The sequence below is a fragment of the Myotis yumanensis genome, unplaced genomic scaffold (assembly GCF_028538775.1).
Source record: "Myotis yumanensis isolate MYYU_CA2020_CCGP unplaced genomic scaffold, mMyoYum1.0.hap1 SCAF_21, whole genome shotgun sequence".
NCBI classification, from domain to species: Eukaryota; Metazoa; Chordata; class Mammalia; order Chiroptera; family Vespertilionidae; genus Myotis; species Myotis yumanensis.
Genome location: NW_027223772.1, coordinates 13,107,264 through 13,251,442, shown reverse-complemented (window position 1 = coordinate 13,251,442; position 144,179 = coordinate 13,107,264). Strand labels below are relative to the sequence as shown.

General features: G+C 43.9%; 2 protein-coding genes and 3 pseudogenes across 4 annotated transcripts; 1 reads left to right on the top strand and 4 right to left on the bottom strand.

The window, feature by feature from the left end:
* Window positions 1-10,664: 10,664 nt before the first annotated feature.
* On the bottom strand, window positions 10,665-24,976 carry LOC138998822 (peroxiredoxin-like 2C). Of its 2 annotated transcripts, XM_070400825.1 has the most exons (6): window positions 24,681-24,976; window positions 24,204-24,272; window positions 22,809-22,862; window positions 22,535-22,640; window positions 19,641-19,772; window positions 10,665-15,732 (listed from the first exon to the last, which is right to left on the bottom strand). In XM_070400825.1, exons 1-6 carry the CDS (start codon window positions 24,906-24,908, stop codon window positions 15,605-15,607), a joined length of 717 nt encoding a protein of 238 aa, XP_070256926.1. In that variant the 5' UTR covers window positions 24,909-24,976; the 3' UTR covers window positions 10,665-15,604. The 2 variants fall into 2 exon arrangements, with proteins under 2 accessions (XP_070256926.1, XP_070256927.1); XM_070400826.1 differs by lacking the exon at window positions 19,641-19,772.
* Window positions 24,977-58,095: 33,119 nt separating this feature from the next.
* LOC138998967 (nuclear receptor-binding factor 2 pseudogene) lies at window positions 58,096-58,597 on the bottom strand (annotated as a pseudogene).
* A 4,664-nt stretch (window positions 58,598-63,261) lies between these two features.
* On the top strand, window positions 63,262-64,593 carry LOC138998820 (vacuolar protein sorting-associated protein 4A pseudogene; annotated as a pseudogene).
* Window positions 64,594-69,733: 5,140 nt separating this feature from the next.
* On the bottom strand, window positions 69,734-89,464 carry ZNF510 (zinc finger protein 510). Of its 2 annotated transcripts, XM_070400939.1 has the most exons (7): window positions 89,418-89,464; window positions 86,570-86,776; window positions 86,163-86,377; window positions 85,310-85,365; window positions 74,475-74,613; window positions 74,114-74,209; window positions 69,734-71,501 (listed from the first exon to the last, which is right to left on the bottom strand). In XM_070400939.1, exons 4-7 carry the CDS (start codon window positions 85,322-85,324, stop codon window positions 69,820-69,822), a joined length of 1,932 nt encoding a protein of 643 aa, XP_070257040.1. In that variant the 5' UTR covers window positions 85,325-85,365; window positions 86,163-86,377; window positions 86,570-86,776; window positions 89,418-89,464; the 3' UTR covers window positions 69,734-69,819. The 2 variants fall into 2 exon arrangements, 1 of the variants encoding a protein (XP_070257040.1); XR_011469278.1 differs by lacking the exons at window positions 69,734-71,501; window positions 74,114-74,209; window positions 74,475-74,613 and adding an exon at window positions 81,132-81,536.
* Window positions 89,465-106,119: 16,655 nt separating this feature from the next.
* Window positions 106,120-126,891, bottom strand: LOC138998966 (zinc finger protein 782-like; annotated as a pseudogene).
* Window positions 126,892-144,179: the final 17,288 nt, after the last annotated feature.

Sequence of the window (144,179 nt, the reverse complement as noted above, 5' to 3'; positions counted from 1 at the left end):
GGGATCCTGGGCTCTTTCTGTGCAAGTGCAGTGCGGGGAGCGTTTAGGGACCTCGGGGTCTACTGAGGACATGAAGGGGCACTGTTGGAGACCGGGTGTAAGCTGACATGGTCCTTGCACCTGAAGGGGCTAGCAAGGCTGGGACCCTTACCCACACAGTTTTCCCAGACTTGTTTGGATGGCGGTTATCAGTAGAATGAGAGCAACCTTTGTAGAATGAGAACAGCCTTTCATGGCTTACCAAGAAGTCTGTAACTATTTACTGAGATATGCTGTACTGAGAACTTGTCCTTCTGCTGTGTCTCTCCCTTAGAGATTAAGAGGAACAAAGAATACATTCCTCTTGACAGACCTCCTATTCAGTGTCTTGTGCATAAAAGGCATTGTGTGGTTAATAAACTTGCTGCAGTTCCTCGATTGAGGTGTAGTCCTCCCGATCCAGCTCTCCTGTTTTTCTTTCTTTTCTCAATTCCCACCTTCCTACCTCAGCCAGGCTCAACCTGTCAGGCTGGCCCTGACAGGGGACCCGGGTGACCGCTGGGAGGGGTGCACCTGAGGCAAGGATTGGGAGCTGGAGGCGCTTGGGACCGCTCGCCAGGCCCTCAGCGCCAAGGGTCAGGCCTGACAGCCCTCGGGGCGCTGGGCCCTCAGACCCCGGGCGCGGGTGGGGCTGAGCCCAGTCCAGAGCTGAGCCCGTGGGGAGCTGGTGCTGAGTGCGGTCCGGGCGCAGGGACCGAGAGCAGCCCGTGCCGGCCCTGGGGGACGCGCGTGTACAACGTGGATGGTGAGCGGGCAGCAAGCTCGGCGGGTCGGCAGCCAGAGCCCAGCTCCCGCAGGAAAGTCCAGGAAAGTCCAGCGCTGCCCCTGTGCAGGGGGACAGAGGGACCTGCATGAGAGTCAGTTTCGCATCTGAAAATGACGATGTTAATGCCTCCTTCGTGGTTGTTTTGACACCCAGATCCAGGTCATCACTTGTGAAATACACAGCAGGTGCCAGGGAGGAAGCGCCACGTGGCGGCTGTTCTCTTAGAGGACACGCTGCTCCGTTCCCTTCTGTCCGTTTCGTTGTGTGGCCTCCTGCCTCCTCGAGGCCCCCGCAGCGGACCCCGAGCTCAGGCTGGGGGAGCGCTGGGCCCGCGCGTGCGCACCAAGGGGAGGGCTGGGGGCTGCACAGACAGGCTTTGCAGCAGCACAGCGAGGGGGCATCTCTGTGCTGGAGGAGCCTCTCGCCTTCGATGTGTAAAACACGCCCCACCGGTGAAGCGCAGTGAAGCAAGGTGTGCCTGTGCTGGAACCCCAGGCTTCGTGTAGACGTCACACCTGCCCACGCCAGCCCGCAGCCCTCACAGGCAGGCACAGCGACCTGCCCGAGGACCAGGGGCAGAAGGGAAAGCGCACAGGTGGGCTGTACCACGTGTGAAATGGACTCTGGGTTTCCAGTGTCTCTTCAGATCCCGGGGGCAGGCAGAGGTTTCTGGCCCTTCTGCTCGGTCAGGCTCTTAGGTCTGACATACAATGAATTCTAAGAGTCAGGGCTTTGCCCCTCAGATGCATCTTTCTCAGGTCTGTGTTTCAGTTCCCTGGAAACAAGAAACACCTATAGGAAGCAGGGCTCTGTGCACAGTCTGCCCTGGAAGGAGCCCCCTCTGACCACAGGCCTCTGGGCGGCTTCAGAGCAGAGGCTGAGGAGCCCAGAGGAGCAGACCCTGCATCTGCAAGGTCAGAAGCAGCTCTTGGTGCTCTGGCCAGGATGGGCCGGTCCTGGTGCTGACACCACCTCCAGAAGCCACCACTCTGTGGCCGGTGGGGGCGGGTGGAGCTAGGTGAGCTGGGTGACCCAGGGGCCAGGGGCTCAGGGAGGGCAGGTCCTTGGAGAGCTTGTGAGTGAGGCCTGGGGGGCGGGGCAACCAGGCAGGGGGGCGGGGGAAGGTCTCCACTTTCCCTAAACATCCTCCCCCCTTTACAGATGCTGTGCTGCGGGCACGCTGTCCATCACCCGGGACACGGCTGACATCCTGAGCTCACAGGACCCCAGACTGAGGACCGGAGGGTTTTCCAAAGTCATCAATTTCTGACTCTTTTGAAGATTCATCTTCAAACCTTCAGTGACTGGTCCAGGGAAACTTAGTTTGTGACTCAGGGGAAAAACATCGTTCTTCTCTCTCCTACAAGTAAGTTACCAAAAAATCCTACCAAAAGGGCTTTTTGAGACACATCAAAGCTGAAACCAGGTCCGGAAGATGGCGGCGATATAGGCAGACTTGTCCCAGGTCTTGTCCCGGAGCAAACAGAGTAAGCAGCTGAAACTAATAACACCCACCTCGAATTGGCGAATTTACTCAGCTGGTGAGACGGTTTGCAGCTGGGAAGGGCAGAGCTCCCCTGGAAAGGTTAAAAACCAGGGATCTGGGCAGGAAAGTTTGCCAGACCTGGGCCCAGAGGGTCGGAGAGAGACCACATGGCAAACAGCCGCTTCTCTTGGGACAGACACAGCCCCTGACTGGGGAAAGGAGTTCCGCGGGTTTGCGGGTGCCGGGAGATTTGAGATTTGGATTTGGCGATTGCAGAAAATTGAGACTAAAGGGGGCATCCTGAGGAACTGACCGGACCATGCAGTGCCCATAAGAGAGGAGCTTCCCAGATCATGCAGTGCTGGTAAGAGAGGAGCGTTTCCGCAGCCAGCCTGCATTTGTTTGTTTCTTTGTTTTCACTGAACCCTGCTCATAGGACAGTTCGGATACAGACACTCACCTGTGCTGAAGAGAGGGCGAAGGTGCGGACGAGTGGAATCTGGGGAGAGGCTAAGGAGAGAGGGGGAGCCGGGGGAGGTGGCAGCGAATTGAGTGCTGAGACACCCCTGGGCCCAGGACTGGGGCAGCCATTCTCTCCAGAGGGTGGAATTCCTCCCCCTAGCCCCCCAGGCAAGGAGCACAGCCACACCCAGATTCCACCCTGTATGAGATAAAGGATTAAAATAAGCTGATTATTCCCTGGGAGTTACCAGGGTCTGGCCTATAGAGGGACTTTCAGTCCCACCAACAACACAGAGCAGGGTAACGATTAAAAAAGGATAGAGAAGCTGTATAGCCTCAGAGGCCAACCCAAAAACACTGCCACCCAGAGGCTGAGCCACAAACTGACTCTTAGGTGAATACAAATTAAGGCAGACTGGATCACAAATACAGCCTGCTTTAAAATCAGGACTGTGATTTACAACATGGAGGAACAGTGAAACGCAGGGAAATTCAACACTCTCCTAAATACCTGGCAGGACTAAGGCGAACCAAGCTGAAGAGTAGAAGAACCGAAAGACCATCACTACTGCAAATTTTTTCTTTTTCTTTTTTTTTTCTTTTTTCGCCTTTTTACTAAGAAACCAATTTTTTTTTCTTTTTCTTCTTTTTCCATCACCTGATTTTACCCTTTCAATTACTACATTTTTATTTTTAACCAGTATTATTACTGCTACCATTTTACCATTTTTTAAAGTGCCATTTTATTTTCTCTTTATTTTCTTTTGGGATTAGTGTTCTCCATTCTATTTTCATCGTTCCTTTAGCATTAATTTTCCCTATCTCAATTTCACCTCTTTGCTAAAACCCTCTTCCTCACTTTTCCCCTTTTGGTGTCCTGTTTCTCTTACCCTATTCCTGCTTTAGATTTTCCCAATTCCGTCCTTTTACCCCCTGTCTAATTCCACCCTACTTATATATCCTATTTCCAATCCACTGCTCTAAATCCTTATACACCTATTCTTTACCCTTCTTCACTTTCCAAACATTTTTTTTTCTCTTATCCTTCTATTGTTTTCTTGATTGTTGAATATATTGGTTTTTTTTTTATTTGTTTGTTTGCTTTGTTTTGTGTTTTTTCTTTTTCTTTTTTAGGACTGGTTGTGAGGTTGTTTTGCTTTTTCTTTTTATTCTTTTTTTTGCTGGTTTTTCACTTCCCTCCCCTCACCACTGCCCCCCCACCCCCGGTTATTTTTGTGCTTCTCTTTTCCCTTGCCCCTCTTGATATTATTGGTAGTTTGTAGTTTGCATTCATCTCCAGGGATCTGTTGCTGGAATTTGTTGAGATTAGTGGCAGTTCTATTGGAGTTTGCTCCTCATACAAATAGTCTCTTCCCCGCTTCTACTTCATTCTCTCTTTTCACTCTTCTTTTTTTTCTTTTTTTCCCCCCTCTTTTTTCCCAATTCTATTTTTGCACTCCTTTTTTGTTTGTTTTTTTCTTATTTTTCTTTTCTTTTCTCTATTTTGTCTTCTTCTCTTCTTTCTTCCTTGTCCCCTAATTCTCTTAATTCGGGTGGTCACCTTTATTTGGGGTTATCAATATCGTGAATACACTTGTGTTCAGTGCCTGGTACGTTGTGCCTTGTTGTGTTGAATTTTGTGCCTTTAAATCAACGCAGCAGATCCAAGCAACAGCAGCCCCCTGATCACTGCAGCCTCCTGATCACCACACCCTCTGTCTGAGGAACAGCACCTGTACATGAAACCTCCCCCCACCAGCCAGAAGAGCCACCACAGCTGTGAACAGCACCCACCAGAGGAGCTGCTGCCAACTGAGGAGCAGCTGCTACCGCAACCACCCAAGGAGCAACCACAGCTCAAGGAGCCACTGCCACCCAGGGAGCAGCCACTGAACGACTCAACATCTAGATATGTCAGTGAAATCAAACATGGGCAGGCAAAGAAACCCCCAAAGGAAAGAAAAGGAGAACTCGCCAGAAAAGCAGCTAAGTGAGACAGAGGCATGCAACATGACAGAAAAAGAATTCAGAATAAGGGTCCTAGCATGCATAAACCGGATGGAGGAAAAAATCAACAACATATGCAAGAAGCAAGATGAAACAGATGAAAAAATCAACTACTTATGCAAGAAGCAAGAAGAAACAGATGAAAAAATCAATAACATATGCAAGACTCAAGAAGAAATGAAGAGCAATATAGCTGCAATAAAAAACACCATTGAAAGCATCAACAGTAGACTAGGAGAAGCGGAGGACCGAATTAGTGAATTAGAAGACAAGGAAGCAAAAGACACCCAAACTGTACTGCAATTGGAGAAAAAAATTAAAAGACAGGAGGAGAGCCTAAGGGAGCTCTGGGACAATATGAAACAAAACAGCATATGAATAATAGGGCTGCCAAAACAACAGAAAGAGGAACAAGGGTTAGAAAACCTATTCGAAAAAATAATATCAGAAAACTTCCCTGAGGTGGGGAAGAAAAAAGTCACACAAGCACAGAGAGTCCCAAACAAGATGAACCCGAAAAGACCCACACCAAGACTCATCATAATTACCATGGCAAATGTTTAGGACAAAGAGAGAATCTTACAGGCTGCAAGAGAGAGACGGAAAGTTACATAAAAGTGATCTCCCATTAGACTATCAAATGATTTCTCAACAGAAACACATCAGGCCAGAAAAGAATGGACAGAAATTTACAAAGTGATGCAAACCAAAGGACTGAATCCAAGAATACTCTATCCAGCAAGGCTATCATTCAAATTTGAAGGGGAAATAAGAAGCTTCACAGACAAAAAAAAAGTCTAAGGGAGTTTATCACCACCAAGCCAGCAATGCAAGAAATGCTAAAGGGACTGGTGTAAAAAGAAGAAATAAAAAGCTCAGAAAGAAAACAGCCACACACAAAAAAAGAAATGGGTACAAACAAGTACCTTTCAATAATAACTTTAAACGTAAATGGACTAAATGCTCCAACTAAAAGACATCGAGTGGCTGAATGGATAAAAAAAAAAAGACCCATACATTTGCTGTCTACAAGAGACCCACCTCATTAGAAGGGACTCACACAGACTGAAAGTGAAGGGATGGAAAAATATCTTCCAGGCAAATGGAAAGGAAAAGAAAGCTGGGGTAGCAATACTTATATTGGACAAAATAGACCTCAAAGTGAAGGCCATAACCAGAGATAAGGAAGGCCACTTCATAATACTAAAGGGATCAATACAACAAGAAGATATAACCCTGGTAAACATTTATGCACCCAATGCAGGAGCATCCAAATACATAAAAAAACTCCTGGAAGATATCAAAGGAGAGATCGACAACAATACAATCATACTATGGGACTTTAATACACCACTGACATCTCTGGATAAATCCTCTAGACAAACAATCAGAAAAGAAACAGCAACCCTAAATGACTCACTTGATCAGATGGACTTAATTGACATCTTCAGAACACTTCACCCCAAAGCCACGGAATATACATTCTACTCAAGGGCTCATAAGACATATTCAAAAATAGACCACATATTGGGTCACAAACAAAGTCTCCCCAAATTCAAGAAGATTGAAATCATACCAAGCATCTTCTCAGATCACGATGGCATAATATTAGAAATGAACTACAAAAAAAAAAACAACCCAAAATACTCAAACACTTGGAAGCTGAATAGCATGTTATTAAATATTGATTGGGTTACCAATGAGATCAAAGAAGAAATTAAAAGCATCCTGGAAACTAATGACAATGAAAACACAACAATCCAAAACCTATGGGACACAATGAAAGCAGTCCAGAGGGGGAAGTTTATAGCTCTACAGGCCTATCTCAAAAAGCAGGAAAAAATGGTAGTCAATCATCTAAATCTACAACTCAAAGAATTAGAAAGAGAACAACAAGAAAACCCCAGAGTGAGCAGAAGGAAGGAGATAATAAAGATTAGAGCAGAAATAAATGACATAGAGACCAAAAAGATAATACAGAAAATCAATGAAACCAAGAGCTGGTTCTTTGAAAGGATAAACAAGATTGACAAACCTCTAGCCAGGCTCACCAAGAAGCAAAGAGAGAGGACCCAAATAAACCAAATCAGAAATGATAGAGGCGAAAGAACAACAGACCCCACAGAAATACAAATGATTGTTAAAAAATACTATGGACAGCTCTACTCCAACAAACTAGACAACCTGGAGGAAATGGACAAATTCCTAGAAAAATACAACATTCCAAAACTCAATCAGGAAGAATCTAAAAATCTCAATAGGCCAAGAACTATGGAAGAAATTGAAGCAGTCATCAAAAAGCTTCCAGCAAACAAAAGCCCAGGACCAGATGGCTTCACAGGGGAGTTTTACCAAACATTCAAGGAAGAACTAAAACCTAACCTCCTCAGACTACTACAAAAAATTCAAGAGGAAGGAACACTTCCAAGCTCATTCTATGAAGTCAGCATCACCCTAATACCAAAACCAGGTAAAGACAACACAATTAAAGAGAATTACAGGCCAATATCCCTCATGAACATAGATGCCAAAATCCTCAACAAAATCTTAGCAAATCGGATCCAGCAGTACATCAGAAAGATCATACCATGACCAAGTAGGATTTATCCCAGGGATGCAAGGATGGTCCAATATGAGCAAATCAATAAACGTGATACATCACATAAACAAATTGAAAGAAAAAAACCACATGGTCATATCAATTGATGCAGAAAAAGCATTTGACAAAATCCAACACCCATTTTTGATAAAAACTCTCAGCATGGTGGGAATAGAAGGATCATACCTTAACATAATAAAAGCCATATATGACAAACCCACAGCCAACATCATACTCAATGGACAAAAACTAACACCATTTCCCCTAAGAAGAGGAACAAGACAAGGATGCCCACTCTCACCACTCCTGTTCAACATAGTCCTGGAAGTATTAGCCATTGCAATTAGACAAGAAGAAGAAATAAAAGGCATCCAAATTGGAAAAGAGGAAGTAAAACTGTCCTTATTTGCAGATGACATGATATTATACATACGAAACCCTAGAGACTCCGTCAAAAAACTACTAGACTTAATACATGAATTTGGCAAAGTAGCAGGATACAAAATTAATGCCAAGAAATCTGAGGCATTTCTATACCCCGATAGTGAACTTTCAGAAAGAGAGATTATAAAAACCATCCCATTTACCATTGCACCAAAAAAATTAAGCTACCTAGTAATAAGCTTACTTAAAGAGGTAAAAGACCTCTACTCAGAATACTACAGGACGTTGAAAAAAGAGATAGAGGAAGACATAAACAGATGGAAGAACATACCGTGTTCGTGGATTGGTAGAATCAACATCATTATAATGTCCATACTACCCAAAGCAATCTATAAATTCAACGCACTTCCCATTATAATACCAACGGCATACTTCACATATCTAGAACGAACTCTCCAAAAATTCATCTGGCATAAAAAAAGACCCCGAATAGTAGCAGCAATCCTGAGAAAGAACAAAGTAGATGGGATCTCAATACCAGATATCAAACTGTATTTACAAAGCCACTGTTCTCAAAACTGCCTGGTACTGGCACAAGAACAGACATATAGATCAATGGAATAGAATAGAGAGCCCAGAAATCAGCCCGAACCAATATGCTCAATTAATATTTGACAAAGGCAAGAACATACAATGGAGTGAAGATAGTCTCTTCAATAAATGGTGTTGGGAAAATTGGACAGATACATGCAAAAAAATGAAACTAGACCACCAACTTACACCATACACAAAAATAAACTCAAAATGGATAAAGGACTTAAATGTACAACAGGAAACCATAAAAATTCTAGAAGAATACAAAGGCAACAAAATCTCAGACATATGCCGAAGCAATTTCTTCACTGGTACAGCTCCTAGGGCAGTTGAAACTAAAGAGAAAATGAACAAATGGGACTACATCAAAATAAAAAGCTTCTGCACAGCCAAAGAAACCATCAACAAAACAACAAGAAAACCCACTGTGTGGGAAAACATATTTGCCAACGTCATATCTGATAAGGGCCTTATCTCCAAAATTTATAGGGAACTCATACAACTTAACAAAAAGAAGATAAACAATCCAATAAAAAAATGGGCAAAGGATCTAAATAGACACCTTTCAAAGGAGCACATTCAGAAAGCCAAGAGACATATGAAAAGATGCTCAAAGTCACTAATCATCCTAGAGATGCAAATCAAACAACAATGAGGTACCATTTCACACCTGTCAGACTGGCTATCATCAACAAATCAACAAACGACAAGTGCTGGAGAGGATGTGGAGAAAAAGGAACATTTGTGCACTGCTGGTGGGAATGCAGACTGGGGCAGCCACTATTGGAAGACAGTATGGAGTTTCCTCAAAAAACTGGAAATGGAACTCCCATTTGACCCTGTGATCCCACTTCTAGGAATATATCCCAAGAAACCAGAAACACCAATCAGAAAGGATATATGCACCTATATGTTCATAGCAGCACAATTCACCATAGCTAAGATCTGGAAACAGCCTAAGTGCTCATCAGTAGATGAATGGATTAGAAAACTGTGGTACATCTACACGATGGAATACTATGCTGCTGTAAAAAAGAAGGAACTCTTACAATTTGCAACGGCATGGATGGAGCTGGAGAGTATTATGCTAAGTGAAATAAGCCAGTCAATGAAGGAAAAATACCACATGATCTCACTCATTCATGGATAATAGAGACCATTATAAACTTTTGAACAATAATAGATACAGAGGCAGAGCTGCCTCACACAGATTGTCAAACTGCAGCGGGAAGGCCGGGGAGGGGGGGGGGGTGGGGGGCTGGAGGGATGGGGGTAAGAGATCAACTGAAGGACTTGTATGCATGCATATGAGCATAACCAATGGACATAAGACACTGGTGGGTAGGGGAAGCCGGGGTATTGTCAAGGGCGGGGAAAAAAAAGGACACATATGTAATACCCTTTGTAATGCTTTAAGCAATAAAAAATAAATAAATAAATAAATAAATAAATAAATAAATAAAAAGCTGAAACCAACAAATAAAAAAGCTTGCCTCACAGCACCCATCTTTTTAACTCGGTGTAAATGATATTACTGCAAAAAGTAAATGCACACTGAGTGTTTTTCTGATAAAGTAATCAGAATGAAAACACTGTGGCCTTCCTTTGGTGCAATTTCATTCAATGAATCCTCAGTTTTTATTTCTTTGTTCGTCAGAAGGACACGTGCGTTGTTGACAATGAGTGGAGGAAAGTGTGTGTTCATGAGGCTGCCTCCTGTAAGGCACCGGCCGGGGGTAACCTGGGAGTGCATCTAGGAGCTGGGAGGCAGGCCAGGTCAGTGACCCCCCCCTTCTTTCTGTCCCCTCAGCTGAACCTCAGTTCTCCACACTCTCCCAAGAGCCGCAGAGAAGGAACGTACCTCAGGTGAGCTCCAATCCATTCCCCACTGTCTCTTGTAATGGGTTTATGAGGCTTAGAGGGCTCAGCGTTACATGGAAAAAGAAATAGAAATAGATCCAGTCAATCTTGAGGGAAAATAGTTTTATATTTTACTGTGAGCTGTGATGTTTGCTGTCAGCTCTTGGCAGGTGACCGTTGTCAGGGTAACCAGGTCCCCTTCAGGGGCTAGTTTGCCGAGATTGCTTGTTAGTCATGAATGTGCATGGAACTATATTGAATACCACCTGTGTACCTATTGACCTAAAGCTAGACTTATTTCCTTTAATGTGTTCATATTTTAAACAATATAGTGGGTTTTCTAATATTAACTTGAATTCCAAATAGACCCTAGTTCAGCTGTGGGCAAACTATGGCCCGTTTGAAATGAATAAAAAAAAAAAAAAAAAAAAGACCGTACCCTTTTATGTAATGATGTTTACTTTGAATTTATATTAGTTCACACAAACACTCCATCCATGCTTTTGTTCCGGCCCTCCGGTCCAGTTTAAGAACCCATTGTGGCCCTCAAGTCAAAAAGTTTGCCCACCCCTGCCCTAGTTGCTAATAGGGTAGTAAGTTGCTTTTTGCAAATTTTCCTAAAGCTTTTTGCTGATACTGTATTTAGGATGTTCTCTTTTTGTATCCAAATCGGATTGGATTATATTTTCTTCTTTTACTTGGGAAATAATTGACATGAAGTTGAAGGTGCACAACCTGTTGGCGTGATAGATTTCCATATTGTGTATGATTACTACAGTAGCACCAGCTAACACCTTTATTGGGTCACATTATTTCTAATTTTGTGTGTGTTGAGAACAGTTAAGAATTAGTTTCTTCCCAACTTCAAGTTTATAATACAGTGTTGACTAGAATCACTGTGTTGAGCCTAGGTCTCCAGAACTTGCTTATCCACTAGTTGCAAGTTTTAGACGATACTTGTTGCTTCCCTTCCCAATTGGGTAGCACGTTCGTAGCCTCATAAAAGGAAACGGGCGCTTTCCTGCTCCTTTTCTTTTCTAATCACGCAGGTGAGAAGGTCGTGTTAGGGGCAGATTTTGTGAAACTCACCTATAAATTTGGGCCTTGAGAGGACTTTTTGCATGAACATTTGGATTAGTACTAACTTTCTGTTAATCTTCACATGAGGATATTTTTCCCACTGCTTTTCAGGGAGAGTTGGGGAAGGTTGGGAGGAAGAGAAAAACATCCATGCGAAAGAGACACACCCACTGCTTGCCTCCCGCATGCACCCCTGCTGGGCGAGTGGGGAGAGAAACAGCAACAGAGATATGTGTCCTGACCAGGAGTCAAACCCAGGACCCTTCAATGCATGGGCCAGCACTCTAACCACTGAGCGGCACCAGCCAGGGCTTGATTATTAAATTAGTTTGTTAGTGGTAAGTCTATACTGAATTTGTATGTTCTCTTAATATAATGTTTCTCATTGCATTTTTACAGAAAGTTTTCATTTTTAAATGTATTTTCATGAAGCTTATGACAGTATTCTCTTAGGAACCCCAGGTCTTTAACTGTGTGTCAAGAGTTTCCTCCTTTGATCAGGTTTGAATTATATTTAGTGCAAGGACTGCTAATAGTAAAGGACAAAATCTGTCCCATCTGAAACCTCCAAGTCCGGGTTTGAGAGTCTTCCCCTGATGTGCTGGCCGTAGACTCTCAGTATTGGGAGTAGAGGAACATACACTTGCCGTGTCTATCCCCTCCACCTTGCATACCCGCCTGTCAGCCCATTTGTTGACAAGGATATACTTTCCACATGGCATCGCCTTGGCACCTCTGAGGGACACCAACTAGTAAGCTCTGTGTGGCTCTGTTTCTGGCCTCTGTTCACTTCCACTGATCTCTACTAATCCTTTTGTAATACCGTGTTGTCTTGATGTGTGTCTCTTTACAGTCAGTCTTGAAAACAGGTATGTAAGTCTTGCAACTTTGACTTTTTAAAAGGTGTTTTGGATGTTCAAAGTCCTTTGTTTGTAGAAAGTGTTTTCTGTCAAAAGGCTTGCCGAGCCCTTCCTTTTGATTGCACTGAGTCTGTAGCTTCTATAGTTTACATCAGTGTAGGGAGGACTCCGATTGGTCATGTTGAGTGTTCCAGTTCATGAGCACAGTATCTGTCTTCATTTAGGAAGGTGGGTTGGAGGGTTTTGAGGGTTTTGGTTTTTCTCCATTTGGGTTGAAGCGTAGTGTTGACGTACAGTTTAAAAGAATAACCCTGTCTGTCATTGTAGACCGACGCTAACGGGGCAGGGCTGGAGCTGGGGCACACAGGAGTCTGTTTCACTCATCCCAGCGGAAATGACGGGCACAGGGTGTTAACGTTACTTTGAAACGCCTAGATTCTGCCTTTAAATAAGGGAGAGCCAACCATCTGAGAGTGCCAGTTTCTTTCCCACAACCTCGCAAATAAGAGCCATCTGTCAAGTGTTTAGAATTCTTACCAATGTAAATTTAAAACTTGTACCATATTTTTAAATATATATTTTTTCTCAGATAAGGCAGTGCTTAGAGGAAAATTTTCAATTTCACATATTTATCTTAAAAAGCAACAAAGGGATCTGGGTTAACATCAACCTTTCCTTACTATAAAACATAGCACAAAATTGCTTAGTTTTTAATTTTATGAGCAATTTTTTAAATTAAGAACATGATTGTGCATGTATATGTACATGAAAATACATTCAAATATTTGGATACTTTAAATATATATTTTTGTGTGACTTCATATGCTCTATATTTAAAAATTGTAAATTCTAGGCAGTATTATACTTGCTAATAATTACCAATACAGGGTGGGGCAAAGTAGGTTTACAGTTGTGAGTATACAAAACAGAGTTTATTATTTGCTAATTATTGTATTTTTTTTCCTAATGAGCAACTGTAAACCCCTACTTTTGCTCCACCCTGTATTTTGACTTTGAGATAATTTTTATCAGAATTTCTGGGACACTTCATATTAAGGTTCTAGAAAAAATAAAAGATGACAATCCACTAAATAAAAGCAATTTGGGGGTAAGAAATGGAAGCTGTCTAGAAAGTAAACAAAGCACAGTATATGTTTAAATTATAAAGTATTTTTAGTTTAAACAGTTTTCCTGTTTTTTTTCAATGTTGTTAATCCTTACCTGAGGATCTTTTTTCCATTGCTTTTTGGAAAGAGAGAGGAAGGGAGGGAGAGGGAGAGAGAGACATCGATGTGAGAGAGACACATTGATTGGTTGCCTCCCTCATGCACTCTGACTGGGGCCAAGGATTGAACCTGCATCCCAGGCATGTGCCCTTGACCAGGAATCAAACTCGCCACCCTCGGTGCTCTAACCACTTAGCAAAGCAGCCAGGGATAAGCAATTCTTAAAATTCCTTAAAAAAAAGTATGTCCAACATATTTTAAATATGTATCTCAAATACCTAAAATATATTTTTCTCCACCCTCTGCCCTCACCCCCCCAAATTCCTGATGGATGAATTTCTGAGGTGTCCATTCATATACAGGAACTTGAATTTAATGGCAAGACACTATGAATAATAGGGAACAATGAACTATTCAGTAAGTATTCTGGACCAATGCTCACTATAGAGAAAATAAAATTAAATCCCTATCTCATAGCACACACAAAGTAAATCTCATATGCATTAAAGATCAAATGTGGAAGAAAAGTGTAAAATTTTAAAAAGAACACAGAAGAATATTTGTTCATAGAGAGTTCTCACATAAAACAAAAATACCCATAAATCATAAAGGAAAATTTCATGATATTAAAATTAAACCTGGCAAATACTAAAACACATTATAACCAAGTGAGAAGACAAGCTGTAGACCGAGTTGAGATATCTGCAGTGCATGTAACTGACACAGTTAGGGTCCAGGATGTGCACAGGTTTACAGACCAGTAAGGAAAAATCAAACAACCCAGTAGAAAATTGGCAATGGATGTGAATGGGTGATTCACAGTGAAATGACCTGGATATGCAAAAGGTTATGGACAGACACTCAACTCCACTGATAATCAGAAAATTGCCCCCCACCCCCCAAAAAGTCCTAGTGAAATGGATAGTGGGTGTGGGTGACAAGGTGCTTTGAACAGAGTATAGGAAGGTGTGGTTTGCCTCATTTCCTCCGAGTAGAACAATTGCGATAGAAATATAAGGCCGTGCAGCCTCTATAATGGCACCGTTGAGGGCCTGGAGCTTGTTGCACAGGAATCTATTCTTCATGTAATTTTTAAAGACCTTTTCCTGGCCAAAAAATGAATAATGCTCACTATGTAATAGTTGGGAAATATAGAACAGCATGAAAAAGAAAATAAATGCTGCCATACAGAGATACCTACAAGCAAGATACTGGTGTGTTGCCCTGGCTGGCATAGCTCAGTGGTTAGATCGCCATCCCAGGCACCAGAGGGTCTTGGGGTTGATTCCCAAGCAAGGACACATCCTGTGTTGTAGATTTGTTCCCCAGGCCAGTTTGGGCACATGCGGGAGGCAACCAATCGATGTGTCTATCTCACATTGATCTCTCTCCCCCTCCTCCCTTTCTTCCACTCTAGCTAAAAAAGCAATGGAAAAATATCCTTGGGTCAGGTTTAAAACAAATAATAAATTTTAAAAAGATTCTGTTTCTTTTTTTCTAAACATACAAAAATATAAACAAATACATACAAAAATGTGATTATATAATAATAGATAAGAATTTAATATCTTTTTTTTTTTTTTTTTTTACTTTTTTCCCACTGGATAAAATTATGTCGAGTTGCTTAACTTTCCCCTTATATGTTCTTCATAAGGATTTATGCTTTTTATGGCCCCCCAAAACTTTACATTGAATGGATATACCATAATATAAGAATAGTATTTACAATTTTATGCCTTTTAAAGTTTTATTTTGGCCCTAGCCAGTTTGGCTCTGTGGATAGAGAACTGGCCCATAGACTGAAGGGCTGCAGGTTCAATTCCACTCAAGGGCCATACTGCAGCTGAAGGCTTGTTCCCCGCCCTGGGTCAGGGTACATGCGGAAGAAACCAATCGATGTGTCTCTCTCAATTGATGTTTCTCTTTCTGTGTCTCTCCTCCTCCATTCCACTCTCTGTGGAAATGAATGGAGAAAATATTCTCGAGTGAGGAGTAACAAAGAAAAAACACACAAAAGTTTTATTTTGTATAAATAAAATTCTGTTTAAAACTTTAAAAGCCATAAAATTATAAATATACATCACATTTTTGACAATCAATGCCTCTCAGCATGTGGTTCAATGGGTACATGTCTATGTTTTCAGAACTCCTCAAGGGCTGACAGAGTAGACACTGCACAAGGATACACTCTGACATTTCGCGCCATGTCTCAGGGTCCATCTGAAAGTGACAGTCTGTCTGTCACACATGGATGACTGAAGGTCTGCCTGTGAAGTCCACCTGCTGGACTCCTACAAGCTGTAAAACAGAGTTGATGGGTTTGTGATCCAGTCTATTCCTGTCATGGTGTATAAAATGGATGTAGTTACCTAGAAGACAATAAGAATAAAAGGCAGAGGTTGGTATCTATTATTCCCTATTGGATTTATTGCTTCCTAGAATCAAGGACGCTTGTCAACTTTTAATTAGTCCACAGGAAACAATTACTCACCCAGAGTACATTATATTCTGTGTGTAGCGCCATATTAATTTTAAATTAAGGTAATAAAGCATGACAAGGACATGGTTAAATAAGAGTGATGCTTAATGTTTATGAGGTCCAAGGGGCACGATTCTTAAATGACGACCTTCTATTGGGTTATAATTAAATAAAATATCCTGTCAAACAGGCAGAAAATGGAACTAACATAGATAGCAAGCTGGAAAATCACATCTGTTTCTTAAATGTAATAATGGAATAAATCACTCACTTAAAAAAATTCACTCCCAGATACTAATTTAATAGGCTATCTGCCTGTTGGCTGGTGTAGCTCAGTTGGTTGGGCGTTGTCCTGTGCACTGAAAGATTGCCCGTACTATTCCTGGTCAGGGCACATGCCAGGGTCTCAAGCTCGGTAGTGGGTGTGCAGGAGGTAGCCACTGATGTTTCACTCTCACATGGATGTTTTGCTCTCACATTTCTCTCTCTCTCTCTCTCTTTCTCTCTCTCTCTCTCTCCCTCCCTCTCCCTTCCTCTCTCTCTAAAAATAAAAAAAAAGATTTTTTTCTTTTCACTTTGCAAGCATTTTTTATTTTTTTGTTATTTTTATTTATTAAAAATTTTTAATGTTGGCATTATTGTAGGTGTTCCCCTCCTTTGTACATCTTCACCCACCCCCCAATTAAAAAATCTTAAAAAAAAGGCTATCTGCATTACTAGTATAACTGTAGACCAAAAGAAGCTGAAAATAAGGACATTAAGACAATCACTTAGGATACACTTAGATGTCCACAATTCTTTTACTGCTCAAATATACAGAAGTCATAATTTATAGTCCAGCTCTGTTTACTCATATTCTTGGGCTCAAGATGAGAATTTTAACTTAAAACAGTAGATTAAGGAAACATTATTCGAGGCACGTTTTCTGCATTGTACTTATCTGCTGTCTCTAGTCATCACTATAGATTTAATATCATAAACTGGCTTATCCTAGCTAATCATAGACAAACATGGTAATTAACCGTACCTCCGACACGCTTCCCATTGGCTGATCAAGGTGATATGCAAATTAACTGCTAACTGAGATAGCGGGCGGCAGCCAGGCAGCTGAAGCGAAAAGGAGGCTTGCTTGCTCCAGGGATGGAGGAAGCCAAGGTTCCCCGCCTGCCGCTGCCCAGCTCTGAGCTGCAGTCTAAGCAACTATGTTGCAATTATAGAAGCTAAACAATCCCCAGAAACCTGCTTTCAGCCAGCTGGACCTCAGAGCTGGAGTTGCATCAATGTTTCAATTATAGAAGCTAAACAAAGCCCAGATACCTGCTTTCAGCAGCCGAGATCTCAGAGCTGGAGCCGAGCTCCAAAGCTAAAGCCGGCTCTCAGCTCCAGTGACAGCCATAGAAGGTAAATAAATAAGTGAATAAAAAAAGAAAAAAGAAAAAAAGGAGAGGTTGGGAGCTTCAGTCACCCTCCAGCCTTAAAACGGCCCTCAGCCCCTCACCCAGACTGGCCAGGCACCCCAGTGGGGACCCCCACCCTGAAGGGGGTGTTACCAGCTGCAAACAGCCATCATCCCCTCATCCAGGCTGGCCAGGCACCCAAGCGGGACCCCCACCCTGATCCGGGACACCCTTCAGGGCAAACCAGCCGGCCCCCAACCGTGCCCCAGGCCTCTATCCTATATAGTAACAGGGTAATATGCAAACTGACCCTAACAGCAGAAGGACTGGGAATGATTGATCACTATGACACACACTGACTACCAGGGGGCAGACGCTCAATGCAGGAGCTGCCCTCTGGTGGTCAGGGCGCTCTCACATGGGAGGAGCTCTGCTCAGCCACAAGCCAGGCTGATGGCTGCCAGTACAGCGGTGGAGGTGGGATCCTCTCCTGCCTCCTCAGCAGTGCTAAGGATGTCCGACTGCAGTTTAGGCCTTCTCCCCGCTGGCAAGTGGACATCCCCCGAGGGCTGCCGGGCTGCCAGAGGGAGTGGGCCTAAGCCAGCAGGTGGTCATCCCCTGAGGGGTCCCAGACTGCGAGAGGGCACAGGCCGGGCTGAGGGACCCCCCTCCCCCTCGAGTGCACAAATTTTTGTGCACCGGGCCTCTAGTTATCAAATAATACAAATAAGGCAAATGAAACACTGGCTTAGCCATGAGATAGATTGGTGTAAATGGTACACCTCACGTTCTCCTTAGAGGAGCTCTATTTCTCCCAGGAGGTAGTATCAAAATCTCCTACTAAGCATGTTCCCAACTTGGACACAAATGACACTCTCCCTCTGCTCTTCATCCTCATACAACTGCACGTGAGGCCCAGTGACACCGAGACGTGGAGCTGAGGGGCTCAGAAAACACCGTCCCCTCTGAGGATGGGAACGAGTCCATGGGAAATGTGGCTAATGTGGTTCTGGGCGAATCACAGGACTCAGTCATAAAACACGGCTCCTTCTCAGCGGGTCTAACTGGTGTGAACACATGAGAGGGAAAGGGAGCTTAAGTAACAGTTTAGCTTGTTGTAGTGTTCCACACGCAAAAAGCCCCACCGTCATAATGCTTGGTCAAAGTCCTCGCTCTAAATGCCTTCTGGCTATCTGGGATTTATTAAAGTAAATGTGAATGTTAGAACCCTTAGAAGCTACACTCACTCACGTGGTCAATTTTAAAAGGAAGAAGAACCAAGAAAGACAGTTTACAGCTGCTTTTTGGCACTGCCAGGTATGAGTGCTTGTCCCTGACTGCAGTACTTGAACGTGGTAGAGATTCAACACTCAACCACTTAGCAGAGTGGGGCCAAGGAATTCCAGGTGTTCTAAACTGACCAACAAAGCCTTTGCAAGCCTGTGGCTTTAGGAACTGTTACTGGATGAGCGGTCTCTGGGGCTGCCTTGCCTTCTGAACTGAGCACATCTCCTAGTTTTGTAGATAGAACTACTTAGATTGACTCATCTATTGACCCAAAAACAGTGCTTGATAACTTTCTCTGATTTGGAATGTTCACCTCCATTGAACTTCCTTTTTTTTTTTTCTCAATCCTCATTCAAGGACATGTTTTTAAAATGTTTTTATTGATTTTTCAGAGAGAGGAAGGGAGAGGGAAAGAGATAGGAACAGCAATGATGAGAGAGAATTATCAATCGGCTGCCTCCTGCACACCCTCCACTGCAGATAGAGCCCAAAACCCGGGCATGTGCCCTGACCTGGAATTGAACCACGACCTCCTGCTTCATGGGTCTACGCTCAACCACTGAGCCACATTGGTGAGACCAAGGATATTTTTTTATTGGTTTGAGAGAGAGGGAGGGAGGGAGAGAGAGAGAGAGAGAGAGAGAGAGAAATATCAATGTGAGAGGGAAACATCCATCAGTTGCCTCCCATACACTCACCGACCAGGGATTGAACCCGTAACTAGGTATGTGCCCTGCCCAGATATCTAACCCGTAGCCCTTTGGTTGGTGTACAGGATGACGCTCCAACCAACTGAGCCACCTAGCCAGGGCTTCCATTGTATTTTTCCAAGTGTTACAGCCACATACAGTTCACCAAACCACCACTGACCTTTCCAGTCCCAAATACCTGAAAACCCTCGGGCATGGAATGATGGGCACATTACATCCAATAGACAGACATCAAAACACACACACGCCTTTGAAAACACAAGGTTCCCTGAGAAAGCACAGATCCTGACTGCCGCAATGCCCAGCTGCCCACTGTCACGTGGCCGCTATTTTATGAAGAAGCCGGTAGCCCCTGGACTTCGGAAGCGCACCAAGTGTCCTTTGGGTCTGGGATGGATGCTTACCTGGACCTACAATGAGGGTCCCACCTTGCTGACCTGGGTCTCCTTGGAAATCAAAAGGAGGGCCGGTCACCGCCCGCCACAGGCTCCACATGCTTCCCAAGAGTATGTTTGACTTTACATGGGGGCTCGGTCCTGCAATATTAGAAAGTGTCTTTAGATGCTATCATTGTATATTCCAATGAGTAGATATTAAAAAGATAATGTTACGCCTTCTCTTTCTTGTGTGTCATCTGAACTTTCGACTTGTCTATTTTTCCTTCGAGGAACAGTTTCTCAGCCTCCACTGCTGATGCTTTAGACGAGGTCATTCTTTGTCCTGTGCAATGTAGGTGCTTAGCAGCACCCTTGCCCTCTATACCCACTAGATGACACGGCACCCACTACCCACCAAGATGTGAGGACTAAGCATTCTCCAGACAATGTCAAATGTCCCCTGGGGGCAAAATTGTCCCAGGTTGAGGATATCTTTTTAAAATTTTTTTATTTATTGATTTTGGAGAGGAAGGGAGGGAGGAAGAGGAAGAAGGATGGGAGAGCGAGAGAGCAAGAGAGATTGTTCCACTTATTTATGCATTCCTTGGTTGATTCTTGTATGTGCCTTGAATGGAGATCAAACCTGCAACTTTGGCATATGGGGACGATGCTCTCACCAGATGAGCTACCCAGCCAGGGCGACCTGCCTGATTTCTTAATATTCCCAGAAACCTGTTATTTTCCTCCATCTCTTGAACTCCTCTATTTCTTTCATGTTTACATGAGAATGGACAGTCATCTTACCAAGAAACAAACACAGGCTCATTAGCTTGGAGACATGGGGAAAAGACTAGATTTTACTGTTTTATTGGATTCTATATCTCACTTCCTCTCTCTTCCTCTCTATCTCTAAAAGAAAAAAAAAATCAATAAAAACGTATTTAAAAAGTGAGCTTAGAGTGCCACCTCCTCTGAGAAGCCTTCACAGACTCACTCTCCTCACTTTTCTGGCACGGTATTCCCAGCACATGCTTTCCTCTCTTACAAACCCTTAACCTGGATCGTAATGAGCTGTTTGCTTCTGGCTCTCAGAGTTGATGATGTGTCTGTCTTCTATCACCACCTCCTGGAGCGCCTAACATAGTGGTTGTCACTTACGAGAGCTCAGTAATGTTTGTTGAGATGAATGATCTGAGTTTTCTTACTTGGCATTTCAGAAGCCAAGTTCTTCCTACCTAAAACACATCTTAACAGTTCACCTGAAGCTTAGTAAGTTCTATTAATTATAAAGAATTGTGCTAAGGGCCAGGAATGTGGACCACATAATGGTGAATAAAACATCAAACTCTTCAACCAACTACACTCCCAGCCACTTCACACGCAGTAACTAAGTTTATAAGGAATTACAAGGTGCTGTTAAAATACAGTGAGGGAAGCAGTTGCTTGAAGAACTATTAAGAGCCCCTTTGTGTTGGGCTTCAAATGAAACCAAGATTTCATCAATGAAAGGACATTAAGTATTTAAAGTCATGAAGATGAGGAATCTATCTTACCTAATAATAGACGAACATGTAAATTGACTATCCCTCCGCTACACTCACCAGCCAATCAGGAGAGTATGCAAATTAACCCAAGAAAGATGGCAGTTATTTTGCATACATAGGCATGAAGCGGCGGAGCAAAGACTGAAGGCTCCAGCTGGAGCAGCGAAGGCCTGGGTCCTGGGTGCCGGAGGAAAACCGGTGCCGGCAGCCAGGGGAAGGGAAGGCCTATTGCACGAATCTCTTCGTGCAACGGGCCTCTAGTATAGTATATAAAGTCCTAATATGCAAATAGACTGGATGGCAGAACAATTGAACAACCAAACAACCAGTAGCTATGACGTGCTCTGACCACCAGGGGGTGCGCGCGGAACATGGCGGGCATAGGCAGCAGGCAGCAGAGCGCAGAACATGGCAGGCATCGGCTGCAGCGGGATGGTGGAGTAGGGTGAGCGGGTCACCAGACCAAGATAGGGCGCTGGTAGCTATCATTGGGGTGAGCCTCTGGTGGTTACTGAAAATTCTTTGCTTCCACGCGCCGTGGTCCCACTGGGTGCTTGTACCTGCTGTCAGCGCCAGCCCCACTCACACCCACTGCTGGCATCAGAGCCACTGTTCGCATCCGCAGCTGGCGCCCAGCGCCGGCCCCAATCACTCAGCATCGTCAGCAGGTGCGTGTGGTGGCTGCTGACCCCGATTGCCCCTAAGGGCTTCTCCACCTCCCCCTGGACCTGAGGGGCGATTGGGGCAGCAGCCTCCGCTCGCACCCACTGCTGGCACCAGCCTCAATGGCTCCGCACAGTCAGCGGGTGCGAAGGGAGCCAGTGCTGTCAGCATGTGGGAGCGTGGTGGTGGGAGCAGGGCTGCTGGCAGACAGGGAATGGGGCCGCGGCAGGAGGGGCCGGGCGGGGGTGCATAGGATGGGCCGAGACCCGCCCCTGTGCCCACCGCAGCCTCGCGGCCCACAGTTCCTTTCAGGGTGCATGAATTCGTGTATTGGGCTTCTAGTAAAAGTACTAGTATATTAGCTTAAGCAATTATTTTCTTTTAATCATAAAGGTAAAATGTACCCATTTTAAAAACACATAGAAGCCATTTTTCTCACTTCCATTCGTTGGGGTTAGCACTGCAATATCTTTTAAAATCTTTTCCATTACACACACACACACACACACGAAGTATGTTTAGTACTTTGCAGCTTTCCATGTCATTACACCCCCAGAAAGGAATCTTTTAGGGTCTGGTGGATCTGGACCGCTTTCAGGAATCATAAGAAACAGTCTGAGTTTAACTTACCATTTGTTCCCCTAAGCATGTAGATTCAAATGTAAAAATACATCATCAGTGTTTTCTATTTGAGATATGTCATGTGTAAGTTACCTGAGGAGGTAACTTCTTCACCTCTTTTCATTCCTAATCTTTTATAAATTTCTCTCTCAGGATCAACGTAGATTTCATGACAATACCCAGTCAGTTTGCAGAAAGGCTGCAAAAAGAGAATATGTAAGATCTTTACAAGAAAAAAAATGAGAGAAAAGTAATTATAATCTAACTTAATTTCAGTAAATATAACCTACACTTATTGGTTCAAATCATACACTTGCAATGTCTGTTAGTTTTAATATGTTAATTTTTCAATTTGTTATACATTTACCTCAATATGATGGTAGGATGACTGTCCAATCACTATAAGGGTGACATTTGCCTCCTGTAGGAGAAAAAACACATATGCACATACTATTAGAAATTATGTTTCCTACAACTTCCCCAACTCTTTTGTTCCATTCCAAAGCCATCTATAGGCTTCTAGAAGAATGGAATAAATGGGAAGTGTGAGTCATAGCAAAGAAATGTATGGTAAAAGGTTTCAGTCTGGTGATCTTTTGCTAAGAACTTTTATATCCATACTAAAAAAAGGGTAATATGCTAATTAGACCAGATATCTTCCAGACATCCTTCCAGATGTCCTTCCGAACAAAGCCACGGTGGCGGGGGGCCAAGGCAGAGGTGGTTAGGGGTGATTAGGCTGGCAGGTGAGAGCAGTTAGGGGGATCAGGTCGGCAGGGGAGAGCAGTAAGGGGGATCAGGCTGGCAGGCAGAGATGGTTAGGGGCAGTCAGGCAGGCAGGGGTCCTGGATTGGAGAGGGTGCAGGCCGGGCTGAGGGACTCCCCCCCAAAGCCGTGCATGAATTTCGTGCACCAGGTCTCTAGTAGTAATTCTCTACACTCCCCCCGAAAGTGTACTTTAAAGAAGAGTAGCCCTGGCTGGTGCGGCCCAGTTGCTGGGTGGTGTCCTGTGCACCAGAAGGCTGTGGGTTCAGTCCCCGCGAGGGGGCGTGCAGGAGGCAGCCTATCCATGTTTCACTCTCACACTGATGTTTCTCTCTCTCCCTCTCCCTTGTCCTCTCTCTAAAAACAAATCAATAAAAATACTTCAGCAAAGAATAAAAATGATTAAAGTAGTATAATTTAATCAATTTTACTTTTTCACATCCCAATGGTAAGGTCTGGGGAAAACAGACCTGTTTCACAAAGGCTGCCCAATGCCTTCACTCGAAAGCTCACCTGGGGACAAATCTCTATGCATGTGCCTGACAAAAAACATAAAACACATGTGTTTGGTTGTCACAGGGAGGTGGAATGTGCACCCCATTATACATACAATTTTTCACCTTTAAGATATATTAGTGTTTCCCTGTAATGAGCAACTATCTGGAGTGTTTTTATTATAAAATTAAGGAAAGAAATATCAGTAATTGCCAGCATTTGTGTTTTTGGTCTTCGTCATCCAACATTTGTGAGTAGGCAGGTTACTGGGTAGCGTCAAAAGCATTACTGTGGTTGGCATGTCCATAAGCCGCAGCACCAGCTCATGGAGCCGGGATGGGTCCCTAACGCGCCCCCTTAGGAGGAGCTGGAGAGGCGGGGAGGTGAGAGCCGGGTAAGGAGCTCCCCACCCCCCCCCACCCCCACCCCACTGCCCCCTGATAAATGTGGGGGACGTGCCCCAGCCCCGGAGCAGGGCGCGCTGCTGTTCTTGGAAACTTACCTGTAAGAAACTGCTGGGGATTTTGGCCAGATCTTCCACGTACTCCTGGCAGGTGTAACACAGGAAATGCTGCAGCCCCACCAGCAAAGAGAACAAGTCAGAGCCCACACCCTCCGGGGCAGCGGGACCCAGCGCGTCGGGCGTCGGTCCGCAGGACGCTAAGCAGCACCCAGGTTGGGTAGCAAAGGGTATCGCGGCGCCCAATGCGCTTGAAAACCGGGCGCCCCGTCCCCGCGAGGCCTCCTCGCTGGCGGAGGAAGGGCCTGGGCCTGGCGGCTCCTGGTCCTTCCCGTCTGGGAAGCCAGCGGCCCTCCGCGCTCCCGACGCCCCAGTGGGCGGCCCTGGGAAGGGCGGGCGGATGCCGCCTCCGACCCGACCCTCGGGCCCGAAGGGTCTCCCGGCCGCGGCTGGGGAAGCCACCTCCACCCCGGCTGCTGGCGACGTCCCTGCTCCGGTCGCCCCGCCGCCCGCGCTCACCCGCACGAAGACCACGATGGCTCGGCGCTCCCGGAACAGCGCGCCGAACGGCACCCGCCTTCCATTCGCGTCCAGCACGGGGAGCTCGGCCACGGAGGCGGCCAGTGGCTGCCCGCGCTCGGGGCCGCTCGGGACCGGGGCGGCAGCGGTGGGGCCGCTCGGAACCGGGACTGCGGCGGTGCGGCCGCTGACCTGCCGCGTGATCGGGGCCAGGGCCGGGGCGGCCATCGCGTCCTGAGTCTGAGGGCCCGCGTTCTTGCCCCGAGTGGGTGGGACACATAGGCCCGAGGTGGGCGCCAGGGTCACGGAGGCGGGGCGCAGCGGGGGGCGGGGCGCGGGGCGGGGCGCAGCGGGGGGCGGGGCGGGGGAGGCGGGGCGCAGCGGGGGGGCGGGGCGGGGCTTACCGGGAGGCGGTGCTCAGCGGGAGGCGGTGCTCAGCGGGAGGCGGTGCGCTGGAGGCGGGGCTTACAGGGGGCGGGGCGGGGGGAGGCGGGGCGCAGCGAGAGGTGCGGGGTACGGGGAGGCGGGGCTCAGCGGGGGGAGGGGGCGCGGGGCGCGGGGGGGGGGGGGAGAGGCGGGGGCGCGGGGCTGTGTGGAGTCCGGCTCACTGGGTTGAGCTGCTCACGTCCAGCGGCTCCGCGGTGAGGATCTGCGGGTCTCGGTTTCTACTCGGCTCCGCAGGTCTGGATGCCTGTGCGTTGCTGACAGAAAGTCCTGGTAGGAAGTGAGATGGGTCCGATTGAGAAAAGTGTTATTTAGGAAGAAAGCAGTCTCTTGGGCTGACGGACCTGAGTTCTTACTCAGGAGAACCAGTTGCCCAAGATTTTCTTACCCAGGACAACATATCTGGGATCCAATAGCATTGCTATTGTGTTAGCTTATACCCCGTTTCTAACCCAGCCCCTGCCACTCTGCCACTTTCTTTTCCGAGTAATCATTAACGGGGTAACATACAGTTAAGTGTAGAGTTATCAATAATAAAAAAAGAACAAAATACCCCAGTAGTGGTATTTATTGAAAAGCCTGTGTATAAGTGGGCCCATGCAGTTCAAACCCGTGTTGTTTGAGGGTCGACTGCAATATGTATTTCCGATTCCTCATTGTCTTTCATGATTTCTTTCTGGTGCCAAATGGCATTCCATTGTCTGGATGCTCCACATTATTTACCCATCAACTACCTCAGGGCATCTTGGTTGCTTCCAAGTTTTGACAGCTGTGACTAAAGCTGATGTAAACACTCGTATACAGTATTTTTTTTCATTAAATTTATTGAGGTGACATTGGTCAACATGAACATATAGGTTTCAAAGTGTGCGTTTCTATGTTAGACATATGTTTTCAACTCCTGTGTGTATGATTGCTGGATCATATAGCAAGAATATATTTAGTTTTGTAAGACACTGCTAAATTTTCTTCCAAAGTGGCTGTGCTGTTTGCATTCCCACAAGCAATGAATGGGAGTTCCTACTGCCACACATCCTTGCCAGCATCTGGTGTTGGCAGTGTTTTGGATTTTGACCATTCTAATAGGTGCGTAGTGGTATCTTATTGTTGTTTTAATTTGCATTTTCCTAATGACAGATGATGTGGAGCATCTTTTCATCTGATTATTTGCCATCTGATATCTTCTTTGTGAGGTATCTGTTCAGGTCTTTTGTCTCCCCCCACCCCCCTTTTTAAAGGCTGCCAGCTTTTTTTTTCCTTTAGATTTTTAGCTGATTTTTAGAGACAGAGGAAGGGAGAGAGAGAGAGGAAGGAACAGGGAAAGAGAGAGATATCAATGTGACATCAATTGGCTGCCTCCTGCACACCTCCTACTGGGGATTGAGCCTGCAACCCAGGCATGTGCCCTGACCAGGAATTGGACCCATAACCTTTTGGTGCACAGGACGATGCCCAACCAATTGAGCCACACCAGACAGGGCTCTTTTGTCTATTAAAAAATATATATACATATATTTTATTGATTTTTTAAAAAATATATTTTATTGATTTTTTACAGAGAGGAAGGGAGAGGGATAGAGAGTTAGAAACATCGATGAGAGAGAAACATCAATCAGCTGCCTCCTGCACGCCCCCTACTGGGGATGTGCCTGCAACCAGGGTATATGCCCTTGACCGGAATCAAACCTGGGACCCTTCAGTCCACAGGCCGACGCTCTATCCACTGAGCCAAACCGGTTAGGGCTCTTTTGTCCGTTTTTAAGTTGAGATGTTTTCTTATTGTTGAGGACTAAGAGTTCATTGTATAATTTGAGTAACAGTCATTTATCAGATATGCTTTTTTTTTTTTGCAAATATTTTCTCCCACACTGGCTTGTCTTTTTATTCCCTTAACATTGTCTTTCACAGAGCAGAAGTTTTAAATTTTAATGAAATCCAGCTTATCAGTTTATTAAGCTTATTTTTACTTCCTGGATTAGAAGCAAGATAACCCAGTAGCAACGAATAGCCCTAAACCCTATAGTAGTTTCTAAATACCATTCCCCACAAATGGAAACTGGGGCTCTTTTTAGAAATGGCTGGTCCCAGGTGTGATCAGGAGATGTACAAAATGAGCCCAGAACACCATGTTTTACCAGAAGGCAAGGGAGCTAGCAAAGACAAAGGGAATGTCAGAAGAACAGGAGCCAATGTGCAGGAACTCACAATGGCAAAATTTGGGACAATTTGAGAATCAAAATTAAATAACAACTGCAATGAGTTAAAACACATCAAATAGTAAAAAATACACGAATATTATAATTATACTAAAAAACAAAGGCTCAAATAAACAGAACTTCCTTGGTCACATTTGCGGGTTGCTACATCATCAACTCATTATTCTGAATGCTGGTAAATGGAGAAAAGAAACCAAACACTTATCTTGACTTCCTATATTTCAGATATCAACAAATAAAATTGTGGAAATTTTTTAAGATCCAGATTTGAACAAATAAACTGTAAAAACACACCAAATAGTCAAAATAATAATGAGAAAGAAGAACAAAAGTGAGACATCACACTTCCTGATTGGAAATTATACTACAAAGTTATAATAATTAAAACAGTGTAGTATTGTCATGAAAAGAGACACATAGACCAATGGAACAAAATAGAGAGCCCAGAATTAAACCTCCTCGTAGACAGTCAACTAATATTTGACAAAGACCCAAGAATCTCAATACCTTCTTTGAAGATGGTTTTGAGGAAACTGGATGGACACACGCAGAAAGATAAAATTGGATCCCTATCTTGCACCACTCACAACATTAGAGTCAAAATGGATCAAAGACTTAAATGTAAGACCTGATACCATAAAACTCCTAGAAGAAAATGTAGAGAAGCTCCTCGGCATTGGTTTTTAATGTTTTTTTTTGGTCTTAAAACCAAAAGTGCGTGCGTGCGTGCGCACACACACACACACAGAGCAAAAATCAACAAGTGGGACTACATCAAACTAAAAAGCTTCCGCACAGCAAAAGCAACAATCAACAAAATGAAAAGACAACCTACAGAATGAGAGAAAATATTTGCAAACCATATATCAGATAATGGAATATTCAAAATATATAAAGAACTCATATGACTCAATAACAAAAACCAAACAAGCTGATTTAAAAATGGACAGAGGAACTAAATAAAGTTTTCTAAAGAACAAATGTAGCTCAGCCAGAGTGGCTCAGTGTTTGAGTGTTGATCTAAAACCAGGAGGTCACAGTTCAATTCCAGGTCAGGGTATATGCCAGGGTTGCAGGCTCAGTCCAAGTAGGGGGCATGCAGGGGGCAGCTCATCAAAAAAATCTAAGAAACCCACAAACCTGAACTTGTCAAAACAGAGAGTAAAGTGGTGCTTACCAGGGGCTAGGGGCGGGCGGGGGGTGGGGGGGGGGTGGGGGGGATTGTCCTTTCCCCTTTCCCTCCCCCCTCCTTTCCTGCATTCTCTCCTATGGAGGATTTTAACCATTTGTTCTCAAGTGTCCTCCTTATGGGGTAGGGCCACAACATTAGTAGAGTGGGGCCTTGACTTACGAGTGTCCCGACTAACGAGTTTTTTGAGATATCAGCTGTCTCTCGGCCGATTTTTTGCATTGAGTTGATAGAGTAATTTGAGTTAACGAGCTCCTTAATGAGCTCTTTAACGAGCTTGGTCTCCGAACGAATTAAATTTATAAGTCAAAGCCCCACTGAAACAAAGAAACAGAATTTCCAGAGGATGAGGCCCAGAAATCAGGATTTTAAAAAGATTCCCAGGTTATTCTAATGTGCAGCCAAGGTTGAGAACCACTGCCCTAAACAGAGAGGCCAGCTGTCTCTGGGCTTGGCAAGATGAAATTGCCAGGTGCATCTCACAAATTTTGGAAAAGCCAGAACAAAGTAAAAGGGGGACCTTGAAAATTAATCTGTAACAAGATATCTGACAGAGGAATTTACAAATCTATAGACAGAAAGGTATATAAGGCAGAAACTCCACCCCGCCCCACCCCATTTGTTCTTCAGATTAGCTGAGAGCCCATCGGCACTTCATAAGCCAGATGATAGATGTGCTTGCCTTGCTCCTTTAATAAGTTCGCATGTTTTACTTTCTGAATAAATTCACCTTAACACAATGCAATGACCTGGAGTCCCTCATTAGAATTCATTCTTAGGAGCTTGACAAGAGTCGAGGTGGGAACAGCCCTCTCCCTCTGACTCATGGGGCTGTCGGATAACACCTCTCTGGTGTCCAGGAGCGGTGCCTGTAACACACTAGTCTATCTAATCTAATAAAAGAGAAACATGCAAATTGACTGCACCTCCACTATGCCCCAAGCCATGCCCACCAGCCAATCAGAGTGACTATATGCAAATTAACCCAACCAAGATGGCGGCCAGCAGCCACAGAGCTGAAGCAAGCAGGAGGCTTGGTTGCCCCGGTGATGGAGGAAGCCAAGCTTCCTGCCGGCCCTGGCCGGCTGTGGCCTCCCCTCAAGTCAACAAAGTTTCAATTATAGAAGATAAATAAATCCCAGATACCTGCTTCTAGCCAGCCTCCACTGGGAGCTTGGGTGGCTGGGTGCTGTGGCCAGCCTGCAAACAGCCATCAGCCACTCACCCAGGCTGGCCAGGCACCCCAGCAGGACCCTCCTCCCTGAAGGGGGCATGGCCAGCCTGAAAACGGCCCTCAGCACCTCACCCAGGCTGGCCAGGCACCCAAGCGGGACCCCCACCCTGATCCGGGACATCCTTCAGGGCAAACCAGCCAGCCCCCATCCATGCACCAGGCCTCTATCCTATATAATAAAAGGGTAACATGCAAATTGACCCTAACAGCAGAATGACTGGGAATGACTGGTCACTATGACACACACTGACCACCAGGGGCAGACGCTCAATGCAGGAGCTGCCCCCTGGTGGTCAGTGCGCTCCCACAGGGGGAGCTCTGCTCAGCCACAAGCCAGACTAATGGCTGCCAGCACAGCAGTGATGGCGGGATCCTCTCCCGCCTCCTCAGCAGCGCTAAGGATGTCCGACTGCAGCTTAGGCCTGGTCCCCGCTGGCAAGTGGACATCCCCTGAGGGCTCCTGGGCTACCAGAGGGATGTCTGACTGCCAGCTTAGGCCCAATCCCACAGGGAGTGGGCCTAAGCCAGCAGGTGGTCATCCCCTGAGAGGTCCCAGACTGCGAGAGGGCACAGGCCGGGCTGAGGGACCCCCCGAGTGCACAAATTTTTGTGCACCGGGCCTCTAGTAATAATATAAGTGTAATATGCTAATTAGACCAGACGTCCTTCCAGACGACCTTCCGGACAAAAGCTGGGGCTGCGAGGGAAGCCTGGGTCCTGGGTGCTGGTGTCCAGAGGGAAGCCTGGGTCCTGGGTGCCAGAGGGAAGCCGGTGCCAGCACCTGGGGGAAGGAAGGCTTACTCTTGCACAAATTTCATGCATTGGGCCTCTAGCAGGTAAATAAGCTCTGGAGATCTAATACACAGTATAGGGAATATAGATAACAGAATTGTATTATAATCATCAAACTTGCTAAGATACTACATTTTGTTATTCTCACCACACCAAAAATGATAATTATGTGAAGTGATAGAAGTGTTAGCTAGTCATACAAAGCAATCCTACCACAATATAAATGTATCAAATCAACATATTGTCACCTTAAACTTATCCAATATTGTTGAATATATTTTTTAAAAGCCACACTTTTAAACAACTGGGAAACACAAACTGAGTTTAAATGATATTAAGGAATTATTGCAATTTTGTTAGGTGTGATAATGTCAATGTGATTGTGTTTTTAAAAGTCCCTTCTGTTAGGGATATATACTGAAATGTTTATTAAAAAAATAAGATAATGGTGACATTTATTTGCTTCAAATTATTCCAGCTCTATACCACCAAAAAAGAAAAAAGAAAGTGTGAGAGAAGAATAGATGGGACAAGACTAGTAAAGTGATGATAAAATTGTTTTTCAGGTTGATAATTAATATTTTTTAAAATTTTATTGAATTTATTGGGGTGGCATTGGTTAATAAAATCATATAGGTTTCAAGTATGCAATTCTATAAAACATCATCTGTATATTGTATTGTGTGTTCACCACCCAAAGTCAGATCTCCTGTCACCATTTATCCCCCCTTTACCCTCTCCTACCTGCCCCACCCCCTTTCCCTCTGCTGTCTGTTGATGATAATTTTTGAAGGTCCATAATGGATAAATGTGGGTTCATAATACTATTCTTTTTTCTATTTTGTATATTTGGGATTTTCCATATTAAAAGTTTAAAATATTCCTGCATAATTTGTTCTTGAGTTTATAAAAATATAATTAACTGGTTTCCTGATGATGTACCATAATTCTAGTTTTAGTTTGCATTTTTCTGATGATTAGTGACATTGAGCATCTTTTCATATGTCTATTGGCCATTTGTATGTCCTCACAGAGAATTATCGTCTTTTTTTAAAATACCCAAGGATATGTTTTTATTGATTTTTAATATATACTTTTTATTGTTGATAGTATTATAGCTATCTCCCATTTCCCCTCTCCCCTCCCTGCCTTTATACCCCTCCTCTGAGATCTTAACCCCTCCCCCAGATCTTCCATACCCTATTGAAAGTGTCCATGGGCTATGCATATCTACACTAATAAAAGAGAAACATGGTAATTAGCGTACGACTGCTACCCTTTTCATTGGCTAATCAGTGAGTATATGCAAATTAACTGTCAGCCAAGATGGTGGCCGGCAGCCAGGCAGCTGGAAGTGAACATGAGGCTTGCTTGCTGCAGTGAAGGGGAACTCCAACGTTCCCCGCCTGCGCTGCCAGCCTCTGAGCTGCAACTCTAAGAAACTTTGTAACAAATATAGAATTTAAACAAAACCCCGGGATCTCAGAGCTGGAGTTATACATTGTTTCGATTATAGAACGCAAACAAACCAGCGGAAGCCTCAGAGCTAGAGCCAGAGCTAAAGCTGGCCCAGAATAAAATTAAAAAAAGAGAAAAAAAAGGAGAGGTTGGGAGCTTCAGTCAACAACCACCAGCCTGAAAGCAGCCCTCAGCCCCTCACCCAGACTGGCCAGGCACCCCAGTGGGGACCCCCACCCTGATCCAGGACACCCTTCAGGGCAAACCAGCCGGCCCCCAGGCCTCTATACGATATAGTAAAAGGGTAATATGCCTCCCAGCACCGGGATCAGCAGAGCCTCGAGGCCTCCTGGCACCGGATCAGCGTGACAGGGGGCAGCGCACAAACCTCCTGATCGCCCTGTGACTCTGTGTGTGACAGGGTGCGGCGTCCCAACCCCCTGATCGGCCCTGCTCTGTGACAGGGTGCAGTGCCCCAACCCCCCCCCCTAACCCCCCACAGGCCCTGCTCTGTGTGTGACAGGGTAGAGCCATAACCTCCCCATCGGCCCTGCCCTGAGTGTGACAGTGGCGGCGCCCCAACCCCCTGATCGGCCCTGCTCTGTGGGTGATAGAGGGCAGTGCCCCAACCCCCCCCCCCCCCCCCCACGGGCCCTGCTCTGTGTGTGATGGGGTAGAGCCATAACCTCCCCATTGGCCCTGCCCTGAGTGTGACAGTGGTGGCGCCCCAATCCCCTGATCGGCCCTGCTCTGCGGGTGATAGAGGGCAGCGCCTGAACCCCCTGATCCGCCCTGCTCTGTGTGTGACAGGGGGCGGTGCCCTAACTCCCCTATTGGCCCTACTCTGTGCGTGACAGGGGGGAGCTCCCCAACCCCCTGATGGGCCCTGCTCTGTGCATGACAGGGGGGAGCTCCCCAACCCCCTGATGGGCCCTGCTTTGTGCATGACAGGGGGCAGCGCCCAACCCCCCTGATAGGCCCTGCTCTGTGAGTGACAGGGGGTGGCGCCGCAACCTCCCCATCAACCCTGCCTTGAGTGTGACAGGGGGCGGTGCTCCAACCCCCCAATTGGCCCTACCCTGAGCGTGACTGAGGGTGGCATCACAACCTCCCAATCCACCCTGCTCTGTGCATGACAGGGGGCGGCGCCCCAACTCCCCAATCAGCCCTGCTCTGAGCCCTACCAGGGGCTGCACCTAGGGATTGGGCCTGCCCTCTGCCACCCAGGAGCAGGCCTAAGCCAGCAAGTCGTTATCTCCCGAGGGGTCCCAGACTGCGAGAGGGCACAGGCCGGGCTGAGGGACCCCCCCTTCCCCTCCCCGAGTGCACAAATTTTTGTGCACCGGGCCTCTAGTCCTATCTAATAAAAAACAAAAAGGGTAATTGACCATACCTTCGCTATGCTTCCCATTGGCTAATCAGCGCCATATGCAAATTAGCCACCATATAAGATGGCGGCTAATTTGCATGCTATAGACAGGGCTGGCCAGCGCCAGACGTCATCCGGGGCCCGTGTGCGGCCCTGGGTGGCCGGGCTTAGGTGGCGCGATTGTGTCACCTAAGCCCCGCCCCAGCTGGGACCCCCGTGTGCCGCCTAAGCCCCACTGCCAGCTGGGACCCCATGGCGATCCCAGAGCAGGCAAGTGCGGAGGGCTGGGGCCCCCAGGTGGGCCTGCTGCTGGGATTGCCAAGGCGATCCCAGAGCAGGAAATTTCCCCACAGGCAGCACCCAGCAGGGCCTGCCCCCGGTCTCTGCAGTGATCCAGTGATCCATGAGCAGGAAAGCGCAGCCTGCAGGCAGCACCCCACCTTGGCCACAGCTCAAGGGAGAGAAAAACACGCAGTGGAGGCCAGGAGCCTGAGAGATCAACACAGAGGGGCGCCTGCTCCAAGCATCCACTGTGTGGCTGGGGGCAGGCTCCCAGCAGACACACACACTCACACACACACACACACACACACACACACACAGTACCTGCTCTGAGCCTCCAATGCGACTGGGGGCAGGCCCCCAGCGGACACACACACACACACACACACACACACACACACACACACACATACACACACACAGGATGCTTGCTCAGAGCCTCTGCTGCCAGACGGTGGCCGTCAGTAGGACATCCACTGAGGGCTCCCAGACTGTGAGAGGGCAGTCTGGGCTGAGGGACGCCCCCTCCCTCCCGAATGCAAAAATTTTCGTGCACCAGGCCTCTAGTCTATATATATAAAAGCCCAGGGACCATTATGGTGGAACGACCAGAACAACCAGAATGACTGGTCACTATGACACACACCGACCACCAGGGGGCAGATGCTCAACACAGGTGCTGGGCTCATGGCTGGCGAGCATAGCAGCAGTAGTGGAAGCCTCCCCTGCCTCTGCGACAGCACCTAGGAGCGGCAAGGCAAGTGGTAAGGAGCGAGAAGGTGGGTGGTTAGGAGGGAGTAGGTGGGCGGTTAGGAACAAGGGGTCCTGGATTGTGAGAGGAATGTCCAATTGCTGGTTTAGGCCCGACCGGCAGTCAGACAGACTAGACCTAACCTGCAGTCGGACATCCCCCAAGAGGTCCCAGATTGCGAGAGGGTACAGGCCGGGCCGAGGGACCTCCCCACTTTGTGTATGAATTTTGTTGCATCGAGCCTCTAGTAAGTATTTTAGTTTATCTCTTCTCATCCCCCCATCCCCACATTGAGGTATGTCAGTCTTTTCCATGTCTCCATGCTTTGGGTCTTTTTTGTTGGTCAATTCATTTTGTTCATTAGATTCCACAAATACGTGAGATCATGTGATATTTGACTTCCTGGATTGGTTTATTTCAAATAGCATAATATTCTCCAGGTCCATCCATGCTGTTCCAAAGGGTAAAAAAATCCCTCTTTTTTACAGCTGCATAGTATTCCATTGTGTAAATGTCCCACAGTTTTTTATCCACTCACCTACTGACGGGCACGTGGGCTGTTTCCAAATCTTAGCTATTGTAAATAACACTGCTATGAACATAGTGGTGCATATATTCTTTCTGATTGGCATTTTGGGGTTTTTAGGATATATTCCCAGAAGTGGGATGGCTGAGTCAAATGGAAGTTCCATTTTAATTTTTTTGAGGAAACTCCAAAATGTTTTCAACAAAGGCCGCACCAGTTTGCATTCTCATCAGCAGCCCATGAGGGTTCCTTTTTCTCCACATTCTCGCCAACGCTTGTCAGTTGTTGATTTGTTGATGATAGTCATTCTGACAGGTAAAAGGTGATACCTCATTGTCATTTTGAATTGCATCTCTCGGATAATTAGTGACTTTGAGCATGTTTTCATATCTCTCTTGGCCTTTTGTATGTGCACTTTGGAGAAGTGTCTATTTAGGTCCTTTGCCCATTTTTTTTTTAAAGTTTGTTTTATTGCTTAAAGTATTACAAAGAGTATTACATATGTCTCCCCCCCCCCCCCCCCGACATTCCCCCGGCTTCCCCTACCCCCCAGTGTCTTATGTCCATTGGTTATGCTTATATGCATGCATACAAGTCCTTCGGTTGATCTCTTACCCACCCCCGCAAACCTCCCCAGCCTTCCCGGTGTAGTTTGACAGTCTGTTCGATGCTGCTCAGCCTCTGTATCTATTTTTGTTCATCAGTTTATAATGGTCTTAATTATCCATACATGAGTGAGATCATGTGGTATTTTTCTTTCATTGACTGGCTTATTTCACTTAGCATAATACTCTCCAGTTCCATCCATGCTGTTGCAAATGGTAAGAATTCCTTCTTTTTTACCGCAGCGTAGTATTCCATCGTGTAGATGTACCACAGTTTTCTAATCCATTCATCTACTGATGGGCATTTAGGCTGTTTCCAGATCTTAGCTATGGTGAATTGTGCTGCTATGAACATATGGGTGCATATATCCTTTCTGATTGGTGTTTCTGGTTTCTTGGGATATATTCCTAGAAGTGGGATCACAGGGTCAAATGGGAGTTCCATTTCCAGTTTTTTGAGGAAACTCCATACTGTCTTCCAGAGTGGCTGCACCAGTCTGCATTCCCACCAGCAGTGCACAAGTGTTCCCTTTTCTCCGCATCCTCTCCAGCACTTGTCATTTGTTGATTTGTTGATGATAGCCATTCTGACAGGTGTGAGATGATAACTCATTGTTGTTTTGATTTGCATCTCTCGGATGATTAGTGACTTTGAGCATGTTTTCATATGTCTCTTGGCTTTCTGAATGTTTTCTTTTGAAAAGTGTCTATTTAGGTCCTTTGCCCATTTTTTTGATTGGATTGTTTATCTTCCTTTTGTTAAGTTCCCTATAAATGTTGGAGATTAAACCCTTATCGGTGATAACATTGGCAAATATGTTCTCCCATGCAGTGGGCTTTCTTGTTGTTTTGTTGATGGTTTCTTTTGCTGTGCAGAAGCTTTTTATTTTGATGTAGTCCCATTTGTTTGTTTTCTCTTTAGTTTCCAATGTCCTAGGATCTGTATCAGTGAAGAAATTGCTTCTGCATATGTCTGAGATTTTGTTGCCTTTGGATTCCTCTAGTATTTTTGTGGTTTCCCATCTTACATTTAAGTCTTTTATCCATTTTGAGTTTATTTTTGTGTATGGTGTAAGTTGGTATTCTAGTTTCATTTTTTTGCATGTATCTGTCCAATTTTCCCAACACCATTTATTGAAGAGACTGTCTTGACTCCATTGTATGTTCTTGCCTTCTTTGTCAAATATTAATTGAGCATAATGACTTGGGTCGAATTCTGGGCTCTCTATTCTGTTCCATTGATCTATATGTCTGTTCTTGTGCCAGTACCAGGCAGTTTTGAGAACAGTGGCTTTGTAATACAGCTTGATATCAGGTATTGAGACCCCACCTATTTTGTTCTTCTTTCTCAGGATCACTGCAGCTATTTGAGGTCTTTTTTATTCCAGATGAATTTTTGGAGAGTTTGTTCTAGGTCTGTGAAATATGCTGTTGGTATTTTAATGGGAAGTGCATTGAATTTATAGATTGCTTTGGGTAGGGTGGGCATTTTAATAATGTTAATTCTACCAATCCATGAACATTGTATGTTCTTCCATCTGTTTATGTCTTCCTCTATCTCTTTTTTCATTGTCCTGTAGTTTTCTGAGTAGAGGTCTTTTACCTCTTTAGTTAGGTTTATTCCTAGGTATATTAATTTTTTTGGTGCAATGGTAAATGGGATTTTTTTTAGTCTCTCTTTCTGTAAGTTCACTATCGGTGTATAGAAATGCCATAGATTTCTTGGCATTAATTTTGTATCCTGCGACATTGCCGAATTCATTTATTAAGTCTAATAGCTTTATGATGGAGTTTTTAGGGTTTTTTATGCACAATATTATGTCATCTGCGAATAAGGACAGTTTTACTTCTTTTCCAATTTGGATGCCTTTTATTTCTTCTTCTTGTCTAATTGCAATGGCTAATACTTCCAGTACTATGTCGAACAGGAGTGGTGAGAGTGGGCATCCCTGTCTTGTTCCTGTTCTTAGGGGAAATGGTGTTAGTTTTTGTCCATTGAGTATGATGTTGGCTGTGGGTTTGTCATATATGGCTTTTATTATGTTGAGGTATGATCCTTCTATTCCCACCTTGCTGAGAGTTTTCTCTCTCTTTTTTTTTTTTAATCAAAAATGGGTGTTGGATTTTGTCAAATGCTTTTTCTGCATCAATTGATATGACTATGTGGTTTTTTTCTCTCAATTTGTTTATGTGATGTATCACATTTATTGATTTGTGGATATTGTACCATCCTTGCATCCCTGGTATAAATCCTACTTGGTCATGGTGTATGATCTTTCTGATGTACTGTTGGATCCGATTTGCTAAGATTTTGTCATCTATGTTCATGAGGGATATTGGCCTGTAATTCTCTTTCATTGTGTTGTCTTTATCTGGTTTTGGTATGAGGGTGATGCTGGCTTCATAGAATGAGCTTAGAAGTATTCCTTCCTCTTGAATTTTTTGGAATAGTCTGAGGAGGATAGGTTTTAGTTCTTCCTTGAATGTTTGGTATAACTCCCCTGTGAAGCCATCTGGCTATGGGTTTTTGTTTGCTGGAATCTTTTTGATGACTGCTTCAATTTCTTCCATAGTTATTGGCCTATTGAGATTTGTAGATTCTTCCTGATTGAGTTTTGGAAGGTTGTATTTTTCTAGGAATATGTCCATTTCCTCCAGGTTGTCTAGTTTGTTGGAGTAGAGTTGTTCATCGTATTTTTTAGCAATCATTTGTATTTCTGAGGGGTCTGTTGTTATTTCACCTCTATCATTTCTGATTTTGTTTATTTGGGTCCTCTCTCTTTGCTTCTTGGTGAGCCTGGTTAGAGGTTCATCAATCTTGTTTATCCTTTCAAAGAACTAGCTCTTGGTTTTGTTGATCTTTTGTATTGTTTTTTTGGCCTCTATGTCATTTATTTCTGCTCTGATCTTTATTATCTCCTTCCTTCTGCTCACTCTGGGCTTTTCTTGTTCTCTTTCTAATTCTTTGAGGTGTAGAGTTAGATGATTTACTACCATTTTTTCTTGTTTTTTGAGGTAGGCCTGTAGAGCTATAAACTTCCCTCTCAGGACTGCTTTCATTGTGTCCCATAGGTTTTGGGTTGTTGTGTTTTCATTGTCATTAGTTTCCAGGATGTTTTTAATTTCTTTTTTGATCTCATTGGTAACCCAATCAATATTTAATAACATGCTCTTCAGCTTCCAAGTGTTTGAGTGTTTTGAATTTTTTTAATTAAATCTTTATTGCTCAGATTATTACATTTGTTCCTCTTTTTCCCCCCCATAACTCCCCTCCTCTCAGTTCCCACCCCACCCTCCGCCCTCACTCCCCACCCACTGTCCTCATCCATAGGTGCACGATTTTTGTCCAGTCTCTTTCCGCATCTCCCACACCCATTTCCCCCCCCAAGAATAGTCAGTCCATTCCCTTTCTATGTCCCCGATTCTATTATAATCACCAGTTCATTCTGTACATCATATTATTTATTCACTTGATTCTTAGATTCACTTGTTGATAGATCCATGTTTGTTGTTCATAATTTGTATCTTTACTTTTTTCTTCTTCTTCCTCTTCTTAAAGGATACCTTTCAGCATTTCGTATAATACTGGTTTGGTGGTGATGAACTCCTTTAGCTTTTCCTTATCTGTGAAGCTCTTTATCTGACCTTCAATTCTGAACGATAGCTTTGCTGGATAAAGTAATCTTGGTTGTAGGTTCTTGGTATTCATCACTTGGAATATTTCTTGCCATTCCCTTCTGGCCTGCAAAGTTTCTGTTGAGAAATCAGCTGACAGTCGTATGGGTATTCCCTTGTAGGTAATTGACTTTCTTTCTCTTGCTGCTTTTAAGATTCTCTCTTTGTCTTTTGCTCTTGGCATTTTAATGATGATGTGTCTTGGTGTGGTCCTCTTTGGATTCCTTTTGTTTGGGGTTCTCTGCGCTTCTTGGACCTGTAAGTCCATTTCTTTCACCAGGTGGGGGAAGTTTTCTGTCATTATTTCTTCAAATAGGTTTTCAATATCTTGCTGTCTCTCATCTTCTGTCACCTCTATAATTCTGATGTTTGTACACTTGAAGCTGTCCCAGAGGCTCCTTACACTATCTTCATATTTTCGGATTCTTTTTTCATTTTGCTTTTCCGGTTGGGTGTTTTTTGCTTCTTCGCATTTCAAATCTTTGACTTGATTCTTGCGCTCCTCTGGTCTGCTGTTGGGTGTCTGTATAATATTCTTTATTTCAGTCAGTGTATACTTAATTTCTAGTTGGTTCTTGATCACAACATCGAGGGTCTCATTAGATTTCTTGACGCTCTCATCAAGTTTATCGGCAGTTTCTAGAAAATTATTGAAATACCTTAAAAGTGCGTTTTAGCTCTATATCCTCCATTTCTGTCATGTTTCTTTGTCTCGCACTTTTTATGCTTTCTTGGTGCACCCCCTTGTGGTCTTTGTGCACAATCTTGTTGTAGTTAAGCCTTGATTGTTGTCAGCAATACTGGGGGTGAATTGACCTCCAGGCTAACTGGCTATGAGAGTCAGCTGTGTCTGCAGTGGGAGAGCTTCTGTGCTGGATCTATAGGGCGGTGCTAATCTAGCCTTTGCCTGAGGCAATCCGGCAAATGCCTCTGTGCAGGGCTTGGGCCGGGCAGGTCCCAGGGGATCTACAGGGTGGGTGGAGCGAGCAGTTATGGCTGCTCTCAGTTCCGTCCCCAGCGACTCTGCAACCGCTGCAAACCTCGGAGAGAAAGCTGCCTTCCCCCTTCTCCCGTTTGAGTCTGGGTCTCTAGAGACTCGCCAGGATCTGGAGCTCAGAGTCTGAAACTCCCTCCCGATTGAAAACAACAACCGCACCCTCCACCGCCGGCCCGCTCCACATGCACTCCGCACCTTAGTATTTCACTTCAGCACTGCGCCTCCTCTGAGTATGGTTTCCTCTTTCCTCCTAGTTGTAGAACTTCCACTCAGCCAGCCTTCCTGTGGTTGTGGATGATGTCCGTTCCATCTTTTAGTTGTATTTTTGAAGTGGTTTTTCGAGGCAGCAAACTCTGGCCTTAACCTATGTCGCCATCTTGGTTCTCCTCTGAATTGTTTTTATTGTAGTTTATTTCTAATATTATGCCCTTGTGGTCTGAGAAGATTCTTGGTATGATTTCAATCTTCTTGAAATTTGGGAGACTTTGCTTGTGACCCAATATATGGTCTATTTTTGAAAATGTCCCATGGGCACTTGAGAAGAATGTATATTCTGCGGCTTTGGGGTGAAATGTTCTGAAGATGTCAATTAAGTCCATCTGATCCACTGAGTCATTTATGATTGCTGTTTCTTTGCTGAATTTTTGTCTAGAGGATTTATCCAGTGATGTAAGTGGTGTATTAAAGTCCCCTACTATGATTGTATTGTTGTTGATCTCTCCCTTGATATCTTTCAGGAGTTTTTTTTTTTTTGTATTTGGGTGCTCCTGCATTGGGTGCATGTATGTTTATCAGGGTTATATCCTCTTGCTGTATCGATCCCTTTAGTATTATGAAGTGGCCTTCCTTATCTCTTGTTATGGCCTTCACTTTGAGGTCTATTTTGTTTGATATAAGTATTGCTACCCCAGCCTTTTTTTTTCATTTCCATTTGCCTGAAAGATATTTTTCCATCCCTTTACTTTCAGGCTGTGTGAGTCTCTTCTTCTGAGGTGGGTCTCTTGTAGACAGCAAATGTATGGGTCATGTTTTTTACCCATTCAGCCACTCAATGTCTTTTTTTAGAGCATTTAGTCCCTTTACTTTTAAAGTTATTATTGAAAAGTACTTGTTTGTAGCGATTTTTAATTTTTTCTGCCTGTTTTATTTCTTACCTTTTCATTTCTTCTTTTTACACCAGTCCCTTTAGCATTTCTTGCATTGCTGGTTTGGTAGTGACAAACTCCCTTAGCCTTTTTTTTTTGTCTGTGAAGCTTCTTATTTCCCCTTCAAGTTTGAATGATAGCCTTGCTGGATAGAGTATTCTTGGATTCAGTGCCTTGCTTTGCATCACTTTGTAAATTTCCTTCCATTCTTTTCTGGCCTGATGTGTTTCTGTTGAGAAATCATTTGATAATCTAATGGGAGATCCCTTGTACATAACTTTCTGTCTCTCTCTTGCAGCCTTTATGATTCTCTCTTTGTCCTGAACATTTGCCATGGTAATTATGATGTGTCTTGGTGTGGTTCTTTTCGGGTTCATCTTCTTTGGGACTCTCTGTCTCATGTGACTTTTTTCTTCCCCACATCAGGGAAGTTTTCGGACAATATTTCTTTGAATAGGTTTTCTAAGCCTTGTTTCTCTTCCTGTTGTTCTGGCACCCCTGTTACTCGTATGTGGCTTCATTTCATGTTGTACCATAGCTCCCTTAGACTATCCTCCTGTCTTTTAATTTTTTTCTCCAATTGCAGGTCAGTTTGTGTGTGTTTAGCTTCCCTGTCTTCTAATTCCCTAATTCGGTCCTCCACTTCTCCTAGTCTACTTTTGAAACTTTCCATGGTGTTTTTTATTGCAGCTATATCACTCTTCATTTCTTCTTGATTCTTACATAAGTTGTTGATTTTTTCATCCATTTCTTCTTGATTCTTGCATACGTTGTTGATTTTTTCCTCCATCCGGATTATGCACTCTAGGACCCTTAGTCTGAATTCTTTTTCTGACATATTGCATGCCTCTGTTTCACTTAGCCGCTCTTCTGGCGAGTCCTCCTTTTATTTTGTTTTTTTTGTTTGTTTGTTTGTTTACCCACTTTTGGTCTCACCAACTGATCTAGATGTCTAGTCGTGGAGGGGCTGCTCCTTGGGTGGCAGTGGTTCTTTGGGCTGCAGTTGCCCCTCAAGTGGTCGCAGTACTGGCTGCTCCTCAGTTGGCAGCGGCTCCACTCTTCGCAGCAGTGGTGTCTCCTCTGGCTGCCAGATGAGGCTGCTCGCCCAGCTGCTGTTCCTTGGACAGGAGTGGGCTGATCACGAGGCTGCTGCTCTTCAGGTGGGGGCAGACTGAGCGCGGCTGCTGGTCCTTTGACAGGAGAGGGCTGTTCATGTGGCTTCTGCTCCTTGGATTAGGGCTGGCTGCACGCTGCTGCTGTTCCTCAGATGGGGCGGGCTGCTCCTCAGGCTACCGCTCTTTGGACAGGGACAGGTTGCTTACAGGGCTACTGCTCCTCGTATGGGTTCAGGCTGCTCGCGCAGCTGCTGCTTCTCAGATGGGAGATGGGCTGCTTGTGTGGCTGCTGCTCCTTGGGCAGGAGTGAGCTGCACGTGTGGCTGCTGCTCCTCAGATGGGGGTGGGATGCTTACCCAGCTGCTGCTCGTACAGGTGCAGACTTCATGTGGCTGCTGCTCCTTGGACCAGTGTGGGCAGCGCAGGGCTGCTGCTCCTCAGATGTGGTTGGTCTATCTGTTAGTGTGGCTGCTACTCCTTGGACAGGGGCGAGCTGCACGTGCGGCTGCTGCTCCTCGCACAGGGGCTGTCTGCTCGCGTGGCTGCTGCTCCTTGGATGAGGGATGGGCTGCTTGCATGGCTGCTGCTCGTTGGCCAGGTGCAGGCTGCGTGTGTCTGCTGCTCCTCGGACCAATGTGGACTGCACAGGGCTGCCTCTCCTCAGACGTGGGTGGTCTGCTCGTGTGGCTGCTGCTCCTCGGACTGGGGAAGGCTGCTCGGACGGTTACTGCTCCTTGAATGGGAGTGGGCTGCTTGCAGTGATGCTGTTCCTCGTATGGGCATGGGCTGCTCACACCGCTGCTTTTGCCCATTTTTAAATTGGATTGTTTGTCTTCCTTTTGTTGAGTTTTATGAGTTCCCTATAAATTTTGGAGGTTCATCCCTTATTGGATGTATCATTGGCAAATATGTTCTCCCATGCAGTGAGCTCTCTTGTTATTTCGTTGATGGTTGCTTTTGCTGTGCAGAAGCTTTTTATTTTGATGTCGTTCCATTTGTTCATTTTCTACTTAGTTTCCTTTGCCCTAGGAGATGTAGCTGTAAACATATTGCTATGAGAGATGTCTGAGATTTTACTGCCTATGATTTCTTCTAGGATTTTTATGGTTAAACATCTTACATTTAAGTCCTTTATCCATTTTGAGTTTATTTTGTGTATGGTGTAAGTTGGTGTTCTAATTTCATTTTTTTTGCATGTATCTGTCCAATTTTCCCAACACCATTTATTGAAGAGACTGTCTTGACTCCATCGTATGCTCTTGCTTTCTTTGTCAAATATTAGTTGAGCATAATGACTTGGGTCAATTTCTGGATTCTCTGTTCTGTTTCATTGATCTATATGTCTGTTCTTGAGCCAGTACCAGGCTGTTTTGAGTACAGTGGATTTGTAGTATAACTGATGCCTGGTATTGTGATCCCTCTAACTTTGTTTTTCTTTCTCAAGATTGCTGCAATTATTTGGGGTCTTTTTTAATGTAAATATTCCATGTACATTTCTGGAATATTTGTTCTACATTTGTGAAATAAGTATTTGGTATTTTGATAGGGAATACATTGAATCTATAGATTGCTTTGGGTTGTATGGCCATTTTAATTATGTTGATTCTACCAAACCATGAACACCATATATTTTTACATTTGCATATATCTTCCTCTATCTCTTTTTCAATGTCCTGTAGTTTTCCAAGTACAGTCTTTTGCCTCCTTGATTAAGTTTATTCCTAAGTATCTTAATTTTTGTGTTGCCATGGTAAATGGGGTTGTTTGTTTAGTTTCTCTTTCAGAGAGTTCATTATTGGTATATAAAAATGCCATAGATTTCTAGGTATTAATTTTATATCTTGCTACATTGCCTAATTCATTTATTAAATCTAGTAGTTTTTTGATGGAATCTTTAGGGTTTTCTATGTACAGTATTGTGTTGTCTGCAAATAGTGACAGTTTTATTTCCTCCTTTCCAATTTGGATGCCTTTTATTTCTTCTTCTTGCCTGATTGCTACGGCTAACACTTCTAGTACCATGTTGAACTAGAGTTGTGAAGGTGGACACCCCTGTCTTGCTCCTGTTCTTATGGAAAATGGTTTTAGTTTTAGCCCATTGAGTATGATGTTGGGTGTAGGTTTGTCATATAAGGCTTTTATTATGTTGAAATATGATCCCTCCATTCCCACTTTGTTGAGAGTTTTTATCAACAATGGGTGTTAGATTTTCTTGAGTGCTTTTTCTGTATCTATTGATATGCTCATGTGGTTTTTACCTTTCAGTTTGCTTATATGATGTATCACATTTATTGATTTGCAGATATTGTACCAGCCTTGCATTCCTGGAATAAATCCTACTTGGTCATGGTGCCTGATCTTTCTAATGCAGTGGTTCTCCACCTTGGCTGCACTTTAGAATCACCTGGGAATCTTTTTAAAATCCTCATTCCCAGGTGATTCTAATGTGCAGCCAAGGTTGAGAACCACTGTTCTAATGTATTGCTGGATCTGACATGCTAGAATTTTGTTGAGGATTTTAGCGTCTGTGTTCATCAGGGATATTGGCCTGTAATTCTCTTTTTTTCTAGTGTCTTTATCTGGAATTGGGTTTAGGGTAATATTGGCCTCATAGAAAGAGCTTGGAAGTGTTCATTCTTTTTGAATTTTTTGAATAGTAGGAGGGGAAAAAAGGGGGAGAAAATGGGAGACATCTGTAATACTGTCAACAAGAAAATAAAATTTAAAAAAAGAAAACAGCTGCTTGTATTTTGACAGCTCTAATTAATTGTTAATATCAATGAATGAACTTTTCTTTGATATTACTGCTCTCAGAGCTATATTTCATGTGAAATACAAATTACAGATGAGACTATTTCATTTTCAAATATAAAGAGCCATATAACTTATTCATTGCAATTTTAGCAGAGCAATAAACTCAGACATCATGAGACAGCAATTTTATGGGAGGGATGGAAGCCACTACACGCAGGAATTAGAGGGATTGTGTAGGGAGCCTCAGCAGGCGACGGAGCCAGGGAGGGGATCTGAGAGGTAAATGCCTGCGACAGTTATCAGTTTATTGCCTCTCAGCTCAAATTAACCTTCAGCATGTACTCTGTGCTACTAAACAGATTTCCTTTAAGCGACTCTCCTTTCCAGTAAGCATGATGCTCAAGCATTTTCAGGGGTGGGCAACTGGGGGGCCTGCAGGAGGAAGGGGACGCCCCTGTTCCCAGCTGCAGCCTGTTGGTTCCTTGGGTGGAGCTCTGCCCCAGCCATGTGCTCAGGACACACATTTCCTCAGCAACCTTGCAGCCAAGACCTGATCTAGCAATAACCTTCTTGTGTCCTGAAGTCCTCCTGCTTCCACCATGGCACCTGCACCACAGGGGCTCCCATGCAGCCAGCACTCTCTCTGCAGGCCTGCGTGGCACTCTGCGCAGCTCCCCAGCACCCTGGCTGCTCCTGCACACTCAGGCCTCTGGTGGCAGACCCCCTGTGCCTCACCTGCACTCTGGAGGGCTGCTTCCTGCTTGCATGCTGATGGCATGCCTTTGACATTGACCATCTTGGGAGAGCCAGCAAACTTCTCTGCTATCCAGTAGGTCTAACTGCGTCTTCTCCAATGAGGTCTGCACCCCAGACCTTTTGGGGAAGAGGCCCATTTAAGGTTGCCTTCCTTGAGTACACTCCCTCAGTCTTAGTTTCCTTATTTTTTCTAGTCATACTTTAGTCCAAGTTTAATAAATCTTTATATTAAACTTCCCCCACTTAATCTGAATTATACTTTCAATATCCATATTGGGCCCAGACTAATACAATGCCTTAGAGACTCTGCTAAAGGGAGTGTCCATGTGAACTATTGTTTCCATTCTGCTATTAATTAACAACTAGTGGCCCGGTGCACGAAATTTGTGCACATTAAAAGGGAATTAATTACAGGAAATATTTTAATATTGCTATGTGCCCTTTCTCTATAATAGAAGTGTCCAGCCGGCTCCACCCCCATTGGGCGACACCAAGACCTGGCCGGCTCCACCCCTGTCAAGCCCCTCCAGGTGGGGCATGCAGCTTCACATCCAGGTGCTGGGGAGGGGGTGCAGCCTCAGGTCCCCAGGCCCCGGCACCAGAGTGGGAGGCATGGCCTCAGGTCCCCCGGCCAACACTGGGAGGGGGGTGCAGACTCAGGTCCCCTGGCCAACACCAGGGCAGGGGGTGCAGCCTCAGGTCATCTGCCCCAGCCTGGCACCATGCAGCCTCAGGTCCCTGCTATGATGGCATGATGGAGTGACAACCATTTGCATATTAGCCTTTTATTATGATGATGACATGCTACTATTTGGTGGTTTATCTAGGGAAAATGCTCCTCCTATGTCCATGATTTTAAATAGAAACAAAGGATAGGCTTTGAAAGCCATGTGCACACAGAGACAGCTCTACCTGGAGTGCAGTTGCCTATAGGAACCATCTTGTTGCCCAAGAAAAGCCTCCGGCCCTGAAATATCTTCTGACAAGTTCAACAGTAGATTCAACTGCCAAGAATAAAGCCCTGAGTGGATGAGACAGAGGATGTGTAAGTTATTTCTTAGTTCCTGAATTTTTAAAAATCTCTCTTTTCCATTTAAAAAATTATGGTAAAATATACTTAATATAAAATTTACCATTTTAACTATTCTAAGTGTATGGTTCAATGGCATTAAGTATACTTGCATTGCTGTGCAACCATAACCAGCATCCATGTCCAGATTTCTTTTCATATTTCCAAACCAAAGTTCTATACTCATGCACCAATAATCCCCCCTGCTCCCCCCACCTCCAGCCCCCTGACCACTCTGCTTTCTGTCTCTATGAATTTGACTACTCTAGGTTTTTCATGTGAGTGGAATCACACAGTATTTATCCTTTTGTGACTGGCTTGTTTTCCTTAGCATAATGTCCTCCAGGTTCATCCCTCTTCTAGCGTATAACTGATTTCCTGCCTCTTTAAGGCTGAGTGATATTTGCCCATTCCTCTGTGATGGACATTTGGGTTGTTCCCACTTTTTGGTTATCACAAATAATGCAGCTATGAACATAGGTGTATAGTCCATTATTTTTTTTTAATGTTGTATTAGTCTCAACATGTTATAAATTGGGAGAGAGTGAGAGGAGAGAGAGAGGAGAAAATCAATTGTAAGGAATTCACTCATATGATTGTGAGGCTGACAAGTCTGAAATCTGTAGGTCAGGCCAGCAGGTAAGATTTGAACTAGGATTTCGCAGGACGGGAGGCTGGAAGCACAGGCAGAGTGTCAATACTGCAGTCTTGAGGGGAAGTGCTTCATCTTCAGAAAGCCAATCTTGGCTCTTAAGACCTTCAACTGACTGGATGAGGCCATCTACCTTATGGAGGGTGTCTGCTTTCCTCGAAGTCTACTGATTTCAATGTGAATCATGTCTAAAAAATACCTTTAAAACAACATCGAGACTGGTGTGTGACTCAATTGTTGGGCACCATAGCCTCCCCAAATTGAGAGTTTAGCTCTTGTCAGCTTGGCACCTATACATAACCCCCGAAACTGAAAAAGTAACAACACCCACAACCTTGTCCCAGAAATTATGCAAAGTCCTTGAGTGATGTTCATGCTTCTTGATATCCTGTGGCTGGAATACGATGATCTAAGGTTAATGCAGGCCATGCCCTATGACAAGGTGATAAAGAGAAAACAAAGATAATACAGAAACTCATGTGCATACATAAATACACAGTCATAATAAAATAAAGAAGACACATTCATGACAATTTCAGTCCTCATTTCTGCAGCTTGTTACGTGTCTCTAGCTGGTATTTATGACTACCTCTTTCCACCACGTATTTCATATTCCTTTTATGCTCAGCAAGCACCTCAGCTCCTTGTGGCTCATCGGGGGATGAACCAAACCTTCATTCTGAATAGTTTGGGCCATTAGTAGTCGTATTTGAATTGGATTGTTAGAGTTTTCCATTAACTTTAATCACAAGGCATGGTAGTACTTAGAGACACTGTGATAAAAAAAAAGAATATATATTTGGTCTTCATCCCTGGTTCCTGTCACAGAATGCTAAAACCCTCGTAATTCCAAGTGATGGAAGTGAGAAGAGCATCTTTTTTGTTCATAGTAAGCCCCTTGCAAACATACTGAGTTTATGCTAATGAGGCATAACTGAGTTTATGCTAATGAAGTGACTCTTGGAGGATGGGGGCTGGTTACCAGAGGAACCAACCATGTGCTTAGAAGGTTGGAACTTTTGGTCCCACCCCTGACCTCTGGGGAAGGGATAGGAATTGGAGACAGATAATCACCAATGGCCAATGGTTTAAACAATCATGTCTATGTAATGGAACCTCCCCAAACCCCTAACTGACTGGGTTTGGAGAGCTTTGAGGTGCTGGGAGAGTGATGTGCCAGGAGAGGGAATGGGAGGGGTGTGCACTGCACCACCCTTCATTTGCTGTAAAGCAAGTTCCGTGATCAGAAGCAGTACTGTGTGGAATACTGCGATGGTAGGTAAGGTGTTCTGTAAGGCCATAGTGTTACAGAGTAGAAAAAATTTTTAGGCCAGCTTAATTACCTAGCCACCTCAGCAGCTTGACAGCCTGTGCAAAGTTTCTAGGAACTGAGCTCACACACCTGAGCAACAGCCTACAAAGAACAAACAGATCAAAATTAAGAATAGTCCTGACCTTTAAGTTACCCAGAAATGAATAACAGGGGGATGATGAATAGCTTGGCTAAAACTACGCAATTAGCTTTTGTAACTTGGCTTTGCTTGCTATGGGAACCTGAACACGATGTAGTTGTCCCCTTTAAATATTGGACTCTGCAGATGGTCGTGGCCGCTTCTCTCTTGGGCTTCCCGAGTGGAGGAGCGGACACTGGCCAGTCAATAAAGGCTCTCTAAATTTTAATCAGTCTGGAGTTCTGGTTATTCTGTCGCTCGCACGCCACAACAATAGGTGGGGGATTGGCAGAAGCATTGCATGCAGGGCAGGCAAATCTGTATCCAGAGTGTCTACTTCAGGAAGGACAAAATGCTGCTGTTTCCATGAGGGAGTGGTGCAAACGTAATCAACCTGCCCAGGCAGCAGGCTGATTACCCTGGAAATGGTGCTATCTGGGGGCTCAGTGCTGGGCTCTGTTGCTGGCACCTTGAGCACTCAGTGTGGCTGGAGCCCGGTCAGCCTTGGTGTTACTGAGTCCATGCACAACCTCCATCTCTGCCACCGTAGCCATTCTTTTCATGAGCCCATTGAGTGATGACAGTGGTGGCAGGAGAGAGGCTGACTAGTATGCACAGGACTGGTCATCGCATCCACTTGGTTAATTAAAATCCTCCTCGGCTGAGGCCATCCTTTGGTGAGCATTCACATGGGACACAATAACTTTCTTTTCACTCATTTAGAGAGCTGGGTACACTTACTCTTCCTTAGACCTTTAGACACCAATTTTCTAATCATATTCCTTCCATGTTTCTGACCATCCAGCCAAACCATTGACCATGACTCATGAATCTCTATCCAATCGTTCATCTGGTCACTTCTTCTTCCAAGCAAAGTGAAAAACCGGGTGCACTTGAAGTTCTGCCCACTGGAGGATTTCCCTTCATCACTCTCCTCCAGGGGCACCCCAGAAAGGTGCTGAGGTGCTGCAGCTGTCCACTTTTTGGTGGTGCCTGCATATTGTGCAGTCTCTATCTCAGCCACCTTATTGTAGGGAATTTCCCATGAGGCCATATGTGCAGGCTGGGAGGCAGAGATAGTGTAGAAGGAATGGGGACTAGGGGCATTTGGGCGACCTCCTCATGCAAGCCCAATCTCATATGAGCTGCTTCCATTTGATGATGGAGTGCCCAACTTTATCTGCTGGGTAAAGACAACACCCATTCATGATGGGCAGCTCAGGTGCATGACAACTTGATGGCCCATAATTAAGTGTTTGGCCTCTATAAAGGCCCAGTAGCAGGCCAAAGGCTGTTTCTCAAAATGAGAATGTTATCCATAGTAGGAATAGGAAGCCATAGGAAGGTATGGCCTTGCTGCAAAATCTTAAGGTTCTGCCAAAGGCTCCAAACAGCACCTCTCTCTGCCACTGCCACTTCAAGCATCAATGGATCTCCTGGACCATTTGCCCAACTGGCAGAGCAGCTTGCACAAGAGCCTGGACATGTTGCAAAGCCTTCTCTTGTCCAGGCCCTCTTCACAACAGTAGCTTTCGGGTTACTTGGTAAATGGGCCAGAATGAGGAATATGTTGTGTCTGAAATCCATTGAGTCCCACAGGCATTGTGCCTCTTTTGTGGTTATGGGATGGGCCAGATGCAGCAACTTATCCTTCACCTTAGAAGAGATATTATGACATGCCCCCATCACTGTGCCCCTAGGACTTTCATGGAGGTAGAAGGCCCCTAAATATTTATTGGATTTATTTCCCACTCCCCGACATGCGAATGTCTTCCCAGTAACTCTAGAAGTAGTTGCTACTCCATACTCACTAGGTCCAAGCAACATAACGTCAGTGTAATGGACCACTGTGATGTCTTGTGGAAGGGAAAGGCAATCGTGGTTTTTGTGACCTAAATCATGATATAGAGCTGAAGAGTTATCATACCCCTGAGGTAAGAGAGTGAAGTTGTGTTGTTGGCTCTGGCAGCTGAAAGCAAACTACTTCTGGTGTTTTTTTCTCATAAGTACTGAGAAGAAAGCATTTGCCAGATCAGTAGCAGCTACTAAGTAACAGGGATGTATTCATTTGCTCCAGCAATGAAACCACATCTGCAATTAGAGTCACCCTTTTATTAAGTTTACGATAGTCCATTGTCATTCTCCAAGACCCACATGTTTTCTGCCAGGCCAAATAGGTAAGATGAACAATGATGTAGTAGGATTCGCCACCCCCGCATCGTTCATGTCCTCGATGGGGGCTCTAATCTCTGCAATCCCTCCAGGGATGCAGCTTTGCTTTTGGTTCACTGTTTTCCTTGGTAGAGACAAGTTCTAGTAGCTTCTGCTCGCCTTCCTACCACAATGGCCCCATTCCACAGGCTTGGGAGCCAATGTGGGAATTCTGCCACCTGCTGAGTGTGCCTGTTCCAATTAGGAATTTTAGAAATGGGGAAGTCACTACAAGATGGGTTTGGCGACCCACTAGATCAGTGGTTCTCAACCTTGGCTGCACATTAGAATCAATTTGGGAATCTTTTTAAAATCCTGATTTCTGTGCCCCATCCTCCAGAAATTCTGTTTTGTTTTTGTTTTTGTTTTTGTTATAGGGTGGGGCCACAACTTTAGTAACAAAGAAACAGAATTTCTGGAGGATGAGGCCCAGAAACCAGGATTTAAAAAGATTCCCAGGTGATTCTAATGTGCAGCCAAGGTTGGGAACCACTGCTCTAGATCCACTGTTAGATGGAATTGAGCTAAAACTCCACTTTCACCTGACCTCCATTAGCCCCTACTAATGGTAGACCGCTGTGACATTTTGGGTCCCTTGGAATAATTTAAGTTCAGAGCCAGTGTCTGTAATCCACAAAAAGTCTATTATTTTCTGTTTCCTAGTGCACAGTCACCCTGGTAATAGGCTGCAGCTTCTTAGGGGACGCTGGGAGAAAGATAAAGAGTACACACTGTTGACAGTGTAGCAGGGTCCTTCCTCAAAGGGATCTGGCCCCTTCATTCAGTGGACTGGGTCGGAAACTGGCTCACATCTCAGAATTGTTTGAGGGGCCATTTAAAAAAATTCATTAAACCTTTGTTCACTGACCTAGAACCCTTCCGCTTATACAGATCAAGTAAACATTTAGTAGATTGCCCATCCGTTTCACGTCTAAAGGGATCATGACCAAGTAGCTAAGGTCATGGTCTCTGTGAGTCAGCCTGTTCTAATTGCTGCTTCGATTCTGCTGTCCATTACGGTGACTGTGCCCACCTGGCCGCCCGTGATTAAGGGCCAGCACTTGACCCCTGCACCCAGTAGGATCCAATATCCCCAAACATTTAGTTTGCCCCATTTGGTGGCAGCAGTTCCACTGTAATTTCTAACAGAGAGGAGAACGCTGGAGCTCCCTCTCAGAGATTTATTTCTCACAGTCACGGTGGGAGCCGTGTCCTCTGGGAGCTCCCAGGTGGGTGAACCGTGTCCTCTGGGTGCTCCCAGGTGGCTGAGCCATGTCCTCTGGGTGCTCCCAGGTGGGTGAGCCGTGTCCTCTGGGAGCTCCCAGGTGGGTGAGCCCATTTCCTCTGGGAGCTCCCAGGTGGGTGAGCCGTGTCCTCTGGGAGCTCCCAGGTGGGTGAGCCGTGTCCTCTGGGAGCTCCCAGGTGGGTGAGCCCATTTCCTCTGGGAGCTCCCAGGTGGGTGAGCCGTGTCCTCTGGGAGCTCCCAGGTGGGTGAGCCAGTGTCCTCTGGGAGCTCCCAGGTGGGTGAGCCGTGTCCTCTGGGAGCTCCCAGGTGGGTGAGCCCATTTCCTCTGGGTGCTCCCAGGTGGGTGAGCCGTGTCCTCTGGGAGCTCCCAGGTGGGTGAGCCCATTTCCTCTGGGAGCTCCCAGGTGGGTGAGCCGTGTCCTCTGGGAGCTCCCAGGTGGATGAGCCAGTGTCCTCTGGGTGCTCCCAGGTGGATGAGCCAGTGTCCTCTGGGTGCTCCCAGGTGGGTGAGCCCATTTCCTCTGGGTGCTCCCAGGTGGGTGAGCCATGTCCTCTGGGTGCTCCCAGGTGGGTGAGCCTGTGTCCTCTGGGTGCTCTCAGGTGGGTGAGCCATGTCCTCTAGGTGCTCCCAGGTGGATGAGCCTGTGTCCTCTGGGTGCTCCCAAGTGGGTGAGCCCGTGTCCTCTGGGTGCTCCCAGGTGGGTGAGCCCGTGTCCTCTGGGTGCTCCCAGGTGGGTGAGCAGGTCTGAAGGGACAAATCCACTCCAACCCTCCCATCTCCTCAGGCCTGGATCCCTTCCTCCACATCTACCAAGGCAACCCTGCATTTCAACCTCCCTTTTGGTCCAAACAACAGACCATGTCATTAGAGGCATTTCTCAGTCCTTGAACTGCAACATTAAATCCAGAATCTTCGCTTACTGGGTCCACATCAATAAATTCAGCCTGATCCAACCTTGTGTTCCTTCCCCCGTTATCCCTCCCTCTGAGTATCTCCCCACACGTATTCTTGAATTCCTGTCTGTGTAGATTAGAACAATCAGGTACTCCTTTTGGAGTGTGGTGCACGCCCTCATGCGTCAGACCTCTTACTTCAACTTTAAGGCCTGCTGGGACTTGAGTCCAATCATAAGTCTAGAAGCAGAGACAAGTGGTGGGTGGGTTTGAGGAGAATCAGCATTGCCTTTCAAGGCAGCTACCCCCAGGGAGGCAAAGCAGGGTTCATCTCCAGGGTGTGTATGTTGGCAAGGGGGTGAGGGGGTGGGGAGGGGGGCGTGCTGGCTGCTTCTACTGGCAAAACAGACTCAGCAGAATTTAGGGGTCAGTGTTCCATGTCCTCAGGACCTTCCCATGTACCCCCATGTCAATTTTCAGGATCATCTTTCTTTCCAATCAGTGTTTCCCTTTAATGGCAGTGATTGGGGCCTCCACTTGTGTGTAATTCTCCTATCTCAGGACAAAACTCTAGGCTTGTTTTTCAGCAATTTCAGCTCTGCAGCTTCAGGACACAAGGATTTTTCGGGGCAGACATAGAAAACTTCAAGTTGTTTATTCAGCTGGGGTTTCACATCTCTGTTCTTCCTTTTCTTTCCCCATTTTGTCCAGTGCAATTAGGAGCGAGCAGCCAATCTCATTATACTGATTGGTTCTACAGACTGTTCTAAGGTACCAAATACAAGGTCTCACCGGACCTTGACTCTTAGTTTTTGATTAGGAATAGTCGATGGTAATGTGTTGTTTATTTCTATTACTCCATCATGCTGTGGACTATCGGCTCTCCCGCTCTCCCTCAGCCTGGCTGGTCCCCTAAACAGGGCTCATGTGAATGCACCTTTGAGAAGACGCTTCTGCTCTGTCCCCGGGCAGCACGGAGGTGCAGCCTGCTAGGGGAGACAGCGGAGTACACCTGCAGAGCGTGAGGGAGAACGGCTTCCGAGGGCAATGGAGGCTTTGGTTCCGGTTCATTCCTGAGCTTGGGCGGTGTCTCTGCCCCTAGATTCTGTGAGTTGCCTTTAAATGCTGATAACAAATTTCCATTTATGTTGTTTTCCTACATGCCATCAAAAGTGCTGTAAGAAATGTAGAAATCATACTGATTCTACGGATGATGGTGACTTTGGTCGCCTAGAGCTAATTCTCACGGAGATTCAGTGCTTATGGCGTTCTCTGTAACGCCTGCGCCTGGAGCAGAGACACCTGACATATGTTCGGATGAAGTGAAGTTACCACTCACTGTCTCTTTTGCTTGTTTTTTTGTTATTGTTTCTGATCCTCACCTGAGGATATTTTTTTGCATTGGTTTTCAGAGAGTGAAAAGGATGGGGAAGGAGGGAAATAGACGGAGGGGGAGAGAGAAACATTGATGTGAGAGAGACACATCAATTGGTTGCCTCTCGCACATGCCCTAGTGGGGCCAAGGACCGAACCTGCAACCCAGATACATACCCTTGACCAGGAACCGAACCCAAGACCCTTCGGTGCACAAGCTGACACTCTAACCACTGAGCATGCTGGCCAGGGCAACTTTTGCTTGTTGTTGAAAGCAGAATGGAAACAGCTCAAAAGTAAAATCAAACCTAAGTTTTGATGAACTTTTCTGAAGTTGAATTTATCTGAATTGAAAAAATGAATAAGAATTCTTATCCTGTGTTATATGTCAGATTGGTTAATTAGACAAGAAGGTAAAAAGCAAAAGTGGTAAAGAATCAACCTTTATCTAGAAGAGGGGTGAGGAACGTCTGGCCCATGGGCCATGTAATGCCCGCGAAATCATTTGGCCTGGCCCTGCTGAGACGCTAGGGGTGAGTTAATGAAATGTTTGACCAAATATAGCAGGCTAATTTTTAAGTTGATAATTTTGTATGGCCCATGAGTGAATACAAATATCCAAATGGCTCTGGGCAGAAAAAAGGTTTCCCACCCCTGATCTAGAAGAGCAGGCAAATAAATATTTGGCAAGTAATAATCTTGTTAGATGAAGTCACCAGAGGAGTAACTGGATGGTGCCGTTTGCTTATATACACTATAAACAGTACATTTCTTTGCATTTCATTTTCAGCAGAAGGAAATCTACGAGTGGACTAGAGTGGACCTTGGAGGAGACCTACTTCTTAGTTCTGTTCATTATTCCCATTTTGGAAAACATGGACCGTCTAAACCTTCACTCAGGCCTGTAAGAGTTTCCCCATAACTGAGAGCGCCCGCGGTCAGCCATCACTCCCAGGCATCCTGCCTCTGACACATGCGCGTGCACCTCAGTCACCCCAGGCCCGATTGTCCTTAGAAACCCCCGATAGACGTGCATTCCTCTTGGAAACCACATTTGCCAGAACAGTGTGGCTCACCACATCTGAACACCATGGGCCCTTCCCCGCGGGAGATGCTGTCGGGGAGCGTGCTCAGGCTGCCGCTGAACGGTCTGCCCCTCGGACAGGTGACCTCCTGAGCGGGGTGGGGAGAAGAGGGGAGCAGAGTGGCCTCCAGGAAGCCTCTGCTGGTGGGGTAACAGCACCCCCGTCTCAGGGCCGCCCCAGAACAGGCCCAGAGGCGTCCCTGTTTGCGGTAGTGTTCGCTGAAGATGAGGAGATTGACATGGGAATCATGGGTTGTGACACCAGCCATTTATTCCCCTTCCCTTCTCTCTGCCTGTAGTAAATCCCTCTTAGAAGGTTCCCCTGTTTCAACGTCACGGTCAGTGGGGAAGCAGAGGCCTTCCTGTGCGCGAGCGGGGAACGCCGCCCTCTTGTGGTGAGCACGGGGGTAACAGCATTTTCGCGGATGAAGGCATCGTCGCCCTGTCAGCTGCGCGGGGACAGAAGGCTGGGGGTGGGTCCTGGCCGGCTGGACTGCCAGGTGTCGGCCGCCAGGAAAGCAGGGCACCTGCGTCTTCCGGATCTGCTGTCTTTTGTCGGAGCCCCTTCTGCTCGCCCCTCGGCGCTGCCATCCCTGCCGGGGAGTCTCCTGGCTCCAGGCCAAGCCCCACGCAGCCCTCGGCTCCCTTCCTGTCGTGGCGGAGTTTAGGTCAGTTCTGTCCTTTCCCGAAGACGGTGTATTCGTGGCCTATTGCTGCGGTGACCACGTACTGCACACTCAGTGGCTTAACACAACACACATTTATTCCTTTAGTTCTGCAGGTCAAAAGTTCACAGTCCGTGTCCCTGGACCGAAGCCCAGGTGCCAGCGGCTGCTGCCTCCGCGGGCTCTGCCCCCACCTCCCCGCGGGCTCGGCCCCCCTCACCCCGCGGGCTCTGCGCCCCCTCCCTCACCCCGCGGGCTCTGCGCCCCCTCCCTCACCCCGCGGGCTCTGCCTCTCGTGGGCTCTGTGGGGGAATCCACTCCGTGCCTTTTCAGCTCCTCGTGGCCGCCTGCACCCCGGCTCTTGACCCCTTCCACGCAGCACTGCACCTCTCTGTCCATCCTCAAATTTCCACTCACTCTGATCTCCTGCCTTCCCTGGTAAGGACCTCTGTGGCTACATTGGGGTCACCCGGACAACCCAGTTGAGTCTCCGCATCTCACAATCTAATCACAGTGACCACATACGGTAATATCAACAGGCAGCATAACATGCACCCTAATTGTGTAACCTGTGTGTGTGTGTGTGTGTGTGTGTGTGTGTCTTTTTTTTTTTTTTTTTACAAAAGCATAACTAATACCTTGGTTCTTCATAAAATGGAAACTTAAGTATTTCCCCCGATAGTCTTGTGGTTATTGCTACGTTGTGAGCAGTGCGAAGTGTGGCCCACAGAGTTCCATCCACAAAGGTGGAGCCTACACACCTGATCAAGTGAAATGTGCAGAACAAGGTGCAGCAGTCAGTGCACGGCGGGAAGCGGCCCTCTGGCCGCCGTATTGTGTAGGGTTAGCATTACAGGTTCATGACACATACACACCGGCACACGTTTTAACCCCGAAGATAAAAAAAGAAGTTGTTGCTTGAAAACATGACTCCAGGTAGCCATTTGGTTTGTATCAGGAGAAAGGGAACCTCCGAGAGTTTAGTGTCTGCCGAGTCGGGATCACCAGCTCGGTCAGTGAGCAGACACGCAAGTCCTCCCTGTGGCCGCTTCCGGAGTCCCCCGACCCCCCTCTCCACAGGGCGCTGGAGCGGCTCTGGGATGGCCCTGGCAGGTGCCTTCCCCTTTTGCGTTTCCTCTGGATTCGCTGTGTCATTTCCTCTTCTCGCCTCTCCTATGGCCTTCCATTTTCATTAGTCATGCTCCTTTCAGAACATCCTCAGGGCGCTCCACAGGGGAGATCTGGAGAAGGGAGACCCAAGGGAGGAAGACTGGGTGCTGGACGCTCCCTGGCTGTCCCAGCGCCTCTGCAGACTCCTGCCAGGCGAAGAGGCCGGGCAGTTCCGACTGTGGCGGCTCCATGATGCTGACTTTTCCACAAAACCAGCACCTACCGCTCTCGCCTTTCCTCTGGGCCTTTTGGAGGCCGGCCTGTTCGGCCTGCGCTGTGTCTTTTCTCTCCTTAACCTTTCATCTCACCACCAGGACTGCCACACGCCTCTTCCCACCTGAGTTCTGAAGGCCTGCCCCCGAGAATTGTCCTATCGTCCTCTGGCTTTGCTTCAGCGCACGGTTCTGTGGGCTCACGCTTTAGCTGAAGGGAAAGTCGTAGAATGTTGGGGTCCCTGGCAAAGACTCCCTGAGTTCCCGGCAGGTGTTTCTCAGAAGGGCTGTGCTTCTGAGGGAGAGAAGACCGCCTTCTGCACCCTCAGCAGAGGCCTGGGAGAAGCTGGGCGGCCGCATCCCTGTCTGTGTTCTGCTGGGCTTTCCCCTTCCTCCCGCTGTGCCCTCTGTCACCTCTCCTGAATGAGGAGGGCCTGTTTCATGGCAGCTCCAGTGGTGAATGAGCTGCTCAGACTGTGTCAGCTCCCAGGCTTCATGGAGATGTGCAGTGGCCTTTTTTGACAAGAAATAGCCTCCTTGTATTTCCCTGCGGCTAATAAATGATCTCATCTGCTCTGGTGATGAGCAGGTTAGGGGTTGTTCCCGTCCTTCCTCAGACCCAGAGTAAGAGGCGGCCCGAGGAGGGGAGCAAGGGTGCAAAGCAAACAGAGAACAGCAGGGCAGCGCAAAGCAGCCAGGGACTGCGGCCCTGTGTGCCCTGGGAGCCAGCCCGGGGAGGGGAGGGAGTAACAACGGCACCAATTCCTCCTCTGGCGCACTGTGGGACCCTTTTCCTCTTCTTCTTAAAGGAGACCCTTTAGCCCAGCTGCTTTGTTCCATTGGTTGAGCGTCGTCCCATGCACCATGAGGTTGCCAGTTGATTCCAGTTTGGACACATGCCAGGGTTGTGGGTTCTATCTCCAGTAGGGGGCATGCAGAAGGCAGCTGATTGATGTTTCTATCACTCTTCATTTTTTCTCTCTGAAATCAATAAAAGCATATTTTAAAAAAGAAAGAAAGACCCTTTAGCATTTCATGCAATACTAGTTTGGTGGTAATTAACTCTTTAGCTTTTTCTTGTCTGGGAAGCTCTTTATCTGCCCTTTTGTTCTGGATAGCTTTGCTGGGTAGAGGAATCTTGGTTGTAGGCCCTTGCTTTTCATCACTTTGAATATTTCTTGCCAATCGCTTCTGGCCTGCAAAGTTTCTGTTGAGAAATCAGCTGACAGTCATATGGGCCCTCCCTTGTAGGTAACTAACCGCTTTCTCTTGCTGCTTTTAAGATTCTCTCTTTGTCTTGAACCCTTGGCATTTTAGTTATGATGTTTCTTGGTGAGGGCTTCTTTGGGTTCTTGCTCTCTCCCTCTTCTCCTTCCGGCCCCCCACCATTTGAATGTTGGTACACTTGAAGTTGTCCCAGAGACTCCTTACACTATCCCCATTTTTTAAAATTCTTTTTTCTTTTTGCTATTCTGATTTGGTGTTTTTCACTTCCTTATATTCCAAATCACTGATTTGATTCTCAGCTTCATCTCCTCTATTATTATTCCCTGTAAATTACTCATCATGTCAGTTAGTGTATCCTTCATTTCTGACTGATCCTTTTATATGCTATTGAGATTCTCACTAAGTTCATTGAGCATCCTTATAACCAGTGTTTTGAACTCTGCACCTAGTAGATTGCTTGTCTCCATTTTGTTTAGTTCTGTTTCAGGAGTTTTGTTCTATTCTTTCATTTGGGACATGTTTCTTTGTCTCCTCATTTGGGCAGCCTCCTTGTGTTTGTTTCTATGTATTAGGCAGAGCTCTTATGTCTCTCGGGCTTGGTAGAGTGGCCTGTAGTAGGTGATCTGTAGGGTCCAGTGGCAGAATCTCTTGCTCACCCAAGCTGAGCACTTAAGGTGCACCCCTCTTCCCCGCCTCCCCCTGTGGACTGTGTACACCATCCTGTTGTAGTTGAGCCTTGATTGCTATTGGGACATCCCCAGGAAGGATTTACCCCCAGGCTGATCAGCTGCAAGGGCTGACTGCAACCACTGACCACCAACCTCTGACCATGGTGAAGGATCAGCTGTGCAGGGGACCACCGCACAGAGCAGGACTTACTTCAGTGAGGCTCTGGAGTCTGCTGAGTCCACCCCTTGAGTGTGTCCCTTGTGGAGGTGGTTGGGTGGTGATGCTTCAGTGTGCTCTGAAGCTGTCCACAGGGTGTGCTGGCTCCAGGGCCTCCCAGGAGGTGCAGGCCAAGGTCAGCTTGCGTTCTGCCCAGGGCCACCCTGCATGAGTGACAGAGAGATCTTCAGATGCTGCTACTTGTGCTGGGCTTGCAGGTGCCAGGAGAGGCCAAGCTGCAAACTAAGGCCAGCTGCTGCTAGTGTCAGGCCTGGGGCCGTTTAAGCGAGAGGTATTCATTTTTCTTTGAATGTTTGGTAGAATTTACTAGTGAAGCTGTCTGGTTCTGGACTTTGTTGCTGATTTAATTTCCTTACTAGTAATTGTTTTCAGGTTTTCTATTTTATCATAATTCAGTCATAGTAAGTTGTATGTCTCTAGGAATTCAGACATTTCTTCTAGGTTATCCAACATATTGGAATATAATGTTTCATAGTGTCTCTCATGAGCTTTTGTATTTCTGTGGTATCAATTGTAACATTTTTATATGAACATTTTTATTCCTGGATTTGGTAACTTGTATCTTCTTCTTTTGTTGTCATAGTAGAGTTTTATCAGTTTTATTTTCAAATGATCAACTTTAGGTTTAATGGGTTTTCTCTTTTTTTTATAAATATATTTCTTTATTGATTTCAGAGAGGAAGGGAGAGGGAGAGAGAGATAGAAACATCAATGATGAGAGAGAACCATTGCTTGGCTGCCTCTTGCATGCCCCCTACTGGGGATCAAGCCCGCAACCCGAGCATGTGCCCTTGGCCGGAATTGAACCTGGGACCCTTCAGTCCATAGGCTGACACTCTATCCACTGAGCCAAACCGGCTAGGGCAGGTTTTCTCTTTTTATGTTTTCAGCATCATTGAATCTTGCTCTTATGTTATTCTTTGCTTCTGCTTGCTTTGTTTATTTTACTCTTTTTGTTTGTTTCCTGAGATGAGCTCTTAGACTTACTGACCTTTCTTCTTTTCTGATGTAAGCATTTGGTGGTATAAATTTCCCATCAGCACTGCTTTAACTCCAAGGCACAAATCTGCACAAGCTCCCTCACCACACACATTCAATTCAAATTACTTTTTCATTCCCCTTTTTAACTTTCTTTTTGTCCCGTGTAATATTGACAAGTGTGTTGATTCGTTTCCAAATTTATATTGTCTGTTATCTTTTTGTTATTCATTTCTAGTTTAATTTCATTATAGTCATAGGACATACTCTGTATATTTTTAAAAATTTACAATTTGTTTTATATTGTAATATATGGCCTATCTTAGTGAATGTTTCATTTGTTCTTGAAATGTGTATTCTGCTATTGCTGGGTGTTCTATAATGGAAATTATATTCATTCGGTTTAGGTACTGTTCAATTCCTTTATATCCTTGCTGATTTCCTCTTTAGTGGTATTGCCAATTGCTGAAAGAAGGATGTTGAATTTGACAACCATAATGGATTTGGCGATTTCTCCTTTTAGTTCTGTTTGGTTTCACATGTGGTGATATCTTGTTTTATACACAGAGGATTGTTGTGTTTTTGGTGGATAGAACTTTTTATCATGTAATGTCACTTTCTAACTTAGAAATTTCCTTTGCTGTGAAGTCTGCCTTTAGCGTTTGGCTTCTTTCACTTTTGCATGTTTTGAGGTTTGTCTGTTTTGTAGTACGTACAGTACTTCTTTTCTTTTTATAACTGAATAATATTTTATTTTACAAATATGCCACATTTTATTTATCCATTAATCTGTTGATGGACAATTTGGATTGTTTATATCTTTTGGATATTGTGAACAGTGCTGCTGTGACATTCATGTACAAGTTTTTTACTTCTTTTTCAAATCTTTTGGGTATATGTATAGCAGAATTGCCACGACGTCAGGCCACATAGTTTATTTTATTAATTATGTATCAAGAGTCAGTCAGCGGATAGTTAAGCTAATTACATTTTCTGTCAGTTGTGCAGTCTGATCCACAGAACACCAGAAGATCACTCACACAGCCACGTGGCCAGGCAGTCTGACGGTGTTTGGAAACGGTCCAGTCTCCAACAAGAAAACAAATGTGTTTCTCCCTCGTTACAGTGTGGAGCTTCCCTAGTAGGACAGACTATATGATTTCTGCTGGGCTTCCAGGGAGACCTATGAGAGAGAAGATATTATGAACCTGGCAAGGAAAGACAAACAAGGCGGCAGGTCAGAGCAGGTGTTATGCCCCTCCTTTGGGGGTCAGAAATCTCTCCCAGGAGATAGATTCTTGAACCTGAAAAAATAAAAAACTTCTTGGAGTTGCCAGCATGAAGATTTGGAAGTAAAAATGAATGTAACTAGGTACAGTGGGTTAAATGGATGGTCCTGAAATCCAATTCTTTTGTCTTCCATTTGGTTGATATTGAAAATCTGATTTACCATCACTGTTGGTTTACAATATTGCTTGACTTGGTGCTTACAAAGAAAGCCTGAACTCTTAAAATGCTAATAAAAAATGGATAGATATGCAGATAAAATTTTGAATTGGGTATACCAGTTTATTGAAAATAATTGTCTGACAAAGATCTGAAAGACAGTAGTGTACACATCTGAATATTAAAAGCAAGTTAGGTATCTTTTAGTAATTTTAGAAAATTGTCCAAAACAAAAGTCTTTGAGTGGGAGCTACAGCAATAATTTTCTTTAACTACAATAAATGATGAATTATCTCAAGAGAGAATTTGCAGCATCAAAAGGAAAATAAGAGTTCAGATATCACTTTGATAATCCTATCTTTAAGAAATATTTCTGAGTGCCCAGCATATACAGGGACCGTTTCATACACTTGGGATACATTATGAACAAAACAGATAAAAATCCCTGCCCTCATGGAGATTTTTCATTATTAGCTTGAAGTCCCTTCGCAGGCGGGCAGAGTCTCTAGATGAGGCATCCACCTGTTGGAATAAAAGTCCATGCCTTGGGGCTGCCAGCGGCCACCCTTCTCTGTGCCCAGCCCGGACCCATGGGGCTCCCTGCGCCGGACCTAGCACCTCGGCTCTCCGAGGCCAGACCGAGGCCGCAAGCAGCGCTGCGGGGTGTGAGGAGTGCCCAGGAGATGAAATGTCAACGTCAACCCTCCAGAAAGCCATTGATCCTGGTGACAAAAGCCACAGAAGAGGATAAAGCCAAGAATTACGAGGAGGCGCTCCGGCTCCACCAGCGCGCGTTGGAGTGTTTCCTACACGCTATCAAATATGAGGCACACAGCGACGAGGCCAAGGAGAGCATTCGTGCCAAGTGCATGCAATACCTCGACCGGGCCGAGAAGCTGAAGGGTTACCTACGGAACAAAGAGAAGCACGGCAAGAAGCCAGTCACAGAGAACCAGAGTGAGAGCAAGGGCAGTGATAGTGACAGTGCAGGGGGTAATCCAGAGAAAAAGAAATTGCAAGAACAACTGACGGGAGCCGTCCTGATGGAGAAGCCCAACATTCGGTGGAGTGACGTGGCCGGGCTGGAGTTGGCCAAGGAGGCCCTCAAATAAGCTGTCATTTTGCCAATTAAATTCCCACACTTGTTCACAGGCAAGCGTACCCTTGGCGAGGGACACTGCTCTTTGGACCCCCCGGCACCAGGAAATCCGACCTGGCCAAAGCGGTGGCAACAGAGGCCAACAACTCCCCCTTCTTCTCTGTATCCTCCTCAGACTTGATGTCTCAGTGGTTGGGGGAGAGTGAGAAGCTAGTCAAGAACCCGTGTGAGCTGGCCAGGCAGCACAAGCCTTCCATAATCTTCATCGACGAGGTGGATTCCCTCTTTGGATCCCGCAATGAAAATGAGAGCTAGGCTGCCCGAAGGATCAAAACAGAGTTCTTGGTCCAGATGCAAGGAGTGGGGAATAACAATGATGGGACTCTGGTTGTTGGTGCCACAAACATCCCCTGGGTGTCGGATTCGGCCATTAGAAGGAGGTTTGAAAAGCGGATTCACATCACATTGCCGGAGGAGGCTGCCCGTTCCCAGATGTCCCGGTTGCATCTGGGCAGCACGCCACACAGCCTCACAGATGCCAATATCCAGGAGCTGGCCCGGAAGACAGAGGGCTACTGAGGTGCAGAAATCAGCATCATTGTGCGGGACTGCCTCACGCAGCCCGTGAGGAAAGTACAGTCAGCAACACACTTCAGAAAGGTCTGTGGCCCTTCCCGCACCAACCCTAACATTATGACCGGTGACCTCCTGACCCCATGCTCTCCAGGGGACCCAGGGGCCATGGAGATGACTTGGATGGATGTCCCTAGTGACAAACCCTTAGAGCCTGTGGTTTGCATGTCAGACATGCTCCAGTCTTTGGCCACCACCCAGCCCACAGTGAATGCAGATGACCTCCTGAAAGTGAAGAAATTCTCAGAGGACTTTGGACAGGAGAGTTAAAAGCTTTTCACTCTGGTGGCGGTGATGCAGGAGGTTGATGGCGGTAAATTCATGCAGTCCTCATGTCGGTGGCCAGACAGGGCTGCCGGGCTCATCCTAAAATCACTCAGTGTCCCCTGGGCTGTCTGGCCGCCAGCCAAGGAGCAGGAAGGAAGGGGCTCCCGGCCGCAGAGATGCAGAAGCACATCTGGCAGCGGGTGGAATACTGGCTCTTCCTACTTCCTCCTCCTCTTCTGGATGCTCACCAACTCCTTGTCCTGCCATTCCATGTTTGTTTTTAAAGCCTTTTTGTTCCTCTAAATCAGCGGTTCTCAACCTGTGGGTCGCAACCCCTTTGGGGGTCGAACGACCCTTTCACAGGGATCTCTTAAAACCATCGGAAAACACATATATAATTACATATTGTTTTTGTGATTAATCACTATGCTTTAATTATGTTCAATTTGTAACAATGAAAATACATCCTGCATATCAGATATTTACATTACGATTCATAACAGTAGCAAAATTACAGTTATGAAGTAGCAACGAAAATAATTTTATGGTTGGGGGTCACCACAACATGAGGAACTGTATTAAAGGGACGCGGCATTAGGAAGGTTGAGAACCACTGCTCTAAATTAATGCTGCTTGGATTTTCATCTTGTTTATAAATAAAGTCAAAATCACCTGGAAGCATCACGGAGTGGGAGCAGCCGAGCAGTGGGGTTGGTGCAGCTGACCTGCGAGCCCCCATGGCCCGTTCCTTTTAGACCCAAGTGTCGCTCCTTGTGAACTGAATGGCTGATGCCCTGGATCCCCAGCCCAAGCTCTGACTGTAAAGGCCAAGAGTAAAGCCAAGCCGCCCGCACCCTCCCAAGTCGGCATCCCGAGTCCTGTTCCTCCCGCAGGAGGAGAGGGGTCTGTGAACACCAAGCTGTGCACGTCAGAAGGAGTGAAGGCAGTCAGGCGGGTCTCACTGCTGCCTCTTCCCTCTGAATGTGAGAACATGAACCCAGCCACCACCCGGGTCCCTGTCCTGGAAGTGGGCTAATAAATCCTTTTCCCTTCTTGGGAAAAAAAAAGTCTGTGGCCTGGGAAGGAGATCACCCAGGCAGGGAGGAGAGAGCAGTCACGACTACAGCGTAGCCCAGGGCCTCCAGCTGAGACGTTGCCACCTGGCCTCCGCTGAATGACTCAGGCCACTGGGGTGAATTGGTTTCATCCTGGTGGGTGGATGATCCTGTACACCATAGCAAGTCCAGTCATAACCCTCAATGATTCTATAGAAAAGGGGGAGTTAGGGAGATGATTTTAAGTATCTTAAGAATCCAAGAAAATATTTTAAGAAAGAATGAGGCTTTCTATATATTACCAACTATCATAAAAACAGAGTAAACAATAATCTCTTGATTTTCTGGGAATATAGCACTAACTGGACATAATCTTCTCTTATTGAAGACGCATCTTCTTGGCAAGGCTGCTGGTAGCTCTAGAGCAGTGGTGGGCAAACTCATTAGTCAACAGAGCCAAATATCAACAGTACAACGATTGAAATTTCTTTTGAGAGCCAAACATTTAAACTTAAACTATATAGGTAGGTACATTGTTATTCACTTAATTAGGGTACTCCTAAACTGGCCTTTGCTAAAAACGTCCTCAATCTGATTGAGGTACGTTCGCTGAGGTCGACCCCTTCCAACTCTCCCATCCACACTCGTCTTGTATACTTGTTTTGTCTATCTCCTTTCTGAAAACCGACTTCTGCACATGGGCCACGAAGTTTCAATAGCACTGTACATGCGCGCCCGCACGTGGTATTTTGTGGAAGAGCCACACTCAAGGGGCCAAAGAGCCGCATGTGGCTCGCGAGCCGCAGTTTGCCAACCACTGCTCTAGAGTAACATGTAATGGGTCTGTGATGTTCCATTTCCAACCTCCTGGGAGGTATTCTCCTTCTGTAAACTTGATTCAAGCATCTTTCAGTGAAACCTTCAGTATCCGGCCAGAAAGATGGAGTACTTGGGCTCACAAAAGGTAGCCCTGTTCACAAAAGGAGGATCTGTTACTAATCATTTTCTATATATATGAAAGGCTAAGTGTTCAACCATCCGACCAGTAGCTATGATGCACACTGACCACCAGGGGGCAGATGCTCAATGCAGGAGCTGCCATGACACGCACTGGCCATTTAAAAATAAATGGCACCACAGACCTGGCGCCAACAAACCAACACTTGGCTTCCCCCAAGTGGGACACAGGCCCCGCCACCACCCTGAAGCGACACCCCACCAAATTGCAGCCAATGCTGCCAAGACCCCCTGGCGCAAAATGCGGCCCACAGCCCAGCCCAGCCTGTAAAGGGTCTGTGGGCTCCAGGTAATGAGGTCATGGAGCAACGCCCAGCTTCCTCTCCCTAGCGACTAGCCTCCTTGGAGTTTCTTCAGCCCAGGAACCCAACTTGGTTTATAGCCAGGTGCAAACATTTTATAGTTTAACCAAATGTTTGTGAAGCATTTTCCCATGCCTCATCTCATTTGATCCTCACAGAAGTCCTGGAGTAGGTAGATAGGGGACTCGGTAGAATCCTATTTTCTTTTCATTTGCAAGATGTGAATAGCAATATTAAAATATTTCTTCTAATTAATTTCCTTTCAATGTGCACAAATCCGTACACCGAGACACTAGTGTAACAGAATGTAGGAAATGGGCCATGAGCAGCCCCACAGGCAATATCTTTACAAATGACAAGTTAGCATATGAAGACATTTAAAATCAGTAGGAAAGGGGTGAATTAATAAAATGGTATATTGAACATTGCCTATTAATCCAGAAGAAAATAAAGTATAGATTCTAATATCAAATTACATCAAGTGAGGCACTTGATAAACAGAGACCTTTACTTTGTATCCAGTGCATGATGGTGGATGTTTTGCTGTCAGTAGGACAGTTGATCCAGGTAGCAATGCTGGCTATCAGCGTAGTGAAGTCTTCATCAGCAACTTGATTCCAGTCAGTTTTGTCAGAGAATAGTCTCTTACCACGGCATCTAGTTAAACAACCCAGCTATGATGCTCAGCAGCTGTGCCGTTCCCCACAGTTCACAGAACCAGGGGCTGCTTTTGTCATTCTGTGGCGTGCGTTACATCTGACATGTCAGGTAGGCACAGTAAGAGCCCATGAGTAAATAAAAACACACCGAGTTTGATCAAAGGGAATGCTGGCTAGAGTTCAGAACACATCAAGTTTTGGGTCTGCATAGTGACAGGTTGAATGTCACAGGCTCTGAGTGATTTCAACTGGTCAAACCATCAGGGAAACAAGGGCTGCTCAGAGTAACCTCTGTGGATGTAGGGCCCTGCTGAGCCAGCAGCTTTGCTCCAGGCAGCAGCGTGGGGATAAACGTCTTCTCTAAGGGATAGCTACTATTTCATGTACGGCTGATGCTGCTGGGACTAGGAGAGCTGTATTCTTGAACATACCATGAAGTCCTTTCCATCTTGTTAGTCGGTCTGATGATACCCTCCACAATCAAGTTAGAGGTCTGAGAGGCAGACGTTCAGTGTAAGAGAGCTAAAGACTAAGTTAATAGGTACCTAAAAAGGGGGTATGCTTGGTAGCTTTGCTAGGGCATCAAGTCAAACCACCCGGTCCCCTCACTCCCAAGGGGCCTCCTTTTGCTGGAAGTTTGAGTCAACAAAATCAGACAGAGAGTTGAAGCCCACTAAGGGCTGTGGGACCTCAAAGGTATCTCACTTCCTGACTGGGAGAATTCTCTCTGTACCTTATGGGAAGGGGGAGTATAACATATGACATTAATTTCTTGTAAAAAAATTATTGTTGATTTCAGAGAAAGGGGAAGAGAGAGGGAAACATCGATGTGAGAGGGTAACATTGATCAGCTGCCTCCTGAATGCTCCCTACTGGGGATCGAGCCCACAATCCAGGCATGTGCCCCAAAGGGGAACCGAACAGGCAACCTCTCAGTGGATGGGACGATGCTCAACAAACTGAGCCACACTGGCCAGGGATACATTAATTTCGACTATAGTTCCAGATACAGAAGTAACCACAGTACATTGCACTGGTGCAAATGGCCCATTTACTGAGAAGGTTACATTCATTTTCCTTCCCTACTGTGAACCCTGCCCTGAGGACAATAACTAAATCTAGGTACCCCCAACTCCATGGGAACTGGTAAGATATTGACTTGGGTACCTGTATCCTATAGGACCATAAACACTTTCCTTCCCCTCCCTCGAAGTTCCCCAGAATAACTGGATGTATGCCAAAGGCCTTGAGTCCCTGCTGGAGACAGGAAAACCTCTTCCCATAAAGCACCTGAGGTTTGGGTAGAGCAAAGTGCCAGGTGTGGAGGGAGAGTGGCTTCATGCCGTTAAACAAGCCAGGTTTACTTTAGCTACATGATAGCTGCTCAGCATTCATTTAATTTTTAAGATCTTCCAACTTTTTTGATTCATCCAAAGCCCAGTATCAGGTGGTATGATCTTACCTCATGATACTGAAAGGATATCTTTTGTATGAATTCTCTGATGATCTTTGAAGGATCCCTTCACATATCAACTCTCTAATAAGGTCTGTACCCACTGGCTGATGTAAGCTTGTCTTACGCAGTAGTATTCTGCTCTCCAGCATTGGGATGGTTAAGTTATGTGCAGAAACAGACCTGCACAAATAAGTGCTCAACAGAATACAAGCCCAAGTCTTGCTCACAAAATCTTCAAAAGGAAAGATGTGGAAGAAAATTTGGTTCCACATATTTCAGGCACCCTGGCTTTCATCTTGTTCCATGCCATGTTAATCCTCAGCATACCAGGCTGGCCTGGAAGTCATCTCCATGTTACCCTTACAGCAGCCTGGTCACTTGTTGGGGAAGTATTTTGTCAGAACTGGATGTGGCATACAACATGAGCATCCACATTCCACTAGCCAGTCACAATGTCCCACTTAGATGAAGGGGAGACTGGGAAATTTAGATTAGCTATGTGACTAGAGGAAAAAATGAAATTCTTACTAGTGAACAGATTACCAGCCTGTGTTATTGTGAGAGTTCTAATAGGGCATGACTGCATTCAAAAGGGCTTTCTCCATAGTAGCTTGTGTGAATTCTCTGATATACTCTCAGGGTTACCTGTTGGACAAAATTCTTCCTACATTCATATTTATATGGTTTTCATTCTATGTGAATTTTCTAATGTCAAATGGGTTGGTCTTTAGCCAGAAGGATTTTCCTTAGTTGCTATATCAATAGGGTTTTCTCCCTCCCTGAATTCTGTGGCCTACATTTAGGGTTGACTTCTTATACAATTTTTCATATTCATTACATTTATAAGACTTCTCCCCGCTATGAGTTCTCTGATGTATTCTGAGGTTTGATTTCTGGCCAAAAGTTTTCCCACATTTATTACATTGAAAGGGTTTCTCCCCTGTGTGAATTCTATGATGATCACTAAGGATTGCCTTCCGGACAAATTTTTTCCCACATTCATTACATTTAAATGGTTTCTCCCCAGTGTGAATTCTCTGATGAACACGGAGGGTTGATGTCCGGGCAAAAGTTTTCCCACATTCATTACAATTAAATGGTTTCTCTCCTGTGTGTGTTTTCTGATGTTGAATGAGATGGTCTTTTCGCCAGAAAGATTTTTCACATTCATTACATTGATAAGTTTTCTCACCACCATGAATTCTCTGATGTATCCTGAGGTTTGATTTCTGGCCAAAAGTTTTACCACATTCATTACATCGAAATGATTTCTCCCCTGTGTGAATTCTATGATGGTCTCTGAGGGTTGACTTTTGAACAAAAGTTTTCCCACACTCACTACATTCATAGGGCTTCTCTCCTGTATGAATTCTCTGATGTCCTCTGAGGGTTGATTTCTGGACAAATGTTTTCCCACATTCATTACACTTATAGGGTTTCTCTGCTGTGTGAATTCCCTGATGTGTACTGAGATGAGACTTCTGGGAGAAAGTTTTTCCACACTCATTACATTCAAATGGTTTCTCTCCTGTGTGGGTTCTCTGGTGTTGAATGAGATGTCCTTTTTGACAGAAGGATTTCCCACATTCATTACATTTATAGGATTTTATGTTAGAGTGAGTTCCTTGGCGTACTTTGTGGGCTGACATCAGGTAGGATTTTCTATTTTCATGATATTGAAAGAATTTATGCCCAGTTTGTGTTCTGTCATTATATACCAATGCATTCTCTTCTGTGGCAATTCTCTGAGACTGAGTGAGATGTGACTTCCTGTTGAAATTATTCTCACTGGCATTATATACATAGTGTTTCACAGCCATGTTAACTTTACGGTGTTCCATGACAGCTGACTTCTCACAGAAGGATTTCCCACACTGCTTAAGATTAGAGTATTTCTCTCCTGTTCCAGTGCTTTTTTGATCAAAGAGTTTTATCTTATCACAATTTTTGCTACATCCATCATCTTTACAGGACTTTTCTCCCATGTATGTAACAAAGGCAGCCTCATCATGGAATGTTTCAGAATTATATTCAGAACCTTGCTCCAAAATTTGACACTTTGGATGCTCAAGAAAATTTTCTTTATAAATGAGGGCTTTCCCATTTTTATTACATTCAATAAATTTATCTCCAGTATGAGTTCTCTCAAAGTTAATTTTGAAAGGCACATTTTCACAGACACTACAGCAACTTGTTTTTGTTGTTGAATAGGTTCTATTAATGACATATTGAGAAATATTTTGCAAATTCACTCCCCATGAGACATATTTACAGGACATTCTTGTTGAAAAAACAGGAGCTATGTGTAGATTAAGTGGTTTCCCCCAAATTTCCTCTTCTTTTCTAGTCAAAGGCTTATTATTGATCAGTGTTATTTGCTGCAAGTGTTTGTCTTTTATTTTCTTGTTCCTCTTGATTAAGTCATCATCTCTGTAATGTTCTAATACTGGGAAAAAATGGAAAATATCTTATGAATCTTACATTTTTTTGTGAGTGGGGCTTACAGACATATACCTTATGTTGCATTTCAGTTTTTGGTTTCTCAAGATTAAATAATTTTCATGCATACACGTATGTATGTAGATATATGTATATTCACTCTCTTTTAAAAAATATTGATATAGTGAAAATGAGAGAGGAAACTGGCAATAAATACATATTTATATTTGAATTTTAGATAGATTGGATTTTGCTACCTGGATGGAAAACGAAAAGATAATAGAAATTGGACTTTTATTGGAGTGGTTATTTTAGACAGCAGGAAAACCAGATTATGGGATGGATACAACAAGGACTATAAACTTACGTAATAAGAAAAATAAGAACTTAATGAGCACTAATGGGCTAGGCCCCAAAGGGGAAGGATTTAGTTCACCTTATAGCTGTGAGTCTATATAGTAATACAAATAAGAGTAAAACTGATGAAAGGAAAATCCATTCTTGCAACCAAATTAGATTCTCCTTTGATTTATTCTATCTATCAAAATTGAACAATACGTGACCATGATCACTACCTCACCCTAAATTCCACATGTTAATTTTATATGAGTGGTGCGGTTTTAAATGGGGTATTATGGAAAATCTTACTGCAAAGACGGCACTTAAGAAAGGTCTAAATTCTTTATGTATTCTGGATGCCCATCATTCACGGGTTATATGACTTGCAAATATCATCTACTTTTGACTCATCTCTTAACACTCCATTAAGCATGAAACATAATTTATATCTGCATCTAACTTATATGTACAATATAACAGTATACAGTGAACACTCATGGAATTAGAAATCATGTCAAAAAAACAGAACACAAATTGCTCTGCAAAAACCCCTATTTGACCTCCCTGGTTACACTTTCTTCATGCTTATGTCTCCTAATGTTTATGTAATAATTTCCTGTATTTTCTTCGTAGTTTTAGACCAATATATGACTTCTTAAAAATGTAACTGAGTTTTCCCTTTTTATAACATATAATCATATAGACATATTTATATTTTGTGTTTCTTTTACTTAATCTATAATAATAAAAGCATAATATGCCAATTAGACCACATGTCCTTCCAGATGAAGCTGGGGCTGCAAGGGAAGCTGGTAGAGCAGCTGGGGGGAGGAGGGCCTACTCTTGCAGGAATTTCGTGCATCAGGCCTCTAGTATATTTATAATCAGTGTATAAGATTTTATGTAGCTTTATAATTCTCCCTTAGGAATACAATTATTTCCTTATTTTGCTGAGCCTAATTTTTGGCAAAAGTAAGCAAAATTTCCATAAATATTCTTTTATTCATTTCAGAGTAGCGGTAGCCAATCGGTGGTCTGCGGATACTGGTGGTCAGTGAGGTCTGAAAGGTTGGCGACCTCTGTTCTAGAGAATACAATCATGCCTTTCTGTAGGTGATACAGTTAGGAATGGGACTGCTTGGTGACAAGGTATGTAAAACTTCAACTTGATTTGATAACATCCTCCTAATTCCACAGTGGTTTTACCAGTTCACATTTTCACTCAGTGTGTGAAGATCTTTGATATTTCACATTCTCATCAGGACCTGGCATTACCAAATTTGTTGATCTCAATCCATATCATGCATCTCTCTTATCTCACCTCATATATTTTTTGCACTCTGTGAGAACTAATAAGGTTAATCATTTTCAAAGATTTAATTGGCCATTTCAAAGTTCCTATTCAACGCCTCTAGCCTATTTTTCAACTGGATTGCTACCTTTTCCTATATTGACCTGCAAAAGTTCTTACATTTTCAGATGTGTATCCTTCTTAGGTTACTTGTGCTGCATGACTATTCTGCTACTCTGTGGCTTGTCTTTTCATCCTTTTATTGGTCCTTTATGAACAAAGTTCTCAATTTTAATTTAGTAAAGTTTTTTAATCATTTCCTTCTATTGGGGCTTTTTGTGCCTTTTAAAAGTCTTGAAATACATAGGTGTTCATTGCTAAGCTGACCTTCTAGAGCAGGGGTGGGCAACCTTTTTGTGAGTGCGTGCCAAAACCAGCAAAATCTCTGACTCAAAATTCTTCTGCGTGCCAACCCTCATTTTTTGAGAACATGTTACGCCTACTTGATATCTCTTAAGGTGTACGTATGTGAAGAACCTTGAAGAAATAATAAAATTCATTCGAGCAACAAAAACACAGTATATGATGACGAAAAATACATTTATTTTTTAATGTATAGATGTACACTGATAGTCCGACAGAAAACTTTATGACTTCGTTTGATATTATCAGTGGGACTTTTGCTGCTGCATCACTGATGACAGAGATTTTACATCAGGTTTATATTTTGTGACCTTCAGAGATATGCATGAGCTACTACTTTCATCCGTCAGGCTACTCCTATTACGAGATGAGACTTAACAAAATTCATCACTGAGAACAAAGATTCACAATTGTAAATGGAAGATTATAAGAGAGGGTTTGGCGTGCCAGCAAAAGTTACTGGCGTGCCATGTTTGGCATGTGTGCCAGGAGTTGCCCACCCCTGTTCTAGAGTCTAACTAGTGCCACCGAATTCTATCTGCTGGTGCTCAGTAACTCACCTTGGTGGCCTTGGTTTGAGAATTCTTCCTCTAAGAACCAAGGCTCTTCTCCTTGCTCCAACTTGAAGATGACCTCTGGTTTGAAAAGGCAGTTCCCTACAAGTAGGAACAATGGAGTATTTAGGGCAGAGGATAAGCTTTTTGGTTTCCAAAAGTGGAAAAAGATCCAGCTTCAGGAAGAGCAGCCTGAAGATCCTCATTGAATTTATCACTGGGAGTTGAGAGCACATTCCTCAACAGGGCTTAGTTACTTTATACTCCTGAATGAAAACCCTAAGTAAAGTATCCATGTGTAGTACTGCTTAAAAAAAGAAATGCCTTCTAGACAGAGTTACAAAAGTAAGTTGTGCGCTATGCTCACCCACTGCGACGAGGTTGTTGTAGTTCTCCAGCGTCACATCTCTGTAAAGCGTCCTTTGAATAGGACCCATGTGCTGCCACTCCTCCTGGGTGAACTCCACAGTCACGTCCCTGAATGACACTGATGCCTGCATACGCTTCTGTTCAATTTGAAGGGTTCAGAATTAGGTGACATAGAAAAATACATATGAAAACAATTCTTATGCTTACTGTGAAGAGCTTAAAACACAAATGAAAATAAAAATGCCTATTTGGGGTCTAATTTATACTTTGGAGTTAATTAGTAAAAGTATTTATAACTTATTGTATATATTTTTGAGTTATATACATGTACAATCAATAAGCACATTAGTAAAGATGTTGTTGCTTGAATTTTAGCAAAAAAAATATAAAGTTCCTACAATTTTTATCCCACACCCTCAATATACAACCCCAGGTATACATACTTAGGCGAGGGTCAGCAAACATGACCTTGGCCAATTTCAGTTTGCCACTTTTTCAATTTAGCTTTATAGGGACATAGTCACACACACCCAGTTATTTAGTTGCTCTTGTGCTGAGCTAGCACTGCCTAGTAGTTCAGTAAGAGACCTTGTAACTACTAAAGGAAGATATGTACTCTCTGGTCCATTATAGAACAAATTTGTCAACTTCTGGATTAACCAATCCAATTAAAGGAAAGATTGACAGTATAAGAACAACAAATCAAACAGAATTTATAGAGCCCAGCTGGTGTGGGTCAGTGGCTGAGTGTCAACCCATGCACCAGGAGGTTACCAGTTTGATTCCCAGTGAGGGCACATGCCAGGGTTGCGGGCTTGATCCCCACCCAGCAGGGAGCATGCAGGAGGCAGCCCATCAATGTTGTTTCTCTGTTTCTCTCATTGTTTCTCTCTCTCTTTCTCTCTCTCTCTCTCTCTCTCTCTCTCTCTCTCTCTCTCTCTCCTTTCCTTTCCTTTCTCTCTAAAAAAAAAAAAAAATCAATAAAAACGTATTTAAGCCCTAGCCCAGGGGTGGGCAAACTTTTTGACTCGAGGGCCACAATGGGTTCTTAAACTGGACCGGAGGGCCGGAACAAAAGCATGGATGGAGTGTTTGTGTGAACTAATATAAATTCAAAGTAAACATCATTACATAAAAGGGTACCGTCTTTTTTTTTTTTTAGTTTTATTCAGGATCCGGCCCGCGGGCTGTAGTTTGCCCACGGCTGCCCTAGCCAGTTTGGCTAAGTGGATAGAGCGTTGGCCTGCAGACTGAAGAGCCCCGGGTTCGATTTTGGCCAAGGGCACATGCCTGGGTTGTGGGCTCGATCCCCAGTAGGGGGTGTGCAGGAGGCAGCCAATCAATGATTCTCTCTCATCATTGATGTTTCTCTCTCGCTCTCCCTCTTCCTTCCTCTATGAAATCAATTAAAAAAAAAGTATTTAAAAAAACAACACAATTTGTAGAGAGTGATATATTTAGGTTGAAAGTAAGAGGATGGAAAAAAGATACACAAGTAATCACCAACATAAAGAAAATTGATTTGGTTATATTAACATAAATAGCAGATTTGAAGGTAAGAACGAATAATAAAAACATAATGAATAACAACATAAAGATAAAATGGTCCTTTTAACAGAAAATATAACAAATTGGTGTGCACTTGAAAATATAGCTTCCAAATATAGTCTATCCCTATTATTCAGAGATTCTGTATTTGCAAATTCACCTACTCACTAAAATTTACTTGTAACCTCAAAATCAATACTCATGAATTTGTGGTCATTTATGGACATTGACGAAATGGTGAAAAATTTGAGTGCCCAATACAAGTTTTCCCAGCTGAGGTTGAACAGGATAATGCTTTGCCTTCATGTTTCAGCTGTCACAGAGTAAACACGTGTCTTTTTTGCAGTCTATTTAGCATTTTTTTCCTGCTTTTTCTTGTGATTTCACTTTGTAAAACAGCCCCCCTGTGAAATGCTGCCTAATATTCCTGAGTGTAAGAAGATTGTGCTCTGCCTTATGGAGAAAACAGGGGTGTTAGATAAGCTTTGTTCAAGCATTAATTATGGTGCTGTTGGCTGTTAGATCATGAATCAACAATAATATCAAATAAGGTGTTTTCAAACAAAAGCACATATAAAAAGATTATGTACTGATTGATTGTCCCAAATGTTGTGACCAGAGGCTCAAAGGAACCTGACCCTGTATTTCCCCTCGGAGTAAAAATTCAGTATTTGCTTATTCAGTGTTCGTGGTAACTTAGAACATAACTACTGAGAATAATTAGAATTAACTGTATATAAATAAAAGTTAACAGAAATTAGATAGACAGACCCACAGTTATCATTAGTGATTTTAACACAACTCAGTAACTGACAGGACAAGCAGTCTGAAAAACAAACAAAAGGTAATTGGAAGAGGGGTCAGCAGACTATAGCCCAGAAGCCAAATCTGACCACTACTGGTTCTTTTCTAAGTAAAATTTTATTGGGACACAGTCACATTCCTCTGTTTATGTAGTATTTATAGTTGCTATAGCACTAAAACTGTAGAGTTTGGTAGTTCCAACAAAGCCTACTATCTGACATTTACATAAAGTTTGCTGACCACTGTTACAGAAAATTTAAATGATTGACCAACTTGACTAATGAAATATATAGGATAACCTGATCATAACATAAATTATTCTTATGCACTTTGCACACTAAAATGCAAAAACAGTAAGTCTCACAAAATCAGAAAAAAAACTGCATCCAGAGTGGCTTTGAATTTTTGCTCAGAGATGTAGAGCTGAAAGGAGCAGTGCAGTCATGCACCACTTAACAATGGGGACATGTTCTAAAACATGCTTTCTTAGGCAATTTCATCGCTGTGTGAACATCATGTAGTTTACTTACACAAGCCTGATGGTATAGCCGAAAGCACACCTAAGCTACATGATATGCCAGCATTATATATGCACATCATTATGTGGCGCATGACTGTAGTAACATCATTACAACAAGAAAAAAGCTGGGCAAATTGAAAATTAATGTCTACAAATATTAAAGAATCTACAAAAATCTATTAGAGCTAAAAAATGAATTCCGCAACTTTTAGGATTCAAAATGAACACACTAAAACCATTTATTGTTCATTGTTAGTGTATTCCTATATACTAACAATGAACTACAAAAAGTTTAATAAAAACAATTGCATTTACAATGTCAAATACTTAGGCATTCAACACTAGAAGACATTGCTAAGAGGAATTAAAGAAGACCTAAATAAATGGAAAGTCATTCTATGTTCATGGATTGGAAGATTTAATACTGTTACAATGGTAATACTCACAAAAGTGATCTACAGATTCAGTGAAATCTGTATCAAAACCCCAATGGCTTATTTTGTAGAAATGTCAATCCTAAAACTCATTGAAATCACAAGGGACCCTTGAGTAGCCAAAACAATCTTAAAAGAATAACAAAGTTTGAGGACTTGAATTTCCTGGTTTCAAAACTTAACTATAAAGCAACAGTAATTAAGACAGTGTGGTATTGGTGAAGATATATGGATCCATGGAATAGAACTAATAGTCTAGAAATAAACTCATTCATGCAATCATTTCATAGGAAAATAATAATCTTTTCAACAAATGATGCTGGGAAAACTGGATAGCTACATGCAAAAGAATGAAGTTGAAATCCTACTCATACCATATTTAAAAATTTATCTCAAAATGAATCAAAGACCTAAATATAAGTTTAAGATATGAAACTCTTGGAAGAAATGGGAGATGAACCTTCATGACCTTGGATTTGACAATGCTTTCCCAGATGCTACACCAAAAACAGAAGAAACCAAAGGAAAAAAAATCTGGATTTAATAAAAGTTAAAAACTGCATCAAAGGACACATTCAAGATAGTGAAAAGACAACCCACAGAATGAGAAGAAATATTCATGAATTATATACAGAACCCTTGACTTACAATGGTTTGACTTACAATTTTTTTTACTTATTAGTAGTGTGGAAGTGATACATAATAAATTACATGAGCTACTCAAGATTTTATTATAAGATAGGCTTTGGGTAATATGATTTTGCCTAACTGAAGGCTAAAGTAAGTGTTCTGAGCATGCTAAAAATAGGAGAAGCTTCACTATGACATTCGTTAGGTTAGGTATGTTAAATGCATTTTTTTTACATATATTTTCAACTTAATGGATTTATCAGGACATAATCATCCAGGAGTATCTAGTAGCCAGAATATATAAATAACTTACAACTGAACAACAAAACAAAACCTAATTTTAAAAACGGGCAAAGAATCTGAATATACTTTTCTCTAAAGAAGATACACAAATGCCCTAGCTGGTTTGGCTCAGTGGATAGAGTGTCAGCCTGCAAACTGAAGGGTCCCAGGTTTAATACCAGTCAAGGGCACATACCTGGGTTGTGGGCTCAATCCCCAGTGGGAGTTGTGTAGGAGGCAGCCAATCAGTGATTCTCTCTCATCATTGATGTTTCTATCTCTCTCTTCCTCTCTGAAATTAATAAAAAAATAAATATATATTTTTAAAAGATACACAAATGGCCAGTAAGCACATGAAAAGATGCTCAATATTATTGTCAGGGAAATACAAACCAAAACCTAAAACTCCAATGAGCTACAATTTCACACTCTAAGATGGTCATAATTAAAAATAACAACAACAACAACAAAAAGTTAGCCCTGGCCAGATGGCTCAGTTAGTTGGAGCATCATCCTGTCCATCAAAATGTTGAAGGTTCAATTCCCAGTCAGGGCACATACCTTGGTTGTAGTTTTGATCCCAATGGGGCACATATGGGAGGCAACCAATCAATGTTTCTCTCTCTTTCTCTAAAAATCAATAAACATATCCTTGGGTGAGGATAACAAAAAAGTTAAACAAATGGTGGTGACAATGTGGAGAATTTGGAAACCTAATACACTGCCAATGGGAATGTAAAATGGTATAGTTGTTGAGGTAAATAGTTTGGCAATAAGATAAATGTAGTGTTATCATATAACTCAGTGATTCCACGCCTAGATTTATTCCCCAAAGAAATGAAAAACAGGTGTTCATACAAACACGTGTGTATATCCACATATCTATGTAGCTACCTACCTATGTATTTGATGTTAATAGCAATACTATTCATAACAGCCAAGGTAAAAACACCCTAAGCCCAGCAGTTGATGAGGGGATAAAAAAATGTGGCATATCCGTATAAAAAAAATTGAAAACATTATACTAAGTGAAAGAAACAGTCACAAAGACCACAGATTAAACAATTTGATTTATTTGAAATGTCCAGTGTAAGCCAATCTATAGAGACAAAATGTAGATTAGTGGTTGCTTAGGGCAGGGCTGGGGTATGTTGGGAGAGGGGTGTGTGATAGTTAATGATATGGAGTTTTTTTAAGTGATAAAGATGTTCTAAAATTGACTGTGGTGATGATTGCACAATCGTGAATATACTAGAAACCACTGGCTACTTTAAATGTGTGACTTGTAAGGTATGTGATTTTTATTTCCATAAAGTTGTTTTTAAAAAGGACACCAGAAAAATGGGCATTTTTTCAGATCTTTTATGTCTATTTACAGAAATTGAATTCATAACTAAAAACCAGCCACAAAGAAACCCATAGGCAAACTTGCTTTAACTATATATTTTCCAAACACTTAAAGAGGAAATAACAGCTATCTTAAACTCTTCCATATAACAGAAAATGGAGAACCATTTTATGAGTATAATATTGATGCTAAGACATTACATGAAAAGAAAAGTTCAGGCCAATTACCTCTCCATTAATGTATACTGAGAAATACGAAATGAAATACTAACAAATTGAATCCAAGACATATTAAAGGGATAGTACTTCATGACCAGGGGGGAATTATCTCAAGAATGCAATGAGTCAATATAATTCATCCCTTTAACACAATAAAGGAATAAAATTTTATTATCTCACTAGATGCCAAAAAACACTCGACAGAATTTAATACCTATATGTGATAAAAACTTTAAGAAAACTAAAAACAGAAAAAGAATTTCCTTATTCTTTTTTTTTAAAAAATCCTCACTGGAGGATATTTTTTTCCCATTGATTTTTAGAGAGAGTGGAAGGGAGAGGGAGAAACAGAGAGAAAGACCAATGTGAGAGAGGCACATTGATTGGTTGCCTCCTTTATGCCCCGACCAGGGCCAGATTGAACCTGGGACCCTTCAGTCCGCAGGCCAACACTGTATCCACTGAGCCAAACCAGCTAGGGCAGAATCTCTTCATTCTAACAAAGGACATATCCAAAAGAAACTGTAAATATTGAGTACTTCCCCCCTCAGGTGAGGTATAAGAAAAGGATTTCTGATATTATCACTTGTATTCAACGTTGTTCTGAAAGTACAAGAATAAAGCTTAAAAAGAAATGAAAGACATAAAGATTGGGAAAGAAGTAAAACTTTTTATTTTTAAAAGACCTAATTGTGCATATTTAAAATAAAAAAGAATCTACAAACAAGCTATTAAAATAAATGATTCAATATGAAATTAATGAATACATTTTATTACACTTTATAGATATTGTATTTATTTCCAAAATTGAAGTTAAGACCTCCACCAAAAACATTATGACTCACTGAAGGCTCAAATACTGGTTAGCATTTTTTAGCAATAAACTATTTTTCAATTAAGATATGTAAATTTTTTTGACAATGCTATTGCACACTTTATAGACTATAGTTTAGTGTAAACAACTTTTATATGTACTGGGAAACCAAAAAAATCAGGTGACTCGCTTTACTGTGATATTTTCTTTATTTGGGTCTAGAATCAAACCCACAATATTTCTGAGGTATGCCTGTATTTAAAAATACATTGTATTTTAATAAACCAACAATAAACAATTAGAAAATAAAAAATAGTATTATTTACAACATCAAAATAGACCAAATACATAGAAATAAATCTAATGAAACATGTGAAAGACTTCACCTCTAATCTGAAAAACTACCCAGCAGGATTTTCTGTGGAAACTGACAATACTTCTTCTTCTTCTTTTTTTTAATTTCTAGAGGAAGGGAAAGGGAGAGAGAGAAACATCAATGATGAGAGAGAGTCATTGATTGGCTGCCTCCTGCACATCCACTACTGGGGATCAAGCCCGCAACCAGGGCATGTGCCCTGACTGGAAATCAAACTGTGACCTACTGGTTCATAGGTCGATGCTCTGAGCTGCCGCTGCCCAGCAAAGATTGTTTTTTTTGTTTTTTTGTTAATCCCCACCCAAGGATACTTTCTCCATTGATTTTTAGAGAGTGGAAGGGAGGGGGAGAGACAGAGAGAAACATCAATGTGAGATAGACACATCTATTGGTTGCCTCCCTCATGTGCCCCAACTGGAGTCAGGGATCAAGCCTGCAACCAAGGTATGTGCCCTTGACCGGAACTGAACCTGGAACCCTTCAGTCCATGGGCTAACGTTCTGTCCACTGAGCCAAACCAGCTAGGGTAAAACTGACAATCTATAATAATAAAAGCGTAATATGCTAATTAGACCGGACGTCCTTCTGGACAAAGTCGTGGTGGCGGGGGCCAAGCCCCTTGTACGAATTTCGTGCATCAGGCCTAGTATTTCTATGAAAATGCAAAGGACCAAAATTAGCCAATAAATTTTTTATTAACTTTAAGGCCTTACACTACCATATTTCATGATTTAGTACAATGCAATAGTAATTATGAAAGTGAAGTACTAGCAAAGGGATAAATAATTGGATCAAAGGAATAGAATACAGAGTAGATATAGACACACACACACACACACACACACAGTCACTTGATTGACAACAGAGGCCCTGTTGCAATTCAGTGGACAGAGGATGGTCTTTTAAAGAAACGTTATGAGAGTAACTTGATATCCATATGGAAATATGAGCCTTGACATGATATCACACACTAAAGCAATTCCAGGTGGCCAAGCTTAAGTCATCAAGCATCTGCTAAAGCATAAAATATCTTCATCATCTTGGGGTAGGGAAACACCTTTCAACCATGACACACAGAGGACTACCATTAAAGAAGACACTGACACTGACCTTTGAGGACTTCCTGATTTCACAACTTAACTATAAAGCAACAGAATCAAGACAATCTACTTCTGGGTATATATCCACAAGAATTAAAGGCCAGGTCTCGAAGAGATATTGGTATATCTTTATCCATAGCAGTATTAGTCACAATAGTCAAAAGGTGGAAGAGCTTGGCCAGTGTTGCTCAGTCAGAGCATGGCCCAAGCACCAAAGGATTGTGGGTTGATTCCTGGTCAAGGGCACTTAGCTGGTTGTAGGTTTGTTCCCCGGTCCTGGTTGGGGTGCATGTGGGAGGCAACCAATGTGTCTCTCACATTGATGTTTTTCTCTCTCTCTCTCTCTCTCTTTCTCTCTCTTCCTTCCTGAGGTGATTCAGGAGGGACATTACCTCAGGAGCAGTTAGGTGAACAACCCGTGTGAAATGTGCTTGAGGAGGTGACGAAAGAAGTGGGCAGAGTAGTAGAGAAGCTATTCCAACAGTTCAGTGGAGAGACCATAAGATAGGGGAATAAAGTAGAGAAATGCATTTAAAGACATTAGGTGGAACCATATAAAATTGCTATTATTTTTGACAGACTCAAATAGAAAAAGTAGCAAAACATGATTACCGACCATCATCGACAGGAGTTGAGAAAGAAAGAGTGAGAGCGAGAGCAAGGAGACCCACGGATGGATGTACCCACTTTTGTGGTTTGGGTGTCTGGCAAAATAGGGTTTACCAGGGAATAGGGAAAGATGAGGAAAAGTAGTTTGGGAAGGACTGTCAATGTTGGCTTTTACTTTGAATCAGTTGAGCTGCAGACACCTACAGAGAGATGCTGAGTCAGTTATGTCCAATGTGGTAGCCACCAGCCACATGTGGCCGTTTAAAACTTAAAAATTCAGTTCCTAGCCCTGGCCAGTTTGGCTCGGTGGATAGAGCGTCGGCCTGCGGACTCAAGGGTCCCAGGTTCAATTCCGGTCAAGGGCATGTACCTTGGTTGCGGGCACATCCCCAGTGGGGGGGTGTGCAGGAGGCAGCTGATCGATGTTGCTCTCTCATAGATGTTTCTAGCTCTCTATCCCTCTCCCTTCCTCTCTGTAAAAAATTAATAAAATATATTTTAAAAAATTCAGTTCCTCAGTCAAAGAAGCCACATCTCAAGTGTTCAACAGGCGCAGGTGGCTCGTGCCACCACTCTGGACAGGGCAGGTATCGCCCCTTCCCATCCTCACCAAAAGTGCCATGGTCAGAGGGGGCCGCAGGGCCACCTTTGGGAGAACGAGCCGGGGGGGGGGGGGGGGGGGATGAGTCAAGGCCAGTTGGAAGGGTAGTGAGAAAGGATGGAAACGTGGATGACACACGTGCCAGGCGAGAGAAGGACGATGGCTCCGTGAGATGAGTGAGAGGCAGGACAGCCGCAGAGGAGGGGGCAGACGCTAACCTGAGACGAGTTCCTCCAGAGGGCGGAGTGCGGGCAGTCAGGCGCTGCACACGGGTCTAGTGAGGTGAGGACAAGGCGGGACCCACGCGATTTGACGGTGATTAGGTCACTGGTGGGTGCAGGGCATGGGTGTGGGAGGAGAGACATCAAGGCCTCATGCAAAGGTGTGAATGGAAAGTGTGGCAACATCTGCCGGAGAATAGAACGTTAGGCTATCTGCTGAACAACTCGTTTATGGCAGGTACTTGGGAGAAATATTTATGGGGAAATATTTTAAGGATGTGGGTGTTTAGATCATTCATGCTGACCTGCAGCTAGTCTAAGAATGATTTCTGAATTCTACAGGATGGTCAGGAAAATATCTAACTTCTGTTTTAGTTACCCGGACAACTGGAAGCCCTGCATTGGCAACGTGTCCTCTGCTTCCACTGAGGAGGGAGTGGAGACAACCTCCTGCATTCATTGCAGGGGCGTTATTAGAAAGGTGGGTGCTATCACCATGTGCTGGGGCCCAGGGGTTCCCAAAGGTGTGGACGGAGTCAGCAGTGTTCAGGTGCTCATCATAGCCAGGTTCCTTTTTTTATTGCCATCTAACATCTGTATTTATACTATTTGGTCCCAATCCTATCCATTCTATACAAAAGGCCAGGGGCTTCCCATCTCCATTCAAAGGTTACTCTATTGTTCCACTAAGCTACAAGGAAGTAACTGAAGGAGGTCACTCCAAGCAAAGATCAAAGCGACCAACCACCCCTCTGACACTCAGTTAAAGGGTTTACTGATAAAAATCCTCACCTGGGGAAACAACCTTTCTTCTCCTAGCCAGGTTCCTTCCCCTATTGTCCTCTTACATCTGCATTTATCCTATTTGATCTTAATCTCATCCATTCCATTCCAAAGGCTAGGGCGTTTCTCATCTCCATTTCAAGGTCCCTTGAAACATCCCTGCAGAGAAGCAGCCAGGGTGGATGGCTTCCAGCAACTATGGAGACCAACAGACATTTCTTCCTGACTTGGAGGATTTTAGGTCCCACGAGGAATGTTGGGCTTACGCTTGTTATCGACACACATCTTTAAGCTAATAGTGTGTGCCCGACCCTGACATGCCTATCGGAAAAGTCAGGAAGAAACTTGCAGCTGCACTTGGGAAAATCTGCGACATGAGGACGTGCATCTACCCACACGACAACTCTGCTGTGCTATTCATCGGCTTTTCTCTATCTTCCTTGAATGATGCCGGCACATTTTCTAGTTCTATTTGTCCATATCAATACATGGTCCTTTAAGCACTGATAAAACCCACTGTAAAAGGGTGTTAATAAATAACTCACCTGAGGCTTGTTCATTCTCTGCTGCTCTCTGGAGAGTGTGGAGACTGAAGGATAAGCTGGGGGCAAGGAAAGAGGAGTGGAGCCGTGAGAGGGCTGGCGCATGTCTGTGTCACTTGCCTAAAAGTCCCACCACTCCCGCCGGGCGAGGCCTGCCTGTGGGGATGTCTCACTGGCCCTTGAGAAGGGCAGGAGGCAGCACGCAGAGCCCGTGCTCCCGGAAATGCACGTCTCTGATATGAGCGCATGGATGTCACCTTGCTGTTTTTTATTGGGTGATTGTAAATTATGTTACTATTGATTTTAGAAAAGTACATTCCCTCTGACTAATGTAATTAATGATATTATTAAATATAATGGTAATATTAATCCTGTCTTGATTTTTTGTTATTTGTTAATATTGTCATTTACACCTTGAGTTAGAAAATCAACAGAAAATGGAAAAGAGTGGTAAGATACATACTGATTAAAAAATGTAAAATCTTTTTGTTCTAATTTGTTGAAATTTCTCAAAAAGCCTTTTTTTTTCTCAGCTAAGTTTCCCTTTCTATTCTCCTCCCGATGCCTAAATTCTTGAGTCAAATTTACTTATTTCTCTTGAATCTGCTTTGTTTTTGAATTTTTAAAAAATGTATTGAATTTATTGGGGTGACATTAGTTAATAAAATTATATAGGTTTTAAGTATAGAATTCTATAATAGATCATTTGTATACTGTATTGAAAGTTCACTACTCAAAGTCAAGTCTCCTCTCATCACTCTTTATCCCTCCTCTCCCCTCTTCTACCTTGCCCTAGCTCCCAAAAGTCTTATTAAAAATAAAAAAGACTTTCGATAAGACACTTCTAGTGACTTACCTGTGACAGAATGAATAGTGCTTTGCTCCTAGTTCTGTCCTGGGTGACCAGGGGACATACATCCCAGGTTTGACACTTTTAAGGTTTCAAGAGTTGGAAACAGAAATCCCTTCCTATACTATCATTTTGTGATTGTATCTGTTCAGGATAAAGGAAGCTTCAGCATATCTCTGGGTGCCACATGTGACGGACATGATATGAGAATGGCTCAGGATCTGGGAAGAAGGAAGAAGGAAGAAGGAAGAGAATGGAGGGCTATTTCAGAAGAAGACCAATTTCCTTGGCCATGGCTGTGGCTTTTCCTGTGCAGCCTGACAGTCACCCATCACTCTCAACCCCAGCTTCCCACCTTCTGCAGGCTGGTCCAGTTTCCGCTGTCACCTGGGCTTCTGGATGTGGGGACTCACCAAGTCTGGCTGCCTCTGGACAAGGTGACTAAGGACTGCTGCTGGTGGAGCAAATCCGGACCCGCTCCGTTCCGAGTTCTCCAGCAGCTGTTCTGAAGCTCTGGTGAGTCCCAACCGGGGTTCTTCCAGGTGGGACGCTTGTCCCTATGGCTCCCTCCTTCTTGCCACGCAACAGCCACTTTGTTCCAGCGATGTGGAGACCTAGGCCTAGGAAGCAAATCCATTTCAGTGTTTCTCCACTTCAACACTGCTGACCCGTGGGGCTGGCTAAGTCTTTATCGTGGGGGCGCAGTGGGGGCTGTCTAGCAGCAATGCCGGCCCCTACTCACCAGGTGCTGGTGGCACCCTCCTCCCAGCCGTGACACCAAACACATCTCTAGACATTTCAAAAGTCCTCTGAGGAGCAAATCACCCTAGTGACATGATCTCGTTACACCAGATTCTCTTGGAATTCACTAGAGCTGTTCTATCCATTACTGTAGCCACTGGCCACATCCTACTACTAAGCACCTGAAATGTGGCTAGCGCCGCAAGGTGAATTGAAGACATTCTGCACGTTAAGATAAAGGCAATAGAATCCTCACTTAACACCCTCGACAGGTTCTTGGAAGTGGCAGCTTTAAGTGAAATGGTGTGTCACAATCCATTTGAACACGGGCTAATTGAGATATTAAGTTCCTATGGCATATTTCTGGTCACAAAAACCCCAAATGCCTCCAACACTGAACATTGATATAAACGTGAGCTACATAAGTTTTTAAGACAGATTAATGAAAACAAGTAAGATGATTGTTCTAGCCTGCTTATTCAGGTCCAGCAGCAGTTAATGGGCACTAATGAGCGCTAATTCATAAGCCGCCGTTGGCAGCGTCCCAGCAGCTCCGTGCAAGGCGGGATCCCCGCCCCCGACAGGACACCCTTCCATCGCAGGGCAGCTCACACCACACGCCCTCACTCAGGCTGGGACAGTGCAGACATGTCAGCTAACCTAACCTCACACGCCCTCACTCAGGCCGGGACAGTGCAGACATGTCAGCTAACCTCACACGCCCTCACTCAGGCCGGGACAGTGCAGACATGTCAGCTAACCTCACACGCCCTCACTCAGGCCAGGACAGTGCAGACGTGTCAGCTAACCTCACCTCACACGCCCTCACTCAGGCTGGGACAGTGCAGACATGTCAGCTAACCTCACACGCCCTCACTCAGGCTGGGACAGTGCAGACATGTCAGCTAACCTCACCTCACACGCCCTCACTCAGGCCGGGACAGTGCAGACGTGTCAGCTAACCTCACACGCCCTCACTCAGGCCGGGACAGTGCAGACGTGTCAGCTAACCTAACCTGCACATCTTTGGGGCGTGGAAGGAAATGGAAGTCCCTGGCGAAAACCCACGCACACGGGGCAGAACGTGCAAACTCCTCCACACAGTGGCGCAGCTGGAATTGATTCATTCTCCTCCTTCACCAACGTTATTACAAAGCGCTGTTGAGTTAAATGCCATTATTCAAGGGCCTGCTGTAGGTTCTTAAAATTATCTTCACATGTTTCTTTTTAGTTTTAATATGGCTACTAGAGCCTTTGCCATTATATCTGAGGCGCACCTTATCTTTCTATTGGGCGCGAGCACTGCCCTGGGCTATCAGATTGTGCCTCTGAAGGCAGACACAGCCTCGGGGGGGCGGGGGGGGGGGGGGGCAGGAGCCCCCAGAGGCTGTGGAGACATGCAGAAACCCCAGAATACATACATTTGTCGCAGAGGGAGGTTGGCTGGCACTGACTTTACAATCCCGGTGCTGGGGGTCGGGCACAGACGCGCTGCCAGTGCTGTGCAGGCTGCAGCCGTCTCAGGCGGGCCGGGCAGGGGCGGGTGCCCGTGGGGTGACGCAGCCCTGCACCTGCCTCCTGGCCCCTCGCCTTGGTGACGGGGGTCTGTACACTGTACTCCTCCGAGCCCACGCTCTTACTCTTTGATGACGTGGTAATAACTACAGAGAGGGTGGCTGTGAGAATTAAATGAAATACTAAACGTAAAGAACAACACTGTCTTCCAAACGGGATGGGAGCCAACATGCAACGGTGGCTTATGAATTAGCGCTCATTAGTGCTCATTAACTAGCACGTGGTTAAACAAATACTTTCCAAGGTACGACCTCTCTCTCTGAACAACGTCACAACGCAGTTTTTACTAAATTTTTCCCCCCAAATGACAAACCTCACCCACGCCCAAGTGTCCGCACTGACCAGCTTCTCGGGCTCCTGCCTCGGCCTCTCTGCAGACCCGCGGCCAGCGAGCTGGGCCTGAGGTTCACGGTCAGCGCTACACGCGCCCCCTCCCTCCAGGTTCAGGTCAGCGCTACACGCGCCCCCTCCCTCCAGGTTCAGGTCAGCGCTACACGCGCCCCCTCCCTCCAGGTTCAGGTCAGCGCTACACGCGCCCCCCTCCCTCCAGGTTCAGGTCAGCGCTACACGCGCCCCCTCCCTCCAGGTTCAGGTCAGCGCTACACGCGCCCCCTCCCTCCAGGTTCAGGTCAGCGCTACACGCGCCCCCCTCCCTCCAGGTTCAGGTCAGCGCTACACGCGCCCCCTCCCTCCAGGTTCAGGTCAGCGCTACACGCGCCCCCTCCCTCCAGGTTCACGGCCAGCACCTACCTCCCTCCCTCCGCCCCGGCCGATTTCCCAGGCCTGCGCGGCGGCTCCCGCACTCCGCCCGCATCCAGCATCTTCTGACCGGACTGAGCCCCACCTGCGCCCTGGAGACCGCGGGGCTGGCCCGCCCCACCCTCTTCCGGGGTGTACGTCCCGGCCTGGCCCCTGGAGAGGCGGTGGCAGCCCCAAAGCTCTCACCTGCCTGCAAACCCTCGGCGCCAGCGAGCGGGACAGGACGGTGGCGGGTGGTCGCACATGCGCAGAGGAGAGCACAGGCCGTAGGTTCCCACAATGCTGCGCGAGGGTGTGTGTGTGTGTGTGTGTGTGTGTGTGTGTGTGTGATAACAAGGTGCTATTAACAGCCTACTGATAACTGGAGAGCAGATTCTACCACAGCCCAGAGGTTATGGGCTAAACTTTCACTTACCTGCGAACACAGTGTGTGGTCCTCAATTGGGTCCTGACTGGAGAAAACAGAACATTTGGGAACAATGTGGAAATTGGTATAGGACTGGTATTAAGGGAAGTAATCGTTACTTTTGTTCATTCTTATAACAACATTGGGATTATCTAGGCAAGTTTACTTTCTTCGAGATGCATATTAAAGTACTTAGCGTTGTTTTATTTATTTGTAATTAACTAGAAAGGCAAATATAGGAAAATGTTATGTTCTACCTCTAGAATACTGGTATTCTCATTTTACTGTTTTCTACTTTTCTATGTGTTTGGAAACTAATATAAAGTTTATGAAGGGAAATTTTTGAGCTGTTCAAAGTGTACCTTTTAAGGTAAAGACATATGAGCCAAATGCCAAAGCTAAAACAATCCAGCATGAGTTTCATGTGCTTTATTCAAGGGAGAAGAAACCACAGAATGGGGAAGTACATGCCTAGCAAGCAATGGATCACTCTTCTGATGGATTTTGGACAAGAGCAAGTGTTACAGAGCCCTTGAAGGGGCAACAGGAAACGGCATGATTGCTAGATCAGAGATTTCCTCACATGGAAGGTCCTAGCTTCTAGGGTGGAGTAAGCTAACAAACGCTGAGTTGGAGGGTTGTGATTAATGTGGTAGGTTCCTTAACAGATGTTCCGAATAAGTTCAGTCTGACTTAGTGTAGATTTATAACATAAGCCCCCTTTCTTATGTTACACATACATCTGGGGTCATAATGATTTATCAAGGTCAGCTCATTGAGTAGCAAATGTACCGCTCTGCGGCAGAACGTTCATAGTAGGGAGGGCTATAGGGATTGGGGCCCAGAAAACAGGCCAGAACGCTCTGCACTCTCTGCTCAATTCTGCTCTGAACGTAAAACTGCCCTGGAAGCCTCTTCCTACGGGGAGAAAAGGACACAGAGCCATCCTGAAAGAGCTCCCAACGACCAAAGCTGGGACATATTTAGCAAAATGATAAATACAGGAATGGATTAGAGCCCAAGGGATGAAATAATCTCCAGGTGCCCATATAAATAAAACGAAGGAATGAGTAAACTGAAGGGGAGAAGGGACAGAGCCTCGTAGCAGAGCTCCAATTAATAACTGTGGACGATGTCAATGCTGCAGCCAATCCCATCAGCAACACACTTGCAATTGAGCAACTTGGATTTCAATAGGGTTGCAATGAGGTCGTTGCATGAACTGTTTTAGTAAGAGGGTGCTAGGAAAGAATTATAGGGTTTGAGCTTTGGTTAGTTCATTTTGCAGAGGTTCCAAGGCAGCGGAATTTGGTCGGGATTGGATGCTGCAACACATAAATCAATAATAAAAGCCGCAGTCACTCATAGCAGCGGAGGGGTGTCTGGTATTGTGAGAGGGCACAGCAGGCTTGTTTTTGTCTGTCTCTCGGCATCATGGTCACAGAATGGCCTGGTCTGCTAGCGTTCTGCGGGATGACTTGCGTTCAACAGGAAAACACAGCTGTTGAGCTTTGAGCACCAGGACAGCTCCCAGCAGCAGCAGCCAGGCTCTAAGTGGCAGGCAGTTCCAGATGCCAGAGGTTGCTGTATACCCCTTGCTCGGTTTCATTGATCTGCTGGTCTATTCTTTCGCCAATATCACATTGTCTTATTACTGCAGCTTTATGGTAAGTCTTGAAGTTAGGTAAAGTCAATCTTCAGACTTTGTTTTATCTTTCAATGTTGTATTGGCTCGTGTGGATCTTTTGCTCCTCTATCTAAACTTTGGAATCAGTTTGTTTATATCCACAAAATAACTTGGGATTTTGAATTTATTAACTTGGGAATCACATTGAATTTATGGATCAAATTTGGAAAAATTGATATTGTGGCAATATTGAGTCTTCCTATCTGTGAGGATGGAATATCTCTTCATTTGTTTATTCTTTCATTTCTTTCATCAGAGTTTTGTAGTTTTCCTCATATAGATTTTGTATATATTTTATTAGATTTACATTTAAGTATTTCATTTTTGTGGGGTGTTAATATAAATGATATTATGTCCTTAATTTCAAATTTCACTTATCCATTGCCAGAAATTAGGAAAACAATTGGCATTTGTATATTAACCTTATATCCTGCAACATTGCTATAATTGCTTATTAGCTCCAGGGATATTTTTTTGTAGATTTTTTCAAACGTTTTACATAGAGAGTCATGTCATTTGTAAACAAAATTGGTTTGATTTCTTTCTTTTCATTATGTATACATTTTATTTCCTTTATTTGACTTATTATATTACTAGGACTTCCAGTACAATGTTGAAAAGGAATGGTGAGACGGGACATCTTTGCTTGTTCCTGATCTTAATGGGAAAGCTTCTAGTTTCTTGCCATTAGTTGTAAGATTTTTGTGGATGATCTTTATCAAGTTGAGGAAGTTCCCCTCTATTCCTGGTTTGCTGAGAATTTTTATTGTTAATAAGTTTGGATTTTGTTAAATCATTTTTCTAGATCTATTAATATGATCATATGAATTTTCTTCTTTAATCTATTGTATTGATGTGATAGGTAATATCACATTACTTGATTTTTAAATCTGGAACTAGTCTTGCATAAGTAGGATAAACCCCACTTGGTTGTGGTATATAATCCTCTTTATACATTGATTCAATTTGCTAATATTTTGTTGAGACTTTTTGCATCTATGTTAATGTTAGATATTCGTCTGCAGTTTTCTTTTCTTGTGATGTCTTTGTTTGGCTTGGTATTAGGGCAATGCTGTCCTTGGAGAACAGATCACCAAGTATTTCTTTTGCTTCTGTCTTCCAGAAGGGACTGTAGAGAATTGGTATAATCTCTTCTTTAAATGTTTGGTGGGATTCACAAGTGCACTCATCTGGGCCTGGTACATGTGTTGGAAGGTTAGAAAGTATTGATTTAATTTCTCTAATAAATATAGGCCTATTCAGATTGTCTATTTCTTTTTATGTGAGTTTTATGTATTTCAAGGAATTGAACCATTTCATCTGGGTTTTCACATTTGTGGGCACAGAGTTATTCATAGCCTTCCTTTGTTATCCTTCTAATGTCCGTGGCATCTGTAGTGATATCCCAACTTTCCTTTTTGATATTAGTAACTTGTGTCACCTCTCTTTTTTATTAGATTGGTTAGAGGTTAATCAATTTTATTTATCTTTTTCAAGAATTAGCTTCTGGTTTCATTGTTTTTCTCAATTTTACTGATTTCTGCACTAATTATTTCCTTTCTTCTGCTTACTTTGGATTTAATTTGTTCTTTTTCTAGTTTCCTAAGATGGAATAATAGATGATTGATTTTAGACCTTTCTCTTTTCTAACATAGGCATACAAAGCTATAAATGTTTCTCTAGGCACTGTTTTCTCTGCATGCCACAAATTTTGATGTTGTATTTTCATTTACTTCAAAATATTTTAAAATTTCTCTTGAGAGGTCTTTTTTGACTCGGGTGTTGTTTAGAAGTGTATTGCTTAAACTCCAACTATTTTGGAATTGTCCAGGTTTGTTTCTGTATTGATTACTAGTTTAATTACATTGTGGGCTTAGGGCATTTCTATCCTTTTTAATTGGTTAAGGTGAGTTTTATGATGTAGAGTGTGGTCTACCTTGTTTAATTTTTATGTGAGCTTGAGAACAATGTGTATTCTTCTGTTGTTAGGTGAGTCTATAAATGTCAATTGATCAATGGTGCTGTTAGGTCCAGGTATGTATTTACTGATGTTGTGCCTGCTGGAAATGTGTATTTCTATTAGAGGGCTAGCGAAGTCTCCAATGATAATAGTGTATATATTGCTCTTAGCAGTTCTACCAGGTTTTGCTTCATGTATTTTAATACTGATTCTTAAGGCACATACATATTAAGGATTGTTATGACTTCTTGGAGAATTGAACCCTTTATCAATATGTAAAGCCCCTTTTATCCCTGATAATTTTCCTTGCTCTGAAGTCTGCTCTGTCTGACTTAATATAGCTCCTATAATGTTATCTTGATTAGTGTTAGCATGTTATGTTCTTCTCTATTCCTTTATTTTTAATCTATATGTATCTTTTTATTAAAATAGACATATCATTGGGTCTTATTTTTTGGTGCACTCTGACAATCTTTATCTTTTAATTGGTATATTTAGACATTGACACTTAAAGTTATTATTGATAAGTTGGATGAATATCTACCATATTTGTTACTGTTTTCTATTTGTTGGCCTGTTCTTTGTTCCTATTTTTGTTTTCCATTCCTTTTCTGCCTTCTGTGGGTTTAATTGAGCATCTTATATTATTCTATTTTCTCACACTTTTAGCATATCAATTATACTTCCTTTTGTACTTTTTTTTCATGATTGCCCTAGAGATTTGCAATATACATTTATAACTAACCTAAGGCCACTTAAAAATAATGCGATATCACTGCATGGGGAGTTTGAGTACCTATAATAAACAAAAATTTCTAGTTCATTTTTCCTGGCTTTTGTGACATTACTGTCATTCATTTCACTCACATGTAAGCTGTGGTTACTGAATACATTGTTGTTCCCATTATTTTGAACAAGCTGTTGTGTTAAATCACTTCAAAATAAGAAAAATTGAATTTTATTTTACTATCATTCTTTTCTAATGCTCTCGCCTTATGTACGTAGATACAAGTTTCTGACATATCCACATTTCCTTTTCTCTGGAGAACTATAGCATTTCCTGCCAGGCAGGTTCCTGGCAGCACATTTCCTTAATTTTTAAGAATATATTTTTTAAAATGATTTTAGAAAGAGAGAGGGAGAGAAAGAGAACATCAGTATCAGAGAGAAACATCAATAGGTTGCCTCCTGGACGCACTCTGACAGGTGACCAATCTGCAACCCGGACATATGCGCTTGACCACAAATTGAACTGGCAACCTTTTGGTGCACAGAATGATGTTCAACCTACTGAGCCACACACACCAGGCCTTTTCCATTTTTGTTAGTTTGAAAAATTATTTATTTCTCATTCACCTTCAAAGGATAATTTCCAGGAGCAAAATTCTAGGTTTGTGAGTTTTTTCTCTCTCAACACTTTAAGTATTTCATTTCATTGTTTTCTTACTTGCATGGTTTCTGAGAAGTCAGATATCATTCTTACCTTTACTCTGAGTTATTGGTAGATGGTTACGTGTCCCCTCCCCCTGCTTGGAAGTGCCCACATGAGGTCAAGTTGTGCAGCAAGGCAGGCTGGTGCTAGTACCATGTCTTGGGCCTCTTATTGATAGGTTTAGGGCATGCTGATGCCAGCTGCTGCTTGTTTGAGAGATTTTAGCAAAGTCTGAAGCCTGAGCTAGGACAGGCCATCCATATGGAAAAGCCACTGCAAACAGCTTGGGTGGAGCTGCAAATTGGATGGGGTGGCATTTCAGAGAATCACCAGGGATGAGTGAACAATGTAAGCCAGACTGATGGAAACTCAGATATGGTTGCCAGTCAGCTCTGTGATGGGGGAGGTCTCAGCATAAGAACAATGACTGCTGTGAGCACCTCTGTCTGGGAGGAAGCTGCCCCTGAGTTCTTGCTCTGATGCCAGACAATATGGTTTCTCCCCATATGTCCCTGGATTCCCCTGAAACCACTGCCTCAGTGCTAAAGCTCAGCAGTAGAAAGTCCATGTAGGTTTGTGTGCAGCCCTTTATGAGGAACTTCCTCGGTCTCCAGCAGCCTCTGTACCACTCAGCTACAATTCCTACTAGTTTTTATAGCCTGAAACTATGGGGACTTCTCCCAGCTTTGGAACCCTGGGCTGGGAGTCTGATGTGGGGCTGGAACCCCTTGCTCCTCATGAGAGGTCTACTGATTAAAAAACACCACATGTGAGTGTCGGACTGGCCCATTCCATGCCTCTGCCCCTCCTGCCAGTCTCAATGTGTTTTCTTCTTTCCTTACATTCAGCCAGATTTCAGGCAGTTCTAAATGATGGTTGTTCTATATTTCAGTTGTAATTTTGATGTGGTTGTGGGAGGTGGAGAGTACCAGTATTTACCTATACCACCATCTTGGTTCTTCTCTCATTTATTCTTGATGAGTCTGGTTAAATATTTATCAATTTTGTTTATCTTTTCAAAGATTCAGCTTTTGTTTTAATTGATCTTTTGTACTTTAAAAAAATATTTTATTTCATTTATTTTACTCTAATCTTTATTATTTCCTACTCACTTTGGACTTTGTTGTTGTTTTTCTAGTCCTTTAGATGTAAGGTTAGATTGTTTATTTGAGATTTTGCTTGTCAGTAAAGTTTCTGACATTGATCTTAGTAATGTTTTTTTCTGATACATCTTTTTGGTCAAGGGAAACAAAAGAAAAAAATAAACAAATGAGACCACATCAAACTAAATGTTTTTGAACAGTAAAGGAAACCATCAACAAAACACAAAGAAATCCTACCAATATGGACTTCTCCAATATTCACCAATGACACATCCAATGAGTTAATATCCAAAATGTATAAAGAACTCACACAATTTAACATTAAAAATTAGAGGACCTGCATAGAGACTTCTCCAAAGAAGATATACAGAAGGCCAATAGGCCTATGAAAAGATATTCAGCATCACTAATCATTAGATAAATTTAAATTAAAACTATAATGACATATTATCTCACACCTGTAGAAATGGCTATCATCAATAAATCAACAAACAACATGTGTTGGCAAGGATGTGGAGACAAGAGAACCCTTGTACACTGTTGATAGGATTGCAACCACTATGGAAAATAGTATGGAGGTTTGTCACAAAATTAAAAATAGCATTCCACTACTGGGTAGTAAGCCATCATGAACTGTTATTTACACTAACATTCTGTGGATAAATATTTTTGCAATTTCTAAAAATATGCTTTTTCATAGATAATTCTCAGTGTTGCACAAAATGTGTTTATTAATAGACTCAAATATCTTTAGTTCCTCTGTAAAAGGAAGCCAAAGGTGGATAAGCCTATGTTCAGTAATTAATGTTTCTGTTCTTTCTTTCTTCCTTTTTTTTTTTTTTTTGTTAAACCTCACCTAGGATATTTTTCCATTGATCTTTTAGAGAGAGTGGAAGAAAGAGGGAAAGACAAAGAGAAACATCGCTGTGAGATAAACGCATTGATTGGTTGCCTCCTGCACATGTCCCAGCCAGGGCCCAGGCCAAGGAGGAGCCTGCAACCAAGTACGTGCCTTTGATCAGAATCGAACCTAGGACCCTTTGGTCCACAGGCTGATGCTCTATGCATTGAGCCAACCCGGCTAGGGCAATGTTTCTGTATTTTATAAATGAACTAGATATTGAATAAATTTCTAGTATTTAGTTTAATCTTAAAAAGCTTTATTTAGGGTTTTAGATTACTAATAATATTTAAGGAAACTAAAAACTTTCTCTCCTGCTTACATATATTTAATTTACTTGTTATTAACAATTATGTTTAGATTACTTACAAAAATTTTATTTCAAGTTCTTTCTTACTGACAAATTTTGTAACAGAGATAACATGAACTTACTTGACTTCTAGTAATTCTAGGTAGAATAAAAGTGAGACAGGTTAGTAAGCCAGGACAAGTAGAATAGGGAAACTGAAACAGATAAATGGCCAACCAGTTCACAGCCATCTAGTAAATGGAAAAAAATTATCTTTCCTAACCAAGGACACAAGAGTAAATGGTTTATTTCTCAACCAGAAGGTAAATAGTTTAAATCAACCCACTCAAGGAGGTAGATAACAAAAATCTAATTAGTGTCATTTGGGCCAACCACACCCAAGGATGGATGAAATTCGGGGAATAAATCTCATTTGGGTATATCAGCATAAACTTGATGAATAGTCTATTGAGATTTCCCCCTAAGCCCTCCCCTAAAATCCCCACCTTTATTAAATAGATAAGAACCCTCAAGACAAAGACCCAGCTCTGGCTCTCTCTGGAGCACTTCCACACCCTTCTTTCTTCTCAGGTTTGCATCTTTGCTTTTCTCTCCTGAACTCTAAGGGTCCCCTCAAGACTTGCAACTAGGAGAGCAATGGTCAGTGGCAGCTCGTCCCAGGCTTACCCCCTGAATCCCTGTCCCAGTTCCCCTTTTCTCTGACTTTTCAGTGAACAAACAGCAGCCTCACTGTGACTCACTTCTTTCCTATAATATTTCTAGAGAGCCGAAGCAGAGCACTGCCGAGGCTGTCTCCTGTGGCTTCTTCTAGCCTAGGCTTTTCAGTGAGCTAACAGCAGCCCCACCTTGGCCCACTTCTTTCCTATAATGTTTCTAGAGCCACAGCTGAGCACTAGCTAAGCTCTCTCCTGTTGCCTCTTCTCCCCTATGCCCTTTCTTTGTTCCACTGACCTCAGCTTTAATAAACATACTCTCAAAATCACTTTAAGGAAAGTTTTTAGTTTCCTTAAAAATCATGCTGCAAAATCTTTCCTACACAAAGGCAAAAACCCATACACTACCAGCCAGCCCGAGGCAGACCTACTCAGGGCCCAGTCCCTTTCCAGTGACAAAAGTATTATATTTAATTCTTATAACTCTAAAGACATATCAGTTTTAATTAAACCATCAAACTTAACCTAGCTTCAATACTGACTATTTTCTCAGGTCACATAAACCTGAAATTCATTTGGGTTATTCCATTTCTGATAATTTAATTTATACAAGTGCTTGATTTTCTTTAAACCAATTAAATAGAGCTCTTTTACAAATTAAATTTGGAATACCATCTTGAGGTAGAAATATTGCATATCTACAACACACACACACAGGAAAATAGAGACTTCATAGCTACCATTCTAAAAAAAATTAACCATGAGCCCTGACCGGTTTGGCTCAATGGATAGAGCATCAGCCTGCGGACTCAAGGGTCCTGGGTTCAATTCCGGTCAAGGGCATGTACCTTGGTTGCAGGCACATACCCAGTGGGGAGTGTGCAGGAGGCAGCTGATCGATGTTTCTCACTCATCGATGTTTCTAACTCTCGATCCCTCTCCCTTCCTCTCTGTAAAAAATCAATAAAATATATTTTAAAAAAATTAACCATGAGACAGGTATGATAACATAAAACTCACTAGCTTATTAAAGTAGGATCTGTTCAAATGACCTTTCACTCTTTTGTTGTTCTTCTAAGAATTACCTGCCTGAATTTTCTATTTGAAAGAGTTCACCTTGATAAATTAACATTTGCATCTCGAAGTCATAAGAAAAGATTGTAAGTTCCTTCAAGGATTTTGGTTTTCTAAGGCTAATATTAATAAACCTTTTGAGATGAATAGGGGAGGTTTGATAGAAAGAATTGGCAGATTTTGAATTGTTTCTGGAGCCACAAGTCTAGTTCCATAAAGACTAATTTGTAAAACAAAAATAGCTGTTTTTAACTCCTCAAAAAATTGGGTTTTTGCCTAAATAATATCAAAGGATTAACACACTCATCCACCTATGTTGGAATGTATTTGTTTCCCTCTGCATACCTTTAATTTAGGGGAAGGCCTAAAAAAAAAAAAATCCTATGAAGCTTTGAATATCAGCTTGCAAATTGGCCAAGTTTCTGATCATAGAATTATTAAATCTTTTGAAATAACCAATCGAGTTCCATTCAGGACTAACAGCAAATATTTCTGGAAGTATTAAATAATCCCATGGATTTAAAAGGCATCTTCAAAGAGCATGCAAAAGATATTATTTTCACAAGATCTAAAGTCACTTTCAAGGATAGTAAAAAGAAATGACCAATAACCTGCATGCTTTAAGCAGGCAGAAAGCCCAGCAAAATTTTTAAGAAGTAATCTACACTAATAAAAGATAAACATGCAAATTGACCGTACCTTTGCTACACCTTAAGCCACACCCACCAGCCAATCAGAGCGACTATATGCAAATTAACCCAACCAAGATGGCGGCTGGCAGCCACGGAGCTGGAGAAAGCAGGAGGCTTGGTTGCCTCAATGATGGAGGAAGCCAAGCTTCCCACCTGCCACGGCCAGCTCTGAGCTCCACTCAAAGCAACAAAGTTTCAATTATAAAAGGTAAATAAACCCCAGATACCTGCTTTCAGCCGGCCGTGGCCACGGAGCTGGAGCGAGCAGGAGGCTTGGTTGCCCCTGGCGATAGAGGAAGCCAAGCTTCCCTCCTGCCCCCCCTGGCTGGCTCTGAGCTCCTCTCAAGGCTACAAAGTTTCAATTATAGAAGGTAAATAAATCCCAGAATTAAAAAAAAAGAAAAAAAGGAGAGGCTGGGAGCTTCTGTTGCCGGGGCGGGGGGGGGGGGGGGCCTTGGCCAGCCTGAAAACGGCCCTCAGCCCCTCACCCAGACTGGCCAGGCACCCCAGTGGGGACCACCCACCCTAAAGAGGGTGTGGCCAGCCTGCAAACAGCCATCAGCCCCTCACCCAGGCTGGCCAAACTTCCATGGGGTGAGGGTCCCCACTGCGGGGGGCTTGACCAGCCTGCAAACAGCCATCAGTCCCTCACCCAGGCTGGCCAGGCACCCCAGTGGGGACCCCCACCCTGAAGGGGGTGTGACCAGCCTGCAAACACCCACCATCCCCTCACCCAGGCTGGCCAGGCACCCCAGTGGGACCCCCACCCTGATCCGGGACACCCTTCAGGGCAAACCAGCCAGCCCCACCCATGCACCAGACCTCTATCCTATATAATAAAAGGGTAATATGCAAATTGACCCTAACAGCAGAACGACTGGGAATGACTGGTCACTATGACACACACTGACCACCAGGGGTCAGATGCTCAATGCAGGAGCTGCCCCCTGGTGGTCAGTGCACTCCCACAGGGGGAGCTCTGCTCAGTCACAAGCCAGGCTGACGGCTTCCAGTACAGTGGTGGTGGTGGGAGCCTCTCCTGCCTCCTCAGCAGCGCTAAGGATGTCTGACTGCAGCTTAGGCCTGCTCCCCACTGGCAAGTGGAAATCCCCCAAGGGCTCCCGGGCTGCCAGAGGGATGTCTGACTGCCAGCTTAAGCCAATCCCCTGGGGAGCGTGCCTAAGCTAGCAGGTGGTCATCCCCTGAGGGGTCCCAGACTGCGAGAGGGCACAGGCTGGGCTTAGGGACCCCCCCGAGTGCACAAATTTTTGTGCGCTGGGCCTCTAGTCCTATATAATAAGAGAGAAACATGCAAATTAACTATCCACCAGCCATGCCCACCAGCCAATCCGAGTGACTATGCAAATTATCCGACAAAGATGGTGGTTAATTTGCATACGCAGGTGTCAAGTGCCCCAGGAGGCAATGATGGCCACAGCAGCCGTGGGCTCCTGGAACTTTTGCCGGTCAGGGAGGCACAGCCGCCGGCGCCTAGCCATGCCGGTGGACTCCCAGGACTTTGCCCGCAGAGAGCGGGAAGTTTGAAGGACTTGGCAGAGCAGGAGACCTCTGGACATAGAGCAGAGCGAGAGAGAGGGTGGTTTGGAGGGCACAGATCCCTCTGTCACCCCAGCCTCCTCATCACAGCTGTGGAAACTGACAGCAGGGAGGAGGAAGTCCCACCCCCACAGAATCAGCCAGAATCAGCCATTGGTCAGACAGCTCTCAGTGGCCTGATAGATTGGACTCTCATTCACCTGCATCTCAGACCATGACAGTAGAGAGGTGGGACTATGTCTAAAGAACAACTGTTGATACAACATAGCTCTGCAGCCGAAAGATGCTGGTGTTATTGACAGAAAGTGTCTGCAGTGCAGCGTGCATCTGATCTTGAAAGAATGCGGTGGCGACAACAGAATATGTTGAGAGAACAGTCATCAACAAGTACTACCAATACCGGTAGGAACTGCCTTCTCAGCGAAAATGGAGTACATGAGGATGCAATCCTTGAACATAGTTGTGGTGGAATGACTGTTCGATGTGAATTTTGCCTATCACTAGATTTCTCTGATGAATAAACATCCGATGGGAAATTAACTCGATGTTGTAGCAAAGGGAAAGTCTGTCCAGATGATATACATTTTCCTGATTACCCGGCATATTTAAAAAGATTAATGACAAACAAAGATTCTGACAGTAAAAATTTCATGGAAAATATTCATTCCATAAATAGTTGGTTTGCTTTTGCTTCCATGGGTGCAAATATTGCATCGCCATCAGGATATGGGCCATACTGTTTTAGAATACATGGACAAGTTTATCACCACACTGGAACTTTACATCCTTCAGATGGTGTTTCTCAGAAGTTTGCTCAACTCTATATTTTGGATACAGCCGAAGCTACAAGTAAAAGATTAGCAATGCCAGGAAACCAGGGCTGCTCAGAAAGACTCATGATCAACATCAACAACATCATGCATGAAATAAATGAATTAACAAAATCGTACAAGATGCTACATGCAGTAGAAAAAGAAGCCCAATCTGAAGCAGCAGCAAAAGGTATTGCTCCCACAAGGTAACAATGGTGATTAAATATGGTCATAACAGTGACCCAGGTAGATATAATTCTCCCCGTGTAACCGAGGTTGCTGTCATATTCAGAAATGAAGATGGAGAACCTCCTTTTGAAAGGGACTTGCTCATTCATTGTAAACCAGATCCCAATAATCCAAGTGCCACTAAAATGAAACAAATCAATATCCTGTTTCCTACATTAGATGTGATGACATATCCTATTCTTTTTCCACATGGTGAACAAGGCTGGGGAACAGATATTGCATTAAGACTCAGAGATGACAGTGTAGTCGACAATAATACTAGACAAAATGTAAGGACACAAGTCACAAATGCAGTATTATGGATTTCATCTCTCTGTGTGGGACACATTCAATCCTATTTTAAATGCAGGAAAATTAACTCAACAGTTTATTGTGGATTCATATTAAAAAATGGAGGCCAATCGGATAAATTTCATCAAAGCAAACCAATCTAAGTTGAGAGTTGAAAAATATAGTGGTTTGATGGATTATCTCAAATCTAGATCTGAAAAGGACAATGTGCCAATTGGTAAGATGATAATACTTCCATCATCTTCTGAGGGTAGTCCCAGAAATATGCAGCAGTGGTATCATGATGCTCTGGCAATTGTAACGAGGTATGGCAAGCCCTATTTACTCATAACCATGACATGCAACCCCAAATGGGCAGATATTGCAAACAATTTACAACGCTGGCAAAAAGTTGAAAGCAGACCTGACTTGGTAGCCAGAGTTTTGAATATTAAGCTGAATGCTCTTTTAAATGATATCTGTAAATTCCATTTATTTGGCAAAGTAATAGCTGAAATTCATGTCATTGAATTTCAGAAATGCGGACTGCCTCATGCTCACATATTATTGATATTAGATAGTGAGTCCAAATTACATTCTTCTAATTAATTTCCTTTCAATGTGCACAAATTTCGTGCACCGGGCTACTAGTATGATATAAACAAGAAAGCAGTAGCTATCTCTAGAAGAGAAAGTGTCAATAACCAATTGGTCTGAATTTGGAAATTGACAATGTGAAATTTTATTTTCCTCTGTCTGCTATGCTCATGAGGTAATCCATTTATAAAAATGTTTGAGGATTTTCCCCTGGGTTTAATACATTCTTCAACAATGTGTGGCAGGATAGTAAGAAGCCAGAAAAATTCCTGGGCAAGTGAAATGGGGAAATTGAGACAAAAAAATTAAACAAGGCCAAACAGTTTGGGCATCTTGCAGCCAGCTTGTGAATCGCAAGACCTTATCTTCCCCATCCAAGAACACCAAGAGCAAATAGTTTATACCTCTTCTCCCTAAGCAGAGAAGACATAGCTTAAATCACCCTAGCCTGGGAAAATGGAGAACAAAGACCAACTTAATGCCACTGTGCCAGCTAAACCCAAGGATAGATAAAGTCTGTTGTTATTTGGGGGAAATAACAACAACCCCAAAAGCATTTGAATGGTATCACTTAAAGAGGGAATTTAGGCAGTTCAGATAGCTGTTAGGGCAGGAGGAGGGGAAGTGGGGGAAGCTGAGGGGGAAGGAGAATTTATCTCACCCACCAAAGAAGTGAACAGTCTTGGGACTTACTAAGATAAAATTGCCAGATGTTCTCATAAATTCTTGGAAAACCTGCAATAATGTGAATAAGGGTCTTGAGATCTGGTCTATCCAGCAGGGGAACCTTGAAACCTATAGGGGGAAAAGGTATAAAACTCCTGAACTCCCACCAGGTGGGGCGCTCAGAATAGTTATGTTGCCCACTTGTGCTTCCTGCCAACTATATTCTTAATAATTCACTTGCTTTGCTTCCTTAATAAATTTGCTTGCTTTGCCTATCAGTGCTTTCTGCCATTTATGAGTTCTTTCTCATGAGCATGACAAGAGCTGAGGAAGGGAGAGCCCCATCTGATTTGGGTGGCTCTTTGACTATGGGGTAATGGTTTTTTTCCCTGCAACCTCAGGTGATCTTGTTTTAAAAGGAAACTGATCAATAGTCTCTTCAGAGTAGAAAGACAAATCAGACAGAAGAGTACTAAAATTAGTACAGTTGTGAGTTGCAAACATTTCAGTCAATGACTAATTGCATATATGACGGTGGTATACCATATAGCTTAGGTGTGTTGTAGGCTAGACCATCTAGTTTTGTGTAAGTTCCCTCTATGATGTTTGCACATGGACAAATCACCTAACAATGCATTGCTCAGACATATCCCTGTTGTTAAACAGCAAATGACTGTATAAACATTTACACATTAGTAACAGACCACCCAAATATAGGAAGCAAAAACGGATAGAACTGAGGGAGAAACAAACATTTCTACAGTAATAGGGAGACTTCAATACTTCACTTTCAATGATGGATAGAACAACCAGACAGAAGATAAGTAAGGAAATAGAGAACTTGAAAAACACAATAAGTCAACTAGATCTAACAGACATTTATAGAACACTGTACTGAATAACAACAGGGTACACCTTTGTCTTAAATGTACCTAGGACATTCTCCAGGAGAGAACATATGTTAACATTAAGGGCACAGATTAAGTCTTAATAGATGAAAAAGAAAGGTACATATTATATCAAGTCTCTTCTATGACCACAACAGGATGAAGTTAGAAATCAGTAACAGAAGGAAAACATGGAAATTCACAAATTTTTGGAAATTAAACAACATACTCTTAAACAAACAATAGGTCAAAGAAATTACAAGGGGAATTAGAAAATAAAGATGAATATAAAGGAAACCACAAAAAACCCAATCATAGGATGCAGTGAGAACAGTGTGAAGGATGGAATTTATAGCTAAATAATATGAAAAGATCAGGAAAATATGCCAAAGAGTTAGGCTAAGTCAGACTTAGTTTGAAAAAGTTGTATTCACTTTTTCCACATACACACACAAAAAACCTATGAAAAATTGCGATGTTTGATTGTTAGAAACAAGTTATCATACTCTTTTTCAGGGAAACCTCCATGAAGCAGGTGTGATGTGCTCAAGCTTACACAAGTACACAGCTTGATGTGGCCCAGAGCTAAAGTTATATTATGTGTCTGCACCTGCCTTGCCCTTCTGCAGGTGCAGAGGCCCCTCTTCCTCCCCAGGACCACACGGGAACGTGGGCAGTGGGAAGTGTTGCTCAGCAGCCTCGGCGCTGCACCAAGCTGACCATGATGCTCAGGACCCTGACACCAGAGCAGTCAGCAAGACCACCTGCTGGCATCACAGTTTTACCTGCTCTGGACGGTCACTCTCCACAAGTCAAGCAGCACCAGAAATCACAGGGCCTCTGACCCTCCACAGCCCTTCACAGGTACTAGCATGGGAATGGCTCGAAATGGCTCGAAGCTTGTAGCATGACCCGTGCTTCCAGGGCGGGCCTTTTGGGGCTTTACAGGAGGCCCCTGAGACCTACCTGGTTGGCTTCCTTGAAGACACCAACTGCTGTGCAATTCATGCTGAGAGGGTCACCTTCCTTCCCGGACCCGTAACTGCTCTGGTGCTTCTGTGGGACAAGCCCTGGGCCTATGGGCCCGGGGTAAGCTGTTGTTTATCTAACTCTTATGGGGGTACAGGCTTTGCATATTGTTTTCTAAGGATAAGTTACCAAGACATTTGATACAAATAGAAAATTATGGACTGAAATCCTCACCTCCATTTAAAAAATAGTAGGTTGTTATAATGCATGAATGCAGGGAATAAGGGCTAGCAGTTAAATCCGATGGCAACTTAATGGTTTCTGTTGCACACTTAGGTACAGAACACTCCATCTTTTCACTATAATCTTCTATACTTGTTTTCCTTTATCTTGATGGGTAAAATGATGTAACTTGACTATTTCATCATTCTATTTTATTTCATCTCACTCACTGCTGAAACATTTACATGTATAGTCATGCCCAAACCACTACTGATGATAAGTTTCCCTTATGAATATGGAAGGGCCTCTAAGAATTGAGGTCAATCTCTATTCAAGGCCCATGTCAAAATTCTCCACTGACCCGAAGATGAATTCTCAAACACTGGCCCAAATCATGCCCCCTCCCCCCATGGACTCTATACACTGGCAGAGGACGATCCACTACTTGGAATTTATTTTTTCCAGGTTCCGATGCACCTGTGGGGAAGAATGTGAAAACTCATGCCATTTGCCCGTGAGTAGGGCTAAGTCAGCCTCTAATTTCTGAGTCCTCTTTTCTCTGAAAGTTTCCATGTGATTATGTTACTCAGGAGAACACAAGATATAGTTCCTGTGTTACAATTCATGAGTGACACCTGAAATCACCTCCAGGATAACAGGAACAGAACTTAAGGTAGCAGCAAAACGGCGTGTGTATGTGTGTTGTTAGGCTAAAATATTTATACATCTGGTGTGTAACTTCTACCTGAACCGTAATAGAGAACCCGAGGAATAATACCCTGGCTTAGTTCTGGCTTCTATAAGCTTTCATTAGAAAGAAGCTCAGGAGCAGAGGGGAAAGGTAAAGTGATGGAAAGGGGGGCTTTTTCTGTTTTCATGGAAAAGCAATTTTCTGGTAACTAGACACTTAGAAAATGTTTGGGGCTAAGTCACATGAGCCAGTTAACAGGGCCTCAGGCTTGAAAATTTTCAAAAATGGTGTCACAGAGAGAGAGAGAAAAATTGATGCCATAATAGGGTGAGGAACTCCAACCTGCCCACCACATCAAGGCTGAATCTCCTTTGGGCCTAATTTATCTCTTTAAAAAAATAGGAACTATACTCTTGCTTCAACCCTTTTAAAGAAATGCAGATCTTTACTTTGATTTTTAATAATACTCAGTGCCAGGTTCTATTTGCTTGTGATGTACATAGATTAACCCATAAAATGCCTTCAAAAAGGGCTGTAATAATTATCATCATTACCCGCCTTTCACCCATGAGACAACTGTGGGACATAAGAATCAACTTGCCCAAGATCACATAGCTACACAGAAGGGGAAGGGAATAAATACCCAAGTAGTTATGTCAATAAACCACCTTGAGAGTTTTCCCACATTCTTCACATTTATGTTTAATTTCCTGTGTGAGTTCTGATGTTCTCTAAGGCTTGATTTCTGGCTGAGAGTTTTCCCACATTTATAGGGCTTCTCCCCTGTGTGAGTTCTGATGTTCTCTGAGGTTTGATTTTTGGCTGAAAGCTTCTCCACAGTGGTTACAATTGTAGGGTTTCTCTCCTGTGTGAGTTCTCGGATGTTTTCTTAGGACAGACTTCTCGCTGAAAGCTTTTCCACATTCATTAAATTCGTATGGTTTCTCTCCTGTGTGAGCTCTCTGATGCCCTCTGAGATTTGCTTTCTGCCTGAAAGTTTTCCCACGCCCATCACATGTATAGGGCTTCTCCCTGTGTGAGTTCTGTGATGTTTTCTTAGACCTGACTTTGGTTTGAAAGCCTTCCCACATTCATCACATTTATATGGTCTCTCTCCTGTGTGAGTTCTCCGATGAGTCCTTAGGCCTGGCATATGGCTGAAAGATTTCCCACATTCATTACATTCAAAGGGTTTTTCCCCCGTGCGAGTTCTCTCATGTACTATAAGAATTGACTTATAGTTGAAAGATTTCCCACATTCATTACATTCCAAGGGTTTCTCCCCTGTGTGGGTTCTCTGATGTTTTCTTACTGAAAACAGAAATCCTGCGTGATTTCTCACTGAAAGCTTTCCCACATTCATGACATTTACAGTGTTTCTCCCCTATGTGGCTTTTCTGTGGCAGAGTCACGCATAAATCCATACAGCAGGATTTCTCACATTCATTACACTCAGAGTGTCACTGTTATGTGAGTTCTCTGATGTATGTCGAAAGTTGACTTGAAACCCAATGTGTCTGTCGATGTGTCATAATCAGAGGATGGGTCTGTTGTGTGGGTTCTTTGATGCACCAAGAGGGCTGAATTATGGTTGAAATTCTTTCCATATTCAAAGGGTTTTGCCCGTATATGAATTTCCTGGTGTTCTCTAATGTGTGATTTTTGGCCTAAAGATTTCCCTTCTGTGTCACTTCTTTAAGTGACTCTACTGAAATTATTCCTGTTTTCAGTACATTCATATCCATTAAACCAGTGGTTCTCAACTTTCCTAATGCTGCGACCCTTTAATACAGTTCCTCATGTTGTGGTGACCCTCAATTTCATTGTTACAAATTGAACATAATTAAAGCATAGTGATTAATCACAAAAACAATATGTAATTATATATGTGTTTTCCGATGGTCTTAGGTGACCCCTGTGAAAGGGTCATTCGATCCCCAAAGGGGTTGCGACCCACAGGTTGAGAACCGCTGCATTAAACTCATAGTAACTCTTCTCTCCTGGATGATTGCTCTAAGAGACTCTAAGAGTTGATAAATCACATTGATTTTCCCCAAATTTATTAAGTTGACCAAAATTCACTTTTGGGTCGGTGTTGTTAGATGAAATAAGGACAGTCTTTCCAAGGAAAGCTTTTCCACATTCATTATATTCACAAGCTTGCCACAAAGCCTGAACTGTCTTATGCTGAATAACTTCCTCTTTATGACCAAAGGCTTTTACGTTTTTACTGTAAACAAAAGATTTCTCTCCAGTATTAGCTCTGCCATCCATAATAACAAGGAGCCATTTCTCACACACATTCATCTCATGAGCCTTCTTCCTTGAATACTGACAATGTGGGGCCAATGAGCTGAAATGCAAATAAGCAGGCCCTGTAGTGTCAAATTTACAGGGTGACATTCTTGCAGGAAAATGTTTATATCCAGATTACATGGTTTTCCTGAAATAACTTCCTTATTTTAACAAGGGATACATGGAGAGCACCCATATCTGTGAGTCATGATTTTTAAAATAATTACCATCACTAAAATCAGGAAGTATCTTAAAAATGGATGGCAACTCCAGAGTTAAATGGGTAGCACTTTGTCTGTCTTGATTGTACCTAAAATAATGGTTCACCTTTTAACCCACAGCACCTTATGTGACACAAGATATATTTATGCAGCTTTGCACAGCTCTCCAAAATAAAGTTCTCCTTGTAATATTCCTTGTAGAGGTCTGTAAGTGGTCCATAAAAAGCAGTGCCTCCAAATTACCTAGAGAGCTTTTTCACTGAGCTGACCTACACCTGATGATTCCAAAGTCCCAGAGGCCTGACTTGGGCATTTGCATTTATGGGAAGTGTTTCCTGAGTGAATCAACATGAAACACCATTCTCCACTTGGCTTTGGAATCAATCTGCAATGTTATTAAATAACTGGAGGCCTGGTGCACGAAATTCATGCACGGGTAGGGTCCCTAGGCCTGGCCAGTGATCAGGGCTGATCTGTGAGGTGACTGGTGAGGTGATTGGGGATCCTGCTCGCACCTGCCTTGGCTGGCCTGGTGCTGCCCACTCACTGGTCCCAACCCCCACCGCGGCCAGTCGGGGCCTGTGGGCTGGGGGCAGCTCCTGCATTGAGCATCTGTCCCCTGGTGGTCAGGGTGCATCATAGTGACTGGGCATTCTGCTGGTCATTCTGCCGTTCGGTTGATTTGCATATTAGGGTTTTATATAAATAGATATTTACTATATGATACGTGCCAGAGTAAGGAAGAGTAAAACAGAGAGGACCTTTTTTGGGAGGTTATAATGCAGTTGAGGAAAGGAGTTCATTCAATGACTGTATGTTCTCTGGCAGAGTCTCATTTTCTTTTGACACCCATGTGGGTTAAGAGTTTACAAAAGAAAGAGATAAAGAATAGGCTAACGTATTCCAAGGGTATATGAAAGAAGCAGGAATCTCAGCCCAAACTTAACGTGAGAATAGTGCTTTCTTTTTTCTACTTGAGCTTAGCTATTTACTTAACTATTTTATTCCGAGAACCACCTCGTGGCTTTATAGTTTTTTCCATTATAGTTATAGTTTTATCTTTATTACCTCTTTTGCTTTGCTTAGTTTTCTTTTAAAACTTTCTTGCTTTTTAAAATAAGTATATGAAACTGAAAATTTTCCTCTACGAACTGCCTTATATGATAGCCCAAAGGTTCTAATAAATATGTTTTTCATTTAAAACAATTTCTGGATATTTTAAAATATTTATTTACTCATTGATAAAATAGGTTTGAAAAAAAGAAATACATGCATTATTGATTTAAGATAGAGGGGTTTTAATTTTTCTCATATTGTTTGCAATTTAGTGTTATTGAAAAATAATATTTCTGCTTTGCGGAATTTATTGACATTTGCCTAAAATACTTTTATATTTTGTTAATGCTCCAAAGTCCTTTAAAATAAGGTTTATTCTTTGTTTTCCAAATAGAGTTTTGAAAGACACATAACAGATTAATTTTATAAAATATGCCATGTATAATTTCTAGACCAGAGGTCAGTAAACTTTTTCTGTAAAAGGCCAGAGAGTAAATCTTTTGGGCCTGCTGGTCATGCTGAAGAGTCAGCTAGAGTCCAATGGCTGTGGAACAAAATCAGAGAGGAATATTAAGGTCTATAACTGAATGTGTTCCTACTTTTCTTCACAACTCTTGAAGTTTTTTGTTTTATGTTTTAGCAATTGTACTTTTTGACCTGAATTGAACCTTATGTATTAGTTACATAAATAAATACTGAGTTGTTTTTATGTTTATGGACTTAACAGTTCATGACTTGTTTCAAACATTCTACAGTAAATTTTAGGTGTATCGCTTTAGTAATCTGATAGCACTGCTCTGAACAGGTGAATGTAATCCCCTTGCATCAGTCATATGGCATACGTTTGTTTTACTCTATGTTACATAGTGAGTTTGCATGTAGAAAAGAGTGAACACAGCTGGCCTGAGTGCTCCCCTTAGCTAGGCCTGCCTGGAAGATTCACCATTGGCTGGCATCTGAGAACTTAGATTTGGAGATGGTTCCCAAGGACCTTGTCCTAATGAATTTTCCAGGTGGACAACATTTCACATGTGTTGTCACAATTCATGGCTGCGGATCTTGGAAGCTTGCACCCGTTTCCTCTAGCCTTTGTCCCATGCACCCTTCTCTTCGCTGATTTTGCCTTGTATCATTTCACTGCAGAAATCTTAGCTATGACATGACTACAATATATGCTGTGACCTCGACTCAAAGAACCTCATGGAGGTCCAGGAACCCCTGATACAGCTTCATAGGAAACTTTTCTAGTAACAGGTCTGCTTTCTTTGCTCTGTCAAATGTATGTAGCTCCCAACAATAAGGAAGATTGCAGTTTGCTCCAATAGTTGTCTTTTGAATTTCATTATGTAATTGCTTAATCATCTATTTATTGAGATGGTATCGAGCAATTATTATATTATGATAAAATCAATGGTTCCTTTTTCTCTTCTGATCTGCTTACTCCCAATTTTAGTTGCTTTTTAGTTTTTGTTTTTCTTCTGTTAATATATATTCATTACTTATTTTCCAGCATCAAATGGTATACTTAGGTTAAAAAATTTAGAACCAAAACAAGAAAATACAAATGAAGTATGGATTTCATTTAATAATAATTATCAATATTACATTAGTCATAATGACAAATCTGCTAGTAATATGAGATGTTAACAGTAAGGGATTGGGTGCAAGGTATACAGGAATTCTTTCTATCCCTGCAACTTTTCTGTGAATTTAAAGCTACTCTAAATTAAAATATTTATTTTTAAAAACTCAGTTCATGATCATAGCAGGAGAATGGAGAGAACAGAGGGAAAAAACCATTGAACTTTAAGACAGCACAACAGAAGTGGCTTAATCATTACAGAGCAGAAAATATATTGAATCAAAATGAACACAGCCCTGGGACAAAATCTCTTACACTTGTGTCTTTAGAGTCCCATCAGTAGATGAGTGGGTAAAAAGCTGTGGTACATCTACACAATGGAATACTACTCAACTGTAAAAAAGAAGGAAATTTTACCCTTTGTGACAGCATGGATGGACCTGGAGAGCATTATGCTAAGTGAAACAAGCCAGTCAGAGAAAGACAAATACCATATGATCTCACTCATATGTGGAATCTAATGATCAAGCAAAATAGTGATAGACTCACAGATAAAGAACAGGCTAACAGCTGTGTGGGAGGGGCAGGGTGAGGGGGTGGAGAGAGTGGTGGGATTGAGCAAAAACTCATGGACACAGACAACAGTGCGATGACTGCCCAGGGGAGAGGCGGAGTGGAGAGAGGTGGAGGAGGGTCTGGGGGCATAAATGGTGATGGACAGACTTGACTTGGGATGGTAAACACACAATACAGTGTGCAGATGATGTGTTGTACAATTGTGCTACCTGAAACATGTATAATTTTGTTAGCCAGTGTCACCCCAATAAATTCGATCAAAGTGCCTATGATGCATTCCCTTTTTTGGTTGCCCACTTCCACATTAGAACTATTAATTCTAACATTCAAAGGTAAAGGCCTCTGAAAGGAGGTGCTGGGAAACATTTCAAACTGCTCACTTTAGCTGATTGCTCGGATCTAGTTTTCTTGGATGCCATCTGCCAGTATTCAATAACTTACTGGGGGAGCTTCTGCTTATAAATTCTTTCTCTAATAACCACGGATCCTCTCCTCATTCCAGCGTGAAGATCAGTTCTGGTTTGGTAAAGCAGTGCCCTGTAAATGGGGAATAAGTCAGCACTTGAGTTAGCTGCATAGGTTTCGCTGTTTCTGAATATCAAGGAAGATACAGCTTCAGAAGTGGCACATTGAGGATGTTCACTAAAAAAATTTGGGGGGGCCCTAACTGGTTTGGCTCAGTGGATAGAGCATCAGCCTGCGAACTAAAGGGTCCCAGGTTCGATTCCAGTCAAGGACATGTACCTTGGTTGCGGGTACATCCCCAGTGGGGGGTGTGCAGGAGGCAGCTGATTGATGTTTCTCTTTCATCGATGTTTCTAACTCTCTATCACTCTCCCTTCCTCTCTGTAAAAAAATAAATAAAAATATATTTAAAAAAATTTTTTTTGGACAGCTAATTCAAAAATACAACTAAAAAACAAAATGGACATCATCCAGAACCACAGGAAGGTTGGCTGAGTGGAAATTCTACAACTAGAAGGAAAGAGAAAAGCACACTGAGACTCAGAGGAGGTGCGGATGTAAAGTGCAGAGGTATGGAGGCGCACGTGAAAAGGGCTGGCAACTGAGGACATGGTTGTCTTTTTCATTCAGGAGGGAGTCTCAAGCTCCCAATGGCTCTGAACTCCAGTTCCGGGCGAGACTCTGGGGACCCAGACTGATACGGGGAGAAACCGGACTGTCTGGTATCGGGCAGAGCTTGAGGGCGGCTTTCTCTCAGAGGTGCTCCCAGTGATTACCGGGACACTGAGACACAGGGCCTCTTAGGGTAGGACTGAGGATCAGCCATAGCTGTTTGCTCCACCCTGTTGATTACCTGAGACCCTGCCCCACCCAAGCTGTGTGCAGAGGCTTTTGCATATGAAAGGCCTGGCCCTTTGCAATCTGAAAATTATCTAACAAACTGCAGCTGGGTCAGAGAGACCCAGAACATCCAAAAGAAGGCCCAAGGCCCCATAGCTGCTTGCATTACCTCACAGCTGGGCCTCATCTAGGCACCTCCAAACCCCAAACAAAGAAGAGGAATCTGCAGATCTCTCTGTAGCTCCTGCTGGGTAGCCTCAGGCAGAGGCTAAATTAGCACCTCCTTAGAGATCCAAGAGCCAGTGTACCCAGTGGTCAGAGTGGGACCATCCAGATTACAATGCCTCAGATCCATAAGGGACACACTCAGGGGGCAGACTCAGTGAGCACCAAAGCCCCACTGAAGCAAGTCTTGCCCCAGAAGGTTCTCTCCAGCACAGAAGTTCTCCCACTGTAGATACAGCTGATTCTCACAGCCAATTGGCCTGGAGGTCAATTCCTCCCAGTGATACCTACAACAATCAAGGCTTAACTACAACAAGACTGTGCACAAAGCCCACAAAGGGGTGCACCAAGAGTGTCCACCTCAGGTAATTGGGGAGGCTGAGCCACTGGGCCCTATAGGACACCTAGCACAGAAAGCCACTCTATCAACACAGGGAAGCATAAAAAATGCAGAGACAAAGAAACAGGTCACAAATGACAGAAATGGAGGAAAGCAAATGATTGGATATAGAGTTCAAAACCACACTTACAACGTTTTTCAAGAATTTTCTAGAAACCATCGATAAGACCCTCAATAAATCTAGTGAGACCCTCGAGGATATGAAAAAGGACCAACTAGAAATTAAGCATACACTGACTGAAATAAAGAATATTATACAGACTTCCAACAGCAGACTAGAGGATTGCAAGAATCAAGTCAAAGATTTGAAATATGAAGAAGCAAAAAACACCCAACTGGAAAAACAAAAAGAAAAAAGAATCCAAAAATATGAAGATAGTGTAAGGAGCCTCTGGGACAACTTCAAGCGTACCAACATCCGAATTATGGGGGTGCCAGAAGAAGAGAGACAGCAAGATATTGAAAACCTATTTGAAGAAATAATGACAGAAAACTTCCCCTACCCGGTGAAAGAAATAGACTTACAAGTCCAGGAAGTGCAGAGAACCCCAAACAAAAGGAATCCAAAGGGGACCACACCAAGACACATCATAATTAAAATGCCAAGAGCAAAAGACAAAGAGAGAATCTTAAAAGCAGCAAGAGAAAGAAAGTCAGTTACCTACAAGGGAGTACCCATACGACTGTCAGCTGATTTCTCAACAGAAACTATGCAGGCCAGAAGGGAGTGGCAAGAAATATTCAAAGTGATGAATAGCAAGAGCCTACAACCTAGATTACTTTACCCAGCAAAGCTATCATTCAGAATTGAAGGTCAGATAAAGAGCTTCACAGATAAGAAAAAGCTAAAGGAGTTCATCACCACCAAACCAGTATTATATGAAATGTTGAAAGGTATCTTTTAAGAAGAGGAAAAGAAGAAAAAGGTAAAGATACAAATTATGAACAACAAATACATATCTATCAACAAGTGAATCTAAAAATCAAGTGAATAAATAATCTGATGAACAGAATAAACTGGTGAATATAATAGAATCAGGGGCATAGAAAAGGAATGGACTGACTATTCTCGGGGCGGAGGGGGAAGAGGTGTGGGGGGTGTGGGATGAGACTAGACAAAAATCATATACCTATGGATGAGGACAGTGCGGGGGGCGGGGGGGGGGGGTTAAGGGCAGAGGGTGGGGTGGGAACCGGGTGGAGGGGAGCTATGGGGGGGAAAAGAGGAACAACTGTAATAATTTGAACAATGGGGGGGGGGGGTAAGAGATCAACCGAAGGACTTGTATGCATGCATATAAGCATAACCAATGGACATAAGACACTGGGGGGGTAGGGGAGGCCGGGGGATTGTCAAGGGTGGGGAAAAAATGAAAAGGAGACATATGTAATATTCTTTGTAATACTTTAAGCAATAAAAAAAGAGAGAGAGAAAAAAGATTTAATAAAATAAATTAAAAATGAAAAAAAAATTTTTTGGGGGGGTAATTGACAACAAAAAAACATTTTCTTACACTCATAATGGATCACTCTCCTTAAACCCTTCAATCAGAAGCCTATGTAACATTAAATTCTAAAATAGTCAGTTTATGTGTTTTGAACTAGAAACTTCATAAAGACTTTGAGTTCTCGCCATAATGGAGTAAAAGAAATGGATTAATCCCTCCATATCAGACATCTGAAAAAAATGGCCCTTAGACTCTAGACAATAGGCAGTGTAGACCGGGATACTTGAGAACAGGAAAATAAATAAGGTGAGCTCTATGATTATCACTGCTTCCGGCTGAGAGAGTTACCTACCCATAGCAAAAAAAGAGACCAAAACAGTCCAGCTGACTCAGTAAGATGAGGAAACAGAGATGGATTTTAAGGAAGCCATGGCAACTAGAACTTGTAGGATAAAATACCAGAGAAGAGAGATGTATTGATAAGGAGTCTTGGCCCTGACCAGTGTGGCTCAGTTGGCTGGGTGTCATTCCGTACACCAAAAGGTTGTGGTTCGATCCCCAGTCAGGGTGCGTATGGGAGGCAACCGATCAATGTTTCTCTCTCTCTCTCTCTCTCTCTCTCTCTCTCTCTCTCTCTTCTCTCTCTCTCCCCCATCTCTTTCTTCCTCTCTCTAAAATCAATGAAAACATATCCTCGGGTAAGGATTAAAAAAAGAAAACTACTTTAAAAAATATTAGCACAGCCGAAACCGGTTTGGCTCAGTGGATAGAGCGTCAGCCTGTGGACTGAAGGGTCCCAGGTTCGATTCCGGTCAAGGGCATGTACCTGGGTTGCGGGCACATCCCCAGTGGGAGATGTGCGGGAGGCAGCTGATCGATGTTTCTCTCTCATCGATGTTTCTAACTCTCTATCTCTCTCCCTTCCTCTCTGTAAAAAATCAATAAATATATTTTTAAAAAAATAATAAAAAGAAAAATATTAGCACATACAATTGAGCAATAAATAAAAAGAATTGTACTATATGACCAAGTAAGGCTTACTCCAAGTATTCAAGGCTAGTTCAATATTAAAAAATGGGGTAAATAAGCAAAACCACAAATTCACAGCAAATTTTTTTTTAAAGTATTTGACAAAATTCAATATTCATTCATGATAAATATTCTCTGAAAACCGGGAGAGGAGGGGAACTTCTTCAAGTTGATGAAGCATACCCGTGAAGACCTTCTGCTAAGAACATCATCTGTGAAACACTGCATGCTTTCCCCCTAAGGCTGGACACGAGGCCAATATGTCTGCTTTGACCACTCCTAAGAAAGTTCAGCATAAAGAACAACATATAAAAATGTTCTATAAACAATCGATAGAAAACAGAATTTAAAATACAATTACCTAAAATAATGAAATACTGAATTATAAACCTACCAAAACACGTATGTATCTTTTCTGCTGAAAACTGCACAATACTGATAAAAGAAATCAGAGGTCTCAATAAATGTATATACTATTTTTATGAATTGCAACACAGTGAACCTATTAACTCATAAAATTGATACCTATTCTGTGTAATGTAATTCCTACCAAAAACCAAGCAAGTTTATTTTTTAAATAATGTATTATTCCAAAATTTATATGTGAAGATTAAGTTAAGTAGCTAAAACAATATTTAAAAAGAAGTATAAGGTGGGAAGCATCACTCTGCCTGATTTAGAGACCCAGAGACAGACCTGTACAAGTAGAGTCAACTGATACTTTGCAAAGGTGAAAATGCAGTTCAATGGAAGAAAGATAATGGTAACATGAGCAAATGGATAAAAAATAGGAGGAAAAAAAGACCTCTATGTATACCTCACTCCCTATAAAAAATTAACTTAAAATGCACCATACATTTAAATATAAACATAAAATAACAGAATTTTAAAAATCTGGAGATCCTGGCTGTAGGGACTCAATGGTTGAACGCTGACGTCATGGTTCGATTCCCATCAGGGCACATGCCTGAGTTGAAGGTCCCATCTCCAGTAGGGGGCGTACAGGAGGCAGCTGATCAATGATTCTCATTATTGATGTTTCTATCTCTTTCTCCCTCTCCCTTCCTCTCTGAAATCAATAAAAATATATATATTTTTTAAATTTGTAGAAAACCTCTGGACCAAAAACTTGGTGAACTGTTCTTAGACACAACAACAACAAAAGCCCTAATAAATTGGACTTCATCCAACTTAAAAATTTAGGCTCTGCAAAAGACCTTATAAGGAGGATGAAAAAACAAGTTACAGACTGGTATTAAAAGGTACAAACCACATGTTTTAAAAAGAACTCATATCTACACCACATAAACTCAATGGTCAACCCTCCTCCTTCTCATCCCCCCTTAAAAAAAAAAACATACAGGAGAGTCTAGTACAAGATGGTGAGGACTAGGTCCCAGCCTTGCCCCACCCCCAACAATGACCTAACAAACACCTACCAATGAAAATAGATCTGGGACAGCTCTAGAGTGTAATTATACTGCAGCAACCCAGTGGAACACAAAACCTGACAGCCACATAGAAAAGCACAGAAAGCATTTTGCATGTGTCACCCCATCTCCTAGCCTGGCACAGCTTGGTGCCAAGAGAAATTCCCTCAGCCATGACCTCCTCCCATGGGGGGAGCAGGAGGACCCCTGCAGACTTTGCCACCACGTAGTCCTTGCTGTTGCAATAGACACTCGCAACTTTCTCTAGTTGGGACATTCACAGTCTTTGCCTAGTTACCCCAGCTGCCTGGCGTCCACGCTGCTGTGACCCTGGAGCAGGAGATGCTACTGGGCTACCTTTCGGGCCGGAGCACCCCCACCTTCTCCCAACCGTCCTGGCAACGCTATGCACGTGCTCAGGCCCTATAACCTAGCCCTGCCACTGTGCAGCCTGCACTTCGGCGCCCATGTGCCCCAGCAGGAGAAAAGGAGGAATGTAACAGCTTTCGCCACCAAGGACCCTGGCAGCCATTGCTGTCAAGCAGCCCCCGCCCTTGTCTTTGCCGATGCTGACCTCAGCAGATTCACTCAAGAAGATACAATCTGTGAATTCGAAGACAGGCCATTTGAAGTTATTCAGTCAGAGGAGAAAAAAGAATGAAAAGGAGTGAGGAATCCCTTTGCAATGTATGGGATACCAACAGAAGAGCCAATTTACATTTCTGGGAGTCTCAGAAGAGAGAGAGAAGTGCAGAAAGTTTATTTAAAGAAATTATGGCTGAAAAATTATCAAATACTGTGAGGAAAGTGGAAATCCAGATTCATGAACCCAATAAAAGATCATTCTGAAGAAGACTACACTGTTTAATTAGGAGGGTTCTTCAAATCAAAATGAAAACACATAAAACATTCAAAAGTGTATGAATGTGTAACCAGACAGCCAAGAGGTCCGGGCTGCCTGTCACCACTGAGCCAATTAAGCAGAGACAGGGTTGAATCATATATGAGCGTTTATTCCAATAATGCCAGCAGCATGGGAGAGCAGTAGGTCAGCCACAAAAATCTGCTCTGATCCCCCTGCCAGTTGGCTGGTTATATGCACACGAGGAAGAAGACAGCTACGTGCAGCTGCGAGCTACAAGTGTAACCGGGAAAGGGGAGGGGAGGGTCTGCAGTCTGGCCTTCAGGAGCTCAAAGTCTGCTAACAAGGTGGCTAACCTTCTATGATGTTACAAACAGCTCAGCCCATTCCTGGGACCCGAGAATGGTCAGTGTTCCTGAGAAAAATTCCCGGAGGGGGTCAGGGTCCAGGCATAGCAACTAAATCAAAGCATGTCCTGTCCTTGGTCTGTTCTCAAAATGTATTTCTTTTCTGAGTCATGGACCCATTGAGACGTCTTATGTTTTCACAGCCTTGCTTCATCCTCCAATGTCCCAGGGTCTGTAAGAGAACTTCTCATCTATAGTTAGTAGGTGAATAATTATTAGACAACGGTGGCTCTGTTCTCATTATGTGTCCTTCCCCACTCTCAAAAGCATACATTTCACTAATAAGGTGAACAAACAGATAAATACAAAATAATGTTACACTGTAGTGGTGGTACATAAATTACTTTTAATTCCAATATAAAAATTAAAAAAAATTGTTAAGAGATATATAATATAAAAAGAATCAAACTGATTATAAGAACATAAAGTGCAGGGGGAAGATTAAAGGTGTAGTTTTTGTGTGCAACTGAGGTTAAGCTGTTATCAACTTAAAACAGATGGTTATAACTATAAGATATTTTGTGCAATAATCAAGCTAATTTCAAACAAAAAAACCCCTATAATAAAAACACAAAAGATAAAGTGAAAAGAATAAAAGTAAAGTACTAAAAAAATAAAGGAAGATGGAAAGAAATGAGAAAACAATTGCAAACCAGACAGAAAAAAGTTAACAACATGGCATTAGTAAGTTCTCACCTATCATTAATTACTTTAAATGTAACTAGATTTTAAACTCTCAGATCAAAAGGCATAAAATACCTGAATGGATAAGAAAACAAAATCCAGAGATTGCTATCTACAAGAAGCTCATTTTGGAATTAATGACACACATAGGCTGAAAGCGAAGGTATGGAAAAAGATATTCCATGCAAATAGTAACCAAAAGAAAGCCAAGGTGACTATACTTGTGTAAGACAAAATAGACATTAAGAACTGTCTCTAGAGATAGTCATTTATAATGATTAAAGGGTCTATTCCACAGGAAGATATAGCAATTATAAATATATACACACCCAACACGAGAGCATATATATATACCTCATATTGACAGATCTGAAGAGAGAAATCGAAAAATTAATAGTGTTAAAAAGACCATACTATCCAAAATGTTCTACAAATTCAATACAATCACTATAAAAATCCTAATAGAATTCTTTACAGAAATAGAAAAAAAACTATCTTAAAAATCCATTGGAACCACAAAAGACTTAGATAGCCAAAGCAATCTTGAGAAAGAACAATGCTAGAAGCATCACACTTCCTAACTGCAAAATATATTACAAAGTTACAGTAAATAGAGACACACAGACCAATGGAACAGTACAGAGAACCCAGAAATATATCCACAACTATTGATAACTGGTCTTCAACAAGGTGCCAAGAACACACAATGGGGAAAGAAGGGTCTCTTCAATAAATGGTGGAAGCCTGGCCGGTGTGGTTCAGTGATTGAGCACCAACCATTGAACTAAGAGGTCACAGTTTGATTCCCAGTCAGGGCACAGGTCCAGGTTGCGAGCTCGCTCCCCCGTAGGGGGTGTGCAGGAGGCTCTCTCTCCCTCTCCCTTCCTCTCTGAAATCAATAAAAATATATTTTTTAAATGGTGCGATAAAACTGGATATCCACACGCAGAGTAATGAATCTGGATTCTTATTCACACTAGTACAAAAATCAACTCAAGGTGGATTAGAGACTTAAGACCTGAAATTATAAAACATTCAAAAGATAACAAGTGTTGGCAAGGATGTGGAGAAGATGGAACCCTGTACACTGTTGGTGTGGATGCTAAATTGGTTCAGTCATTATGGAAAACAGTGTGAAAGTTCCTCAAAAAAACAAAAATGAAACTGCTTAAAGATCCGGCAATCCCACTTCTCTGTATATACCAAAGGCAATGAAATTGGGATCTCAAAGAGATATGTACACACCCATTTTCATTGCAGCATTATTCACAATAGTCAAGACATGGAAACAGTCTGTCCACCAACAGATGGATGATTAAAGAAGACATAGTATATCCGATGGAATATTATTCATCCAGAAAGAGGAAGGAAATTCTGATATTTGTCCCAACATGGACAAAACAGGACATTTACTAAGTGAAATAAGCCAAACACAGAAAGACAAATGTTGCATAACCTCATTGGAATAAAAAACAGTTAAATTCATAGAAAGTGAGTGTTGGTTTCCACAGGCTAGGGAAATGGGGAATGGGGAGATGTTGTAAAGGGGAACAAACATCAGTTATGCAAAATAAATAAACTAGGGAGTTGTATTGTGCAGCAATGTGACTACAGTTAACAATACTGTATTATACACAGGCAGCCCTGAGATAATGTGGGCTTGGTTCCAGAAGACCACTAATAAAGTATTGCAATCCAGCGACTTGTACTCTTTTGCTGGCAGAGGGCCTTGCCTTCAATTTGTAACACACACAACATCTGCGAAGCACGATAAAATCAGGTGTGTCTGTACTTGAACTATGGGAAGAGGGTAAGTGTTCTCAAACCATTCCCCAAAAGGTGACTATAACTATGTCAGGTCATGGGTATGTAAATTAGCTTGATCGTGGCAGTTATTTCACAATGTCTATGTACATCACAATGTCAAGTCTTAAGACTTAAATATACACAATTTTTATTTGAAATTATACCTCAGTAAAAATGGGGGGAATGTACAACACCATAAACAGACATTTACTATATATGGCATATGAACACATGAAAAGGTATTTAACATCACTATCCATTAAGGAAATACAAATTACAACCATGATGAATTATCATGATACACTTATTATAACCACAAATACAAAAAATAGTGATAATACCAAGTACGAGGAAGGACAGAAATCACTGAAGTTCTTAAACACTGCTGGTAGCAATGCAAAATGGTACAGCTACTCTGGAAAATAGTTTGGCAGTTTCTTAAAGAACAAAACATATAACATATTTTTCTGTGTATAAGACGTCCCCATGTATAAGACTTTTCCAATGCAAAATTAAGAAATTAATATTTTAAACATTTTGCTGGTTTTTCTCTTAAGGCCTTCTTCTTTTTTGGCATCTTAAGGAGTTGTTCTTCCTGTTTTCTCCACTGTCTGATCCTACACTCAGTGGGAGGAGGTCCACATTGTCTCTCTGCAGCTCTATTTCCATGTTCTTTTGCATAGCTGATTGCATTCAGTTTGAATTTTGCAGAGTAAGACAATCACTTGCAGGTATTTATCTTTTTATTTTTTGACATCTTTATGGGCTAGAACGCTCAGGTCCCTGTTGCATCTGCACACTCTCCACCTCCACCTCCAAGGCATCGGCTGACGTCAGTAACAATAAGGCTCGTGATGTGAGGAAGCCTGTTTGACAAGGTGTGGACAGCTACACACCCGCAGGGCTCCCTCCTCGGCTGACTTCCGTGTATAAGACGCCCCTCGATTTTCAGTCTGATTTTAGAAAAAAATAGTGTCTTATACATGGAAAAATATGGTACTTACCAACAGGCACAATCACACTCCTGGGTATTTATCTCAGAGAAATAATTATGTTCACACAAAAACCTGAACATGAGTAGTCATAGCAGCTTTATTTATTTATTATTATTTTATTTTGTTAATCCTCACCCTAGGATATTTTTTCCATTGATTTTTAGAGAGAGTGGAAGGGGAGGGACAAAGAAGGCGAGGTACAGGAAGAGAAAAAAACATCTATGTGAGAGACTACACAATTGGCTGCCTCCTGCCTGCTCTCTGATGGAGCTGGGATCAAACCTGCAAGGGAATTGAATCCTCAGACCCTTCTGTGGGTGGGCTGACACTCTAACCACTGAGCAACACCAGTCAGGGCCATAGCAGCTTTATTTAAAACAGCCCAGCCCTGTCTGGGTAGCTCAGTTGACTTGAGCATCATCCTGACATGCCAAGGTTGCGGGTTTGATCCCCAGTCAGGGCACACACAAAAATCAACCAATGAACGCATAAAAAAGTGAAATAACAAATCAACGTTTCTTTCTCTTTCTCTCGCTCTCTCTCTTAAAAATCGATAAATAAAAATAAAACAGCTCCAAATTAGAAACAACTAAAATGTCTTAATACATGAATGGCTAAGCAAACTATGATACAGTCAGACGTGGAATACCACTTTAGTAATAAAAGAAATAAACTATTGGTACACACTAAAACTTGGATGGATCTCAATTTCAACTGTATGATTCCATTTATATACTGTTCTTGAAATGGCAAAATTGTGGAGACGAAGGGTCTATCAGTAGTTGGCTGAGATTAGGAATGGTACAGAAGAAGGGCTTGGATATGATTATAAAGACGTGACACGAGAGGAATCTTTATGGTGGTGATAGCGTAGTGCTGTATCTTATTTGAGGTGGTAGTTACATGAATCTCCACATGTGACAAAATGACATAGAGCTACTCACACACATTGCACCAACATCTATTTACAAATAATGTTGAGACTATATCATAGTCTTGTAATAACTAAAATAAATAATGGGGAAAATTTGTGAAGAATACAATAGTGCTAATTCCTATGAATCTATAACTATGTCATATAAAACCTTTTTAAATATATGCAAAACCTCAAAACAATCTGAAAACATTTTCTTCTTAAGTAAGCAAGCAAGAGCCCTGGCTGGTGTGACTCAGCAGGTAGATCATCGACCCTCCCACCAAAGGTCGAGGCTTGGCTTCCTGGTCAAGGGCATGTATCTGCGTTGCAGGTTAGATCCCTTGACCTGGTCAGAAATGTGGAGGCAACCAATCGATGTATTTGCTTCTCACATTAATGTTTCTCTCTCTCTCTCTCTCTCTCTCTCTCTCTCTCTCTCTCCTTCCCTCCCTCCCTCCCTCCCTCCCACCCTCTCTCCATCCTTCCCTCACTGCCCTCTCTCTCTCCTCCATCTCTTCCACTCTCTCTAAAAAGCAATGGAAAAAATATCCTTGGGTGAGGATTTAAAAAAAAGCAAGCATGAGATGGAGAAAAAATTGCAAAACGTATATTTGATAAACTCTTTCAGTTCAACAAGACCAAAAAAAGCCCACTAATCCCCCCCCCCCCATACGAAACTAAAAAAAAAAAATGAACAAAGATTTGATCATCTGATCAGACACTTCATTAAAGGAGATTATGAATGGTTAAAAAGCACATGAAAAGAGGCTTAACATTGTTAGTCACCAGGGAAATGCAAATTACAACCCAGTAAGAGTTAACTAGACACCAACTACAATGCTTAAAAATAATAAGACCAAACCAAATCTTGGTAACCAAAGAGCAATGAGAACTCTGGGACATTACTGAGGGGCATGAGAAACAGTAAAGCCAACTTGGAAACATCTGGGGGTTTCTTATAAAATTACACATAAACTTACCAAAAGACCCAGCAAACCCACTCTTAGGTATCTGGTTACCTTGACAACGGTCACCTGCCAAGAGCTGACAGCAAACATCACAGCTCACAGTAAAATATAAAACTATTTTCCCTCAAGATTGACTGGATCTATTTCTATTTCTTTTTCCATGTAACGCTGAGCCCTCTAAGCCTCATAAACCCATTACAAGAGACAGTGGGCAATGGATTGGAGCTCACCTGAGGTACGTTCCTTCTCTGCGGCTCTTGGGAGAGTGTGGAGAACTGAGGTTCAGCTGAGGGACAGAAAGAAGGGGGTGTCACAGACCTGGCCTGCCTCCCAGCTCCCTGATGCACTCCCAGGTCACCCCCGGCCGGTGCCTTACAGGATGCAGCCTCGTGAACACACACTTTCCTCCACTCATTGTCAACAACGCACTTGTCCCTCTGACGAACAAAGAAATAAAAACTGAGGATTCGGTGAATGAAATTGCACCAAAGGAAGGCCACAGTGTTTTCATTCTGATTAATTTATCAGAAAAACACTCAGTGTGCATTTACTTTTTGCAGTAATATCATCTACACCGAGTTAAAAAGATGGGTGCTGTGAGGCAAGCTTTTTTATTTGTTGGTTTCAGCTTTGATGTGTCTCAAAAAGCCCTTTTGGTAGGATTTTTTGGTAACTTACTTGTAGGAGAGAGAAGAACGATGTTTTTCCCCTGAGTCACAAACTAAGTTTCCCTGGACCAGTCACTGAAGGTTTGAAGATGAATCTTCAAAAGAGTCAGAAATTGATGACTTTGGAAAACCCTCCGGTCCTCAGTCTGGGGTCCTGTGAGCTCAGGATGTCAGCCGTGTCCCGGGTGATGGACAGCGTGCCCAGCATCTGTAAAGGGGGAGGATGTTTAGGGAAAGTGGAGACCTTCCCCCGCCCCCCCCCCCCCCCCTGCCTGGTTACCCCTCCCAGGCCTCACTCACAAGCTCTCCAAGGACCTGCCCTCCCTGAGCCCCTGGCCCCTGGGTCACCCAGCTCACCTAGCTCCACCCGCCCCACCGGCCACAGAGTGGTGGCTTCTGGAGGTGGTGTCAGCACCAGGACTGCCCCATCCTGGCCAGAGCACCAAGAGCTGCTTCTGACCTTGCAGATGCAGGGTCTACTCCTCTGGGCCCCTCTGCCTCTGCTCTGAAGCCGCCCAGAGGCCTGTGGTCAGAGGGGGCTCCTTCCAGGGCAGACTGCACACAGAGCCCTGCTTCCTATAGGCGTTTCTTGTTTCCAGGGAACTGAAACACAGACCTGAGAAAGATGCATCTGAGGGGCAAAGCCCTGACTCTTAGAATTCATTGTATGTCAGACCTAAGAGCCTGACCGAACACAGGGCCAGAAACCTCTGCCTGCCCCCGGGATCTGAAGAGACACTGGAAACCCAGAGTCCATTTCACACGTGGTACAGCCCACCTGTGCGCTTTCCCTTCTGCCCCTGGTCCTCGGGCAGGTCGCTGTGCCTGCCTGTGAGGGCTGCGGGCTGGCGTGGGCAGGTGTGACGTCTACACGAAGCCTGAGGTTCCAGCACGGGCACACCTTGCTTCACTGCGCTTCACCGGTGGGGCGTGTTTTACACATCGAAGGCTAGAGGCTCCTCCAGCACAGAGATGCCCCCTGATGTGCTGCTGCAAAGCCTGTCTGTGCAGCCCCCAACCCTCCCCTCGGTGCGCACGCGCGGGCCCAGCGCTCCCCCAGCCTGAGCTCGGGGTCCGCTGTGGGGGCTGCGAGGGGGCAGGAGGCCACACAACGAAAAGGACAGCGTGTCCTCTAAGAGAACAGCCGCCACGTGGTGCTTCCTCCCTGGCACCTGCTGTGTATTTCACAAGTGATGACCTGGATCTGGGTGTCAAAACAACCACGAAGGAGGCATTAACATCGTCATTTTCAGATGCGAAACTGACTCTCATGCAGGTCCCTCTGTCCCCCTGCACAGGGGCAGCGCTGGACTTTCCTGGACTTTCCTGCGGGAGCTGGGCTCTGGCTGCCGACCCGCCGAGCTTGCTGCCCGCTCACCATCCACGTTGTACACGCGCGTCCCCCACGGCCGGCACGGGCTGCTCTCGGTCCCTGCACCCGGACCGCACTCAGCACCAGCTCCCGACGGGCTCAGCTCTGGACTGGGCTCAGCCCACCCGCGCCCGGGGTCCCAGGGCCCAGCGCCCCGGGGCTGTCAGGCCTGACCCTTGGCGCTGAGGGCGTGGGGAGGGGTCCCAAGCGCCTCCAGCTCCCAATCCTTGCCTCGGGTGAACCCCTCCCAGCGGTCACCCGGGTGCAGGCCCTTCATGTCCTCAGTAGACCCCGAGGTCCCTAAACGCTCCCCGCGCTGCACTTGCACAGAAAGAGCCCAGGATCCCCTCCTAGGGTGCTGGCGGGAGCCAGGGCTTCAGGACTACACTTCCCACAAGCCTCCACGGCCCTCTGACGTCACTCCTGCCCCCCCTTTAGGCAGTGGAAAGCTGGAGAACCAATTTCTTAAGTGTCCCGCCCAGGTTCTTTCAGAGCCCGAGGAGGATGAGGGTGTTTTAATGTCTGTTCTTATTTATCTGTTCCTCAGATAACCTCTTTTTTCACTGGACTCAGGGGTGGAAGCTCTGAGAGGGGACGGCCTGCACATGCTTCTCAGAAAAGGGACAGGTTTGCGCCCATCATCCTCTCAATGATTTTCTGATGCTACTGGCTGAGCAGGGGGTGGTCAGTTCCATCCTGAAGCAGCCACTGCCTCCCAGTAGCCAGCAAACAGCAAGAGGTCAAGGTGTGAATTTGGACTCTTCTGGCAAATGCCAGGGGTGGTGCTCTATTGGCTCCCGAGGGAAATAACCGCGTTTTCCCACAATTCATTTGGGGAAATTTTAATTTGGAAGGATATTGAAAATATTAAGGAAAATTATCGTTACTTAAGTATGAAAAATTCTGAAGTGTTTTAGAAATTTTATCTATTTATACGAGGTTTTTGCAAGGAAAAAATGACATCGCGTCTTTAAGGTGCTCAGCATTCTCACTTGGCACATTCCGTTAAATCAGTGCTGACTATTGGTTACATTTGTTTAGAAACACAGCCATGGCGCTAGGACTTGAGAATTCCCTACAGAAGTAAAAGTGAACGCAGCTTCCCCAGTGAACTCTGAGGTCGCATCCTGCTGCTTTCTGTTCCTGTCCCCAGGAGATCTGCCTTTGCCTCGTGTGTGTGTGTGTGTGTGTGTGTGTGTGTGTGTGTGTGTGTGTGTGTGTCTCCTCCCACACCGCGCCCCCATCCCAGACAGAGGAGGTGGAAGGAAAGGAGGGGAGAGAGGGCTCACGGAGGGAGGGGAGGCTGTGGTTATGAATCCAGTTGGGTCGAGGAGGCCGGGGGGGGGGGGGGGGGGGGGGGGGGGGGGGGGGGGGGGGGTGTGGGGGGGGGGGGGCTGTATTATCTGAACCTGTTCCCTCATGTTACACCCAAGAATTTCTACCAAGAAGAGAGGATGTGGTGTCCCTCCACCACCCAAGGAATATGAAGTTCAGCTCCTGCTGGAGGGAGGGGCCAATTTTGGGCTTAGCTGTGTGTCCAGAGAATCGCATGTCTTTGGAACTGGCTTTTTTTTTTTTGAGAACACAGGGAGGGATTCAAGTTCTATGGGATGCTGCAGTTTTTCTTTGGCTTTGAAAAGAATGAATTCTATGGGCTTTGGCTTGGGTTGGGGCTAATGATGTCTCTTTTGAAACAAAGACTGTGGAAATAACTAATAACTAGAAAGAGCTCATACAGTCTTTCACTAAAATGCTGATCACCGACATTGGCCCTGACTGTCGGAACAGTCATTGCTGTGTGCAGCCCTTCTCTCCCTGCCCCTCTCCTCCCTAAAGCCTTCTAGCTAGAGTCCTTGCCCTTTGTGGTGTTCTTTTGGTCTGTGGTGTTCTGAGTTGCCCTATAAATTTCCTTCTTGGGTAGCAAGTACCTGTGTGCCTCCAGGTTTGGACAAACCTTCCCCTTCTATATGGAAGGTCTGATTTAGAGGTTGCAGTCTGATAGAACCAAAAGTATTCCATACCAATTTGGCTAAAAGCTAGCAGTAGTTGGTAGAGCACTTCTGGAAGGTGTGACATTAATATTTGTTAATCCTCACTGGAGGATATTTTTCCATTGATTTTTTAGACAGAGGGAGGTGGGGGGAGAGGGAGAAGATTGTGAGAAAGAGAGAGAGGGGGAAACATTGATGTGAGAGAGACACATGGATTCATTGCCTCCCGCACAGGCCCCCACTGGAGCCAGGGACTGAACCTGCAACCCAGGCACGTGCTCTTGACTGGGAATTGAACCCAATCATGGGGCCAAGCTCTATCCATGGAGCTATACCTGCCAGGGAAGTTCATATATTTTGATGCCAACCTTAAACATAAAAAACTGAGGTTTAGCATCCAAATGATCCAGAAAATTATCATCTGAGAGAGATGACATTTGACTAGCAAATGTACATAGCCATAGGAAGAGGGACCGAGTACTGTACAATATTTATGCATTAAAAATCTCTGTAAAACTTATAGTGAGCCTCTTGTGAACATTTCATGATTGAATAAATGAGTGGAATTTTGCAACCTGGAAAAGCACTTAGAAAGCTGGTTGAGACAGGTCCAGTTTTAATAGAATAGGACAGCGATTTCCAACCTTTTTCATCTCACGCCGCATATAAATTAAGTACGAAAATTCTGTGGCACAACAAAATATATGTATTTTTTGAGGATCAGACAAAAAAATAGGTATAATTTTGATTCATTCACACCATTTGGCTATTGAGTTGGCTGCTGTCATTGTATGTATTTGACAGTCTAAGGGAAAAGAGGTCAGTGCCCTGACTAAATAGTCAGGTGCTGGGTGTTTTAGGAATTCTTGGGCACCACCAGGGTGCCTGCTGTGGACACTGGTTGACAACCTCTGTAATCGGAAGTGTGCTATGGAAGGGAACCCCGGGAAAGGGAACAGCATGTTTGGGGTGACAAAATGGCCACAGGGTGTGAGGCTGATGTCCCAGGTGGGTCAGGGGGTGGTTTATGGCTGCGCTTCTCAAGCTTTTCACACCTTGTGGTGATGGAACATGTTTGTTTGGTTTTGTCCTCTGAAATTTCTAATCTGCAGAGAACAGTCCTAACATATATAAAAAGGCAGGGGCCGTCACAACCAAAACAACCGGATGGATAACCAAACAGCAGGCTGCGTGGGGCGACCAGGCCGGCAGGGGGTCAGTGAGGGACGACCATATGACTGAACAGCAGGCTGTGTGGGGCGACCAGGCCGGCAGGGGGGCAGGGAGGGACGACCATATGACTGAACAGCAGGCTGTGTGGGGCGACCAGGCCAGCAGGGGGGTCAGTGACGGACGACCAAATGACCAAACAGCAGGCTGGGTGGGGCGATCAGGCCCTCAGGGGGGTCAGTGAGGGACGACCATATGACTGAACAGCAGGCTGTTTGGGGCGACCAGGCCGGCAGGGGGGTCAGGGAGGGACGACCATATGACTGAACAGCAGGCTGCGTGGGGCGACCAGGCCAGCAGGGGGTCAGTGAGGGACGACCAAATGACCAAACAGCAGGCTGCGTGGGGCGATCAGGCCGTCAGGGGGGTCAGTGAGGGACGACCATATGACTGAACAGCAGGCTGTTTGGGGCGACCAGGCCGGCAGGGGGGGGGGTCAGTGGGGGACGACCATATGACTGAACAGCGGGCTGCGTGGGGTGACCAGGCCGGCAAGGGGGTTAGTGAGGGACGACCACATGACTGAACAGCAGGCTGCATGGGGCGACCAGGCCAGCAGGGGGTTCAGTGAGGGACGACCACATGACTGAACAGCAGGCTACTTGGGGCGACCAGGCCGGCAGGTGGGGGGGGTTAGTGGGGGGCGACCAAATGACTGAACAGCAGGCTGCGTGGGGCGTTCAGGCCGGCGGGGGGAGTGGGGGTCAGTGGGGGATGACCAAATGACCAAACAGCAGTTTGCGTGGGGCGACCAGGCCGGCAGGGGTGTCAGTGGGGGACGACCATATGACTGAACAGCAGGCTGCGTGGGGTGACCAGGCCGGCAGCTGTGTCAGTGGGGGATGACCATATGACTGAACAGCAGGCTGGGTGGGGTGACCAGGCCAGCAGGGGTGTCAGTGGGGGATGACCATATGCCCGAACAGCAGGCTGCATGGGGTGACAAGGCCGGCAGGGGTGTCAGTGGGGGATGACCATATGACTGAACAGCAGGCTGCGTGGGGTGACCAGGCCGGCAGGGGTGTCAGAGGAGGATGACCATATGACTGAACAACAGGCTGCATGGGGTGACCAGGCCGGCAGGGGTGTCAGTGGGGGATGACCACATGACTGAACAGCAGGCTGCGTGGGGCGACCAGGCCGGCAGGGGGGTCATTGGAGGATGACCATATGCCCGCACAGCAGGCTGCATGGGGTGACCAGGCCGGCAGGGGGGTTAGTGAGGGACGACCAAACGATTGAACAGCAAGCTGCATTGCGCAAACATGCTGGCAGAAGGGGGGGCAGCTGGGGGAGACCAACTAGCGGGGGGGAGGAGGAGTTGGCGGCAACCAGGCCAGCAGGGGTCAGTTGGGGGTGACCAGGCCAGCGAGGGGCGGCAGTAACAGGTGACCAGGCCACGGTGGGTGGGGGTGGCAGTTAGGGGCAACCAGGCCAGCAGGGGGGGGCAGTAAGGGGTGACTAGGCTGGCGACAGGGGGTGGGAAGGGTTGGGGGTGACCAGGCCGGAAGTAGGGGTAGTTAGGGGCAATCAGGCAGGCAGGGAGGTGAGCAGTTAGGAGCCAGTGCTTCCCGGTTGTGATAGGGATGTCCGGCTGCCTGTTTAGGCCCTCTCCTCGGGATCAGGCCTAAACAGTTCGGGCCTAAACTGGCAGTCAGACAACCTCAGAGGGGTTCTGTATAGGAGAGTGTGCAGGCTGGGCTGAGGAGACCCCCACACACACATGCATGAATTTCATGCACCAGGCCTCTAGTCTATACATATGAAAGGCTAATATGCTAAGTGTCCCTCCTGCCATCTGACCAGTCTTTATATGTTCACTGACCACCAGGAGACAGGCACACAATGTAGGAGCTGCCATGATGTGCACTGGTCAGCACCACGGACACGGCACTGACAAACCAACACTCAGCTTCCCCCAAGTGGGACACAGGCCTCACAACCACACCAGAGCAACACCCCACCAAATTGCAGCCAATGCTGCCAAGACCCCATGGCACAAAATGAGGCCCATAGCCCAGCCCAGCCAGGAAAAACTTGCTGTGGGCTCCAGGTAATGACATCACATAGCAACGCCCAGCTTCCTCTCCCTAGCGACTAGCCTCGTTGGCCTTTCTTTAGCCCAGGAACATGACTTGCTTTATAGCCAGGTGCAAACATTTCACACTTTAACCAAAAGCGTTTTCCTGTGCCTCATTTCATTTGATCCTCACAGAAGTCCTGGAGTAGGTAGATAGGAGACTTGGTGGAATCCTATTTTCTTTTCATTAGCAAGAAAATGGAGATTTAAAAAGCTTAGAAACTTAACCCAACTGAAAAGTAGTAAGAAATGGAGGACCTTGAAAATGACTTCAGGTTTTCTAACTGCACAGAATATAGTCAAACACTGTTGCAGTTAAATATTTTAACCTTTGTTCTCCCTGCATGAGCTACAATAATAATCTGCTTCATATTGATATTTCCTGCTGTGTTGCTGACAATTACCTGAAAGAGAAGTTGGGGTGCTTCACTGAGCTGGAAAAAGTGTAGCTAAATCAGAAAGTAGGACTAACTAAACAAGCTTATCCTATATCTATAAAAGGCTAAGTTGACTTGCACATGCACAATATATATAAGGCTCTCTGGCACCAATCACACGCATGTGTTTCTATCTGTCATTGTCTAGCATGAATTTGGTTGACACTTCCATTACAGAGAAAGGGCAAGTAGCAATATTTAAATATTTCTCCTAACAAATTTCCTTTCAATGTGCACAAATTCGTGCACTAGGCCACTAGTACTTTTATAAAATCCAACAACAATGATTTACTAGAAAAATCATCATGTTATATAAAGGTCTAAAAGTGCTAACATTCTATTCCTTTTTTCTTCATTAATTGAATTTATTGGGATGACATTGCTTTGCAAAACCATACAGCATTCAAGTGTACAATTCAATGAAACATCGCCCGCTCACTGCACTGTTATTTACAACTAGAGGCCCGGTGCACAAAATAGGTGCATGGGGGGATCCCCTCAGCCCAGCCTGCACCCTCTCCAATCCAGGACCCCTCAGGGGATGTCTGACTGCCAGTTTAGGCCCAATTACGGGGATCAGGCCTAAACTGGCAGTCAGACATCCCTCTCACAATCCAGGACTGCTGGTTCCTAACTGCTTACCTGCCTGCCTGCCTGATCACCCCTAACATCCTCCCTGCCAGCCTGATCACTGCAACCTGCTTCCCCCCGGCCCCCGCTGGCCTGGTCGCCCCTAACTGCCCCATACCGGCCTGATCACTGCCAACTGCCTCCACACTTGGCTTGGTCACCCCTACTGCATCCAACCAGCCAGCCCGGTCACCCCTTACTGCACCCCTTGCCAACCTGGTTGCCCCCACCTGCCACCCCCCCCCCCCCGCACCAGCCTGGTCGCCCCACACAGCCTGCTGTTCAGTCATTTGGTCGTCCCTCACTAACCCCCCTGCCGGCCTGGTCGCCCCAAGCAGCCTGCTGTTCAGTCGTTTGGTCGTCCCTCACTAACCCCCCTGCCGGCCTGGTCGCCCCAAGCAGCCTGCTGTTCAGTCGTTTGGTCGTCCCTCACTAACCCCCCTGCTAGCCTGGTCGCCCCACACAGCCTGCTGTTCAGTCGTTTGATTGTCCCTCACTAACCCCCCTGACGGCCTGGTGGCCCCACGCAGCCTGTTGTTTGTTTGTTACTATTACTGTGACAGCATCCTGGACAATTTGCATATTCCTCTGTTAGTATAGATGGCCAAGATCTGGAAGCAGCCCAATTGTCAATCAATAGAAGAATGAATAAAGACACTATAGTGCAGTACATTTACACAATGGAATACTATGTGGCCATTAAAAAGAAAGAAATCTTACTTTTTTGCAGCATGGATGGCCCTGGAGAGTGTACAATGCAATAAAGCCAGATAAAGAAAAAAATACTCAATCGGAATAAATAACATCACAATTTGCAAATAATGTGACTGTGCACGTAAAATACTGAAAAAAATTACCACCTCTTGGTGGTGTGATTGTGATGACTGAACAGGAACACACGCCACTGCTCCTGCCACCATCTTACAAACCCAAGGACCGTCCTCAGAAAGGTGTGGAGAGGCCTCCTTTGTGCGTTGCCACGGACACTCCCTGCTGATTTGGACACAGGACTGAGGAAGCTCATGTTCCAAGGCGACCTAAAGGGGGGCATGGAGAGGACTGTGAGCAGCATGCTGACTGTTTCCATTGCTGCTGCTGGACTGAGTCCCAGGAGACGGGGTGCTGGAGAGGTTAACACCGAGAAGCCTAGGACGGACATGCCATTGCCAGGTCTTCCTGCAGGGCCCCCATACATTTCTGAAACCTGTTAAAGAAGAATGACATTTTAAAAATGGGATAAAATATTCAATTAAGTGTTCAATGAAATGTAAAGATTAGCGATTTCCACTTTAATCATTCAAAAGTAATGCCCTCCAAATGATCACTTATTAAATTTCCCACCGAGAAAAGAACATTTTAATGTCACGATTCACAGTCACTGCTGTGTCGTTATGACACTTGACAGATGCAGTGGGAAGATGGGTGCACACAGAAGGGCCAGCAAACAAATGCAAGAGTCCCTTTCTGCTTCCCAGCCAAGGGCTTGTTCTCTTTGAAAACGACCACCAGTGACCACTCTACTTGTGAGCTCTTCTATTTGTTCCAAAGCTTGTTTTGAAATTTCACATCAATACTTCATGCGATTAAAAAAGAATTAAGTTGGTGTTTAATCTATTTGTAATGATTACCTCAAGTGGAATGGGTAAAGCTCTTATCTTCCCATTTCCTTTAACTGCTTCCTTAAACTTTGAACATTGGTCCACATCAGAGCAGTAGATTTGCATCTATCAATGTAACAATGTTGGTTTTATTACATACAAAGGCTGTGCAAAAGTTGGCAAAGACAATAAAGTAATTTACCAGTTCAATCAATTCTATCTGAAGAAATCTTCAAATTGTATAATTCTATATACTGCACATTTTAAGAATATTTTATCAATTACATGTATACACAACTGCATTTACTATCATTTATCACCCTGCAACGAGGAAGGAAACACGTTAGACACACCTAGAACAGAAATGATCACTTTGAGATAACCAGGTGACACTGAAGTCATTATAATTTACTAAAGTAATTATCAAATGTAATAAATGATTAAATGTTATTTCAACTATTTTGCTGGTATTTCAAATATAGTTTCATTCTATTTGACTTGACATGCCTCTCTCTGAGATACTGTTTTTGGACATTGTCTTGAACTCTATTAATAGTGAAACTTTCAAGGACTTTGCTTCTGTCTAAAAGATACCAAGACTCTTCAGTTCTTTATGTTGTCCCCTCTCTCGCTTGTTCACATCTAGTTTGGTCTGTGTATCTGTCGATAATGGCTTTTACTCTCACTTATAATTGGTGCTCCTCATATGGTGCTTGGAAATGAAGTGGCTCAGCTAGTTTGGGAGTAACTAGTATAATTAAGGGAAGAGCAGACAGCCTCTGAGAAGACTGTGCAGTCAGGGCTGTGATCCGAGGAACAGCAGGTGTGAAGCAGAGGATGGCATCAGTGGCTCCTGCCTTGGGTGAGCAGCAAAGCCTCTCCAAGAAGATGTCTACGCTGAGCCCCGAAGGATGAGCAGCTTAAAGCTCACAGGTGAAAAGGAGAAGAGCCCAGTGTGTGTTCAAGTCAGAGGTCCGTCTTGGAAAGGCCAATGGGCAAGCAAATATGAGAAATGTAGGCAATGGGAAGGAGTGTGTGTTGTGATTTCAGCTGAGCATATGTGACAGCGAGGAGAGATGCAGCTGGAGAAGCAGGAAGGGACCACACCAGGATGGTCAGGGAGGCAGCCCCTGCCTGCAGTTTGGTCTCCAGAGCAATGGCAAGTCTTGATGCATTTCAGCTAAAGGGTATAGAGGGGGCGGGAGGAGGGAGGAGCAGGTGACATGGAAGAGATGAAGACTAGACAGGAGGAGACCAGTTCAGAAACATTCAATAAGCCACGTAAGACACAAAGGTGGTTTGAATTTCCCTCTGACCTCCCACACCATCTAGGGACAGCCTGGGGAAACATGACTGTGGAAGGCAGAAGGCCAGAAAAAAGGGGCAAGTGGATGAAGGGTGCCCCTCAGGACCCTGCTCTCACAATGGCATGGAGAGAGTTTACACAGACAGACAACGGACAGACAATGGCACTGAGAGAAGACTGAGGGCCTTTTGAATAAGGAAATATACGAGGTTTAGTGCAGATTCTCTACCATTTATTTTGCTGGCTCAGGGCTTATGTTGTTGTCAGAGTTTTTCTTGATATTCATCTTTGTTCTAAATTAGTGATATTGTGAGAGAATTAAACTCTCAGAAGTGAGAATGTTATGTGCTTAATGAACTGATGTTTATTTCCTTGACAAACAAAACTTGATAAATGTGTTTTCATTAAGAATACCTAGTATATTTAAAAGAGAAAGTGCAAGTTATAAATATGAATGTGCTCACTAACATTAAAAAATTTGAGTCCTTTAAGAGGACTCTTTTGTATTATCAATATCTATTTTGGATCATAAAAGAATAGTTTCATTATAGGTGATTTAGATAATATGGGAATTTTAAAGAGGAAAGTCTCCTGTATGCCATCACAAAGAGAGAAATCACAATGTTTTCTTGATTTCCCTCAATTATTTTTATCTTAGAAATAATTCATTCTCTCATTTAATCCTCATAATAACTGCATAAGCAGATGCTAATAATAATATGTCAATTTTACATGAAAAAATAAAAATTTAACTAGGTAAATTAAACAATTTGTATAATGCCATGTCTTTAACTCACAGCTAAATGGCAGCGTCAGTACTCAAACCTGGTTCATTTGACTCAATTCTGTACTCTCAGCCTCTAATGAGTTTTGTAAAGTTGAAATTATGATACCATGTATACTATTTCATACTTCTTAAACCATTCATATCTTTTTTTTGCTCATTATTATTATTTTATTTGTTATTTATTTATTTATTTATTTATTTCTTTATTTATTGCTTAAAGTATTACAAAGGGTATTACATATGTGTCCTTTTTTTTCCCCGCCCTTGACAATCCCCTGGCTTCCCCTACCCATTCATATCTTTAAAAAATTAAAAAGCATTAATGTCTAATGTTGAACCATTTTATGTAAATCATTCAAAAACATTATTTTTACAAGATATGTAATATTTCATAATGTATTTAATCATTTCCCTTTGTTTGAACTTAATATTAGTGTAAATGAATCTTTCCCCATTTTTTGAGCAAGCCTTTAATTATGTCTTAGACTAAATTGCTACAAATTAAAATGGTGGGAACTGAGAATGAAATATTTAAAGTTCTTGATAAAAACAAGCAAACTGTTTCCCAGAAAGTCTACAACTAATACTCTCTCCAGAAATGTTTGAAAGTGTTTATTTCATCCCACACTCATCATTTATTATATTTATTTTGAATAGTTTGAAGTTCAAATTTTCTCCATTTTATATTTTTATTACTTGAATTCACTAGTATATTGATAAAAATCCTGCCCCCCTTTTTTTCCTATGGGGATATGGAAAAAAAATTGATTCATTCATTTTCTCATCAACATTTCTTGATCATCTATAGTGTGGCATTCTCAGTTACCAGTAAGTGGAAAATGAAATTTGGGTGCTACTGGACTTAGTCATGTGAGAAAGGCAGATATTAAAAAGTAAACAAAATATAACTGTATAAATTACAACACATTATAACAAATAGAATAAAATTATGTGCTAAATAAAAGCTCAGTGATTTATAAAATGAAGTCGTAACCAGTGACTTATCTTAAAAGTAGTTTTGTCCTTCTAAACAAAGTTCTGATCCATTAGATGATGAAGTTCATTTTCTCCAGGGACAGGTTTTCCTGTTGCTTTGAACTCCATCTCTGAAACTCCTGCACCGAGACGGTAGACTTTAGTGAAATTAATTTCCACTGAAAACACACGCAGGCAATAAAACTGCATCTAGATTTCTAAAACTCAGAAGTACAGATTTCAACTAAATTTCCTTTTCTTAAAGGTACATTAAGAAAATCATTTATTGGATAAATTTTTAAAAATAATTTGCCATTTTGGAAGCTGACATTGTGGCTGCACAATATACGTAATGTACCTTCCTGCCACAAATGTGAAGTGACCCGGAGACCTTAGATGCTGGGGGCCATCACAGCAGAAGACAGCCGGCCAGCGCCCCTGCCCTGTCCTCTGGTCCCCCCAGAGCTCTGCTTCCCGAAGGCCTGTGATGCCAGTGAGGGGACAGCGTGGAGGAGAAGGACAGAGTGGAGAGAAGAAAAGCCTCCTCCTGGGAGTGCTCCCACCTCCTCACTCCCAGCTCATCTCTATCAGGTGTCTGCTCCTGCCCCCTCCTCATCCTTACACCCTTCACCCCAGGCTCCATGAGCTCAGAACCTCTGCCCCAGGCTGCAGCAAGGCAGGCGGAAACCCATTCTGAGGGGCTTTAGCCCTCCCTCTCATGTTTGGACCCTGAGAGACAACATTCAGAATCTTAAATTGTCCTCATTTGAGTCCCGAGGCAGATTTATCTGTATTTCAAGCGTCATCTGGAGATTAATGATTCCCTTGAGAGCCCAATGCAAGATTTTAATCTCTCTCAATCAGACTTACATGGTTTTTGTTGCACGAGGCAGAAACCACTGTGGGCATTAGAGGCTGAAAACAGCATACTGGCCAGACCGCTAGAGGTAGAAACATCCACTAATAATAAAATAATAACAACCTCAACAACACACTAATAATACGGTCAACCTTTATCTGTCCCTTACAAGGTGGCATGCATTACACTAAGAGATTTCCATGGTGGAAACATTCGGTCCTCACACAGTCCTGGGAAGGAGACGTCATGACACCTACTGTTCAGATGAGGAGACTGAGTCACAGAGAGTAACCTGCTCGAGGCCGCACTGCACTGCATCAGGCAGCAGTGAGCTCAGAGGGGAGCCTCTGCAGCCCAAGTGCTGACCTCCCTCCACTGAGAACTGCCCGGATGACACGCCTCACTGCCTGCTAACAGCCTACAAAGCCGGGACAGGAAATGTCAAGATTGGGACAATCTACTTGTATGAATCTAATGAAGACATTATAATGTAATAAATGTCCTAAGTTTTCATTCAACACATTTTTATTGGGGATTTAATATGTATCAGGCAGTGTTGTAGAAAAATTCCTACCCTAATGGAATTTAAACCTAAATTGCTACATTCAAATAATTGTGTTACCCAATATGGAAAATAGAGAAATATTCACTAATAATAAACCACCTCAACATAGCTACTATTATAATTTTGAATATGTTTTCTAATCTTTTCCCCATGAGTATATTTGTTTTTACCTAACTTATTGATATACATATAATTTCCTTAAAAATATATTAGAAAAACAAAGCTGTTTATTTTTTAACACTATTTTGTTTATCATTTATTAGATTTTTTATGGTATTGCATTTTGCATGTTTTTTTAAACATAGTCTCAAGGCAAAACACTTGGAGAATGCTTTCTAAGGATTCTACATCTACAGTAATTTTAAACTTTTATATTCAAGGGCTAGTACTCTCTTTTCTTAAAATTTAATTATAGTCCATTGCTTTTTTTTATATGCAATTACTGAATACAGACAAGATCAAAGTATTATTCAAGAAAAGCAAATCCTGATTGAGTAAGTGGTTAACAAGTGGTGGAATGATTAGATTACATTAACTATGTATGACATATTTATCACATCTGCTAGTGGAGGTATCATTATTGTTATATCATTCCGAACATGGCCTTACAACTTTAATCATTTAATTTTTTGTACACATTTTTAAAATGTTGTCTGAACTTCCAATTTTCTATATTCTATTTGGTTTCCTTTGCATCGAGTTTCTGTCTAGTTGATAGTACAAATAAAAAACAAATGAAACTAATCAAACCACACTTTATGCCCAACAAACCTATTAAAGTCCCAAACCAAATGCACACACTTTACCTGTTTTCCAGCCAGTGTCATGAATGAACGTGTTTTCAAAAGCTGTTTGATCCCAGCTCTGGGATGTAAGTTTCTTCTGATTCACATTTACTTGTGTGAGATCTTCATCAATGTTGATAGGTGATTGTTGGGGATATTACAAGCTGTATATTTCTTTCTCCATTTTTTTTTATTTAGTGCTCTCACAAAAAAGGAAAGAGTAAGGAGTTAGTTTCATAAATTACCTCGCAAAAGCTTAATTTTATATTATAGTTAATCCATTACATGAAAATATTTTCAATATTAGGAAAAATGAAGACATCTTTGAACCAATTTATAGAACAGCTATGGATAGATTTGGGTTCTGGGTTTTACTATGAGACACTATAAAAAGAGGCCTATTGAACTGAAACCAAAATGCAGGTTCAGCCACCTGCCCCAGTGACATCCAGACTCCTGAGACAAGTACTGGTGCAAAAGGAAAGAGGTTTATTCAGGTGCCATGAGTTGGGAAAATGGTGGAATTCTGTCTCAAAGACCATCCCCCTTCCTCCTCAAGGCTGGGCGTCTATAGGGATAGAGAGGGGAGGGCCTTTTTCTATCCAGTTATCTTTCTAGCTTTTGGTGCCCTGGAGCCCTCTCCATTCATCTTTCTAGTCATCCTCCATGCTCAGTGTAAGAGGCTCCACCTGCCATTTTGGCTGGTAGGGGAGACTCCCCCATGCTCCCTGGCTGTACAGTCACAGAGCAACCACATCGACTGCAGACGTCAGCACAGTTTTCCTTAGCCATCACACTCATCTAAATCAACAGAAATTCCATCTTAGCCCTCCCAGCTTCCAGATGGCAGGTGTGCAGGTGATAGTGCAGATTCCTACAGACCTTCTCTACTCCCTGCCATTAAAGGATGTGGTTTCATTTCCAGCTGCTCAGAGTCTTATTCATAAAAACATAATCACCAGCACATCCTTGAACTATCCCTTTCATCCCCCTCACCCCACTTTATATGGTCATAAGACCTACCAGGTTTGATTGATAAGAAAAGTAAAAGAGGGCTTTCTATACAGATTATGGCTTAGAGTGAAGTGAATGCCTGCTCACTTGTTCCACAGAATGAATAGTCCTCTAACCCAACACTGCTCTGTGCAGATTTCATTGCACCCCTACCTGAAACCACGAACCATCTCTCATAACCTTATGTCACTGGACCTTATGTAGATAGCACCCTGGTATCAAATATTTGGTAATCATATCAGAAAACCACATATGAAATCGATCAAGCGGCAGAAACCATGAAGATGTCCGCCCACCCCCTGACAAGCCACCCCTTCAAAAAAGGAAGAAAAGGCTTTAGGTAACTCTGTGATGAATGTCATGACCTTTAAATTTGTGTGATTCCAAATGAGTCCGCTTGAAGAGTGATTGAACAGTCAGGGTTCAGACTGAAGGCAATGCAGGCTGATCAACTGCAGGACGTTTCTGTAGTTTTTGCTGTTAAGTAACCTCACTGAAAGGCAGGAAACTACCTGTGGAACGACGAGAGAGAAGCAGAGGAGATTTCTTTTACTTAATGGCTGCAGGCTGGCTAGAATGGCTGCAGGCTGGCTATCAGCGAGCATATAGCCAATACAGAACAAAAAAGCCCTGGCAGTGACTCCTTGGTCTGAGGACAGGAAACTGTCCTAGCAGAGCTCTGAAAGTGCCTTAGAGTCCCTGTGAACGCCCTGTGCTCATCACCTTTCCTCTCCTCCCATAACTGAGCAGCCAGGCTCCCACAGCAAGGAAGCAATGGCACAATAGGTAATGTGGGTTTCTGACAGGAACACCGCCATCGCGCATGCCCCCAGGATTCCTGCCCACACACTTGTCATTGATTTGGGGCCTGACTCTTGGCTCTGTTTCCTACTTCTGATAAAAGGACCAGACATTCAGAGGTGAAGCCTGAGACACAGGTATCACCCATATCTTCCTACTTGTGATGGGACTTGTGATACCATTTCTCCAATATTGTTTCATTGCTTTGGTTAAAGAGCACGCTGCCTATAAGACCAAAGACTCTGGTTTAATACCTGTACAGAACCGGCAGTTCCTCCTTTCTGTACAGACTTATGATGGGATTGTTTCTTAAATCAGATCTCCTCCGTGCGTGCTACTGCTCACATGCAAGGACTGAGAAAAATATATGGGCCCGGCTGTCGGCATGGCTCAGTCGATGAACCAGGAGGTAACGCTTCAGTTCTCGGTAAGGGCACATGCCCAGGTTGGGGGCTCAATTCCTGGTGGGGGCGTGTATGAGGCAGCCAATCAATGATTCTCTCTCATCATTGATGTTTCTACTTCTCTCTCCCTCTCCCTTCTTCTATGAAATCAATAAAAAATATATTTAAAAGAGAAAAAGCTCTGGGAAGATACCATAAATCTATTGCTTCAGCTGGGAAGTTTATATTTTGTATTATCTCTGATCCCATCAAAACTTGATTCCAATGGATGAAGCTTTCATTTATTCATTTGTTCATACATGCATCAACCATTTAATGAAGTTCCTAGTGTGAGATAGAAGATAAATCTGTTGCAAAAGATTCAGAGATGAATGAAACATCATCCATCATCAAAGACCTCATGTTCTAGGGAGAAAACAGGAGGTATCAACTGTCAATTATAATACAGTCTGATAAGTATGAGGGCTGAGATGTGCATGGAGGATTCCAATGACATAAAAGAGTTGCACCTAGTCCAGATGGGACAAGAGACAAAGGAGACTTTTCAATGAATGATGCCTGAGAAAAGTCTTAAATGATGGGCAAGGATTATCAAATTGAAGGTGGGGAAGGAAGTCAGGGCCAGAGGTATCTAGAAGGAGAGAACAGCATGAGCACAGAATGGTGATTTGGAAACACAGAAGGAAGTCCTATGTGCTGATACAGAAGATACAAGGCAGGGAGGGCACAGGAGTGGGTAGGCGAGCAGATTTTGAGGTTTCACAGGCCAGAACAAGGGTTTGAACTAGGGGTAGGCTACTGAGGGGATTTAAGTTGCAGGTAGTTCTCACTGGGCTCATTTGTCCTCACCCTCAAACGCTGCCTGCCCCAAGCACACAGACCCTGCGGTGTGGCCCTCTGACTTGATGTAAGACCAGCAGGTTAAGTTCCACTTGAAGGAGCGAAGCCCCTTCCCAGTGGAGCACAGTCCATGGCTACACACAGTTTGTGGAGGAAGGTGCCCTAATTGGTTGAGATTTGTGATAGAACTGGTTGGTGGCTCTTAGGAATCCCTGGGCAGATGCCCCAATTGCACAGCTAGCGTTTGCCCTGCCCGAGCACAGGCACCGTTGCTCTGAGCAGGAGCCTCCATACACAGTCCTGGCTCCTCTAAAGTAAGAGGGGCACCTGACCCAGGGGGATGGAGGCAGGTGTTTGACTGAGAGTAGACATTTCTCTGTAGAGATGCCTGGTGCTCTCCCCCATAGCACTACTGTTTGGGTCAGGGGTGCCCAAGGCTCAGTATGAATGGGGCTCCATAAGCCTATCCAGCCTTTGCAGGTGTGCTGTCCCCATCACTGGATAGCTGGGCTGCAAGTGATCTGATGGCAGGTGGTGACGCGGTGGCCTCCCATCACAGGTGAGACATCTCCCTGTGCGGGCACCACCTGTGTGCTGGCCAGGTGGGCCCCAGTTGTTCTGATGGGAAGTGGGAGTAAGAGGCCCTCCCATCAGGGGAGGGAGGTTGGGCCCTCCCATTGCATCACCTGCATCCTGCACAGGTGGATCCCAGGGCTTGGAAAGAAAGTGCTACTACCATGGGTACTTGCATGGATAACGGAGGCCATGCGGCCAGGAAAGCCCCGGGTGGCCTGAGGAAAGGTGGACAGAGACATGTCTCAGACGTACCTTCATTCTCCATGGTGGTGGCTGTTGCGAGTGCAGGAGGTTCCCTGTCCAGGCGGCCGCAGTGCACTGATGGCAAGTGAACACTAGCGCCTCTGTCAGGGGACTGGTGACCTCCCATCACCACCCCGCCTGTGTCATGACAGGTGGCCTCCAGGGGGTGGGATTTCAGGTGGAACCAGAAGCGTATCCAAGCACTGGGGTGATGCCTGCTCCTCCTCCTCAGCAGCCAGGCTGCGGCCAGGTGGGTCCCTGATCTTATGGCCAAAGGGGGACGCAGAAGCAGGGCTGTGTGCCTCCCTCAGTCCATCTCTAACGTGGATGCTCCGGCTGCTGTGGATGAGTGGGGCCTGGGGTGGACATACTGACCCCAGAGCTGGCACCAACCATGGAGCCACAGGACCCATAACCACAGGTGGGCCTGCCGATGAACCGGCA

Coding starts and splice junctions, on each gene's coding strand:
- LOC138998822 (XM_070400825.1), bottom strand. CDS start 24,908: ATGGCCGCCCCGGCCCTGGCCCCGATCACGCGGCAGGTCAGCGGCCGC. Junction 22,641..22,808: donor CATCCTACCATCATATTGAG/GTAAATGTATAA, acceptor CTCTTTTTGCAG/CCTTTCTGCAAACTGACTGG. Junction 15,733..19,640: donor GACCCTCATTGTAGGTCCAG/GTAAGCATCCAT, acceptor ATTGTCTTCTAG/GTAACTACATCCATTTTATA.
- ZNF510 (XM_070400939.1), bottom strand. Junction 74,210..74,474: donor CAACAACCTCGTCGCAGTGG/GTGAGCATAGCG, acceptor TCCTACTTGTAG/GGAACTGCCTTTTCAAACCA. Junction 71,502..74,113: donor CTCAAACCAAGGCCACCAAG/GTGAGTTACTGA, acceptor TCCCAGTATTAG/AACATTACAGAGATGATGAC.